Below are 135817 nucleotides of genomic sequence, written 5' to 3'. Positions count from 1 at the left end.
TGGGTGGGGCGAGGGCAAGAGGAGTTATTGTTTAGGTTTTATTTCTTTGTTTTCTAGGGAGGCTGCTCGCGGAAGTCAAATGAGGGCTGGTGGGAGTTGGTGGTGGCTGGTGAGTCCCCACCGTGTGGGTCTCAGGGAGAGAACTCAGGTCACTGGGTTTATAGCACGCACCCTTCCCCACTGAGCCACCTTGAAGACCTGAGCGTTACTGCCGAGTTGACACAGTTTCAGTCTGGGAAGACGAAAAAGTTCAAGTCTTTTGCTTCCTGTTGCTAAGATAAACACCAGGACCAAAAGCAACTTGAGGAGAAAGAGATGATTTCTTGTTACACTTAAAACCATCGTGAAGGGAAGTCAAGGCAGGAACTCAAGTGGAGGCCATGGAGGAACGAACGCCGCTGGTTTGCTCTCTGTGGTTTGCTCAGCTTGTTTTCTCATACAACATAAGACCACCTGCCCAGGTATGGTTTGACCCAAGTGGGCTGAGCCCTTCCACATCCCTCGTTAGTCAATTAAAAACGCCCCCATAGACTCGTTTGAAAGCCAGTTTTACGGAGGCATTTTCTCAGTTGAGGTTTCCTCTTCCCAAATGTGCCCTGTTGAAAAAAAAAAAAAAAAAAACCCTAACCGGCACAAGGTGACAGAAACACAAGGAGGATGTGTAATATTTAATGCCACAGAGATGTCCACTGGAAACGACGATTTCAACCCCCACTAAAGAGATGGAAATAATAAAGTGGATACCAGAAATGCTTTCACGTTTCCCGGGATAAGAATGCATGCCGTTGAGTTTAATAGCATGTTTTAAAACTGAAAAAGAAAATCCTAGAAAATGTGCACATTATTAGAAGAAGCAACTCGGGAAACTGTATGCACATATGCTGTACCGCTCACTGTATCACACACAAGTAAACAGACCATGTGGCCCACTCGGGGGTAAAAAGGACAGGTTACGAAATGTCACTCTCCAATTAGAGGAAATTCAAAAGCATCACATTTGGGAACTAGACAGACAGACAGGCAGATTTAAAATTCTGAAGCAAGGGACAGGCCACTCCCAATTCAAGATGGCTGCTCCCTGTGGGTTAGGAAGGTGAGGCATGTCTTCCAAAAGAGGCACGAGGGCCTCTGAGACACTAGCCATGGGTATGCCAATATTCATACTCTACATGTGTATTGCATTCGCTTTTGATAAATGTATATAATTATGTGAAATCTTTAAAATGTCTTGTATAGAAGGTAAGTGGGGGACACTCCATGCTCACATCTCAATGGTGGGACTTTGATAGTCTCCTCCCTGTCTCTTTAAAAAAACACTCAGGGGGCTGGGGATTTAGCTCAGTGGTAGAGCGCTTACCTAGGAAGTGCAAGGCCCTGGGTTTGGTCCCCAGCTCCGAAAAAAAAGAACCAAAAAAAAAAAAAAAAAAAAAAAACACTCAGTAATACTTTTATAGGAAAGCAGAGTTTGGTTATGTTAAGAAGAGAGAAAAGAAATTAAGAGAGCCTTTCCCTCTGATTTGTTCAGGGAAAGGGGAAGTGAGAGGAGATGGTAGAGCATCCGGGCTTCCCCTGCTCTGCCAGGAACAAAAGAGTCTGAGGCAAAGAGCAAGTTGGAGGTGATGCAGCTTAACCATTATTTTAAGGGGGCGGCTGTTCTTTTAAAGCCAGCTCCCAGTCCCCCCAAGAAAATCCCTGTCAGTTTCAGGAGTGGGTAGAAGTTCTGTCACCACTGGCTTTTCAACCAACAAGACGTAGCCACAGGACTCAGCCAGCTCTTGTGAGACTGCAGACCGTAAGCCTTGGCACAAATCCCCCTTCAACAGCTTGCACGCCCAGAGGAAGGCGATGGAAGGGGAATGGTTTGGGCTGGGAGAGGGTTTCAGAATATGCTCCAATAGTCTCCATGCTCCGGACACTGCAATTGCCCTAGGACTCTTCTAACACTGCCTTCTTGTGTCCCCAGTTTATCTCCCAGTAGCGGGGGAACTCTCCACCAAGATGACACATTCAGTCACTCACTCTGTCCAGGGGGTCTGTGTATCTCACAAACCCGAGTGCGGTACCTGCAGTCATGCTGGGGGCTTGAGACTGGGGTAAAAGGGACAAAGACCCCCACCTTGAAGGAGCTCGAGGTGGTGTGGACCCCAGAGTAAGTCATCCAGCCGCCAGGCCTTGTGCACCAGGCAGGCCGATCAAAAGGAAATCTAGAGGTCAAATAAGTTGAGACCGGGAATTGAGACTCCAGGCAAAGAGGGTTGTGTGAGTTTGGCATGAGGAGAGTTATAAGCAGTTTCTGTTTTGTTTTTCTAGAATTATGGCGATAAAGTTGAGCCTAGCTATGGTCATATCTCAGACATTCTTTTCTACCATATTATTTAAGCAGTGAGAAACCATGAAGGCATTCTAAAGAAGGTAGGTACAAGTGGGTTCCTTCTATTAAGATCCCTCTGGCCTTTGAGTGAGTTACTATTCAATGAATCCATAGGTCAAAAGGCATTTCCAGGTAAGCACAGACTAGGGAAAGGGTATTATGTTCACTTTCCACCACTGTGACAAAATACGAAGAAAACAACTTAGGGAGTAGAAAGGTTTGTTTCGGATCCTGGATTCAGTCCCTGGTTGTTTGGCCTTGATGGTTCCCATCTATGGTGACAAAACGCATCATGGCGGAAGAGGCCTGTTCACCCCCTGGTGACCAGGATGCAAGAAGGAAGGCAGGAAGTAAATGAGATCACAATATCCCCCTCAAAGGAACACCTCCTCCCCCAATGATCTAACTTCCTCCCAGCAGGTCCTACCTCTTGAAAATTTACTATCTCTCAACAGCCTTTCATACGTGGGCTTTGAGGGACATTCTAGATCCAAGCCACTAAAGGCGTGTGCAGACCAAACTGTAAACCCAAGGCTGTGTGCACAGACATCATGGCTCACGTGCTGCAGGAAGGCCTGAGTGTGCTCCGAGCCTCTGGTTGTTCACCTGCGGAATGGGAATGAGTCCATGTGAGTTTCAGAAGTCGTGTGATGTGAGAGATGACTGACTTAATGTAGTCCCCCGTGTGAATTGTCACCCGTGTGAGCTACATGTATGTACTATTCAACAGAACCCCATGTATGTGGAACACGAGGAAAAGACATGTAAGAGTTCACATCAAATTAAAGATAAAATTACCACTCCAAAAGAGAAAGCAGGGCTGGAGAGATGTCTCAGTGGTTAAGAGCACTGACTGCTCTTCCACAGGTCCTGAGTTCAATTCCCAGCAACCACATGGTGGCTCACAACCATCTGTAATGAGATCTGATGCCTTCTTCTGCTGTGTCTGAAGACTGCAACAGTGTACTCATATACATAAAATAAATAAAATAATTCTGAAAAAAGAAGAGAGAGAGAGAGAGAGAGAGAGAGAGAGAGAGAGCGAGCAAATGTTGCAGTTGGGACCAAGAGCTTTATCTGTCAAGTTTCCAAATTTACACAGATTCTTTTGTGACTTATGTATTAAAAATTAATCGCAAGACCTAAGCGTGGTGGCCCACACCTTAAATCCCAGCACTCGGGAGGCAGAGGCAGGCAGATCTTTGAGTTGGAAGTCAGCCTGTTCTGTAGGGTAAGTTCCAGGACAGCCAGGGCTACACAGAGAAACCAAAACAAGAAGAAAACAAAACAAAACTAAACTAAAATTAACTTGAAAATAAGCTGACTGGAGCGGTGATGGCAGGTCAGCGTTGGGTCAGCGCTAGCTCCTGGCTGCCCACTCACACTGTACCAGTGTCTGTACGTCCCATTTCCTAATTCTTGTTTCCTACTTCATGCTAATTCCAAACCAAGTCTAGGCCAGACTTATTTCTGGCCCATTGTAGTCTTTCAGTAAGTATTTGTTAAAAAACAACAACAAAAACAAAAAAAAAAATCCTTTTCTGTCAGGCTCAGAAATAGGCTCAGAAGGTCTCTGGTGGTAAACCCCTGTGGAAGATAGATCGAGTTCCTCTTCCCAGTCCCATGCTCCCAGACATAAGACTCAGACTCAAAATATATTTACAAATATCCCGGCCACATACCTAAGCTCTACTCTGACAAGATCATTATTTAGTTAACCTAATTATTTTAACCTACATTCTGCTAAGTGTTTCTCTGTGTTCAGGTACCATGGGAGAAGAAGATGCAGAAGAGCAGCCCAGGTGGAACACAGGAAGTCATATCTCGGGGTTATGGAAGGTTGATATCTGCCCACCTCAAGTGCTGTTTGAGGCTTATGTTTGTGTTTAAGTTTTGTGTTTCTATTATCTGGGAACTAAACGATCAAAGCAGGGTAGAAATCCCCAATTGATATTCATTTTAACAACAGACCCCCCCTCTCCCAAGGCTGTGGCACCCCTGAAGACCACCAGACAGTCTAAACTGGGTCTTCAACCAGTAGTAGTAGCACAACAGCCTTCTAAGTTCTTCCTGGTCCAGAGTTTACTAGCTGGGAAAGCCAAGGAATGCCCACCTCCAGCCTCTATTGCCTGACCCCCAAAAGCCCAGTGTACTGAGAAGCCATCAGCAATGGTAGCCTTGGCCAGGGCAGGGTGAACGCAGGGACCTCACCGTCCTCTGTGTGCTCCTTCTCTACTTGACTGCCTTTTCAAACAGAGTACTTTTGAAACTAAACAAACAGTATCCCTTTAATTAAATACTTGACAAAATCAAACCTGAACATTCGCAAAGCAAATTCTCGTTTCTGAACTGTACCGGAGGGCACCCGATTACTGCAGGATTCTGAGGGGTGGAATCGGAAGAAGACTGAGCCCCTCCTTTCCAGCAAGGAACAATGAGGGGCCCTACTCTTGGGGGGCAGGCAGGATACAGTTTATGTCTACATCCTGTCTACATTACCCTAAAACACTTCCTGGGGCTTGGGGCCAGATTTCTTGAATTTAACTTAAATCGGAAGCTACACCAAGGCTTTGCTTAAGATGTAGCTATGTGTAAAAGGAAAAACATGGTAACAGCAGGGTGAACATACACTTTGATCACAGCTCCCGATCCTGCAGGGAGGCTCTGACACCTGGGGACAGGATGAGGCTCAAGATCCAGCCAGATGCAGATCCAAGGCAGTCATGACAGAGCCCAGGAAGAAACTGAGGTCAGAGTGGGGACTGGGCAATCCCAACCAAGCTGACCTAAGGAGGCAAAGACTGGATCCATCCCAGGATTCCATACTGATCTGGAAGCTTTCTCTTCTGCCTTTGACCCCCATTTTGTGTCCATCAATACTTGGGGGTGCTGGGAAGCTCTTCTTCAAAGGGGCTCTTCACCTGACAGCTGGAAGCTGGCTTAAGCGCCAGAGCAGACTAGAATGTTCCTGTTTATAGGATCAATCACTGCACAAAGAGCTCGTGGCCTCCCAGAAGGAAAGGAATGGGGGAGGATGGAAAGGAGGAAGAAGGCTTTTCACTCAGAGACTTAGTTCACAAATGAAGAGACTCACAGGGGTAGCCAGTGTGATGAGTGACTTCAGAGTCACCCAGCCTCCCTTGCTTTCCTGTTTCCTGGAGCTCAGCCTGACATCTTTGGGGCATCACAGCCCACCGGGGGGAAATGCAACAGTCATCAGTCAGGAGAGCAGAGACACCTGTCTCCGGACATCGGTGCCGTCAGCGCAGAGCCACCCACGCAGTGACACACACAGGCTTTAGGACACGGGAACCCAGACAGACACCCTGGGCTTAGCTAAGAAGCAGGAGAAACGGTGGATCACGGGTGGACAGGGAGGCCCTAAACCTTCGGAGGAATGCAGGGAAGAGCCTGCCCCACCCCCCACCTAGCTACACCACTAGAGGACTGAGGAGGAAGGGCCAGGTGAGCTCCAGGTCAGGTCAGAATGACTTGGAGGTGAGCAGCTGGTTCTGAGTCACACAGCCTACGTGAGCTATCTGACTACTACGCTGTGGCTGCGGGAGAGGTTAGCACTCCCTGGGTGCGACCTTGCAAGAGTACAAGCTTCAAAGCCCTGAGAAATGTAGCGGGAATGCCCACACCTCAGACCAGAGGGTCATCCTGTGCTTGTCCCTCTGTGTAGTCCGGATGCTGCCACCAACAGTGAAAGGCAGAGGACCATTTCAGTGAGCACGACTTGTGAGCTAGATTCCAGACATAGGGCCGCAAGAGGAGATTTAGAGCCACCACCGACCCCAGGTTAAGAATGAGCAAGCTGAGGTCCAGAGTGGGTCACACACCTTGAGAACCCGAGGTGAAGGGCAGGGATGGGATAAAAATGCAGGCTCAGCACCATCTAGAGGCAACGCAGCCAGTGTCCAATGACGCCTTAACGCAGTGGCTCTCAACCTGTGGGGTCTCGAACGAACTTTTCAGAGGGGTTGCCTAAGACCATCGGAAAGCACAGATATTCACATCATAATCATAAATGTATCAAAATGACAGTTACGATCCGGCAACACCACAACGTGAGGAACTGTATTTAAGGGTCATGGCGTTAGGAAGGGTGAGAAGTACTGCCTTAATGTGTCATCAAAGAAGGGTCCGAGCTGTGCCCTGCAAGGGACATGGACATGGGTTCAGAGACCCAGTAAAGACCACAAGGGAGGCTGGAGGCAGGGCTCAGAAAGCAGACCAATGCACCAATCATCTTCCAACTTACACTGAAAATTAGCATTTCACCTCTTGGGGGTCAGGGACCAAGGGGAGTTCTCTGCTATGGGGAGTGTGTGACAAACTGGAAACACTGAGTTTGTATGCACTCCTTTACATACACGCACACATGTGTGAGAGTTGGCTGCTAAGGCAGGAGGACATTTGCATCTCTCCACACTATAAATGAGGGTGGACCAGTTGATGTTACGCAGGTAGCTACTGCGTGTATGGCTCCAGATAACATGTGGCACCTTCTAGGCTCCAGGCGTGAAGTATTGACAGTTGAGACGAGCACACTCTAGCTGTCTTCAGACACACCAGAAGAGGGCATCCGATCCCGTTACCAGATGGTTGTGAGCCACCATGTGGTTGCTGGGAATTGAACTCGGAACCTCTGGAAAAAACAGCCAGTGCTCTTAACCTCTGAGTCATCCCTCTAGCCCCTCAAGTGTCTTGGAGAGAAGAGAGGAGACCAGAAGAATGCTGGTTGGAGCAAATGCTGCCTTCAGCACTGCCTTGTCCTTGGATGTCACCTGATCACCTTATGCAGCTGTAACAAGTAGGGTAGTAATTCGACCCTTTCTTCCAGCCCCCCACCTGGTACCCCACTGTGAGGAAGAACTTTTCATTCTTTTCCATTTGTTTACCTCTGTCTTTTGTCTTTTTTGTTTGTTTGTTTGTTTTTCTTTTTTGTCCATCCAGCGTCCGTCGTCCCCCCCACCCCCCAGCTGAGGACCGAACCCAGGGCCTTGCGCTTGCTAGGCAAGCGCTCTACCACTGAGCTAAATTCCCAACCCCTAGTTCTGTCTTTACTTTCAGCAACACAAACCAGCAGCTCTTTCTTTTCTCTCTTGTGGTCATCAATCATTATTGATGGTGATGTTGAAACCGTCCCAGATGTTGCTACCGGAAGTGCCTTCCCTCTGACTCCTGTGTCCTTTTGACATGCCCTTGTCATACCTTGAACGTGTCTTTACTTCTGACATTTAAAGACAAGGTTCCGGATTCATCTAGTACTTTCCCCATGCTGGGAGCCCTGTGTGTGGTGAGTAGAGTCTGGGGTGAACGCATCTTTCCTCCTGACATTTAATGACAAGACTCCAGACTCACACTGGTACTTTCCCCATACTAGGAGCCCCATGTGTGCTGTGTGAGTCTACTGTGTGTGATTCAAGCCCTTCCCAGCCCGGTTACAGAGCTAGGGAGCTGACATACAGATCTATACACCTGTCTGCTTATCATCCACTCCTCATCCATCCATTCGTTTACCCATCTGAACACATAGTAAAACCCATGAGCTCATCCAAACCTCCGCCATGGTTTAAATCTTGAATGTCTCCCAAAGACCTATGAGTTGAAGGCTTGCATTCTGTAGGTGAGCCTAGTGGGAGCTCATTAGGTCATTAGGGGTGTGCTGTGAAAGTTGACACTGGCCCCTGTCCCCACCCTGTGCCTTGCTTCCTGCTGGGAGATGAGAACTCTTCCTACATCCCAAGCCTTCGAGCTATTTTGCCACAAATCATGGCACCCTGAAATCTCCAAAGCTATGAGGCCAAATCAGTGTTTCCCTTTGTAAGTTTTCCCTCTTAGGTATTTGCTCTTGTGGGAAGCTATCGGGACCCTCAATTCCATTTCCAAGCCACCCACCTTGTCTGGGTCCCCTCGTGCCCAACATTATGTAGTCATAGCACCCTACCATCCCGGAAAGATGGCAGACTGTGCGTAAGACAGCGATCTCTGAAGATGATGGCGAGGCTGGAAGCCTCTTGCAAGGACAGCAGAGTCGGTATGGAAGTGTTGCACACGCTTCCTGAGTTTGAGACGAGACTCCTGAAAGCACGCCTGAGGGGCTGTCAGCACAGGGAAGCACAGAGCACTGGTTCCCAGCCACTTGATAGGTTACTGCACTGCCGGCTCCTGTACTCGATGCTATGCCTGCTTTTAAAAGGGCTCGTTGTTTTAACAAGTTGTACATGTGAGTTCGAGAGAGACAGTGTGGGGGCTCGGGGGTAGGTGCACACGTGTGCAGGTGCCTGTGGAGGTCAGAGGCACTGGGTCCCCCGATATGGAGTTACAGGTAGTTGTGTGCTATCCGGTGTGGGTGCTTCGAACTGCACTCTGGTCCTTCGAAAGGATAGGAGGCGCTCCTGACTGCAGACCGTCTCTCCAGGCTCCATACTCTCTTTTTTAAAAGCTCTGTTTCAGAGACATGGAGGGTGATGGATAAGGGCAGCAGTGCAAAAACTCTGAGGCAGGGGCATGTCTTCTGTGATGGAGGCCTGCCAAAAAGTCACTGTAGCCAGAACAAAGCAAGCAGAGGAAGGAATGGGGAAGGAAGTTGGATGTGAGATAAGGCTAGCCCTGCAGGCTGCGGCCCTGGGAACCACTAGTCTCTTACTATGTGAGACAAGGAGCTTCAGGTTCTGTAGGTAGAGGACTTCGCCTGATTCACATGGGACTTGGTTCTGGTTATGAGGTCAGGAGTAGGATGTCTTTGGCAAGAACAAGGGCAGGAATCCATCCGATATCAACATTTGATTCAGGTGAGAAAAGGCACTGGTGGCTTAAAGCGGTTAGTGGCTGTGAAATGTCACTAGAGTGACATTAATCTGGATTAATTTTCAGTTTGTTGGCTTATTTGCTTGTTTGGTTTTTCCAGACAGGGTTTCTCTGTGTAGCTCTGGCTGTTCTGGAACTCACCGTATGGACTGGGCTAGCCTCAAACTCAGAGATCTGCCTACCTCTGCCTCCAGAGTTCTGGGATGAAAGGTGTGTGCCACCAGCACCCATCTACAATCTTGAAGACCTAAGGAAAAAATTGTTAGCACACAGATCAGGTGCTCCCCACGGGCAGATCAGACTTCAACCAATACGGTATCAAAGGCAGGCACTGGTGAAGACAACTTCCAAATGCACAGGGAAAGTGTCCTGGAGGCACACCCGGTCAGCGGGGAACAGGGATGCAGAATAGCAGAGAGAGAGAATTCCAGAACTGAAAACTACAGCAATGAGATTGAGTAACTCGGGCTGGGGAGACTGAGGAGTCAGCACACAGCTTGCCTTGCAAGCACAAGAGCCTGAGTTTCATCCCAAGAAGCCTAGCCTGATGTCTAGCCTACGTGAGGTCTAACACAGTGAGAGAGCTTATTAGAAAAGCAAAAACAAAAACAAAAAAGATGGCTCTTGAGGAATGACACCCCAAAGCTATTCTCTGGCCTCCACATGCAAACCCAAACGTGCATCTGCATCTTCACACACACACACACACACACACACACACACACACACACACACACACACACACACACAGTCACCAGGCAAAGGCTGCCCCACAGTTGAGGACAAGGACAAGGAGCAGCTGTAAGGGCATGGCGTTGCCATCCATGAAGACAGGAAGACTGAGAGTGGGATGATCTTGGAAAATTTGGAAGTTTCCTGTCTAGACTCTAATCCTTTAATCTGAGCCCGAAATCCTGAATCTCTTTGAAGTAGCTTGGTAAGAGGCCACGTGGCTGCTTCCAGGCCTGCCCCCTACAGAATGGAGCCCATGCCTCTCCTCTTGCTTAGAGACTAAGAAGCCTTCTGTTGGGCCTCCTTCTGCAGCCCCATCTCCACTCTGGCCACCAGGTAGGCACTGCAAACTGTCAAGCAGGATGTGCTTCCCCTACCCTTTTGCTTTGCATGATGGGACTTTCCCTTGAGTATCCTCAGACTCCCCTTAACTCCCATCAGGGTTGAAGGGTGGATTCTGACTGTTGAGTTAGGGGCGGGTCTTAGTAGTTACTTTGTGACAAAACCCCATGATCAAGGTAGCTCATGAAGAGGGCATTTAATTGGGCTTGTGGTTTCAGAAGGTTAGAGTCCGTGATGGCAGAACAAAGGCATGATGGGTAGAACAGCCTCTATTTCCAAACCTCTATTTCCAAAAAATATTTACACTACAATTTATAACATTAGCAAAATTACAGTTATGAAGTGGCAACAAAAAAAATTTTATGGTTGGGGATGGCCACAACACCAGGGTCTAGTCTATAACTATAGACTAATAATATATATAATATTATAATATAATAATATATATAATATATATATTATATAATATAATATCATATATAGGTCTAACTATATATTAAAGGGTCAGAGCATTAGGAAGGTTGAGAACCACTACTCTATGTAACCTTGGTTGTGCCTGAACTTGCTATATGTAGACCGGGTCGGCCTTAAACTCAGAGAGATCCATCTGCGTCTACCTCCCCAGTGCTGGGTTTAAAGGTGGGTACCACCACACCTGGTTTGAGAGTTTACATGTTGATCCAAAAGCAGGAGGCAGGAAGAAAGTTAAGAGGATTGTCTCAAATCTTTAGAAGTTTCAAAGATTATCCACCCCATTCCCAGATGTACCTCCTCTAACGAAGCCACACCTCCTAATCCTTCCCAAATATTTCCACCAACTGTGGACCAAGTATTCAAACAAAATCATATAGGGGCCCATTCCTAGTCAAACCATTACATTCTGCTCCCTGATACCCATAGGCACCTGGCCATATCACAATGTAAAATGCATTCAGTCCAACTCCAAGCCCCCATAGTCTACCATAGTCTCAACACTACTTAAAAGCAAATTACAGCCTTGTGGTGGGGGCACCAGCCTTTAATCCCAGAACTCAGGAGGCAGAGGCATGTGAATCTTTGAGTTCAAAGACAGCCTTTTTGAGGTCAGAGCTAGTTCCTGGACAGCCAGGGCTAATACAGAGAAAAATAACAAAAAAGCAAATTACATACTTTCAACATACAGTGGTATGGAATATATATTACCATTCTGAAACAGGAGGAACGGGATTTACCGGACCTTAGCAAAATCGAAACCCAGCAGAGCTAAATCTGAATCCTTTAGCTCCACATCTGGGGTCAGAGTGCTTAGATGTGGGGGGAGGGGAAACCCTTTCTGGTTTTTCCTGTCTGCAATGTACTTTTCTCTCTTGGGCTGGCACCACTCCCTCTGTGCAGCTAGCCACATGGAGTGTAAACAGAACACAGGTAGGAAAAAGAATGCTCTGTGTTGGGCCATCTCGAACCCTAGAGTCAACTATTACAACCCGACCTAACTTAAGATGTTTCCAAACACTCACTGCCTATAAAAATGTGGGTTTTACAATTTTACATGGCCTTCCGTATCCTCTACTGTTTAGCTCCTGTCAGCCCACCTGCCGTTCTCCAGTTCATTAACCCAGAGTGTAGATCCTGCTGGTCATTGCTGTCACCAAATACCTGGACAAAGCAACTTAAAGGAGGGTTTTATCTTGGCTCACAGTCTCAGAGCCAAGGAAGAGACCGTCCATCCTGGTGGGGAAGGGAAATGGTAGGAACATCTCAGCTGTCAGAGCTTCAGGCAGAGAGCTTGGGGTCAGACCTAGAGGTGTGAATTGGCTTCAAAGGCCTCTAAAAGGCCTAGTTTTACCAGCAAACCCATCTAAAGATCCTGTAACCTAGAGAACAGGACCATACGCTGGGGAATTCACAGGTTCAACCTGTGGAGACATTTCAGATTCGACTCATAGCAGAAACTGCTTTATAAGAAAACTCCATTTCGGGTTGGGGATTTAGCTCAGTGGTAGAGCGCTTGCCTAGCAAGCGCAAGGCCCTGGGTTCGATCCCCAGCTCCGGAAAAAAAAGAAAAAAGAAAAAAAAAACTCCATTTCAATCTCCCCTACCCCTTACCATGCCACAAGCCATGTTCTACAGAGGTCCATGTTGGGGACCAGAGCCCCGGGCCTCAAGCACTGAAACGTATGTGGTGTTTGGGATAATTTGTTACACAGCATTATGTCTGCTCATGACTAATTGCTTCTTGTTCTTCCTGTCTTGGCTCAGACTACTCTCTTCTTCCTGGCAGCCTTCCCTGACTTCCTAAGACATTTGATGTTTTAGCATTCCTATATCCTCTATGCCTTCTCTAGCAACACCACCTGGAGCTGCCTTAGGAGAGCTACTCTACTTCTGACTTGGTGTGTGTGCACAAGATGAGGCTGTGTACCCAGGGCCACAAGTACCTCTCCTCCTCTTCCCTCCTCCTTCCCACTTCCTTTTCCTCCCCCTCATCTCCCATTTGTCCCCTCCCCTCCCCTTCTCTTCCTCTCTCCTGACATGGACAGTTCACATTAATTTGAAATGATTTTTACCACTTCCAGTTGGAAGAATTCAAACACCCCCATGGCTTAGCAATGGGGGCCTCCTACCTGGGACCCCCAGCCCTCTGACTGTCTCTTACTCTGCACCTGACATTGGTACCCTGCCTAAGGTTCTGGCCCCCACACCTTTACTGACCTCCTCCCAGGTTTCGGTTTCTTGAAATCAGAGCTATACCATGTTCATCTCCATATGTGGCACGTGTCTCGTGAAGAAGTGCCAGGGAATAGCTGTCTGTGTAAGGAATGAGTGAGTGCCTTCTGGCTGGTCAGAGGACTTCAGCAGAGCAAGAAAGAATAAACACATTTTCAGAGTCCTATTTTCTGGTATCTAAGTTCCTTTAAATCCTTACCGAGTTTGACAATGGGTTATTGTGTTTTAATCCTTCTTCATGGAGGCCAGTCTGAGCCAACCACACCTACAGAACAGGAACTAGTGTCTCACTACAGAAAACAAACCCAACCCAGATATTCCCTTCCTAAAATAATGAGCAGTGATATTTCTGGCAGGAATGGGTAGAAGAGAGTGAGCATGTGGGGTCAAGGAAGCTTTTCCTTCAAGGACACTCGTTTTATGGGTTGGCCTAGTCAGCAAGCATTTAATGAGCACCTACTACATGCCAGGCATTTCCCTTTCTCAGACAACTCGGAGAGGAACGCATTTGCTACCTGCTGTTGTGTCATGGATCAAGGCAAGTTTGGGGGCTTAAAGAATTGCTGTCCCATGAGAATCAACTGGGTTGCCTCTGGTCAGGGCATCTCAGAGGCCCGGTCAAGCTATCCCGCAGGGCTGCCATGTCCCGAGATGCAGCAGGAGCTGACCAGTCCCTGACCAATCACATGCACAGAGATAGAGGTTGTTGACTCAGTTGCAATCCATCACATGGTGTCACTGGAGGGCAGCCTCACAACCAGGCAGCTCCCTTCTCCACGCAACTGACCCAAGAGGTAGTGAGTTACTGTCTGAGACAGAAGTTGCTGTCTTTTGTGACATAATCTCAGAACCGACATCAATATGTGATATTTTGCTCATTTGGCAAAAGCTAGGAAATCCAGCCCGTGCCCCAGGGGGAGGGGACGACCCAGGATCCCAGCACCTGAGGTCACAACCAGGGCAGCCTGAAGCTATCTTGCCACCGGTATAAGGACTTAGTACCCTTAGCTTCAGGCCTGGACCAAGCCATTTAAACAATGTCTCCAGGTCACCCAGCTAGAGACTTCTCTGACTCTAAAGGTGGTTCGTCCAGGCTGGTCAGTGTGACGGAGGAAGGAGAATGACAGTATATGTTCCTTGATGGCAATATAACTGATTAGCCACACTTCAGTGGCTTAAATGCTTGTTATAATACAGTTTCTAGGGGTCAGGATTTAGGAGCAAGTTAGCTGGGGAATTCTGGCTCGGGCTCCCCTTAGAGCTAGAGCTAAAGTGCGGGCCAGGCTGCAGCTCTGGGGTTTGACCTGGATTCAGTAAGCATCCCAGTGGGCTCCCTCACTTGGCTAGGAGGAGGAGCCCTCAGGTCTGCTGTGTGGACCCCTCTAAGAGAATGACAACTGACCGTCCTTAGGGCATGGCGCTGGGACTTCCCCAGAAGAGGCCTGTGATGCCTCTTGGAACCTAGATTCGCACCTACACTATCCTGTTGAGTTACACAGGCTAGACCTATTCACTATTCAAGAGGCCGGAGCTATTGGCAGATGAAGACCACTGGAGGGTGACCACCACAGGGTACCACAATATCAGCAGTTCCTAAATCCAACTGTTACCAGTTGCTGCCATGTTCAAAGAGGTCTAGAGCATTCCCACATCTTGGGGCACTTGTCTGATTTCTTCTGTTCCATCCCCCGAAGTCTCCTGGGTGGATTAACAGGAGATTGACAGTCCACTTTGCTTCTAGACCTCAAAAATCCCACAGAATCTCTTTGGTGACATGGCCAGTCCACTCCCATCCTCTCTGACCTCTGAGAAGACCACGTGACCATTCTGCTGTAGAAATGTGCCTCTATATGCATGGAGTCTCGGGGGGGGGTGGGACAGAATGGTGGCCTCCTTCAGGATGCTTCCACCCAAATTGGGGGTGCTGTTACTAGCTAGTTAATCCAATCCTGAGTCGTGTCAAGTTTTCCCAAGGAAAATCGTAGGACATTAGGTAATGGTGACTGGTGTATTCTCTGCGCAGTATTTGAGCACTCAAGTGATTTGGGCGGGACATGAGTGTTACCATTGAGTTCCAAGTGTTCAGCAACCCAAAACAACAGTTGTTCCAGTCAGATGGATGCTTATTTCCATCTAATAAAAACAGAGCCACTGAGTGATAAGACCTGGGTCCTTGGGGTTGGGGATTTAGCTCAGTTGTAGAGCGCTTGCCTAGCAAGCGCAAGGCTCTGGGTTCGGTCCCCAGCTCCGAAAAAAAAGAAAAGGAAAAAAAAAAAAAAAGACCTGGGTCCTTTGTGTCTTGTTGCTTTGTTCCATGCGGTTTCCATTTCATGGTCCAAGATAATGGCACCCACGTTCTAGGCAGGCAGCTGGATAAAGCGGCACAGAAGGCATAGAACATACATCCAGACTTCCTAAAGCCACCTTTTCCCTTCAGTTCAATAACTCAACTGCCCCGACATGCCTAGCTGCAAGGGAAGCTGTGGGATGCAAGTGTCTATGTGCCCATCTAAAAGTCGGGAGCCCTTTCTCTCTGTGTAAAAAATACCTACACCAGTCAGTCCTGTCTTTATTTACTGTGCTGGCCATTTGCCTTTGATCATGCCCAAGGACACAAGGTGCTTTGGGTGGTCTGCGCTGAAGTTAAGGATAGTCCCCAAGATGCCCAAAGAGCAGGTCTCTGGATCACCTTCTGGAAAGGGAATACATGAGATCAACTACCCACACCACACAACCTCTGTCTTGGGTTCATCTGTACCCAGTGGTTCCAGAAGGCATCGGGCTGCTTTTTCTTTCTGCTGCCCCCAGGCTCCAGAACAGGGTGAAACTTTCTCATTTCCCATAAGAGCATGGGGTGAGGGTGCTTGGTGGTTGAATGAATGAATGAATGAATGAGTGGCAGGGGCATGCAAATTGTCAAAGGGAAGAGAAACTAGCCGTGCTCCATCACTGCAGCCCCTAGATCTTCTGCCCATTCCAACCCTTCAGGAGACTAAAGAGCTGTTTCCATCTGTTTGTATGTCAGGACACTGCCCCCACGTCCTGCCTTTTGATCTTGGGCACTACTTTCCCCCCTAAGTTGTTGTCTTAAATCACCACTTTGAAGAAGGCAGCAGCAGCAGAACCCAGGGAAGTTCAGAAGTCTGATTTCCCCTACTTGGGCGTTCTATCTAATTGGCTTGTTCTTTGCTCCATTGCTCCCACTCAGCTCCCAGGCCTAGGAATGGTGCTACCCATGGACCACCCTACATCATCACTTAGGAACTAAGAAAACATCACATACAGGTCCTTAGGCTAACGCGGTGGAGTCAATTCTTCAACTGAGGTTTCCTCTTCCCAGGTATGTCAAGTTGACAACTAAGATCAGCCAATCACAAAAAGGCTAGAGTTCAGCCGCTTCCTCTTCTAGCCCAGCAAGTTGAGGGAGCTGTGTTTTCTGTACTTCAGTGTTTCTGAGAACAGAGGCTCCAGGGCAATTGGCGGTGCCATTTCTAACCATGCATACTCAGAGCCTCTGGCTAACCCTGCACGGATCTGACTTCAGGTGGGAAGATGCTCTTCGAATGGTTGACACCAACCCCAAATGCAAGATGATAAAAGCAGATAGTTAAGCCCAACCCTAACAGGTGAAGCTCTCACTAGATGTCAGGCTGTTCACTAAAGCAGAGGCCTAACTGTCTCCTTTGATACCTATGAAAAGCTGAAAAGCCGGGGATTTGCAGTAATGCAGATAAGAGAAAGGGGTGGTGGCAGACCCCAGGAGCCAGATGGCTTTTCCTAAGAAGCAAGGGATAGATGGGAGGTGGGTGGACTTTCTCAATCCAGGACTGCGATACCCATCCCCCAGCTTTAACCTTCACCCAGAGCTAGCACCAAGCAAGGACCCCCCAATATGCAGCTTTCTCTCTGAGCTTCACAACGCAATGGCTTTGCTTTAGAAGCACAAAACCCACAGCTAGAGACACAGGGATTTGCCCTGAGGCCCCACTTAGGCTAGGAAAAAAAAAGATCAGAGGCCAAAAGGAACCAAAGCGTGAGTCTTGGAGACCTGGGCTTGGGTAGCATCCCACCTCTCGGGCCTCCCCATCCGGCCGGCCCTCGGGCCCCTTTAACCGGGCAGCGGAAGGGGCGGCCAGGGGAGGCGGCGGCGCCCAATGGGCTGCGCGGAGCGTCACTTCCCGGCGGCGGGAGGCGAGTGGCGAGTGGCGAGTGTCGGGCCGGCTGGCGGGGGCGGGGCGGCCGAGGAGGCGTTGGCAGCGGGCTCGGACCCACGCGGCGCTGCGGCCCGCCTGGCCTGCAACGCTCCCACCGGCTCGGCGGCACGATGCCCTTTGACTTCAGGAGGTGAGTGAGGCCCCGGGCCCGAGGCCCTCTGCAGCCGGCGACGACCCCCGTTACGTGCAAACGCGACCCCGGTGCACGGTGCACGCCTCGGCAGGCCCTAGAGGCCCGCGGCCTTCCTCGGGGCTCGAGCCCTACCCCCACCCCTCGTGCAGCCCAGGCAAGCCCAAGCACTCTCATTGCACAGCGCGGGGTCCCCAGCTTGCCCCTGACATCTTGCATTCCCCTCCCCCAACCCAGGAACCAAATCTCGCAAACTACCAAATAAAAGGAGCTCAGGCATCCTGGGGCTTTCTCCCCAGTCTTCCCTAGTAGACCCTGTCCCGGATGACAGGTGGGGACCGCACGCCTGGCTTTGCCCGGTGGGATCTCAGGGCTGCAGCCCCATTCAGTCTGGCAGCAGCTGGAGAAGCTTAGTCCTTCAGAGCCTGAGAATCCTCTTCCTACCAGATGAGGAGGCCTGTCCCCCAAGTCGTGGGGACAGTGCGGGTAGAGAACGTTAGGATCTTGAGGTTCTGCAGAGGGGCCAGGCTGTCTGCAGGCACTACAGTGGGCGTCTTTGTAGGGTTCTTTGCTCCTGGAACACCATTGTACAGGGCCAGGCCTTCTGGAAGCCTGCCTGAGAAGGGCCTCCCCATCAGACATTCCCCTGAGATAAGAAGCTCTGAGATGCCCTGGGCTAGTGGGATGCTTTGGAGGAATAGGATTAGAATCCCGGCTGTGCTTTTCCACACAGCTGCTTAGTGTGTCCTCAATGTTAGAAATACAGGCTTGGGGTGCAGCCCCTCACTGCTCAGCTGGCTGAGCCCAGCAGGTGTCCGGGCGCGCTCAAAATATCGGTTTCGCCTCTTGCAAATTGGTACTAAAAATAAGGTCCCCACCTGAAAGACGGGGATCCTACAGCACCCCTGGCCCAGTCTCCACAGCCTGGAACTGGGAAGTAGGGCATCTATGAATGAGGGGCTCTGCCAGTGCTCTCCACAACCAGAAAACAGGTCTTCCTCCATTTGCCACAGTTTCCCTCCTCCTCCCCCTCTCACTGGTGTGTAGAACAGAGTGACAGTCAATCTAAAAGGGCCCAAGGTTCAGATCACGTTGTAGCATATGGGCGGCCTGGGGTCCAGGCCTAGAGAGGACATTGGTCTCAGACCTCTTAACCAGCCAAAGTGGTTTTTAGCTCATTCTGGACACTGGTACCATCCGGCAAACCAAGTTCCTGCCCACTTGAGGCAGTTCCATACCTGGACTCAGACAAGAGCATACGGACACAGGGCAGCTTTGAACCCATGGAGCTCCGTGCTGGCGTTCAGGAGCAAACCACATTACCACAGTGTGTCCACACAGAGAGAAAGGCAGTGGGCACATCCAGGTCCCCCAAACCTCCCATGGCTGTCTGTAAAGGTTCCTGACCCTCCTCTGTCCCCAAATGGTCCTGCAAGTCCTAGGGATTTTAAGTTTGTTAACAAAAATCACTGCTGTGGTTACTTAATCTTGTCAGCCCTGTCCCCTGTCTGCAGGCTGGGCAGATCTGGGTTCCAGTTGGAAGTTTGGGGACTGGGAGTAGGTGAGATGGGAAAAAAAATGGAAAACAGCTAGAGGCAGCTTTAGTCTTGGCAAGGCCTTCTTGCCACCAGCTGGTTTAAGGAGCACACAGCTCAGCTCTGGGTTGCTACTGCCCTGGGGCCTTCTGGATGTGTCTCAGGTCCTGAGTGACCCAGTGCCACGGGATCCTCACCAATGTCAGTTTAGAAAGTCCTTGCTCGAAGTCCCTCGTGCAGGGTGAACCGTGTGCCCAGCACATGTGTTCTCTTTCAGACTTTGTCATAACAGCTCCAGGACTCACTGAAGGAGGGCCCCACCATTCTACAGACCTTTCCCACATACAGAGCCACTCATCGGCTTGCATAGCGTTGTACCCGGTGTTTAGCCACCTGCCACTGTACTATCATTAGGGGATGGGTGGCAGAGAAGTGTGCATGTGTGCATTGGGGGGGTCACATGACTGGGTTTTGGGACTATCCACTGGACAAGCAAACGTGACATCCATCCCTTGGTTGCCGAAGAGAGTGAGCGAGTGAATCTTCCTTTTAAACCGTGGGGAGGGAGACTCCTCTGGCCGAAGCCCTTTGCGTGTATATAGGGTGTGTTTTCCTGACCATGACATGGGTGTGACCGGCATCCTCACCTGAGACCAGGTGGCATGCGGGACACAGCAAGCACAACCATGATCGTGCCCGTTCACTGAAGCTGCTCTGTCATTCGCGAATTATTATTCACAAATTATTGTGCGTCTTCACTTCCCTTTCATCAGTATCTGACCTCCCAAGGGCCAGGGCTTATATCCAGTTTTTATATAAGTGTCTGCAGCACGTAGACTGGTGCTTGGCCAGAGGTTCCCCTTGAGCACAACACACCTCTCCAGTTTGTCCAGTGCGGTGGCATATGGCAATTGCTGGTGGAGAATTCTGCATCCCTGGTGTCCCGTCTTTGGTGCTCGAAGGGGAGCCCAGGGCCTTGTGCATGCTAAGCAAGCGCACCACCACTGAGCTGTATCCCAGGGCCCTCTTATCCTTGAATTGGGCCTTTCTGAGTTTTAGGGGTTAAGGAAGGAGGCTGAGTCTTAGATGATTATTGTGTTTGCTTTGTTCCCGTTGAACGGTTGTCCTGATACTGATCATTAAACTTACAGAACTGGCTTTGTAACCTAGGTCCGGGGGGTGTTGTCCCCAGTTCCGGCTGGCTGGTGGCACATGCTACCTGTCACTCCAGAGGCTTTGACAGCCCTCCCTCCCCTGGAGCCTGAGCCCCTCCTTCAGTAAAGAGACAATGGCCAGCTCTGCCACGTGGCAGTCCATCCCCCATGTTGAAACCCCATGATCTGAGAGTGGTGCACCCTTCCCCTGGCTAGCTGTGCGCTCACTTCAAGAAGGGATGGGAACAGTGTGCTACTTCACTCAGAGGGCCACCTGTGGGTCGAGAGAGCTGTCCTGCTTTGCAGGGCCCAGGGATCCAATTCAGATGATGATTCGTGGGACCTAGTACAAAAATGCAAGTTCAGTTCTGTCGGGAAAGGGTAGAGTTTCAGTATGGAGACCTCTTTGAACAGGTGATTCTGTGTGACAGCACCGATCATTTGCCTGTGGTGTTAGCCCCATTGCCCCATTGTGACTTGGTTTGGCCTCCTTCACTGCTTACTCTAGCTTTCTAAAGATCTCCTCCCCTCAGGATACTTGAGCGGACCTTGCAAAGGCCTCTCTCTCTCTCTCTCTCTCTCTCTCTCTCTCTCTCTCTCTCTGTGTGTGTGTGTGTGTGTGTGTGTGTGTGTGTGTGTGTATGTATGTTTCCCTCTTTCATGTTTGCAGTGCTAGGAATGGAAGCCAGGACCTTGCACATGATAGGCAAGTGTTCTACCCCTGAGCCACCTCACCTCCCAGCGTGGCCCTCTTGAAGTTGGCTTGAGATTTTCCGCACCCTGCTTTCAGTCTCTAAATGAGTAACATTGATCTGAAAATTGTGTCTGGTTTCCTTAGTGCCTTCCCCAGTGGGCGCTGCAGAAAACTAAAGTCCCTTACTCCCTGTGGTAGGCTGAGCTGACCAACCACGGAGGCTCTGATGGTTCACTGTCAACTGAGAGAACAGCATGAATGCCTCCATGTCTACCTCCGCATTCCAGGAAGAGCCAGACCGATAGGTCCGCATACTTCATGGCATGTTTATAAAAATATTACGGGAAATTTAGACTGGAGGTGGAATGACCTGCAAAACCCCAGGGGTTTGAGTTTATTGAGCTTGTATTAGTGCTGGGCACTGTTGAGCGGCACGGCTGGAGTCTCACAGGGGTGATTTGTTCAACCCTTTCACACACACACACACACACACACACACACACACACACAGAGAGAGAGAGAGAGAGAGAGAGAGAGAGAGAGAGAGAGAGAGAGAGAGAGAGAGAGACAGGCCCCAAAGACATTAGTCATCCCACCTCAGTGAGCAGGTCTGAGGGCGACTGCAGGAGCTGGCACAACACTGCTGTTCACTTGTAGAGCAGCTCCTCTGCCCTGCAGGCAGGAAGTGCTCTCTCTCCTGGTCCCTAAATTCAGAGAGAAGCAAAACCTCCTGTGAGGATGCATCTCCTTCCTCCTTGCTAATCCTGACCCAGCGTGCTCCTCATGAATCTTCAAACTGTCCACAGCCACTCCATCCCTTCCTGTTTTCCCCCTTTCTTCTCTTCCTCTCTCTAATAATTGATTCCAGAATCTTCTAAAAATTCTTGCCAAAGTCCCCATCCCAAATGTAAATGTAACTTTTATTCACCAGATGTAATTGTCGTCTTGGAAGCTTACTGATAGAATAAACTCACCCTTTCTAGTTTTTTTTTTTTCTGAACTCTGGCTGGCTATTTCAGCTCAGCTGTTTAGGCCCAAACTGACTGATTCAGACTGGCCTCTCTCGGCTTCTGGCTGAATTGTTCTGTTTGGCCTTAAACCAGCTCTGGTGATCTGTTCTAATCTTCTGGGTCCTTCTCATTCTCTGGCTAGTAACTGTGTTCACGTGCTTGCCTGGAGCAGTCCCTCCTCTCAGGCTGTTTGGATTTCCTGACTCTGGTGAGGAAGGCATTTTGCCTGAGGTTTGCCTTGCACCTCTGAATCAGTGAGCCAGCACCTGGTTGCTCATGGGCATTGCTTGAAATTAGAACAGAGCTAGCGTGGGTCTGTGCTAAAGCCTTCCAGTGACTGATGCCAACCCTGAGGTGAGAAGGATTGCTCTAAGTTGGAAGAGTCACAGGGAAGTGGGCTAGAGCCCTCAGTGAACAGGGGATTGGAGGAGACCCGACAGGCAACCCTAGGGAGTAGAGTTCTGGCCCTACCTGTTTGACCTTAAGTAGTCTGTTTTTCTACTTCTACAGTAGCCAATAAAGAGAGTCAGTCTCGGAGTGTCTGTTTGTCTTTGTCTGTGTGTGTGTGTGTGTGTGTGTGTGTGTGTGTGTGTATCTGTGTCTATGTCTGCTGAGCATTATATACAGGGCTAGGCTGGTATTCTCCCACTGAGCTATACTGTCACCCTTATTATTCTGAGATAGGACTTGCTAAGTCATCCATACTGTCCTGGGATTTGAGATCCTCCTGCCTCAGCTCCCCAAGTAGTAGATTTGCAGGTGTGTGCCGCCTGTCCTTTCTGTTAATATCTTTGCTCTTGAAACTGAAATCTGAAGACCGGTCGCATCACAGCAAGCCTGGAGGCATACAGGGTCTCTCTCTGCCCATCCCGACTCTGCATCTGTGCTTTGACAACCCTTGGTGATGAGAGCCAGGCCGACTTCTCCAAAGCCCTCCTCCCCCGTGCCACTGATTGGACCTCATAGCTCTTCCAGCCTGTGTTCTCCCCTAATGCTTGACTGCCGTGCTGAAGCAACTGTGAGGTGCTCCACGGAAGGAACCAGGGTCCTGGTTCAGCCCAGTCGGTGCCGGATGTGCTGTCTAAGGAGCCGTGCTGTTGAGGGTCTGACACCATTTCTCAGAATACAATTTGGGCAGCCCAGCCCTAATTGATCTTTGAAGGAAGGGGTAATTAGCCTAATCATCTGTTGTCAGCTTGAGCTTGTAGGTCTATTAACCTAATTACATCGGTTATATATGTGGGAAGAGTACAGGATAGGCAGCCCTCCGGCACTCCCGAGTGCTTGTTCTGAAAGTTCATGGTCCACGGGGAAAGCAGGGGAAAAGCAGGAAGAAGCTCTACCAAAGTCACCTCGCGCACAGAGGCTGCTGTACTTATCTTGTTTCAGAGCCATGGAGATCGACCCCCTCCAGAAATTTTAGATCTCAAAGTAGGTCTTTCAAGGAGGCCCTTGGGACCGAGCACATCCAGGTGGCACAGGCTCCCTGTCCAGGAACACCAGCCGTCCTCCAGGAGCCTGCCTGAAACCTAGCTGGACAGGAAGCAAGGACTATCTGAAGGTTTGTCCAAACAGTGGGAGCCCTGCCCGAGATGAGAAGCCTGGCAGTAGCCAAACTTGTAACGAACTCACAGGCCTTATGTGTATGCATGCAGTTTTGTGCTTACGGTTGGAGCACCACCTAACCCAGAGGTCCTTAATATACGGCTCTCAGAGAACAGAAGGGTGGTTAGTGGGGGTCTGAGAAGTTCCGCATCAGCCCTGGGAAATGAAAACCCAGACAGTTCTAGCTGCTCCTCACCCCTGGCTGCTACATCGGGTGCCCGCCTGCCCGCCCACCCGCCTGCCACTCTGGAATCCCAGCAGCTCCTGCAGCCTCCCTTCTTGCTGCCATTCGAACAAGAGTCTTGGAAGTGATGCTGGTGTTTCTCACACGCTGAGCCAGTCACGCACATCACCGACATCCACACTAGTCCTGTGAGACAGACGCACGCAATAGTGCTTCGCTGTCTCTGCCTTACCTGCCTCTGTAATTACCACGCAGTAAAATCGACTCTTTTCTGGTGACTTCCGATGAAATAGAAGACCTGTTTATGAAGTCATAACCACCATATGGATGAAGAACAGATCCGGAACCCTAGTGAACTCTCATGCTGTTACTTTGTAGTCCGGTGGTGTTATTTTGAGTTAGGAAATGCAGATAGAATACCCAAGATCTGCCCTCCTGAGAGACTCGACAGCATTGTTAGCTGTGGGCACATGTCTGCAGCAGGTCTCCAGAAGGTAATCACAGTGTAACTGAAACTGTCAATTGAATAGCTCCATCCGTCCCCTCCCTGGTCCGTGGCAACCATCACTCACTTCTCTGAGCTTGCCCATTTTTGAGAGTTTATGGAGGGGAGTCACTCTGTATTTGCTCTGTGGCTGACTCCCAGCATTTAACATTAAATCCCTCTACATGGCATCCTTTTTTCAGTGCTGCATAGTACTCCTCTGTGTACTCACACCACCTTCTTATCTGCTCATCTCTTAGGGGACCATGAAGTTGTTCCCACAGCTTGGCTGTTGTGCTCAATCCTCAGTGAGATGTGCAGACTCTCACAGAACAGATATGTGCAGAATCATAAGATTCTGACTTAAACTTACGGGGGGGTGATAGATGCCAAGTTATGAGGTTGCTGGTTCTGGTGGTCTGTTTTTAGTTCCCATGGTGGTTATGCCATTGTTAGTCCCAGCAACCTGACTCCTTGCCCTCCCCAGCCTTTAGCACCTTTTATCTTTGGATGACATCATGCAAGGAGATGTGAGGTGAAACTCCAGGATTCATGTGGTATTTCCTTTCACAACCTCCGGGTACTTGTTTGTAACCGTGAACTTTTCCATTCACGCCACTCTGTTCCCTAAAAAATGACTCTGAGATTTTTTTTTATATGAATAAATGCCTAAGCTAATAGCCTTGAGCCTTTTCCTGACTAGCTCATAACCTAAATCCCTTTATTCTATTCTAAATTCTGCCAGGTCACTGTGACCATTGTCTTCTGTCTTGTCCTCTGAATCTTCTCTTGGCATGACTGTCCCTCTCCCAGAACCCCCTCCTCCTACTGGATGTCCCGCCCTCTAATCCTGCCTCAGCTCATTGGCCAATCAGCTTTATATTGACAGTTGAATCTTCCATACAGTGCTTAAGAGATTATCCCCACACCTGTTTGCCTCCAGCCCACTACTCAGACCTTTGAGTTGGGGTTGCACATGCTTTGGCTGTGGGGTCGAAGGATTCCCTGTATGTTTAGATATTGTCTCCCCGTCAGATCTTGAGGTTGGAGAACATTTTCTCCCATTACCTAGGATCTCCTTTCTTTCCAGTAACTGTTTCCTCTGCTGATTCCAGTTTTAGAATAGAAGTTGGGGCCCAGGGCTGGGAAGTAACTGGCCAGGCTCACAGCTACTGAGTTGTGTGCAAGACTAGAATACCAGGGTTGGGGATTTAACTCAGTGGCAAGTCCCTGGGTTTGGTCCCCAGCTCCAAAAAAAAAAAAGAAAAAAAGAAAAAAAGAAAAAAAGACTAGAATACCAGAGCCCAGCGCCTCACTGCAAGGATGTACTGCATTTCCAGATACCTTGAGTGCCCTGGTTCTCATGAGTCCTGGGGAGGCCTTGTCTGCTTCACTTCACACCAGAAGCTGTTAGTGCGTAGGAATTAGCTAAGTCGTCCCCAGAGAGCTTTTGGAGTACTGGTGTTGCTTGGCCCGCTCTGATGTTGTGCTGGGCCCCAGAGTCCATTCACGGTATACGGTGTCTGCAGATCTCCCAGGAATGTGACACAGAGTTTGGACCAGGATATTCTTCTCCATTGCAAATGCCCTAGAGGATGACTGGCTGCTCTGAGCTGCTCCAAGATCAGCCCTTCCCATGGGGCGGGTCTCTCGTGATGGCTCTCTCTTCTCATCGTTCAGTAGCTGGGGTACCCTCAACAACTGCAGGCTTTAGTGTTTCTCTTATAGATTAGGGTGCTCCTTCATTGCAGGGATTTGGTGAGGACTGGCTTAGCATCTGTTTATTCTCCTGGGGACAGTAGACCACAGTGGCGCAAGCGGGCACATGGCGCGTGACCATGGGAAGCAAGGTCCTGTCTCGGCAAGGCTAGTGATACACACTTGAGACTCCTGGGACAGGTTGGATCTGGAATCCCCTTTGCAGCAACCGTAGCTGACGTCAGTATGCTCGCCTGAGAGGAAGTATCACACTGAGATAATCCAAGAGCTGGCTGTGGCTAGCCAGAAAGTTGTGCCCGAGTGCAAAGGTGGCTTCAGTGTGTCTGTGTAGCCCTCACCGTGTAAGATCCCCAGATTCCTTCATCTTTCATGAGATGACAAAAAGCTTAAAATGATGTGCAGATGATCAGCTATAGACTACGGTTTTGTTTTTGTTAACCATCGTTGTAGGCCAAACAAGTCTCTGGCTAGTTATGCACAGTCCTGTATCCCACTTTCTGACCACTGTGACCAGCATGTGCTCACTGGATGAACAAGGACTTTGAGCAGAGCCCCTGGGACTCTTGGCCTGTGGCCACAGGGATACGTCAGGGTTCTGTTCCCGTGTGCTGGTCTAGATGAGGGCTGAGGCTGGCTCTTGAGCTCCCCTCTGAGCAGCACAGGAGGTTGAAGCCAAGGCTAGCCAGCCCTCTCCTGAGGGGTATACCCTTCCTCCACTTTGAGTACCATCAGTGTAGAGGCAGGGAGAAATTTTGTCCCTGCCGGCTTGAGAAAGGACTGTGGTTAAGATACCACAGGTGACGCAGCTGAGGTGCCCGTCTGTGATGTGAGAGCTGGCTTTTTCAGCAGCTCCGTACTCTGGAAGGTGTGTTATCGCTTTATTTTCTTGGGGTGACCCCACAGAAACCCCGATGGTGGTTGTTATCTTCTTGGTTGTGTTTATGGTTTGTTGCTATGGAAGCTGGGCGACGGGGGAGTGGTAGGCCAATGGTGAAGCTTGACTATTTCTTATCACTGTGGGCATCTTTGGGTAGGAAGTTACCATTGAGCATGTGCAATGGAGTCGCAGAGAAGACAGGACTTCCTGTGTGGGTTTGCAGAGTGCCTTCTAGAGGCTGAAGCAGCCAGGTGTGGGGAGTTCACTGGTCACTAGGGCCTACTGTGTGCCAAGTGTTCTGGGATCTGAGCCGAGGACAAGCCCCGGTGTCTGACCCTTCGGACTTGATTTTAGTCCTGACATTTTATTTCTCGTTTTAAAAAACTAAGTGAACTTTCAATTTTTTAAATATTTTTTTAAAGATTTATTTTATTTATCCCAAAATAAATTCCACGTATGTAAGTACACTGTTGCTGTCTTCAGACACACCTGAAGGGGACATCGGATCCCATTATGGATGGTTGTGAGCCACCATGTGGTTGCTGGGATTTGAACTCAGGACCTCTGGAAGAGCAGTCAGTGCCCTTAACCACTGAGCCATCTCTCCAGCCCGTGAACTTTCAATTTTGAACTAAGTCAGGTTTGCAAGAAGTCACAGATAAGGCAGAGCTGACCACTGTCGCTGTGGTGCACACTGCCCATTGCCACATGGGTCATTCCAGCTCGGGAAGTGACAATGGCAAGGGGCCAGTGTCCCTTCAGTGTTCAGTCTCCCATGCAGGCGTCCACGTGCCTTCATGCTGCAACTCCTGTCCCCGCTGGCTGAGGCCATTGCACAAGCCTTGGCTTTCATGACCTTGGCTGCCTCGAGAGCTCTCCAGGGGCCGTGCAACATATTTCCCTCCCAAGGCCTGCTGACCTTTCTCACCAGTAGACTGGGTTGTGCAGCAGGCTTTTCTGGGTCACCCTGTCAGGACACCAGAGCCGCACGACGTGCATTCTGACCTTTCACCCCTGCCCTTCTACCTTGTGGCTAATAGACATTCCGTGGGGAAGTGGAGCTCCAGTGCCAGGTTGCCCCCTCTGAGTCACATGGCAGCGGCCCCACAGCAGGGGGCAGCTGGATTACTTCCTAGCTGTGCAGATATGATGGCACAGGTGAGGGGGTTGTGAGGCACAGGCTCAGTTAGGACCTAACTTCCTCTCATCACAAGTCTGCAGGCTGCGCAGTTCTACCAGGGCTTAGAGTGGGGAGGAGCCAGTAACAAGGGTATTGGAACCAAGACTGGAGAAACCAGGAACGGCGACTCTGGGCCTGCGGTCTGAGCATTTGCAAGGCTGAGTCAGGAGGATTGCTCTAGGTGTGAGGTCAGCGCGGGCTATAGAGTAAGGCCCTGGCTCAAAACAAAGCAATCTGTAGCTGGGTCTTCGATTTAGCACTGGAAAGTGGTGTAAGGAGCATTTGAGACCTCAGCTCTTACAGAAAAACACCACCTTGAGGCATCACCGTGTGGGGACCCAGCCTCCTTCACGTGACTCTCTGGGAGCAAATTACCTCTGTCTTATCTTAAGCCGTAGCCACCACAAAGAACAGCCATGACCTGGTGCAGCAAAGCCCCATACATGGGACGCCCTAAGTTTCTTCGTCTGAACTTCCCCAGGTGTGCTCTCTGCACTGTCTGCTTTGTGCTTTCAGACTCAGTCTTCCCACCCAGCCCTGCCCCGCCTGGGGAACCACTACCCTCTATGGATATTAGGTTCCCCCAGCTACAGTTTGCTTCACTTCACCTAGCACGTCCTCCGTCCGGGTCTATTCTGGCCCTGGGCGGGATCTCTCTCTCTCTTTTTTCATGGCTGAATAATACTCCACCAGTGGTGGCTGCTCCATGTTGCCGCATTTGTGACTGGTGCTGCAGTCGGGCTAGCTCTCTGGGATTTCATTTCCTTTGGGTTTGCACAGAGAAGAGTTTGCTGGACCTGTGCTTGGTCTATTTTTGATCCCCTGTTTAACATAATGGCTGCGCCAGCCTGCACCCCCGACCCAGCTGTATACAATCATTCTCCAAACTCTCCCCAGCCTACACTTGCTGCACTTTCGGTTCAATGGCCGCCATGCAAATGGCCGTTCGGGGGCATTGAGGACTATTTTGGTTTGTATCGCCTCGACAGTTCATCGGCGCCAAACACCTTTTCCTTGTTTTCTTGGCCGTCTCACTCTGTTTTGAAAATGTGTGTATCTCAGATGCCCACCCACCTGCCTGCTTATCTGCCCTTTAAACCTTGGGTATTAACTCTAATCAGATACACAGTTCACGGGGCTGGAGAGGTGGCTCAGTGGTTAAGAGCACTGACTGCTCTTCCAGAGGTCCTGAGTTCAAATCCCAGCAACCACATGGTGGCTCGCAACCATCTGCAACACAATCTGATTCCCTCTCCTGGTGTGTTTGAGGAGAGTGACAGGGTACTCACTTTATAAAATAAATAAAATCTTTAAAAAAAAAAAGATACACAGTTTGCAAATGTTCCTCCCTGGTTATCAGCTACCTTTTCATTTTTCTCTCCTTTGCTGTGTAGATACTCTGAGTTCACTGTAGTCTTCTCCCTGTGTTTATTCTCTGTGACCTATTATCTTGTTTATTTGTCATTCTTGTAGCCTGATCTGATGGTACATAAGCCATGTCAATAAGCTATATTCTGCCAGGCGCTGGTGGTGCACAGTTTCAAGCCCAGCACCCAGGAGGCAGAGGCAGGAGAATTTTTTATGAATTTAAGGCCAGCTTGGTCTACAGAGAGAGTTCCAGGACAGCCAAGACTACATAGAAAAAAACCTGACTTAAGCCTCTCTTATCTCCGCACCCCACCCCCCAAAAAGTCATATTCCAAGCTAGTGATTTCTTCCAGGAGTTTTGCGGTTTCTGGCTTTACATTTAGGTCTTATGGTTTGTTTTTCTTTAATTCACATGATTTTCACATATAGAAGAAGACAGGCACACTATCTTACCCTTTTACACGTGTGCAGATTTCCCACCACCCTTTACTGAAGGGATTACCGACATCCCTTGTGTCCTTTCGATGCCCTTGTCAAGGTGAGTTGACCAGGTGTGATTGGTCTTCTTCCCATGAGGCCTGCGCGTTGGTTTTTATGTTGGAATCATTCTGATCTCATTACTATGGCTTTGTAGTATAGTTTTCTATCGTGGAGTAGATGTCTCCATCCCTGTTGTAGCGTCTGGAGTATGTTGTGACTTCATACAAGTCTTAGACGCTCTTCTGATTTCTGTGCAGTCTCAGGGTTCGTGTTACGACATCATGCCGTCTACCGTTAGAGGTGCCTTTGCTGCCCAATGTGAATGCCTTTTTTTTAAAAGATTTATTCATTTATTATATATAAGTACACTGTAGTTGTCTTCAGATACACTAGAAGAGGGCATCGGATCTCTCTACAGATGGTTGTGAGCCACCATGTGGTTGCTGGGAATTGAACTCATGACCTCTGGAAGAGCAGCCGGGTGCTCTTAACCACTGAGCCATCTCTCCAGCCCCGTGAATGCCTTTTATTTCCTACCCGGTGAGTCCACTGGTCCTGAGTGGCGGCAGTGTAGTTGGGTCTCATGGGAAAGCTGTGCTTCTGCATGAATCCTGTCAGCTGTGGAGTTTTCATAGATGACTCTCATGTGGGAGACCTTTCCCTCCCTCTGGGGTGACTGCTGTCCGAAGCTTGCTCTGCATCAGGATTGTGAGGGTCCCCTCTGCTGCTGTAATGTTTCCCCATCAGCTGCCATGGCAGAGCAGCCTGGCAGACCAGGGGTGAAGTGCCCGCCTCTTGGCCTCTCATGTGCATGCCGAGGATGTTTATGCTGCCTGCGTCCACCGTGTACACCAGCCCGTTACTTTCCTGTGGTTCCTCTGGTTAGGTATTAGGGTGACATCCACCTCATAAAAAGGTTTGTTAGGAATGAGTGCGCCCAGCCTTCTTCCTTTTTGGACGAGCTGAAATCCTGGCATCGGTTGGCTCTTTTTACAGAGACTTTAGCTTTGAAGCTGTCTGTGGGCCTTTTCTTCATTGGGAGGTTTATTTATTTAATCCAATTTCAGTATCCTTTATTCCTGGATTCTTACTGTAGACAGGGTGGCAGGCTTGTCGGAGGGCCTCCTGAGGGCTAGGAGGTAGTGTTGGGCTCCAAGGGCAGCATCTCCCCACCTCTGCCGCCAGGTTCAAGTACCACCTCCTCCTCCAGAAAGCCTTCCTCCCCGATCCTCCAGGGTGCTCAGCGTTCCTCCCCAACCCTGTGCCTCCCCAACCACATCGGCCTTCCCATCTCCCCAGCTCTGTGCATGTATCTCATAGGCCCTGCCACTTTCTCACTAGTGGGCTTCCAAGGCCGAGGCAGTGGCAGGCTTGTGCTGTCCTTAGTAGGACCTGGCCTAGAACCTTGCACACAATCAGGTGGTGGCCTCCAGGTGATGGGCTCAGCAGAGGCACGGGGACATTACAGTGGCAGCCATCTGCTTCAGGTCCCAGTGTATCTGCACCTCTCTCAGCCTCAGTGACGCTCCCAGGACTGCCGTGAGTATGGGGCGAGCTCTGTAATGACTTAGCATGGGGCCTGACTCCCTTGGGTGGTCATAACCTGTCCATTTCACGGGAAGCACCGGCACACCGGGCTGCTGGAGAGGACGGGCCAAGGGCAGACCCTCAGAGATGCGGCCTTTGCTGTCTGTCAGCTTCTTCTGGATGGGACTCAAGAAGCTTGGTGTCTTCATGCCACACAAGCTTGTTTCTTCCCCGTTAAGTCCCAGCAGAGTGGACGCTCTGCCTTCGTGGATACCCGGAGACCAGGTCCACTCATTCAGAGTATATGGGAAGTAGCCAGAGGGTAGGTCAGGGTGCCACTGTCCCCTGAGGGTAGGGAAGTGAGACCTGGCCATGTGCCCTGGAAGAGAAAAGATGCTGTCATCTCTGTCACCGTGACCGTCAGGGTCGTCCACCTCTTCCTTCCTGCCATCTTCATTATTTTGGGCACATTCTTCAACAGATGTGTTACTTATAATGTTTCTTCTCTTCTCTTCTCTTCTCTTCTCTTCTCTTCTCTTCTCTTCTCTCTCTCTCACCCTGGCTTGTCTTTGGAGTGATAATGTTTCTTTTTTTTTTTTTTTTTTTTTTGGTTCTTTTTTTTTGGAGCTGGGGACCGAACCCAGGGCCTTGCGCTTCCTAGGTAAGCGCTCTACCACTGAGCTAAATCCCCAGCCCCGATAATGTTTCTTTAAGTCAGTGTTTGAAATTAACACTTTGACGGAGGACAGGTGACTTTACACGTCATCAGAGCAGAGATGCAGAGTCACCTGCGCAGACACCGTCCCAGCTGCAGCAGGGTTTGGCGCCTGCCGAATCCGCTCGGTTTAAGAGGATCCACTGACCCTCCTCAGTCACTGGGTTTATTCCAAGACGCCCCAGTGCACACCCGAGCTGGCAGAGTACCATAACCCGCATGCCCTGCTTTCCTACTCATACGCATCTCTGATAGTTTAATTCATAAATTAGAGCCAGGAACTAAGAATAGAATAATGGTAATTGGGCACCGCACCGGAAGGACGTTACTGAGCACAGGCTCTTGTGAATCTTCCACACAGTCTGTCTGATAACTCAAGGAACAACTGATGCACTTGGCTCATAGGGCAGGAGTCTAGGCTCCTCCCGTGCTCTCAACTCCCTGCCTCTGGGGTCTGTCTACCCCACGTTAGAACATCACCAGGCTGTCCATCGAAAGCCCACTCACTGCTGGCCTGGCCAGAGGCACTGGGATTCCCACTCTGGGTAAGAGGTGAGTGTGGTGTGCCCGCCTTCCCTCTCTCCTTCCCTCCCTTCATTGGGGCTTCTGAGAAGCTAGGACTGCTTCCCCCATCAGCTGTTCCAGCAGGCAGGAGGATGGATGAGTGGGTGTTTTCCACGCAAGGCCTGAAAAAGGAAGGAGCAGGTGGTGCTAAGAGAGAGCCAACAGTGACAGTGACGCGGTTTGCTAGGCCTCTTCCTCAGATGCGCTCTCCCTGGCAGCCTCCGTGGGCTCCTTTGGGCTGTCTGGCGCCCCTTCCCTCCTCTCCCCCACCTTGCCCGGCGCTGGAGACCGCTGCACTGTTACTTGGACAGTGGTTCGCTTTTCGGTGCAGCTGACCCCCGCCTGCCTAGTGGAGAGCAAACCCGAGCACACAGCCGTGCCCACCTGCTTACGGGGACCTGGGCTCTGCACCTCCAGCCCTGTAGGTGTAGAAGGGAAGGGGGAAGGAGGAGAAGCTGGCAACCTCCATGACTGAACCCCGCGGCCCCCCACTGTGAGGGCCACCTCCCTCCCTCATCAGGGATCAATTGGGTACTTTATGGTCTCTCTACTTAGACCAGGTTCCTCAATTTCTCCTAAGGTGTAAACATGGGGCCCCCCTGAGGAATAGAGGAGCCAGTTACTCAGGCCCTCACTGTACCTTCAGTCCACAGGCTCCCTTTGAAATGTCCCAGGAGTCCTCAGAGTCTGAATAAGGGAAGTCAGGAAGGAGACGACCCCTCACTGTCCACACACACAGCCCTGCTTGAGGTTGGGGCTTCCTTGTAACAGGAGGAAACAGAGGCTCAGAGACGTCAGAAGCTTGGCCCAGAGCCACACAGCTGGTAAAGCCGTAGAGCCAAGCCGTAAGGCAATGCTCTGTGAACCCCAGCTTTGGGCTAGACCACCTGACCTAGAAGTCCCTGTTGCCGGGTTGGGAACTCAGTAGTTGCATTAGTAATCCCGCAGCTGCCCGGAGGCTGTGCTGCCCCCAGAGGGTCTGCTCCAATTGACCTGGGAATCTACACCTTTCCCAACTCACTGTGGAAGTTCTTGGTGCCTGGAGTTAGGAGCCCTGAGCTGGGACCACCAACCTTTCAGTCCTCAGACTCAAAAGCAGCCAGTGGGACTTGAGAGTTTCCAAAGGCCTTCAGAGGCAATATGGAGTCTCCACAGAGAAGGACATTGAGGCCCCAGGGGAGGGTGAGTGGCAGTTTGGAGTCACACAGCTGGAAAGAGTGGTCACAGAAGCACAGCTTTTCCTCCAGCGGATGACGTAGGAGGATGACATAGCTATGTTGCTGAGTGCACAGTGCCACTGTTTCCTGAGCCGTGTATCAGAACATGGCTTTATGCCGGCCACCTCTGCCCAGCCGTGATCTAGGGAAGTGTCGAGACAGACTGAAGGGGAACACAGTGGTCAGCGGCTGATGTGTGTACCTCAAGTCAGGCTGGGGGCCATGTGCTGGCTGCTAGGGGTTTACTCTTGGGTGCTAACAACAGCCCAATCTCAGAGGTAAGGACATTGAGGTGACAAAGCCAGCAAGCGGTAGAGCTGAGAGTCTCCCCCAGAGCCCATGGAAGTAGAAGCACCCACTTGCAGATGCTTGCTGACTCCTAAGCCCTCAGACCCCCCAGTGACAGACAGGCTGTAGGTTGTGACTCCTATGTTTCAGGAAGATGGACGGGAACAGCACGGTGACAGCAGTGTCATCATCCAGTGCACACATGGAGTTGCTGGTAACAGGGTCACCCGTCGCTGTGCTTGGGTCTCACTCTAAGCCAGTGTAGGCTGAAGGTGCCTCTTGGCCGTTTCCTTGACTGAGAACGCTGGGTGGAGACTTGCCACGCACAGCTCCTGCACTGGTGGGAATCAGCCAGTACGGGAGCCTGAGACGGGGTGCGCCGAGCCAGCTCTTGGTTTTGGAGTGAGGGAGCTAAGTTCTTGTCCAGATTCATCAGCGAACTGGTGGCAGCTCTGTCCTTCCACACCTGCAAAACTAGGTCAAACTGGAGGCCAAGTGGTTTGTCACATATGAGTTAACCCTGAGTCAGAGAAGGTGTAAGAAAGTTTGCCACCTGTGCCAGGTCCCTCACCGTTGGGGCCACAGTGCACGTCAGTCACCTCTGCCTGCTCCCTCACGCCCTGAGCGTGATGAGTCAGCCATCCAGGAGTCTCTGCTGAGATAGCTGGGCAGAAAGCTTGGAGAGATAGGGGTGGGGAGAACCCAGGGCTTCGCGTGGGCCTGGGTCCCATCTCTGCACCCCACTTGCAGCGTCTCCTTGGGCCCCTCACTATACTCTGAACAGGTTTCCTGGGCTGCAGGAAGGGCTGTTTGCAGAGTGCAGAAGCTGACTGAGCTTTGCCCTCCTGTGGCTTCTAAGTCAAAGTCAGGATTGTTATATCTTCTTGTGAAACTTCCAGATAGACTTGATCTTCTCGCAGGATGCAAACCAGGGACCCCAGGCTTGTATCAATAAAGGAAATTGGCTTAAATGCATGCATATGGAAATATCTCCCATAATAGCTTTGATGTCTCACGCTTGTGGGAAAGTGAGCCTTGCTGGCCACTAACTACAAGGTAGTCAGTAGCCAAGGCCGGATCTTCCAGCTCTCACATGCTCTGAGTCTTCCCCCAAACACACACACACACACACACACACACACACACACACACACACACACGGGCACACATGGGCAAACACGGGCACACACGCGCGCGCGCACACACACACGTCTGAGCTCAAGTGCACACACACTTCCTTGCATCCTGATGGGCTGGTTTATGGAGGTGACAGAACCTAGGTGAAACAGACAGACAGGTGAGGCTGGCAAAGCTCTAGCACTCTGAAAGTAAGGAGGTGTAGTGGCTGGGGACAGCCCAGGACTGAGACAGCAGAGCCTGTGGTCAGTTCAGAGATCTTAGGTGCTGCAAAGGTCTTTCTGGAATGTCAGAACTGTCACTGAATCAAACTGAATCTACGAGGATTGTCGGGAGCCTGGATGTCTGAGACAGACTCTGGGTAAAAGTGTTTTGCTCTATGACTCAAGGCGAGTTATCTAAGTTCCTGTGTCCCCCTTTTCTCCGTTGTCAAACAAGCATTGTAGGTCATTAATGGGTGATGCTTAGCGCTGAGTGTCAACAGCTAACTGTGAGTCCACCAGAAACAGAAGGTTTCCACTCTGCTTCAGCGCTAAGAACGCAATCCAGGCCCTCAGGCATGCTGGCACTCTTCCAAAACCCCTGCTGGGGACCGAAAGGGTACTCCCAAGGTTCCTGGTGGGAGTATCTGAGACTGCCTGGAGCCTTGTGTGACCATGTTCGTTTCTTGGTAGCTGAACCAGCTGAAGAAGAGTGGCCGAAACCTCTGATTATTGTCACCATTTGATGGCTGGGGATGTGAGGATGGGGTGTGGGATTGTGTTTTGTGCCTCTACTTTGAGTGCCATGCTTAGAAGTGCAGCAGTGGGAAAGGCACAAGGGAATGAGGGAGGCGGCTTCTGATTTTCTAGAACATAGGCATGGTCTGCTCTGGTGTCCTTAGGCAGAGATTAGCCTGCAGGACCTGCATTCATTCTGTCAGCTGTTATTAAATCAAAGCAGTGACATAGCGTCTAGCACAGCCACCACCTTAGAAGGGACAACAGGGACTAGGCTGGGCTGGAGGTGTATGTCTCTGTGGAAGGAGTCAGTGGCTATCTGTGGGGAAAATAATACACACTAGTCACTTAAGTCCTCAGAGTGCCCAGTGTCAGGGACCACTCTGTCTTGACCATCATTGGGTCCTGGGGTCTAGGGACTTGCCAGAGGGCACTGAAGACACTGAAGACTGTGACAGAGCTATGGAGTGAGTGTACAAGCCCTGTCCTGTCCCTGCTGAGGATGGACCTTCCTTCTGGGGACACTGGAGTTTCCATGAGATAAGACTTGGGAGTCACCCAGCCTTGCATCCAGCCGTGACCGACAGTCAGCATAGGGGGTCTCGGTCATTATGGTTTTGCCCAGTTATTTCTGTATCTGGACCTTCATGCAGGCTTCTGTATGATACTGTGGTCTTGTGGGTAAAGGGTTCAGCTATCCTGTTGAAATTTCCCCACTACCCTGTGGCAATGGCTTAGCAAAGAGGGGTTCCATCTGAGGGTGGGGACCTCACGGGGAGCCACCAAATGTCCTACAAGTACTTATGTGCATCTATGTGTGTACACAGGCATAGGAGTATGTACATATGTGAAGTTATGTGCTTGTGCCCATCTGTGCCTCAGTGGTCTCACCGCTGAGGCTTCCCGGTGTGGATCATGAGACCTGGGCTTCATGTCTCCTTTCACCTGGAGTGCCCCGTTGCTGTTATTCAGATAATTGCACGGAAACCATGTGATGTGCAGAGTCCCACAGGGCCAGCTGCCGTGATAACATGATTGGCCTCAGGGTCTCCTCTTGCTTCAGGGAGAAGCTTGCAAAGAAGTCCTGGCCTCAGCCCCCTGGCTGGCTTTTGATGTCTCCCTGTACTGCCTGGGTTCCAGGGACCAGAAGCCAGCCAGAGGCATCAGCCTAGAGGTGTCTCACAGAGTGAGTCAGGTCAGCCTGGACTAGAGTCTCTTATCTCAAGAGCCAGAACCAGCTGAACATGGTGGGGAAGGTCTGTAAGCAGCAGCATTTGCGAAGGTCAGGAGTTCAAGGTCATCCTAGGTTATATAGCAGGTTCCAGGCCAGCCTGGACTACCTGAGACACTGTCTCAGCAACAACAGCAACAGTCCCTATCCCCATCTAATAGCGCCGCCATGGGCTCCAGGCCCAACATGGAGGTATAGCATGGTGCAGCAGCAAGCTTAAACTCTGGATCCCCCCAGGGCCCGAGGCCCTGCGGTCTGCCTGGCTGGGGCCTAGTCCTTTACTTCTCTGTCTTCCTTAAACTTCCTGGCTTGGAAATGGAGAGAGGCCTGGGTCCTCCCTCTCAGGGGCACTGAAAAATCCAGGCCAGGCTCATGTGTGCCTGGTGTGTTGGAAGCACTCAGCCATTGATTGTTGATGTCTGAACAGCTATCGAAGAAACAATAGCCAAAGCCCAGGAGCATAACTTCATAATGGTTTCCCCGCCTCCTTTAAATGATTACCATAGGTGGGATGTTGCTGGAGTCAGACTTGCTCAAGCCCCCTCCCCGCCAGAGAAAAGCTAACTTCCGAGGGGTCACTTCACCGCTGGACACCTGGCCACTAGGGCTCCTGAAATGAACCCTTTTGTAAATACCTGGGGTATTTCCCCTATTGGACAAGGCCACTATGAGGCTGACTGTCCTTGTGGGGCGGACACAGTGTGAGTGTTACAGGTCACTGCATCAGCCCCACACCCCTAAAGCGCTGTTTCCCAGATTCTAGAGTGTGAGTGGGAACAGAAGACAGTAAGGGTAGGAGAAGAGGACATGCCCCTGCCTCTGCACATTCATGCTCTCCATCCCATTCCCCAGGCTTCTGCACAGGTGCCTCGGCTGGGCCAAAAATTCAGTGCAAATCAAATTTTCTAAGCCAACCTCAATCCCAGCCACATATCGCTGGTCAGTTTTTCACTCACACGTTGACAGCTGCATGGTGTGCCACTGACCAGGCAGAGGATGGGTGTCCACCTGACCTCCATGGACGTGGTGCTCACCCTCGTGAAGCTTGCTTTCCACGGGAGTCCGTGACCAAAAGTTTTCTAGCAAGAATGCCCAGCGGACCCTAAGGGTGTTTAGCTTTAACTTTGTTCAGGATTCTAGAAGGTTCTCCCATGATCTTCATTCTGAGACCTGAATGATAAACAGAGCTGGTTTGGTGCTGGAGCAGGAAGGTCCAGGCTGCTTTGGAGGACTGCGTGGTGGGTGAGTAGATCCCTGAGGTCTGGGAAGGAGCCTGCCCTCCATGCTTCAGATAGCCAGGCCCCGCTGTCTGCAGACCGGGGATTCTCGGCGCGGGTGCCTGCACAGCCTCAGCTAGAACACCAACCCATCAGGCTGGCAGCAGCTGGCGCTGGCAGCGGCCAGCCTGTCTGCCAAGCTCTCTCTTTGATTCACATTTTCCACATTGAGAGATGTTTTGAAAACCTTGACCTTCAATTCATCACATGTCTCTTATTAAACTGTAAGTCACGTCCAGCCAGTTAATGAAAAGACAATGGGCGGGTGACTCAGTGCATGGCATCTTGGCAGGAGCTCGCCCAAGCGCTCGAGCCACAGAAGACCTGACCTAGTGATACCCGCGTCTCTGGGCAGACAGTGTGAGTGTGGCAAGGGCTGCAGTAAGGCTGGAGAAGTGGGGACGTGCCAAGCATGCAGCAGGGCCCAGGCAGGTAGATCGGCACCCGACTCACAAGAAGCAGAGCCCAGCTGGGAGGGTGGGGAGGAGTCACACATGCGCTCTTACATTTGACCGGAAGAGAAGCAAGCAGTTGATGCGTAGGGGGGTCAACGAGGTGGGGGTTTTTTGGAAGCGAGGTGCGTAGATTGGTGTGATTGGGAGTCAGGGAGAAGAGACGGCATCGTGACATTGCAGTGTCTGTCCCCAGTGAGCACTGGGAGGTGGGAGGGCAGTGAGGGACGGAATAGGCAGCTGAGGTGGATCTTCACATGCCGGTCACTCAGTGGAAGCCATAGAAGGTTCCAGAACAGGTGTCATTCTGAGGAAGGTAGGAGCAGCTTCGTGGAGGAACCCATCGGTGTGGAAGGAAGTAGCTGAAGGCCTGCTGGCATTGGTGGACACAGATCTAAGATGGCGGAAGATGTGCGCTCTCTAGCCTCGTTCATGGCGGCGAAGCAGAGAACTAAGTGAATTCTAGCTTGCCTCCTTGTCCTCACACCTCACTACTTCCTCTCACCAGGAGGGGAAGCAGTCGGCCTCCCTCGGGGGTGTGGCAAGAGGGAAGTGCTACACTTAGGAAACGTTAGAGGAGCACTGGGTGTGCAGACAGCTCTAGGTGAGTGTCACCAAGGGCCAGAGAGCCCACGCGGGGGACACCTCAACTGGGAAACTTAAAAGTAGTGTTGCCCCCCGCCCCCGCCCCCGAGGGGCTGTAGACTTTAGGGCCACCTTGGCATATGCCCATACCCATTCACACTCTACGTGTTGCCTCTTGCGTTGGTGAGCAAGGGAGCCTACAGGGGCTTCAGTTTGCTTGTTGTGAAAGGGGATGGAGGCCAGTGCCTGCTTCACGGTGCTGTATCAGAGATGATGCGGCTCGCTTGATGCCGGAGAAGGTCTTGGTGATGGGCTTGGCTGGGGTCGATCACATTCACATCCTGGAAGATCCAGGTTGTTGCCACCTCCACAGTAGAAGCATCATTTCCTGTCTAGTGCTTTCAGGAAGATGCCTCTCTTTCTGTCACTTCCTTGTAGAGACTCTGGACCGGAGACTCCTCCCCTCCCCTTGTCCCTGTAAGTCTTGAACTGTTGGCCAGACTTGTGGTAGTAGGGAATGGTCACAGCCTGGGTTCCACCCCTTCCTGGCTGTGGGAAGTGGTGTAGGTCCGTCATCACTGGGACTTCGTTCTCATCTGCAACAATGGGCTAACAGTGGGGTCCCTTAGCCCAGTCATTGCGTGAGGGCAGAACAGTGTAGCACGCATGAACTACCTCATGCTCATCTCCAGGACCGGAAGCCTCTTGTAGTGTCCTCCTAGGCAGAAGAGGATCCTGGAGGGAGGGGGTCACACAAGAGTCACAGGTACAGGACTGAGTATCCCAGGCTCTGAGCACCGAGTGGGCTGCAAATATCCCAGTCAAGTAGTCCAGGGTTGTAGTAGGTGACAGGGCCAACCCAGCCCAGAAGCAGAAATGGCTGTCCACCCCGGCTGGCCAATGTGTGCACTGGTCAACGTTTGTTATCTTAGCCTTTTTCACACCTTGTGAACACGGTAGCAGCAATCTCTACTGTCCAAGGGTAGAAGCTGTTGGAGGCATTAGACAGGGGCTATTTGTCAGTGGCCTGGAGGCATACCCAGGGAGCCTCTCTGGTCCTCTTGTCCATACTCTCCCTTATAGCTTCCTGGGCTGCAAGGGCTGGGAGTCAGTGTGTCGCCTCCATAGAAGGCTATGCACCACACCAGAGAATCAGAGCATGGCTAGCATCTAGGCATACCCCAAGTTCTCTGTACCCTGCATCCCCTCCATACCCCTGCTAGGGTCACAGCGGGGCCGATCCCTGTAAATACCAGTCCACTTACATGTGCATTTTTCCTCTATGATCTTCCTGTTTTGATGAGACACAGCCTTTGGCCGCACAGGTTCCCTAGGGGACTGCGGTCCTGAGGCCCAGCCCTAGCCAGTCATTCAGGAATTCTGCTTCCTGGCGCCCCACACCCTGCACATTCCACCGAGCCTAGCGCCTCCTGCTCTGAGTGAATGGGGTCTGCCTTCCCCATTCCCACGGTTCCCATGGCCACTTCCTTATCGCCCTCTCCAGCTGACTGAAAAAGGCCACATTCCAGGGCAAAATTAGGCTCACCCTCCTTTTTATTTTCCTCCAGCGGGCTGGAGGAGGGCTTGGTAGAGATAGACTGGAGCTGGAGCCCACTTGTACGAGGAACAGACTTGCTGCTTGGCGTATCCCCTGAATCTAACACTTGGTTTCTTGGATCATTTGAGGAATGCACTGGGCTCCTGCTGTATACCAGGCACGGCCCCAGGCACTGGGCTTACAAACAGTGGAGCTCTACAATGTGTCGTGGGTAGGGCCCACAGCTGCTGGGGTTGGGGATGGGGCTGATTTCATTTGCTCCACACTATAGCTTCAGCTGATGCCTAGATGTTGCTGGTTGCTTCTGAGGGGTCACTTGGTGATGTTTTCAGGGCGTCTACTTGTTTGTGCAGTGCTGGGGATGGAACCCAGAGCCTTCGCATGTGTGCTGTATGACTGAGCATGTATGCATCTCCAGAGTGCAGAATGGGGGTTACTTTAAGAGTCTCCCTTCCTTCTTGCCCAGGCAGCGTAGGGCCACACCTGACACCGACGCTATGCTCTTCAAATACCGCAGACTTCAGAACCATGGGCCAGGTAGACCTCTCGCCAGAAGTTACCCAATTCTGTTAGCCACAGAAGGTGAACCAAGAGGAGCACACACCTGACAGCACCCAACAAACCCAGGCCGGGAACATTCCAGAAGCTAACAAGTGTCCTTCCACAGTAAAACCAGGAGAATGTCATCTGGGGAAGGGACAGACTGCAGCAGTCTGAGGGGTTCTCTTCAGAGGCCTCCTCAGCTCAGAATATCCCATGATTCCTGGCTTCACTGCTGAGAAGAATTTCATAACGAACCAACATAAGCAGAGTCAGAGTTTATGAAGTGATATTTTAATGTAAGTTTTTGACCCAAGTGCTAAGGGGGAAATGAGGTGTTTGGGAAGAAAGTAAGACACCGGAGAACCTGGGCGTTGGCTTTTCTGAGGTCTTTACAATGGACAGGTGTAGGATTTTGTCTTTACAATGGACAGGTATAGGATTTGGGTGGATTTAAAAGATCTTCAGAGGGTTTGTTATCTGCTAAGAACTTGAATGAGATCTCTGGGTAGTTCCAAGGGCACCTGACAGGGTCTCACTTGAGATGGTAGGTCACAGATAGGTGGGAGATTCCCCACTATAAGCAATGTTAATAGTCCTGCTTAAGCGAATCACAGATGTCTGGTTCATTACCATTTTAACAAATATTGCTATGTAGGTAAGCTATAAAGTATCTATTGTATTTATAACCATCTATTACTTATGGTAGACCTATTCATCCATCCGTCCATCATCCAGATCATCTGCCTGTCTGTCTATCTGTCTATCTGTCTATCCATCCATCTATCCAGCCATCCATCCATCCATCCATCCATCCATCCACCTATCTGTCTATCAACTGTCATCTATCCTAGCTTCTCAGCTGCTTAGAGGCTTCATCGAGGCCCCAGAGTCAAGAGCCCTTTTTTTATCCCCCACATCTATAATTTTCCTTGTCTCTCTTGCCCCCCTCAGAAAGTTGAGTACCAGTCACAGACCTGGGGGAGGCGCTAACAACTGAACGCAGTGTGGTCCCTGAGCCCAGCCAAAAGACAATCGTGGGAACATTAGCAAAACCCTGAGGAAGTCGGCATCCTCATCGATGGGCTCACGCCAAGGTTAGCTTCTCAGTTTTGAGAATTTCAGCTACACAAGATGTTAGCATCTCACCCAGGAAGCTGTAGTCATGTTTATCCTCTGGAGATAGAAATGGTGTAAAGTGTAAAGTTTATGCTGAATTTTTTTTTCCTTCCTGGAAAGGGACGGAAAGGGAAGAGTAAGAGCGGAAAATGCGAGGGGCCTAGTAGTTTAGGCTTATCATCCCAGCTATTTTGGAGACTGAGGCGAGATGATTGCAAGTTCAAAGCCTGTCTGAGGCACTTAGGGAAACCCTGTCTCAGGGTTAAAAAAAAAAAAAAAAAGACAGAACGAGAGCTGGCAGTCTGTCTCCACAGTAGAGCTTGCTTGCCTTGGGTCCTCTGAACCTACAGGCTACATACATTCACAGATTCAGATAACACTGGAAGAGTCTGAGCATGGAGTCTGTCTTTACTGTGTCTAGACTTCTCTGTCCAGTTCTTGTTCCTGAACAAGCCGCTTGGCACACTCGCCAGCAGTGTGCTCTTGGGTAAGTCACTGAGAAGTAGTGCTCTCTGCCTACCCTATACATTCTGTACAACACATTTGATCATCCCTGGGGTTTCCAAGAAAGTCCTGAAGCTAGTCCTCCAGGATGCCTGGGACAACCGTACATGTTTGGAGAGAGACTTGGGAAGGTAGACACTTTCCAAGTATAAAATTGTTGCCGTGAAGAATTCCCGCCAGCAAGTTAGCTGGCCTTGCTATCTACGCTAGAGTCAGAGGCTGGGCTCTGGCAGTAACTGACAACCCCGCTTGACCACCACTCTCAATGGTCCCATCAAGTTCAATGTGGCCATATTGGGAAAAGGAACCAATAAGGAGATCCAGTGGCCCCTTGTTGTGGGCTCCTAATGGGAGATTTAAACCAAAGGTCAGACTCCCCATCAAAGTGTGCCCTGCTCTTCTTCCCCTGGGCTACAGTCTCTCCCGCTAGGTGGACAAGTCAGGACTCTGTGGAATGTCTTTCTGGCGGGCACTAAGCTCCATGCAGCCTTGTCCTTCTCCAGCATGAGATTCCTAGGGAGATTCAATTCCTTGAGATACAGGGACTCAATATTCTGATAGCCAAAGAGAGGGACACATGCGTCTCTTTAGAATATTTTCACCCTTACCAGGAATAACTTTTTCTGATGGGGGGTCTGGGTCACCCCTCCTGAGAGGGGGAGTATGCCCCTTGCTGGTGTCACAACTCCCGGCTAGGAAAGGGGACCTGTCCTATGATCCTTTCCAGCGCTACCCACACAGCAGCCGCTCTTGGCACCTCACAGTGTCTGCTGTGTCTGTCACACGTCCACCACCCTATGCACACAGCATAGTTTACTTGAGTAGTCTCATTTTTAAAGCTCAGATGGATGGATTTCCAAAGGCAAACACTGATCTCATCCCCACAAATGGAAAACAGTCACCCCCAGTGAATCCCGGGCATCCTTAAGTGAGCAACGAGGTTTGAGAGGGGATTATTGGGGTTGGGGGTTGGAGGTAACTCTGTGGAAGAACGCTGGCCTGGTGTGTGTGACTCTACCCCAAGTAATGTAATGTTAGATTGTTTTCAGATTATTTTTGTTACTTCACAAGGAATACAGGTTTATATGTTAAAGCTGCACGTTCAGGGGCTAGGAAAATGGCCTTGTGGGTAAGAGTACTTGCTACATGGGTGTGAGGGACTGAGTTCAGAGGCTCGGCACCCACATGAAAATCTGGGTGTGGCTGAGTCTGTGGCTTCAGAACTGGGTGGGAGGGCTCAGAAACTTCAGGATCTCTGGGGCTCGCTGGCCAGGAGCTTGACTCCAGGTTCACTGAGAGACCCTGTCTCTGGGAAATAAGATGAAGAGTAGCAGACCAAGACACCCAGTGTCTTCCTCTGACCTCTGCACGCACCTGTACACACCTGTACACACCGCACTCACACGCACATGACACACACTTGCAATACAAAAGTCGAGTGCTTGGCTAGTGTGCATGGGACGCTGGTCGCCTCCGCCAAAGAGAGAGGATCATATGTTCAGGGTCTACTGACAACAGGTGAGATTTTTTTTTTTTTTAAGCTTTTTGAGACACCTGAGAGAGAGGTGGGAAGAATTTGCTGTCTGTTCTGGGTGTCTGCATGACCTTAGGCACGAGCTGGCCAGCAGTGTCCACCATTGACACAACAGGCTTCCATATCAGGTGGGGAACGGCGGTGCTCACACGGCATGACCTGCCTCTTCCAGGAATTCAATGCTGCAGGTTCTTGGAGGTCCAGTCTTGAAGCCACTTCCTCTAGGCGGCCTTCCTTCTTCTCCACAATTTCGGAGTGTTCCTTAAAAGGCTGAAAGTTAGATGTGTGCTCCCCTAAGAAGTGTGGGGATTATTTCCCAGTGTGGTATCGTTTTTGCTTAATTCTGAGATTTTGGCATATTGAGCTGATGGCATCTGAGTGACAGGGGTGTGTCACCACGTCTGTAGTCCTGGCACTTGGGAGGCAGAGACAAGACAGTCAGAAGCATAAAGCTAGCCAGAACCACATAGTGAGACTATTTCAAAAACAAATAAAAACAAAACCAAAAAAAACCCCAAAACAAAATAAACAATAAACCAAACCTTTCAACCTCAAGGTAGCAGAGGTCCCCCCACCCCATTTTAAGAAGCCTTTTTTTCCTTGTTTTTTCCCCTCTCTCCTGATTATAATTCACTAACTTGACCTCTGACCCCACCAATCCTTAGAAGTTGTGTTTTGGAAAGCCTCCTTTCAGAGGGTTAAAGTTAGCACCACATTAACAAGGCCCATTAAAAACAACCCTACCTACTGTGTGCTGTGCACAGTGCTGTACTCTGCCTCACTCAATCCCAGCCACATCTGTGTGTCGGGCTACTAGGTCTCAGAGAGGGACACCATCATTTCCCCCAGCTCACAAAGCAACTGGTGGGATTCCAGAACCTGGGTGGTGCTGACCCCTGCTGAGTCCTTGGATGTCTGGGGACTTCTTCCACAACACCTGCTGTGGTTCTTTATCCAGGCCATTCTTATAGGCAGTGTGGTCAGCGTGTGTGATGGGAAGGGTCTAGCAACAAGCTCTCGGAGAAAGAAACTGCCTGGTCTCTAACCTAACCCTGAACCAGCAAAGGAGTCCCAGGCTGGCTGATGATGCTGAAGGAGAATCGTTGCCGTGTTCTGTCCCAGTTCCTGAGTGTCAGAGCTTTGACTCGCTTTTACCTTCGAGATCTGTGGCCGTGACACACGTGGTTAACTCAGGAGTCCGTTCTTATTGTTATCACAGTGTCTGATATTCTTTGTGGTGTGCCAAGTTTAGAAAAAATTATAGACTATATTAGAAACATAAGACCATGCAGAGAGCCGGGTGTCTCGGCACACGCCTTTAATCAGGAGGTAGAGGCGGGTGGATCTCTGAGGCCAGCTGGGTCTACAGAGGGAGTTCCAGGACAGCCAGAGCTACACAAAGAAATCTTGTCTTGAAAACCAAAATTATAAGTAAATAAGCAAAATATATAAAATAAAAATAAATAATGATAAAATTCAAAAAATAGTAAAAACACCCAGAAAATAGCATATACTCATCTTTTCTCTTAAAAAGCAGACCCACGGGGTTGGGGATTTAGCTCAGTGGTAGAGCGCTTGCCTAGGAAGCGCAAGGCCCTGGGTTCGGTCCCCAGCTCCGAAAAAAAGAACCAAAAAAAAAAAAAAAAAAAAAAAAGCAGACCCACCCCAACATTTCCCTGCCCGTTTCCACCTGAGGCCAGCAGAGCCAGTTTGAATATGTTTGGGATCCTACCCATGACTAAGAGGGGGCTTTGGCTCCCTATCGTTAACAGATCATTAGCTTGAGTGAACGCATCTGCTCACGCCACACACGTGGACGGGCTTGCTTATTTGTTCTGTGGCATCCAGTTAACTTTTGTCAATGTGCTAAGACTTTCTGGGATCTAGTGCCTCACTCAGTTCAGTGCTATCGAGGAGCAAAGCTGAGAAGGTGAGCCTGGCCAGGAAACAGCAAGACGTGTGCAGAAGGCAGAGAGACCCAGAGGCAGGGAGGCAGGCACCCAGGAGTTACCTTCACCCTTAGGAGGAGCCCCGGATTGCCCGGGTTCCCTGGCTTCTGTCTGGTCTTGGACCCACTGGGAGCACAATCTGCACTCAGAGGGCCTCATTTCCACCCTCCTTGGATCCTGGTTCTTGATTGAGACAGCCCTGCAAAGGACCAGGGGTCAGGACACCCTCCTTTAGAAATGTTTTATGTCCACAGATTCTAGGGGAAGTGGAGAACTCAGTTGTGGGCAGGCACTATGCTAAGCACTGTTGTGTACTAACAGAAACTTTCCCTCTTCTCCCCACCCACCTATCTCTGCCAGCCGGAGGAACTCAGGCACTGGACAGTGACTCAAGATCACAGCTAGCAGGTGCTAAGTTTTGGCTCCCTTAAAAATACACAGAAATATTACAAGGAAATGTTTTTGTTTTAATCCCAGGCGTGGGAGATGGGGCCACTTTAGATTGTCCACAGCAGCTGACTGTGTTTTGCCTCGTGCTCTAGCAGGGGCGTGGTTTTGCCAGTGGCAGACGGTTTCTGCAATTGTGTGACATTTGGAATTCTGGGGACTTTTCAGAGTGCAAATCAGTGTTTGTGCCCCCGAGAGGCAGGCTGGATTGTTGGTTATTGATTGACTGCTGCTGATTGTGGTTTGTTATGTAGACATACACAGAGAAGAAAGAAGAAGAAATTAGGTATCCTGGGGGTGAGATCAAACTTGCCCCAACAAACTTCATGCCCCTAAGTCAGCAGGAAGTAGCTGTCTAACGATAGCCTTGCCCCCTTCCCTGTCTACCCCCCTTTCTCTCCTATTTAGTGATAGGGGGGTTGAAAGGGTAGAAGAAAGAAGAACCCACAGAGCAGCAAAAGTCAGCCACACTGCCCCATGCTTGCTCTGGGCGTTCCCGTGGTTCATCCTCTTCCCCATGGATCAGGGCCTTACACTTTCATCTAAGAGATGAAGAACCTGGGGGCTCAGAGGAAAGTGTTGCTAAGCCACTCAGCTAAGGCAAAGGTGGTTGTACACTGGGCCTAAAGGTCGATAGGATTCGGAAACCAGGCACCCAGCCACACCCAGACAATGGAATATTATTTGGCACTGAAAAGCAATGAGTTGTAAAGGTGGGAGAAGCATGGAGGGCCCTGCAGTACATGTCACTGGGTGTAAGAAGCTGGTCTACGAAAGCTCCACAGGAACAACATTCCAGAAGGGTTAGGGCACTGTCGCTCCCCATCTGTCCCCAATTCTCCAGAGAGGAGCCATCTCTGAGTCAAAAGGGCAAGTAAGAAAATTTAATTTTTTTTTTTTTTTGGTACGGATTCATTTTATCCATGACTTCTCAGAGACAACATCTTTTCTAAACAGAGAGGAGTGGCTGAGCCTTAATGAAGCCATTGGCTCCTGCCACCTACACACACAAGCTGCACCCAATTGTGGGCCTGGAGCTGGCCGAGCTGCCTGGCACGGAGAGTGCCTGGACCCACTGAGTGCTCATGGCCCACCTCTGGCTCAGCCTACTCCTCCCATGGATGAGTCATGCCTGAGACTTCAACATGCTGGCTGCCCGAGCCCCAGTTTAACTTGGCTCTTGAGCAAAATGTACTTTTCCAAAAGACATTGATTCAACTCCACTTGTATTTTGCAATGCCTGGCAGGAGGGAGGCCAGCCTCTCCCCTGCCCCCAATACCAGCACATGCTGTCCTGGGGAGTGGGGCCCGTAGAGCACAGTATCATCTTCCCTCCTCCACCCCTCTTTTAGCCCTCCCCTCGGCATACCGCTGTTCCTTATGCTAGCCATCACCTGAAGTACCTGATGCCTGCCCTTCTCCAGGCCCCAACACAGTACATAACGCTGAACTAGGTTTCAGATGACACCATAAAACAGGCCTGGAGGGAGAACTGGCCAAGACAAGCCTCAACCCGCCCCACCTTAGCCTATTCCACCGGAGAAGCCCATCCTCTGTAGAGCCATGGAGCGGGTGCTGTGGGTATAGGAAGAGCAGGCTGGTGGCATCCCAAGAACCAACATGCACATGATGGACTTGTTCTCTTCAAAACAGGTTATCTGGAGTAGGGATAGGGTTTGAAACCAGGGCCTCATACACTGGACCAAAGGTCTATAACCATTGTACATCATCAGCCCCCGAAAAGACCATGTTGTACAGCTGGATAGGTTCATAACAAAATTGAGTGGTGGGTAGTGAGTCCTCATGTGTGCCTGCTGCTGTGCATCTGCATCCCCAGCCAGAGGTCACCCAAAGGCCATGGTTTGCATCCGGGGTCTCTCTTGCATCTCTTGTCCCTAGAAGAGCCACAGATGGCACTCTAGTTTCTGTGACTTTGGCATTTGGGGCAGCTTTCTGGACCTCTCTCCCCCGACCCAGCTTTAAAATGGGTCTGAGTAGGTATGATCATGCACAGCTATAATCCCAGCACTAGGGAAGCTCGGACAGGAGGATTGAGAGTTCAAGGCCACCCTGGGTATAGAATGAATTTGGGGGCCGTATAGTGAATTCTGCTTCAAAAACAAAAATAATCAACAAACGTAGCATTGCTTGTATTGACTCAGCCTCAGTGAAGATCTGGAAGGTGTGCTTCATGTTCCCATGCTTCTGTCCTTGCAGACATTACTAATCCATCTCAGCATGCACATATAGGTCAGGGCTTAGCCTGGGCCTCTAGATCTGTAGACCTGATCCCTTTCATGGAAACTTCCCTGGGTCATAGGGCAATCCCTGGACTCCAAGTCCCCATTGAACCCTGTGGCTTTCTCTCAAGCCTCTGCCCTCTTGCTGTCTGCAGTGTTCTCAGTTCTGGTGTATCTCAATGTCAAGATTCAAGGCTTGAGTTCACAAGCTGATTGGTTGTCCTCAAGCCAAATCTGATGCATAGGTATTTGCTTGGCGTGTCCTTTTATTATTTTAAAACAGTAGTTGGCAGCCTTTTCAATTAAGTAATGCCGCATTAAACCTCTCGATCTCTGGGTTTCCCTGTTCTGACAATCCTAGGGCCCTTTGTTTGACCATGAATCAGTTCTTTCTGTGGCCTCTCCAGCCACTTCGGGGTCCTCCTGGCCCATTTTCTCCATTTCTAGGGCCTCCTGAACCTTATTCTGCATTCTCTGCTTTGGAGACATGTGAGGTATGATTGACTCGAAGTTTCTGGAAGGAACCTTCCTCTCCACTGTAAATGCTTCTCAGGGGAATTGGTACTAGGCTTCTGTTTTCCCATGTGGTTTTCCTTGGAGCCAGTATGCTGAAGCTATGGAGGGTAAGTACAGGCTGTGGTCACTGACGTCCTGCTTACATGTGTGCCATCTGTGACTGTCACTATCAGCGGGGCAGGAAACTGCCGGGCTCCAACACTCACAGCTCTGTGCAGTCCAAGGCATCTGTGGCTTAGCCCACCTGAGGTCTGCTGGGGCTAGCATTGGAGATCCCACAATGTGTGAAACAGCTCTCCATCCTCAGACAAGATATCACCACCCGAGTAGGCTGTGCTGTACATTCCTGAACACAGCACACATGGGCTTAATGTCCACATAGGGAACATGATGACAGGGCTGCTGATACCTCAGAAGGGACAGGCAGGCCAGCTGGCTTCAGCTGCAAGGGTGATGTGTGTGTGACCTTGGACTTCAGTCTACCCCTCCCATTCCATCGGAATCTGCCTCCCTGCGTTCTGGGAACCTTCCAGGCGTGTGCTGGCCACTGGGCCTTTGCCCTGCTGTCCTTGCTGCCTGGAATGTTCTCCTAGGATATCCACTTGACTGGTGCCATGTTTAATCCAGGTCTCTACTGTCTGGTTCCCAGTCAGACTTACCAGGCACCTCTCTCCTCCCTGTCTCCCTGTTCTTCAGATGCTTACCAGTGCTGACACGTGCTCATTTGCTGATTGTTGTCTTTCCCACCAGAGCTTAGGTGAAGCGAAGGCAGGAAGGTTGGGATGTGACATTGCTGTATTCCCAGCACCCAGGCCTGTGCCAGGTCCATAGCAGCTACTCAGTAATGTGGAGGATGGTAGATAGTGGGGGGAGCAGACGGGGTACAGAGGGCACAGCCCTGTAGAAAGGCTTGGAGCTGACACTCAGCCTGACACAGTGGGCCTTCCGGAGACGACAGTATTGGTGGCACCATGGGACAGAGGGAAGGGCAGACAATAATACGCGGCTGGCCAACCAGGCCTCCTGAGACAGAGCCCAGCTATCTTCATTTTCTCATTAATAACCCGTAGCCAGGCCTGTGCAGTTCTTCTCCGGCCTCACTGCAGAGGGCTGGGAGAAGCCTCCTCACTGTAATGTGATGGACACCGCTGAGTTCACAGTTGCCTGCCAGGCCCCACAACCCACCATCTCAGCTGTGAAGACTGACCAGATGGAGGTCCCGCCTTGTCCCCAGCTCACTGCGTGACCATGAGCCTTGACTAGAACTGCCCTGTGCCTATGGCTCCTCCCACACTTTCCCCCAAACTTATTTATTCTTGTTTTTCTAGAATCAGGATCTCCACCTGAACCTCTGCTTCTCTAGAGGTTTTCTAAGCCTTACTCTTATTTTAAAAGTGGAGCTAAATCTATTTTCTGTGCCTTGAATTATTCCCATGTAGTTTTGAAGATCAGGTGAGACAATATGAGTTAGAACTCAGGCTCATTAAGTACCATTCGCTTCCAGGTTAAACCTCCATCTGGTCCTCTTGTCCCAGTCCTAGCCAGAACTCAGCCTTCGGTTACTTCCCAAGATCACAGAATGCTGTCCAAAGGTGTTCTCAGCTCAACAGAACTGAGGCCAATGACAGGCCATGTAGACTCCACTCAAGGGCACCTTCGGAAGCTATCCCACAGGCTGCCCTCCCCAGTGCCCTCCTGAGTGTGAGAAACACCAACCCCACCGCCCATCATCCAGCCCCCTGTTTATTGCTTTTAAACCTGTTGGGAGTCCACCGCTGGCGGAAAGCCACAAACATGAGAATCTAGTCCAGGAATAGCTCTTGCCACTCTGCATTTAAATGCTGCCTGTATTTTTACCCCATGATGGGTCACTTTTGAAAACCCCCGCTCATGTTCTGTCCCTCTAAGAATACATTTCCATTTATAGCATCTGTCGGGGGGGGGGGGTGTGGGGCTAGGCAGAGCATCCTGTTTCACTGAATTGGAAACACTTTGGGGGGTTCCTGTTCGCTAGCAGGAAACCTGAATCCAGGCCAAGCCCCAGGTGTCTTTCTACTTCCAGGGTCTGAGCTAATGTAACTGTTATAGGCTGGGAGACAGGTGGGGGTTCAGGCTCCTTGCCAGCGCTGTGCTGCCAGGGTCCCCAGGCAGCACAGCATTGCAGTCCTGCGGCTCTGGGACACCCTTTCTCCTTCACTCACCCACCAAACGCTCACTGCCTTCTGTTAGCACGGGTTCTATAAGTGTACAGGAGGGCCATGCTGAGCATGGGCAGTGAAGGCCCCTGGTGGGTGAAAGCAGTTTGGGCGTAGTCCAGGAAAATCATCAGGTGCCCCCATTTGGTTCCTCACCAGGCCCCAATTCCAATTCGGATTCTGTGAGCCTAGCCAAGTGATTTGGCTTCTCCGAACCTCCTCTCCTGCATTTGTTAATGGCGTTCCCTGGGTGGTGGGCAGGATTCAGCAGGATAGAAACAATCAGGTGGCAAAGTAGTACCTCGCCCAGAAGGTGGGACAGTGTGTGTGTGTGTGTGTGTGTGTGTGTGTGTGTGTGTGTGTGTGTATCTCCTAGGCCCCTTTCACACCCCACTGTTGACTTGGGGTGATTCAGGTGGGTATAGGCTGAAGGTCTTATGAAAGACACTCGACATCAGAAATGGGTGGTGCATGTTATAAGTTCTCAAGTGCCTAGCCCCTCCTGAAAGGCACTTAGTGACCCCCAGCCCACCCTTGGTGGGTCATTCTGCAGTCAAGCCCAGCACCCGAGAATCTGATGTTTTCCTGGAGGGTTCTGAGGGAGTGTGCATGGACCCCACTTGTACGCACACCACCCTTCCACCCACCTTGCACTTGTCTCTTGGGGCCTCTGTAGGGTGCCTGAAGCTCTGGCTCTCACAGTGTAGCAATGATGTATGTACATGTTACTGCAAGCGAGAGGGAAGAAAAGGCGGAGTGGTGGCCTTCCCAGAAGGTGACATCTGAATGCAGGTGCAGGTGAGGAAGTGAGCCATGCTGCCAAGTCAACACTCTCCAGATACAGGAGGGTTTGTTTGCAGAAGGTCGTTTTTGGTTCAGAAATATTGAATGGAAAATTGTAGCCGTGGTTCGTATGTTTTAAACATGATCTAAGGAACATAATGAATCTGTCACCCTAAAATCTGAGTGTCCCTTTGTCTGGAGCATTCACCTGTGTGCCTGACCACCCATTAGTCACTTAGTGGTCACCCTGGTCATCTGGCCCACTGTCGTATCACAGGGCTTGTTTCAGTTAACCTTTATATTTTTAATAATGGCCCCAAAACACATGAGTAGTGACAGTATAACGTAATTATTCTGTTCATTGTTGCTTCTCTTCCTGTAGCTGCTTTATACATTAAATTTCTCATAGATACGCTTAGGAAAGGGATATCTGGTTCCAGGGATTCACAGCGTGTTTCATGCTGGCAGGGAGACTGCAGAGGAGGGAACATGTGCCCAAGTTCTTCCACTGGTGCGTAGTAAACGCTTAGGACTTCCTCTGTATCGTTTACTTGGTATCTGTAAGGAGTGATCTTGGCTGAAGTAACAGAAAACCCAAATGGAAGTGGCTGGATTCGTCTTGTTTTTCTAATGTAATCTGAGGTCTGGTGGTGTAAGCGGCTACAGGTTCTGCTCCAATAGCCCAAGGATGTCGGCGACTTTGTCTCTGCTGTTAGCTAAGTGGTCCCCAAAAAGCTGCCTCAGCCCCGGGTGTCACATCTTCATCTAAGATGGGAGGGTAGGAACGAGGATAGTGTGGTTAGAGCAAGGAACACCTGACCCTTTGATGCTACAAGCTGAAGTTCACAGTCCTACAATACTTCATAGCAGATGCCATCGGCTGGACTGCTGGAGACATGGCCCAGTGGGTGAGGTGCCTTTCACGCAAGCATGTGTGCCCGAGTTTGAATCCCCAGCATCCATTGAAAAACTGGGTGTAGAAGCATGTATCTGCAGTGCCAGCACTGTGGTCGGGGTAAAGCTGAGAGGATCCCTGGGGTGCCCTGGCCAGCCTTGGTAGCTGAGTAGATGAGCACCAAGGTTGAGCTGTGTCTCAAAAAATTAAGGTGGTGAGGGATCAGGAAGATACTGGCCACCGTCTTTCCCCATCATGTCTTGATTTATGATGGAGATTCTGTCACTTGTTCTGTAGAATTCCCTGTGATACGGATGTGTTTTCTGAGTCCTCTAACTGGTGAGCTCAGGAGCCTCGCGTGGGTCCGAGGTTGTTTCTCTAGACGAGAAGTTTTCTGGTGGTGCTGCGCGTTTCTGTTGGCGTCCCTGAGACTTGTGGTGATGTCACAGCAGCCTGGCTCATTTGTCTAATGTTTCCATGCTCCATGGGTATCCCCTGGATGGGAGAACCCATGCAGGGTGAGTCTTCTGATCCCCCTCGGTCTGCATTTACTTTTGGAAATCCTTCTGGATGACAGAACTTTGCCCCATCAACTGTTCCATGACCTAGAAATAGATATTGTAAAAGATTCAAAATAAGGGGCTGAAAGATGACTCAGCAGTTAACAGCACTGACTGCTCTCCCAGAGGTCCTGAGTTCAATTCCCAGCAGCCGCATGGTGGCTCACAACCATCTGTAATGAGATCTGGTGCCCTCTTCTGGTGTGTCTGAAGACAGCTACAGTGTACTCATATAAGTAAAAATTAATATAAAAATTTTTTAAATTATTCAAAATAAGTGTTTCCCCTAGCCGGTGGCCTAGCATGCTTGTTTAGCAAGGCTGTGGTTTGGAAGGCCTGGATTATATTACGTTATGTGATACATTATAATCATGAGCATTGTTAAATGTATTGGCCTGTACATGACACACAGTTAAGTGTCACCTATTCATTGCTTTGTGCGTACCATTGTGTCATCACAGCCCAGACGATGAGCATGTCCGTCACTCCCCAGAGCTTCCCTTCTTAGTCCCACCTGCAGCGACCCTCTGGGACTCTAGATCGAATTGCAGTTTCCAGAATCTGATACGAGTGAAATTACCCTGTTGGCGTTCCTCAGCCCGCGTGCACCTATGCTCGCACTATCCCACATTGTGAATGGCCCATACTTCATGTGCATAGACATCTAGGTCGTTTTCTTCGTGGCCAATAGAAGTAAAGCTCCCTGAGTGTTCAAGTGTAACATCCCTGTGTGTGTAGCTTCTCAGTGCTCCTTGGCGCACGCCTCGCATGGCGTGGCTGGGTCATCCAGTGAGTGAATGTGTGCTGTGGTTTAATATAGTTTACTGCACATGGCTTATGATGCTCAGCTCTTCAGCGTGCAGGTGTCAGAAGGACTCTACTTAGCAATCAGTGAGTGCTTTGCTGCAGACTGGATCAATTCTTCTGTGACTTCGTGAGGCCTTGAGGCTCAGGCTGGTTTTATGGGAATTAGTTAAGGTCTTAAGGGACTGTGCTCACTGACACAGAGATGGCATGATCAATCATAAAGGAACTGGGCACCTTTCTGTCTATCTCATACACCTGCTTCTTCCGTGCATACTTGAAAACTTTTCCTTGCCATGTCTCTGTGATTCAGTCAAGAACAAGGCCTGCCAGCAGTGGACCAGATGTGACCACACTGTTATGAATGGAATTCTACACCCCAGTGAACCTCTTCTCATAAATTACCCAGTACTCCATTACAGCAACAAAAATTAGACCAAAACAATAGACATTTAACTTTTTAAGAATGTGCTGAATGGCCACACGATTTTATGTTCTTGATGGCAAGGCGTGAGAGTTCCGGCTGCTTGATTGGTCCATAGTTCCATCTCTCGCAATAGGCATAGTGACAACTCACCATGGCTCCAGTTTGGGTTCTCCCAAGTGACTTTGATGCTAGCATCCCTTCTGGTGGTTTTGGACATCAGCAAATGTTTGACAGAATACCAGATCAAATCCTTTGCCTGGTCACAGTGTGCAACTTTCAGTTACCGAGTAGCCTGAACTTAAAGTCTTTCATCAGGCGTGTGATTGACGTGTGCGTGTTTTGTTTTCCATTCTGTGTCTTGTATGTGTTCTTTTTAGACACATCTCTTTCTTTCATTGAGTATACTTTATGGCGGCTCATCTGAAAAAAGTTCCACCAATCTCCAATCACAAAGATCTGCTTACATCTACATGGGGCTGTGCATGTAAAAACCCAGGGAGAGTTGTTTATAATGACTGAAAGAGGGAAACAACCCAGATGTTCATGGACACAGACAGAATGTCCTGGAATCAGGACCTATTCAGATCAGAAGGGATGCAGGGCTGACAGTACCAACATGGCCGACTGCAGTACGTATGCAGGGGCAGCATGGGTCAGATGGTGTGAGTCTGTCCCCGGCAGGGCTTGCCGTACATCTCCTAGCAGAAAACAAGCAGATCTTTGTGATCGACTGGAGGTTTTCTTGTTTTGTTTTTAAGACAAGACTCCATTTTTTTTTCTTTGTCAGAGTCGGAGCTTTGCCTGTTCTAGGACCGTTACGTGTCAGTGTGAGTCTTAGAACCATCCTGTCAGTGTCTGTAAACATGCTTGTGGTGGTTTGGGTTGGAAGTGGTCTGGATACAGAGATCAGTTAGGGAGGAAGTGACCTTTGCTAACACTGACCCATTGCCTTAGTGTACATTCCCACCTTCTTAGTCTTTAATTCCCCTGCACGCACGCACGCACGCACGCACGCACGCACGCACACACACATACATACATACACACACGCACAAGCATGCACGAATGTACACAAGCACATACACATACACTTGCCTTATACTTCTGTCAGGTTTGTCCTGAGTATTTAACATTTCATGTTTCTCTCAGGAATTGTGGGCATGGTCTCTCAGGAATTGTGGGCGTGGTCGTCTATGCGCACTTCAGTCTCGCCTTCAGTATAAATTTCCATCTCCACTGTCCTTGGCCTTTTCCTTTTGTGCTTTAGGAGGATCCTAATGGAGGTGCCTGTTCCTCTTGACAGCTGTGCCACCCTCCACTTTGTGGCTGCTCTCAAGCTGGTGCTCTGCCCTTCTCTTTGCCCGGGGTTTGGCCTAGCTTCAAACATTCGCTATTGCAGCCGATACTACGGTAAGCAGGCTTCTGCCCGTACCATTTCACGTTTCAACCTCAGAGGTACTCGGCAGCATTAACGGGTGAGGCCTTGCAAGACCCAGGGAAGAGTCCACAACAAAGCCAACCTGGCCTAGCATAGCGGGAGGCCTGTAGGGAGGTGTGTGGCTGCCACAGCAACACCTCTTCCCCTTCAGCCACACTTGGCGTTTGTGGGAAGGGAGGAGGAGAAAGGCCGGGAGGAACTCTGTGGTCACGAAGACTGTTCTGGGACTGGAGAGGTCACGTATGGGAGCATGGGGCAGAAGTGGAGGATGCTAAATAAAGCTGGAGGCCATGCAGAGGCTAGAGGGCTCTGTGTGAGTACCAGGTGTCATGGCAGCAGCTCAGAGGCTGGGCTAGATGGAGAAAACCGTATCCACCATATCCGAATCAGGGACTTAAGCGTCACACAGCAACATGTGCTGGCCATCACACCCTACCCTCCTCCAGGCAGATGTGTGGCATCCTGGGTAGAAGGCAGATATCCTGAGGCAAACTGAGTTCAATGTAGCCCTACATCAGGGGTGAGCTGGGAGGAGACACATGACCTACCACATAGGGTTAGGAAAGTGATGAAATAGTGAGTCAAAGTCTAGGCCTGGAGCACAAGTGAGCCCTCACCACAGGGGAGAGGGTGGGGGAGAGAAGGGTGAGGGAGGGGAGAGGGGGCAGCACAGCTGTGATGATTTTTATCACTGCTTCTCGCTCACCCTGGTTGTCTCCAGCCAGGCTCTGTCCCATCCACAGGAGATGATGGTAGGAGTGCATAACCACGTAGAATGTCCTTTCAGGGTTCCTATAGTCACAGCTGTTCCAAGGCTCACTCTCACCATGCCCCTCCGGGCCTAAGTATGCACATTTACCTGTGTGTGCATCTCGGTCATGCACCCCTGCCCCACTGATGCTCTTCAAGATGAAAGAACGGCTAAGAGCAAGTGAGTGTGCGTGTTCTGCCTCACTCCCTGGCCCCACACCAAGGTCTCTGCCAGGCTAGTGGGCAGGGCCGACCAGGCCAGAGGTCCAGCTAAGTGTCTTAACAGCTATTTTGGGGGACAGATGACCCACTACCCAATGACTTGCTCGTAAATGGCATGTAATTTCATTAAGCTTTGGAAACAGTGACATCCTCCCTTGGAGCCACCCACATCCAGGGAAGCACAGAGCTATGGAGACTCAACTGCAAGAACGGGGAGAAGCAAGGCCCAGGGCGCACAGTTAAAATAGCTCAGCCGAGGCATTGCGCCGTGGAAGGAAGTCACAGATGAAGTCATATGGTCCTCCCAGCACTTACTTCCTCACTGGAGTGGAGAAGGCATGCGTGTTTATTTTGAGTCAGGCTGCAGCCCCTCCCTCTATAGGCTGGAGGTGGAGTGCAGATTGAATTTCTGTGAGTAAATCCTGCTGATTCCCAGCACTGATGTTGACGTATGTTCCCACGGCTCCGTTTCCTCCTTAGCACCAAGGGTGGGTTTGCACAGTGCACTGTGAAAAGAATGGCGGCACACATATTTAACTGTGCCTTCATAGCGAGGCGGAAGGCAGACCCAGGCGCTTTGACCCTCCTCCTGTGGGTTCCTTCTGTCCAGTTTTCCCACATAAACTTTGCCTTTTCAGATTCGGAGTGGAAAAAGACCAGAAAGACTACTTAATTCTAGGATCATGGTGTCTGTGGGGCCATCAGGGCCATGGCTATGAGTTCACTAGCTGGAGCAGAACCCCTGAGGCCTCTTGATGGGGGACACAGGATGGGTGGGGAAATGAACCCCTTCCTTGATGTTCTATTCCACGAAGAACAGCTTTCTCGGCTGCAGGCCTGTGGACAGTGGTTATAGTCCTTCTCCCTCCTGGAGCTGTCCGTGCAGCTGGAAGGCCAGTAGCATCCCTGGCCTCTGTGTACAAGGTGCCAATAACACCTCGGCCCCAGTAGTGGTGACCAAACTGTCTCCGTGCCCCACACCTCCCGGGAGACGCAGCAGCACCACGATTCCTCACAGATTCCCTGACATGCAGCTCTCAAGGACACAGAAACTGCCAGGCTGTGGTGACCGAGTCTTTATTGTCAATTTGATGGGGTTTGGCATCGCCATGGAAACACACACATCTGAGTGTGTCTTTGAAGATGTTTACGGAAAGGTTTAACTGAACAGGGATGACTCAACCCTGAACGCGGCCAGACAGCACCATCCCGAAGGCCCTGAGATACCAGACTGAATAACGGGGAGCTAAGCGCCAGCGTTTTTCTCTCTCTGCTCCATGCTTTACCGACACGCCTTCCTCACACCATAGGCTGTGCCCTGGAACCAAGAGCCAGAATAAACTTTCTGTCATTTTTCTCAAGCAACAGGAAGAGTAGCGAATACCCGTGGACCCACGCTACACGCTGTTTGACTGGCTCTTTGCTGGGCCCTGCAGTCTCCCTGCCTCAGCTTCCTCAGTAGCTGGGATTACAGTGAGCACTGCCATACCAGGCTCCATATCAAATGTTTACACTGGGTGAGCTGCTCCTGGGGCCTCTGGTCTCTCTTCTAAGTTGAGCAGGTAACATAGGGTAGCCGTGGGGATGTTCCTAGGGCTGACAATGGTGACAGATGTTTGGAGCTCTCCCATCGGGTGGCCAAGGTCCTGTCTGCCCACTCCAGGTCTTGCTCTCATCCTGTTGGCATCTGCACCGAGGCTGGGCTTTCTTCAGTCCGGGTTGATCTCTTGCTTTATTTTCAACTGATTTTTGCCTTATTTAAAAAAAAATCCCTCAAATCCCCATCAAATGATAACAGGTGTGTTCCCTATGCCGCCACTGCCGCCGCCACTGCCCACCGTGTTTCAAGGCTTTAGTTGATTTAATTTCGGCTTTGTTTTATTTTGTTGTTGTTTGGCTGATTGAGTTTTTGTTTTGTTGGCTTGCTTTGGTGTGTGTGTGTGTGTGTGTGTGTGTGTGTGTGTGTGTGTGTGTGTGTGTGTGTGTGTGTGTTCACTCTTGTGGGTGTCTATGAAGGCCAGTAGTTAGGTGCCTCCTCAGTTTAGCTCCCCCTTTTCATGTGCTGGTGTGCATGGGTATGTATGCATGATCATGCTGGGGGTATACATATGTGTGCACACATGTATGCATGTAGAAGTTGATGTTAGGTACCTTCTTCCAGCAGCCCTCTGTATGTCTGTTTCTTTGAAGCAGAATCTACAGACAGGAAGGAGAGACGGGCCATCATGCCCCCCAGTATTTGTGTGGGTCCTGGGGATTTGGTCCTTTGGGTTGTGTGGGAAGCATTTTAGCTGCTGAGCCATCTCCTCAGTCCAAGCTTACTTCGTGAGGCCTCCCACTGAACCTAGAACACTGGCCAACCAGCACCAGGACCCACCTGCCTCTGTCCTCCAGTGCTGGTTACAGGTATACCGAGCTCAGCTTTTCTGTGTGTGCTGGGCTTGCTGGCACTTTACCCCCGAGCCATCTCCCCAGGTCCCACCCTTCTCTTTGTTGGGACAGAGTTTCACTCTGTAGCCCAAATTGACCTCCTGCCATAACCTCCAATGTATCCTGAGTGTGGAGTCTACAAGTGTTCACCTTCCTCTGGGCTCCCAGGGCAGCCTCGGGCCTCATTTTTTTGATGAAAAGGGTCTCCTATAGCCTATGTGGGCCACAGACTTGCTGTGTAGCTGAGGATGACCTTGAACTTTGGATCCTCCAGCTTAGGGTCCTACATCACACACTTAGTTTATATGGTGTTGGGTGTGGGAGGGCAAGCCAAGGGCTTCGCCCACAGTAGGCAAGCACTCCACAAATGGAACAACACCCCTGCCCCTAGGCCTTTTTTGTTTGGTTTGGTTCATTGTTGTTTTGAGACTGGGCCTCACTGGAGCTCTGGCTGTCCTGGAACTCAATCTGTAGACCAGGCTGGCCTCAAACTCAGAGACCTCACCTGTCTCTGCTGGGAGTAAAGATGTGGGCCACCATGCCTCATTCTTGTGTTCATCTATTAATTAGCTGAAAGGCTAAGAAACTCCCAGGCTGAGGGATGGGCAGGGAATGAACCTACTCTTCACCTTTCTCTGTGGTGGCTGAGCGGTGACAGATCCGGAAGCTTTCTTCTTCAGTAGAATCAGTGAGAATGTGAAAGGCAGGGATACAGGAGATCCCTCCAAGGTACTTCCTTTCTGATCTCCATATACGAAATGAGACCAGACCTAACTCAGGCTGGTCCCGGGAGTAGAGTGAGAATGCAGGTGAACCCCAGCACTGGGCAACAGCAAACATCCTGTTTCTCTCCCGTGTTCTTTACCCTTTCCTCCACATTCTCTGAGGCAGAATGGCTAAGACTGATCGCATCACCACTTCGAGGGCCTGACTAATCTGAGCCAGAGGATGCACATCTCACTTCCTCATCTGTCACATGCCTGGGCTTCTCACTAGCCTCCTGGTGGGCCGGTTTCCCAGTGACAGTCATTCCTGACTCACTCGTTTTGTGGTTACCTCTGAAACCAGGTTCCTTTTCTGTTCCCCCTTTACCCCATCACCACTCTCCAACTTGGGTCTGTCGTGTGGGAATAGAGCTTTGTCACTTGTCACAGGTGTCCTCTGCTGAGCCACCCAAAGTTTTGCTAGGCTGGCAGCTTTTTGAGGGCGGAGACCATATCTGCCTTGGTGGGTTCCTTTTCCAGACCTTCTAGAACACTGCTGCATTCCGTGCATGTTTAATACGTATTTGCTGAACGAATGATGGGTTTCTGAAGTTCCCCTGGCCTATCAGGCAGCATCCTTAGAAAAGTAAATGATCGAAGCCTTGAGACCTTGGTCTCATTTGACAGTAAGAGACCATGAGTGCGGTCCCCAGAGTGTGGGTTGACAGGAAGATGATGGCTTGGGGATTCCACACCAGGTTCTGCTACCCAGGAACTCAGTGACATAGGGATTCCCTCCACCTGAGCCTCAGATGTCCCCAGGAGGGTGGGACACCGTAGTCAGAGAGGTGGGTACCCACCACAAGGCTAAATGTGTACGTGAAAGGGCCCCATCTGGGCTGCTTGGCCTCATGACTTCTAGAACTTTGCCTCCTGTGCTTTGGTCTGGGTCTCACCTCCCTGTTACAGCTTTAATTGGACATCTCCCTGCCCCTGGTCCCCCAACAAGCTTGCCCCACAGCACCCGGCAAGCACAGCACCTCTAATTCAGGTGCCCACAAGGACCAAGCTTCTTCCCAAAACATTTTGAGTGGCAGCCTCACTTTATTTTTTTCCATGTGAATTTTAAAAGTAATCTCTATTCATTGTGAAATAGTTTTATACTTATCCCCAAGTTGCAAAAAATAGCAGAATTCCCATATGCCCTTTACCCGAGTGTCCCCAAAGGTCAGCATCTTACATCATGTCCTGGACTGGATCTATAATGTCCCCAGAGGCCCTGTGCTTAAAGGCGTGGTCCCCAGGACAGCAATGTTAAAGCAGATTGGATATGAGGACTCCAGCGTCATCCATGGACTCGCCTGCTAGTGGCTTTATAGCTCAAAGGACTCAGTGACATGGGAAATAGGAAGTTTTAAGAGCTGGGGCTGAGCAAGAAGAAGCAGGTCACCGGGGGTTGTCCTGGGAGGGAATCTTGTCCCTGGTCCCTTGCTGTCTGTCTGTCTGTCTGTCTGTTGACCACCTTCCTGCCTCCTGCTTCTACCACTGAGATTAGATACTCTACTGCACTCTAGGACCCAAGCAGCAGAAGCCAGACTGAGACCTCAAGCCCTGGAGCCCTGAGCCAAAACAAACCTTTCTTCTGTGAAGCTGATCTTCTCTGGTATTTTGTCACAGCCATGAAAAGCTGGCAGACATAACCTTAATGCCTCTATCCAAACACGAATAAGAAGGAACGTTATATGGTAATACCAGCAAGACCCCAGGGCTTGCTCAAAAGTTCTTAACTCCAGAAAAGGAAGTCTGTTGTCATCCCACACCAAGTTCAGTCAGTTTGTCCCATGAGTCCCTCTTTTGGGATAGTGCCCAGGTTACCTTTACAGCCTCCCACCTGTGACACACACTCGGGCATCTGTCATGTCTGCAGCGGCTCCTCATGATCAGATTGAGGTGTCTGTGGTGGACAGGATCCCTCACCCTGAGTTGATGCCATTCGGGGGATGTCATGTCTTTCTGATGGTGGCATCTTCGATCAGCACGATGTCTGCCAAGTTTCTTCCATCAGAGCCACATCCCCCCACTTTATAATTAGTATTTTATGGGGAGGTGCTTCAGAGTAACAGCAGCATTCCGTTCCTCGCCTCCTGCCTTATCCATCCATTCCTTCCTCCCGGATGCCTGACTTCCTGCTTTACCAGGACTCACCGTCTCACTCATTTTGAGTCTCACGTTGTCTGTCCTCTGGCCAGCAAGAGCCCTTTTATACCGTCTTATCTCTGAACACCTACCCCCATTGTGAGAGTAAGTTCAGACTATCACATTAGCTTTTCCTGGGAGACACAACATCTATTCGCCCCAAACAGGCTGCTGACAACAGACCAAACTTAGAACTCAGCCTGCTGAACCAATGAGTTTACTGGAGTTACTTAGAGTTGTGTGAAGGAATGGGTGAGGCGTTACCTAAGCTTACCTGTGGCTTCCCCTCCCCCAGCACCTCCTAATCACTTGTGTATCCTGAGGGGAGCCTTAGGTGACTGGTGTGTGCCCCTTGAACTCTTTCCTTCAGAACCCAAAGCCCTCCCTCCCCTCCATGGTAGCCTCCCATCTATTGAGGCTCTTCTCCGGTCACCACAACTGATTTGATTTCGGGATGGCAAAGGCCGTGTTCTACCCAGAGGACAGTGGTCCCCAGTGCTGACCTAAGCAGCTGCTCCCGGCTTATCCTGCCTTTCTCCATTCAGCTCAAGAGCCAGCCATTTCTGAGTGCTTCGCAGATCAGGTTTTGGCTGTTAGCTGTTGGCCATGTCCTTGTGCCTTGTGAGCTCTGTCTGTAAAAAGATCTGGGGAATGTGTATGTGTGCATGACGTGCACGAGTCCCTTTCCACGTGCTTGCACAGACTGAGATGCTGAGTTAACACTCCTGCCTCCATTCCAGCCAGCCGTCTGCACTTGCATTTTCTTTCCCTAGTGCTGAGACCCCGGGCCATGCTGTCCTCCATGCTGCACATACATGATCCCTGATGTCCTTGATGCTGTACATATGTGATCCCTGCTGTCCTCGATGCTGCACATACATGATCCCTGCTGTCCTCGATGCTGCACATACATGATCCCTACTGTCCTTGATGCTGCACATACATGATCCCTGATGTTCTTGATGCTGTACATATGTGATCCCTACTGTCCTCGATGCTATACATACATGATCCCTGCTGTCCTTGATGCTGTACATACATGATCCCTGCTGTCCTCGATGCTGCACATACATGATCCCTGCTGTCCTTGATGCTGCACATACATGATCCCTGCTGTCCTTGATGCTGTACATATGTGATCCCTACTGTCCTCGATGCTGCACATACATGATCCCTGCTGTCCACGATGCTGTACATACATGATCAACCTCCCTCCATCTCCTTCACTCCCCTTCTTGCCCCAGAGTAGACGCCCATGTTCTACCCTCCACCACTTCTTGCTCCTGTTGAGCAGACTCTGGCTAATCACGAACTCCCGGTTTTGAGATAGTACGTCCACTCTGACGGTGACATGGCAAGAGACTGGCTGGATTGTAGTCCCCACAGGGTACTCCAGCCATTTCTGTCTTCACCTTTCAGGCACCCCCTTGCTTTTCATCCAGGGAAACTGAGGCCCAGCAGTGGACAGGGGTTTCCAAGACCATCTCTCTGCCTGTGGCTTAGCTGTCTGGTTGCCTCAGGAGTCCCACATGGCTTCCACCTGCCCAGGTGCCTTTTTAAAGATAGGCTGCCCCTGCCTTCAGCCCACAGAGTCACACACTGGGCTCCCAGCCTCGCTGTTTATAAATGCCTCTTTGTCTTGCATTTGTTACACAACATTTAAGAATTGGGACATTCCATGCGCATTTCCAAATTCAAGGTCTTTTTAACAAAAAATAAAATCAGAACATCTGGTCACCCTAAGCCCATACCTCCACCTGTCACCCCGGGGGGGGGGGTGCTCCCTTACACACACTCCCTTAACATGTGAGCTAGGAGTGAAACTCTGGTTTGCTCACGTACTGCTCAAGAAGAGGAGAGGTCTAGGCTAGGCAATGATCCGGAATGATCAGGAACTGACAGATGTCAGGAGCCCCTGGCCATGGCCTGACACTCAGGAACTTCTGAGACCTCTTTTCCATTCCCTCTCCCCTGCTCCCCAAATTGCACACAGCATCCCAGGAACTCGACTTGTGTTCTGATCTTGTTCTTTGCAGTCTTCGTGCTCTAGGCTGCGCTTTCCTTCCTGTTTCACTTACCAGAGAAAGCCTCACTGGGGCCCAAAGGCCATTCTTCCTGCCTCGTTGTCTTAGCTCACCCATCTGAACACTGGATTTCCCTGCCCACTTTTGTCCCTTACGGGGAGCTGTGTGTTTACAGGCCAGGCAGATTAAGAGGACTCAGTGTGTAGTGGGGACCTGATCAGTCAAGTGACAGTTAGTAAATGGACCCTGCGAACACTGAGCACTTCCAGAATGCCAGGCTGGCTCTAAGAGCTTAACATGCAGCCGGCCATTGACCCTCCTGTGGCTCCACAGAAGGTAGTAAGGTCCAGAGAAGTGACATGACCTTGGGCAAGGTCATACACGGTGCAAGCTAATGTCTGACCCTCTCATAGACCTCTCCAGATTAGAGGTGTGTCTGAGAAGTGAGGCCGTTTTGTTGCGCAGACCTCCCGGCTGCTCAGTCACACCCCAACCCTGTCAGCTGTGCACAGAGCAAACAGCAAGGGAAAGTGTCAGCCCTTAGCCTGGCATTCCTCCAGGCTCCTTGTAATTAGCAGAGTAGGGTACCAGCATTGATTCAGGAGACAGAGGTGTAGCAGGTGTGTTTGGTTTCCCAATCGCCAGAGGCAAGCTCCGCCTTCCAGCTTGAGGGTGTGCAGACTGAGGGCCCTGTTGACAGCTCTGCTTTGGGGAGGCTGGCTGCTGCTCACTGCCAAGGGAAAGACAGGAAGCCAAGGGTGTGGAAGCCTCCCATGAGGAGACCCTGTACCAAATCCCTCAGAGGCAGGTTTTCTTACCTCTCAGTAGTAGGCTTGCAGGGTTTAGTGGCAGCAGCCCTGCATTTATAGATGAGGAAACCGAGGCCTGGAGAAGTAAAGATGCACGGCAAGGAAGAGCCAAGATTACCAGAAATCCCGATTCCAGAGTCCTGACCCCTACTTGACCAAGACAGGGCAAGAATTACGTTTGATTCCAAAGCCCCACAATCTCCCATCATACCCCAGGACTTCCCTGGCCCTGGTGGTGTGTTTAGGAAAGAAAAACTAGGGTGGACAACCAGAGGCAGAACCAGGCTTATGCCTAGCTGACCCTACCTTATCCTATAGGCAGGAACTGGCAGGGAAGGTGGGGACAGTGGACCAGGACGGGAAGGTGGAGAGGTAGGAGAAGGGGTGAAGAGATGGCTCAGAGCCAAAAAGCATACCAGTATACCCAGTACACCAGTGTCAAAGAGACGCAGAGCCTCCCACTGGCCCCCTGGACCCAGAGGTTCCTTTGGTTCAGTGCCCACGGCCTGTCACCCTGAGCTAGGGACAAGATCTCACAAGGTCCTTTGTCTTCAGGAGGAAGTTACATTCTGACAGAGGCAAGACCCACCAAGAAATGTGCACAAGCATAAATACAGGAGTGTGTAAAATGATGGCTAATGAGCTTGGGTCACCATGGAGACATGGTGGGACGTAGCAGAGGGACGTGTGGGTGTGCCGGCTAGATTGATGTCAACTTGACACAAACTGTAGTCATCTGGGAGAAGGGAACTGAGCCTTAACTGAGAAAATGCCTCCATAAGGTCGGGCTATGGACCAGGCTGATTAAGAGCATCTTCTTAATTAGTGACTGACAGGACAGGGCCCAGCCCACTGTGGATGGTACCAGGCCTGTGTTGGGGATTCTGCGTTCTATAAGAAAGCAGGCTGAGCAAGCCGTGGGAACCAGCCCAGTAAGCATCAATTCTCCATGGCCTTTGCATCAGTTCCTGCCTCCAGGTTCCTACCCTGCTTGAGTTCCTGTCCTGACTTCCATTGGTGATAAGCAGCAATGTGGAAGTGTAAGCCAAACAAACCCTTTCCTCCCCAACTTGCTTTTTGGCTGTGGTGTTTCATCATAGCAATAGAAACCCAACTAAGACAGTGGGGCCCTCATAAGGCCTCTCGGGGTTAGGAAGGAGCCTTTGGTAAGAGCTAGCCCAGGTGGCAGCCCTGTCTCTGCCTCAAGACCTGTACCCTGCAGTTGTCTAATCCCCCCGTTTCTTCTCCACAGGTTTGACATCTACAGGAAGGTGCCCAAGGACCTCACGCAGCCAACATATACTGGTGCCATTAGTGAGTAACTGCCCATTTTACCGTTAACCCAGCCCTCTGCCTAGCCCTCAAATAGCCATGCTTCCATGCTCTGCAGAACTCTGGAGCAAGGAGGAAAGAAGGAAGTGCAGGGGGGGGGGGACATGCCTAGCATCCCACGGGCCCTTCGCCTCTCTCCTCGAAGCATCTCTATCTGTCCTTGCTGTGTAACTCTGCAAGACAGGACAGCCAGCCATGACCAGTAGGATGCAGCAAATACCAGTGCAGGTTCGGGATCCCTGATCTCAAAGTCCAAAGCAATGTCTCCTAGAACCAGAACTCTCTGAGTCCTAGCAGGCGCTGTAAGTGGAAAGTCCACCCCTGGCTCTGTATGATAGGTGGCTTTGAAGATGTGATAGTGCCTCCAAGCTGTGGGGAAAAGTGCTCCAGACACACACACACACACACACACACACACACACGCACGCGCACACACATGCACACACACACACACATACACATATACACACGCACACACGTGTACACACACACACACACACACACACACACACACACACACAATTTAAAAGTAGCTGGAGAGTGGTGACTTAAATCTCTTTAATCCAGCATTTGGGAGGCAAAGGCAGGCAGATCTCTGAGTTCCAGGACAGCCAGGGCTACACAGAGAAAGCCTGTCTGAAAAATAAAAACTGATACCAAAAAACAACCCCAAGAACAACAAACAAACAAAAAGACGTCCATGAGAACGGATCAGAGGTATGGGAAGGATGCTTTGACCTTCCTGCCTCTGAAACGATTTGAATTATTAATAATTTCAGCCGTTGAAAGAAATCGCAAACTCACCCTGACTTAGTTCAGTTAGAGGAGCCAGGGCATCTCAGAAAAGTAGCCATTTACAGCGTCAGGCAGGAAGGTATAAGTGAGCCTAGTGTCATGTCAGCAGGACAAGAGGACCCAAGGACCCAAGCGGAGAATAAGATGAGCAATGACTCTGGTGATCTGGAACCCAAAGAGTTAGGGGAAAGGCCTTTGAGTAAATGAGCTGGGGAGAGGAGACACACTCACTCAAGAACTCTGGTGACCCTGTGGATACCCTTCCCTCTCCCTACTCCAGTGTTGGGAGGCTGTAGCAACTCACTCCCACAGAAAAGAGAATAGGAATGTAAGATGGTGGCTTTCCTGTGGGGAGGCCTACACGTGGCAGCTCCACTGTGCGAGCTCTGCCGTGCAAGGGAAGTCAGCGTCACCGCAATTGCTCGAGTGGGTGTATGGACGCCTGATGTGACATAAGCCTTGCCGCTGAGGGATCTTCCCCACTAAGCTACAACCCTGGCGGATGTGACAGAGCAGCACAGCCCCAGCCTGGGAGTGAGGGGGGTGTCTTCTGCCAGATACCTGAGCGGTATGCTGCCAGAGGAGCAAGGCTGGGGGAAGAGGAAAGGGTGGATTACAGAAGGGCTCAGGAGTAACGCAAGGTAGGCTCCAGGATCTGTTCCTGCAGAGAAACAGCCTTCCTGGGAAGCTGGTGAAACCTATGGTAGAGTTAGGAGCATGGCAACAGTGCAGAGTCCTCTACACTGACAAAGGGCCATAGTTATGTCAGACGTGAACAGGGCGTCCAGGAGAAGCTGTGTGGGCACAGTCCTAGCTTAGCATCCATTTCTGTTCCACAACAGAACCACCGCCCCCCCCCCCCAAAAAAAAAAACAATACTCAGAACAAACCAAAGTCACCAGCAAGTAAGTGGAAAGGCTTTGGCCTCAGTTGCTTATTGAAAGGAGGTAACTCACCCAAAATGTCACCGCTTACAGGAGGGGCAGTCAGGACTAGGTCTTGGATGCCCCCGGATGCTTGGTATGAGACAGAGAGCCTCACAGCTGCCCCAGCCTTGCTGTGTGAATGTAGGCCAGGTGAGCAGCCTTGAGTCCTCTCTCAGGTACATTGGTGGCCTTTGGGGACCCCCACAACTCTAGCTACCCCCAGCCCTCTCTCCAGCTGGGTTTCCTAAAGCAGCAGGTGACTTCTCCAGTCGTGGGGGACAAAAAGCTCTTCCTGGGTGTTCGTAGGCCTTCCTGTCAGGAAGAGCTGGCTTCATCCTCCTGCTGAGAGCACTTGTGTGTCCTTGGGCAAGACTCCTGCCCCTGAAAAAGACTTGCTTAGACTATGAGAAACTCGGCTCCTGCCCCCTCCATGCCACCACATATCAGCTCAGCTCCTTGCAGATTACTCTAGTCTCCTGTTACCCAGCTTGTTGAGTAATCAGGTTTGCACCCTCTTAAAAACCCAGGATGAACCTGCACACTGTCTGCCCAGGGACCACTGTGTGCATGCCCCCTCTCCCTGGTCTCTGTTGCTGGAACACACCTTTCTCACCTCCACCAACAGCTCTACCTTCTCTCCAGCTGGCCCATGGCACCTAGGGCGGCCAGCCCGATTCTAGGCTATTGTCACTTAGATGTTCTTGTCCTGTCTTCACATGTTCTGTTACGAGGAAGCTCTCCAGGGTTTAGGAGGCCTGAGTCAAAGAGGGTGTACGTTTTTAACTATTTAGAAAGTTCTGCCTGGCAGCCCTCAGGAACGTGGTTTGATGATCTTTTCCTTACACTCGGGGAAGGTCTGAGGCATGGGAAGCCAGCCCTTAGCTACCATTTAGTACACAAATATTTATTAAGCTGGACCTTGGGCCAGGCCCTGTGCCAAGTGCTGGGACGGTGCTGATGAATGGGCTTCGGTCTTCGTCCTTGGGGCTCATGCAGCCCAGCCAGGCAGGCCGACTCAGGCATGCGCCATTGCGTTACGCTGTGGGATGGCTGCTATTAATAGCTGTGAAGGAGACAGCAAAATTCTGGGGCTCGAACGTCAGCCTGTGGATTTTGTTTCCTGCCCTACATGGCTCTTTCAACCTCGGAGGGACTCCTTAACTTTCCCTCGGGGTGTAAGGGTCCCGAGCTTGGCCCCTCCAATTTGGCAGTACCTGGCTTCCTACTAGCAAGCCTCTCCTGGGGTTACATTCCGGCTGCCCAGGGCCTGAGTCAGTTTCAGAAGTCTGGAGTCAGAGAGCCTCCAAGCCTTGCCCAAACATGGATTGAAAGCCTTCATCCAGCCTCTGAGATCTGAAGGCCTTCGTTGGAATACTTCCTCCCTGCTTTCGTGGTTTCCCACTCATTCAATTATTCAATAAATATATATTTTTATCTGTGCCTTCTCTGAGCCAGCACTGTTAGGCCCTGAGACCACAGTGATGCCAAAACCTCCCCTCTGGTTCCCCGGTCTGAGACAGGAATCAGGTGCACTTACATAAGTGGGGGACAGGGCCGATGGACCCCACTGAGTTACCTTGTCTACCTGCTGGGTGACCGAAGCTTTGTACCAAGCCTTTGCAGAAGCACACAGATCTCAGAGAAAGGCCTCCCCAGTCTCCTTCCCCCACCACAGTGTGGGTAGTTAGGACTCTGGGGTGTATCTGCAGGTGTGGAGCAGGAAGAGTAGCTAGAAGACGTCATTTATCCTAAAGTCAGCAACGACCTCCAGAAAACCTCCTGTGCTGTGTACTCCCGGCCTCAGCCACTGGGGCCGGTGTGGACAAAATGGTGCTGAAATGTAGGCCCTGGTGGCTCTGGACAGAAAGGCACAAGGTCCAGCTGTAGAATGCTTTGCCTGCTGGTCGACCGTTCCCCAAGAGGCAGTAACCACCCCCGTAGGCAGGAGAGCGGGAGCCAGGAGCTGGGTTGGTAGCTGAGCCACTCAGGGGGGTTCACCTCATAACTGGAGAGGATGTTTGCGCTTAATCTCTGTGCTGTGAACAGGACAACGCAAGGCCTCCGTCTACACAAACTCTACACATTGCCAAGTGCTTGAAGAGTGGCTGAAAGGGGGTGTATGTCCTGCTGTTACTAATTTAGAACAAAAGGAGGCTTAAAGCATGTATATCTGCATATACATATATGAATGAATATCTATACTGTTTGCTGTTTTGGCTTGGAGGGAGAGTCTTGGCTAGCCTGGAACCTGCTGTGTAGTCAAGGCTAGGCTTAAAATTTGGCCAGCCCTTCCCACCTCTGCCCTTGAATTCTGGGCTTCCTCCCCCAAAGGCAGGAAATTAGATAGGTGGCAGATGGACAGACAGACGTGGACGGAGATGCTTTTCTACTGTTACCTCCAGGTCTGTGTCCCAGCGAAGCTGCTGTTAGTTCAAAAAAGCAGAAATAGAAACGGAAGTCCATCTCAGTCTATGGCATACCTGGCGCCATGCTGGCTGTCCTGTGATGGCCACACGGTGACCAGGAGAGATGGCCCACTGCCACGGGCCAGCATCAGGACAGGGGCTGTGCATGCCACCAACCTGGGAAGAGAATCCAAGCTGCCATATGGCTTCTGGTGAGTGCGTCTGCTCTCACCCTGTTGCAAAGCGGACAACTCCCAAGGTGGACACCGGCTATAGCCAGAAGGTCAGACCTGTGGCAAACCGTGCCTCCGTCTCTGGTTCACTGATGTGAGAGAGAAGTCTGGTGGTCGCATGGTATCTCCCAGATGTTCAGTAAGCACCTCGTCCATGAGCACGCAGTCCTCTTCCAGGGCGACCTCTGCATCAAAGAGGTCTTGAGGAGCTGAGCAGAGCCCATTGCCTGTGTGAGGAGACCAACCTGGCCACAGGGTCAGGCCAGTGGGACTTTGAGTAAGAAGGGAATCACACTGAGGTGGTAAATAAGAGGGGCTTTGATGATCTCCACAAGGGTGCCCTTACCCTGTGTGTGCTGGGGCCTCTAAGCGGCTTTCCTCCAGGGTACAGGAGGGGCAGTGGGGACTGGCCCCCTGTGTGGAGCATCCTGCATCCCTGACGCTGTCTGTGTCTCCCACAGTCTCCATCTGCTGCTGCCTTTTCATCCTCTTCCTCTTCTTGTCAGAGCTCACTGGATTCATCACGACAGAAGTGTAAGTCATTTTTCTCTGGGGTAACTGGCTTTCCGGGGTCTAGATGAGAAGAGGGGGCAATTTAGAAAGGGATGGAAACCTTGCAACCGGCTTGCTCCTATATCCAAGCATGTGACATCACAAAAGGGCTTTGAGCTTGGAGTATAACTGAGCCTCACGTGTGAAAGCCCTTCACGGACAGAGCAGGATCACACACTCGTCACCCCTGGCCCCGAGTTTGGCTGGTGAGTTTCCCATGAGTCCTTTGATGTCGTAGCTGGAAGGTGCTCAGAAGGCCTAGGTAGCTTCCTCATAGAGGACAAGGTGGCCCACCTGGAAGCCCCTCTCGTTCCTCAGGCCCACGTTTAGGAATGAGCATGGGTTTCCCAGCAGCTGATGTCAGTCATCCATCCCTGATTCCAGAATTCGCTCTTATCCACAGCCTGGTAGCCCTCCTGCCTTGGGCCCTGACCTCATGCTTCAGAGCCTTTTTGTAGCTGTGTTTACAGTTAGCCGGGCTGGGCCCTGACATCCCCTTCTCCTGCCCAGCCTTGGAATTTTCTGTTTTCTACTCATGCTTCCTTCTCAGCCACGAGACAATAGGAAGCTAAAAATAGGCTGCAGCTGAATCGTACTGCCTTTGTCATCAAACAGCCCCTGTTTCATGGGGGAAACTGAGGCAGTGAGAGATAGAGCGATGAGCCCACAGTGACCAAGTGAGGCAGCCCCCCAGTGCTGAGAAGCTGGGGCCACCACCTCTTATGTCATGTCTGGATGTAGCTGCCCGTCTGCCGCTGGTGTGGGAGCATCTGTTCCCCTGTCACTCTGACATTGATTTTAACCCTGGAGCCCTTCCTGGACCTATAGAGAGAGCACCAGATAAGACATAAAAGACCCAGAGTCAGGACACTGTTTTGTTGTGTGACCCTAGGCAAGTTACTGAGCCTCCCTGCGTCAAAGGAGTGAGAGTAGACCAGACTCAAACTTCATTTCCAGCTCTGGAAAAGTTTTGTCTGCTTTCCATGGTAACAGACCATGTAGGGGTGATCAGAAGCCCCCCAAGTCCCCAGCAGGTGACTGTGACCATGGGGAGCATCTTCTTAGTGTGTCCCAAGGATTACTCATGAACTAGAGGTGGGATGGGAGCGTGCCGGGAGAAGAGACACACCCTGAAGCACAGCGCACCAGACAGGCATCTGCCAGCCTCTGCAGGCTGTGCTCTCCTCTGGGATGGAGGCCACTCTGCAGACCGACGTGTTCCGGGTGGGTGGCAGCAGCGTGCACCTGTGACAGCAGCAAGGTGCAGGTGTGCAGGCAGGTGGCTTTCAGACACAGCTGCAGGTGCTAAGGCCCCAAGGGAGGCAGAGATGGCTTGGGGGTCTGAAGAACCAAAAGGCTGCCATGCCTATAGTGAAGTGAGCAAGCAGGGGCTCAGAGGCCAGGCTAGGTCGAGCCACAGCTCTGTAATTGCTTAGCCAACAGCATTTGGGCTTTGGCTGTGCGCTCCTAAAGCTGCTCTCTCTACAGTGCATCTGTGTCTGCCGGCTGTGGACACGAGCAAACGAGCTACGCTGCAGTTATTCCCCTGGCGTCCTTGGGAATTTGTTTCTGGGACCCTCACCACAGAGGTCCTGATATTTCAGTACAATTGCAGATTTGCATAAATACACATATAATTTGCATAAAGACTGCCTATAATCCTTTTCTGCACATTTTTGTTTTTTTCTGTAAAGATTTATTTTGTGCGTATGAATGCTTCTCTACATGTGTTTCTGTGCACTATGGGCATACATGGTACCCTCGGAGGCTAGAAGAAGGTATGGTAATCCCTTGGAATTGGAGTTACAGAGGCTTGTAAGCCTCCATGTGATGCCAGGAAGTGAACCTGGGTTCTCTGCTAGAGCTGAACCATCTTCCCACTCCAGCCTCTTGCTTTTGTGGTTTTGTTTTCCAAGACACAGTCTTACAAGGTCTTACTATGTAGCCCAGGCTGTCTTCCTGAGCAAAGTTGAGTGTCGTCATGCATGGTCCTCCTGTCTACTTTAAACTGTCTTCATGTTATTTGAACATCTAATACAAGTCATTGCAAAACCACAGGGGAGTAGTGGGAGGTGATCTGAGGAAACAGTGGTGCTCGGTGGAGCGAGATAATGAGGGCCGGGAAAGGGAGGACACACGACAGACCTGGTGCTTTCTGAAGACTGAACAGGTTGGCCTGGCTAGAGAGTACTTAGCCTGTGGACTTTGTCACCTGTGAACCCTGCCTCTTGGTGCCTCTGTGTTTCCCCTGTCACACTTGTGGAAGCCTTAGTCAGCTCTGCCCAGTGAAGATGTGCCTTCTGCACTGAGGCATGATCGCATACAAATGACTTTTGATGTCGGAGCTTGGCCTTTAAAGGCTGTGTAGCTGGCTGGGCCGCCGAAGCAAGCCCAGGCGGTGGACTTTGCCCACTGTTTACCCAGGGCAGGGCTGTCAGTGTCAGAGTACAGTGTGTTCCCCATGGCACTCCTCCCTTCTCAGGGACTTCCTCTTCCTACCTCCTGGATGCTGTGGTCCTGGGAGGAAGGAAGAGGGCTAAGGAGACTCAAACCTGGCCCGCTGGCTGCTTGTTGCTGTTGGTGAGAGTCCGAAGTCCCTCCCTTCTTGTGCTTCCTTACAGTGGTCCTGACTTGTCAGGGGTCCAGGCAGGCCTAAGACTTAACGTTGCAGACTGGAAATGGTTGCTTTGTCCCACTAGGCTTCTTTCTTTATGGAGGCATCCCTGCCCAGGAAGCATAGAGGTTGGACAAAAACTGAAGGGGAGTGCATTCTCTTTCAGGGAAGCCACTGATCCTGTCTGGTGGCTTTGTGACCACAGAGGGTCAACTGGTTCCTCTCACCATGGGGATGAACATGAATCAAGGAAATGAGATTATGGTGTAGCCCTGGCCTGTGACTGCTGGTGATGTGAGGTGCTCATCCTGGCCCTGCAGAGTTAGAGGGAGGTGGGTTTGTGTGTGACCTCCTGAGCTTTGGCTGGGCTGGTGACAATGGGGAAAAAAGGCGTCCCATGGATATTCAGAGGTACCCACCTCCCAGATGTGACTGTCGGTTGCCCTGGCTCTTGACTTCCGAGCCCCTGTAGGCTTTGATAGCTACTCACCTGGTGGGGGTTTATGATATGAAATCAAGAGTTGCCCAGACACTCCACTTGTTTTTAACATACTATTCCTTATGGTGCTTTCTGGGTATTGTAACTCTACATACGCTAGTCTCATACGCCCAGGTTAGCATCTTCCAATGATTGCCTCAAAACTTGTCATGAACCCCCTTGAAGTCTCTGGGGGAAACTGGAGCACCAAGAAGCTAAACACCCATAAGGTCCATAAAAGGGAGCAGGGGAAGCAGAGTCGAAGCCCAGGACCTGTGGACACCTCCAGTCTAGGCACCCTACCCTGTCATCTGCCCATCTCTGTAGGGCATGTTTTAAAGCCTCACGTACATGAAAGCCACAGCTTTTTGGTTAAAATTATTGATGGTTAGGAATAGACGCTTCAGTGAGCAAAGCGTATTCTTATGCAAACCTAAGGACCTGAGTTGGGTCACTGGAACCTACTCTACTCCACAGACTTGTCCCCTGACCTCCATGTGTATACTCCCACACATCATCCACATGCACAATAATGGCGATACATTAAAATTACACTTCAAATCTATTGACTGGGGGACTCAAGATTCCCCCATAGAATTAGGTCGGAAGCTGGAAGAGGCCACTTCAGGAAGTAGGAGCTTGGAGGCTACCTTGAGCTGGCTCCCAGAACTCATTCCTATACTGAGCCAAAATTGGGGAGACTAGGAATTTATCCAAGAGAAGAGTGGGGGGGCTCCATCCTGCCCAGCACCCCTGAACTGAGTCTCAGTTGTCACTGGCGGGACTAAGCTGTCACACCATAGAGCATCTTCACCCTTCGCAATGGGAGGCGTGAAGGCTTCTAGGCATAGAGGAACAGATTGGTTATTCAGATCCCCTCTGAAAGGTGGATCTGGGGAAGGGTGAGCGTGAGCCACAGCCCCTGGTGAGGAGTTGGGTGATTGCCAGGAGGAGGGGGGCAGCTGGGCAGCCGGCAATGGAGCCATCCGGTAGGCAGGAGCTGCGTTTTCCCTACAGAAGTCAGGATTTAAAAGCCAAGGTTCCTGAGGCTTACTGGTCAACCTACCCGCCTCCCTTCCCACTCCCACCCACCAGTCGCTGGAAGTTTCCATTTGACCAGATTGTTAAGCATGGAGGCCAGCAACCTTGGGCAGGAATCTGAACTATTCAAGTGCTCTTCGAAAAGCAAATAAAATTGTTTTCCATAGATGTCATCAGACTCACGCCTCAGCCTAGAATCTCAAGGCCTTCGGCCACATTCCACCTACAGCCCCCCCACCAGGACCTCCCAAGCCTTTCATCTCTCTCCCTACAAGGCCAGTTCTCAGCCACCACCTCCTACCATGCGCCGGCTGGTGCCCCCCACCTGGAGTGTCCCCCCCCCCTGACTCCTCCATCAGCACGCACTCTTCCACTTCCTGGGACTTCTGAGAACCTGGCCCCCACACTCTCCTGCACCCCCACCCCCACGTTTTTGTGTTCGTTTCACAAACGATGTCCAGGAGGCCTCATTCCGGTTGGGGGTTATGACACTGTTCCTCCCTCGGGTGTGGCAGAGGAGCTGATAGAGGGAGGTTTTCAGAACTGAAAGCCTAGGAACCTCTATATCCCAGAGGCCCTGAGGCCCCAGGGTGGCACTTCTGAAGATGATCAGAAAAGGCAGTGACACTGCATCACAAGTGTCCCTAGGGGACGCCCTGCCTCCCAGGGATCTCTGTCCTCTCCAGCCAGTGCTGGCACAGTAGGAAAGGGGAGACACAGAGATCCTGCCCAACCCTGGCTGGCTTCGTTACAGGAGATGCCACATGCTACAAGCCCGGCACTGTCCAGCTTTTAGTGGGGCAGAACACACTGGGCAGGGCTGTGCCTCTTACAGTGTACTTGACCCTCACCACAGTGGTTTGCCCGAGATTAGTGTTTCTATTCTACCTCATTAAATGTTGGTGTTGATGATGGAGATGGTGGCTCGGGACTGAGCATTCAGTCTGCAGTGAGACTGTTCTCGTCGGCCACCTTAGCAGCCTCTTTAGTGATATATACAGAGTCATCGGGGTTGCTGGGACCATAGAGGGCGTGGCGTTCTCATGTCACCTGCACAGAGGGCGTGGCGTTCTCATGTCACCTGCACATCTCCTCCACCAACTTCAGATGCCCCAGGTGACTTACAGCGCATGCCGTGCACATAGTCGTGGCATCATACTGTGTCAGGAACAAGCTAAGACGTCTGTGTGTCCAATACAGACACAGTGTCTGCTTCTGAGGAGTTTTGTTTGTTTGTTTTGTTTTGTTTTGTTTGAACTTCAACTGGTTGAACCCAAGGATAGAAATCCTATAGAAATGGAGTATCAACTGTCCTGGGAAAGCCCCTTTTATTTCTGGGGAAAGTGAGGCTGTTGAGGACAAAGCCCATTGTCCAAGCTCAGCCTATCAGGAGGCACTGCAAACATTGGCATCTTGGGCTCCCCTTAGCATTGTGTTTTCTCTGCCAAGCAGAGCCCATGGTCAGCCCTGGAGAGAGAATGACACATGTGCTTACACACGCGCACACACACACACACTCACACACACACACGTCATACATGCACACACATATCATACACACACACACCATACACATATACACTACACCTAATGTGCATCACACTACACACACACCACACATACACCACACACATTCATCGCACAAACCATACATACACACCACAGATACCACACACAAACAAACACACACCACATAACATACCACGCACACACTTATGCATGCACACATGCATGCACACACAGCCTAGCCTGGACAGCCTGTAGCTTTAGCCTCTCAGTATCCCCAAGAGGTGTTAAGAATTCTTGCTCATTTCCTTTCTCCCTCCTTTTCCCCTCACTGGATGCTTCGCAGTGAGGCATGTGTGACATATAGCAGATGCACAAGTGCAGAATGCAGTAGTCAGTGAGTCTCACTCTCACAGCCGTCACCTCAGCTGAGCCGTGATACATGAGCCATGACTTCTGCCATCTAGAAGGTTCTTTTGCACCCCCACCTCCTGCCATTCTTTAGACTTCTATTGTCCTGGATTAATTTGCTTCTTGTAAACTCCACCCAGAACTTCTCCAGTTACCCCAGTGAGGAAGCTGGGGCCCAGAGAGGTGAAGCACCCTGTCCCAGGTACCTCAGCTTCTCAGTGACAAAGGCAGGAGGGGAGTCCACAGGTCTTCTTGCCTCCTGAGCTGGCTATGGGGTGTCAGGCCAGTAAGAGTCCCTAAGCTGTAGTAAACCCACAAAAATGTTTTTCTTCGAGGTGAGCTGATTTTTGGCAGGCCGTTGGCCTTTTAAAATCAGCTCAGCCCCAGCCAGTGGACCCAGTCAGCCTTGGCAGCCCTGCATGGGCGGCTGAGCCCGCACCTGGGGTGGCAGGAAACTTGCTGGCCTGGAACATTTGCCTTGGACACAGGAGGCAGCCGTGCTGACCTCATCAGTAGGCGGTGCAGACAATTGAACCATATACATCTTACAGCCAGGGGGAACAGCCAGTTCTGCCCTTACATAACCACTGGCCCAGGTTGCCACGGGCCATGCATTTATCCTCCCCTCAGGCACCTCAGCCCCTTCCTGCTGTGTGGCCTTTCAGCCCTGGCAGCTGACCACTCCAGTTCTTCTGGCTAAGAGACAGGGAGCGGTGCCTGGGAGAAGCCTCCCCAGGGGCGGTGAGCTCACCTGAGCCACACCTGGGATTTGCCTCACTCCGCTGAGGTCATCTCCCAGGATTGCCAGGGATGACCTCATCCCATAATCCCCTAAGTTTACCAGGTGGGAAAGGTGAGCGCTCATGGAAGAGTCTAGCTGGGAAGGGAAGCCCTCTCCTTTGGCCACTGCTCAGTTCATCACACAGCAGTTTCCTTGGAATTAAGGCTGTGGTAGAATTGAAATAGGTGCTGAGAGTCAGGAGGGCGAAACTGGCTGGGCAGAAATGGATCCTTCTGACTGGATCTCCCATGAACTGTTCGCCTCTAATCCGCTAGTACAATACCATCCAGTACCCTGAGCAACTACCTGTCCTTCCCCACACCTCATGCCCTGTCCTAAACCTAGATAATGAGGAGAAGAGGAAGCTGGGTAGCCCCGGAAAACTTGGAGCTTGAGGTTCTAGCTCAGTTGATTTCTGCTGTGCACTCTCAGGATAGAACACCCCTCCTCTGAACCTCGGCTCCCTGAGCTTAGAATGGGAACGAGGGCTTTGCACAGGAGCAGATAGGATGACACAGGTGCATTTATTTACTCAGCTTCCTTGACTGGAGGGCACCCTCTCCCCTTTTGCCCAGCTTACTGGGCTGAGTTGGGCAGCCCGAAGAGCAATGCATTTCTTTGGCTTTCATGTCCCCAGGTATGTATTTGTGGTCCCCACAAAGAAACAAGCTGCGACTATGCTCCCGAGCCCGTTCTTGTTAGTTAGGCACTGACCGTATCACATCAGATGGGCCTCAGTCAAAGCAAAATTCACTTGCTCAGCCCGATCTGTTCTTTCCCAACAAGAGCCATTCACTCCCTTGGAGTCCTGGTACAACCTGTGTGCAGGACCCGAGGGATCTAACTGATCCGGGTGATATTGTTTGTTTTATAGCTTTTTAAAAGAGAATTTTTATCATTTTAAAGTGCATGCGTGTGCGAGTGTGTGTGTGTGTGTGTGTGTGTGTGTGTGTGTGTGCGCGCGCGCGCGCGCGCGCGCGCGCACTTGTGAATGCAAGCACTCACAGAGGCCAGAAGAGGGCATTGGTTCTCCTAGAGCTGGGGTTGCAGACACTGTGAGCTACCTAATTTGGGTCCTGAGAACAAAACTTGGGTCTCTCCAAGAGCAGTCAGTGCTCTTAACCACCGGGCCATCTCTTCAACCCCAGAGTGTCTCATTTTCAATTGACAAAATGGGGCACAAGGTGATACTTTGATAAACTGTCAGATTGCCAGCTCATCTGGTTAATATGTCCATTACCTTAAATGAAACATGTATGATCCCTGTGAGAGACATTTAAAGTCTCTGTGAGCTCATTCGAAGCACACAGTGTGTTGTTACTGCAGTCACCATGCCTGTGCAGTAGGACAGCAGGACTTCTGTCATCTGTAACTTCCTCTCTATTGGCCAGCATCCCTGGTCCCCATCCATGAGTGTTCAGTATAGCCCAGCCCACCTTCTCCAACACTGCTCAGCTGAGCAGCCTTCGAGACCAGGCCTGGAGATGGGGTTCCTCCTCCCTGTAGGGAATTATCCTGGCAGCTAGCCCCTAAACTCAGCCCCTCTCCCTGCTTGCTGCTTCCACTCCATTCTTAATGTCCCCTGATTCGGCGAAGAAGGGAAGAACCAGAACCAACCGCTTATGTGCCTCCCTTGGCCCATCCGTGTGTGTGCAATCGGTGTGCCATGCCTCCCAGCAGCCATGGCTTCTGGACCACTCTAGACACTGTGGCTCCTCAAGTTCTCAGTCCTGCTGAGGCACACACTTGCCCATGTGGCTCTGCTCAGCGTCATGTACACCGCCTGAGCCGTATCCCAGCACCAGAACCTGACTGAAAAGGGTCACACCTCTTTGGCTCTCACACTGCATCTGCCTGCCTCGACCCTCTTGCAGACTATCAGCCTAGACGCTCCCTTCTTCAGGCCTTGGCACATGCTATGGGGGCCTCCCTCTCCCTGCTGAGATCATGCTTTCTTACCATCTGCCTGTGACCTTGATCAAAACAGAGACTAGATCCGGCTTGATGCCGTTTCTCAAACCTGACAGGCCATAGATGCCTCCAAACTGTTGAGTGGATGTGGGTTGCTACTGTCCCTGCCCGTGAGGTGGTGTGGCTGTCTGGGGCCACCGGCCCTGTAACTCTAGTGATAGAATAATGATCTTGTTGCTTGCCCCTGCAGCCTAAGGTCGTGCTGCCCTACATGCCATGGAACATGACACACGCGGTCACATGAAGGATGGGAATGGCTAGGTTAGGCCGATGGACCGATAGAACCAGAGAGGTCCTGTGTGAGGGTGCAGGAGGTAGAGAAGGGAAAGTGCTGTGCACACATGTGGTAAGCTTCGGTTAAGTCTTTGGCTTTGTGACACTTGATTACAGCAGCCCTGGGAATCCAGTATAGCTGTCTGGTCCTGTGGGAGACCTGGACTTCACCCCTGTGACTTTATAAGGGAGAGCACTAAAAGAACAGGCAGTGGGTGCCATGTGCCTGTTGGTGCCATGTGCCTGTTGGTGTCGGGCCCTGAGCTGTACACGACTCTGTTTCCCATTTTTCTGTTCAGCAGTCACTCCCATTCAGCTGGTGGTTTACAGTGGTCTCCATAGGAAGTGCTGGAGTCAGGATTTGAACTTGAATCTGGACAGATGTTCTTACTGGACCCCTCCTTCTTCTTAGTAACTACTCTCCCTCCTAATGAAGCTGTATTGGAGAGGGGCTTTGAATCTGGAGCCGTACCTCCTGGAACCTGGACATGTGCTTGCTATTGTACCCACGGGGGTTTCTGTACCATTGAGTTCTGGCCACCAAGTGAGGTGGCCCCCGGCTGTCCATCCCCCATGGGCAGAATCAGTGTCTCCGTCTCAGTCTAGATTTCTGTACTTGTCTGTCCCTTAGGGTGAATGAGCTCTACGTCGATGACCCAGACAAGGACAGCGGAGGCAAAATTGACGTCAGTCTCAACATCAGTTTACCCAATTTGCACTGTGAACGTGAGTATTCCAGTAGACCTACCCCTGTGTCAGTGAGCCAGCCTGTAGGCTATCTGGGGCGAGCTAAATACATACATGCCACCAGCCGCAAACCACGTGGAGCCTACAGCAGCACCCACCTTGTTCCCCGATAAATATAATCAAGCGTGTCCTGGAGCTTTCTGGAATCCAAGATGCTCCACATACCTCTGCAGAGCAACCCCATTGCTGCAGGTGTGGTGGAGTTTCTCTGGTTTGTTAAGCCTAGGAGCCTTGAGCAAATGGCTTATGGAGAGGGAGAAGCTATAAGGGAGAGAGGGGTGGGGCTTGACCAGGCAAGAGGATGAGCCCAGATGTGTGTGCAGCTGAGGTCTGCTCTGAGGCTGACCTCCGTGCATGAGACTCTGGAGTGTGGCAACACCATAAAGCTGCCTCGTCTGGCAACAGTGGGGCCAGGACTATTATTATCCCCGTCGGTGGCTGATGGCCACAGACGGTTCCTATGGGAGTTCCATGACCTCTCAAACAGTTATGATGAGATGCCAGTCGTACAAGCCCCAGCCTGCACAGCCCAGAGCTGCAAAAGCCAGCGGGACACTCTGAAAGAGGGTTCCCTGGCATCTTCCCTTTTAACTTTAGATTCTCTTCATTTGCTGTTTTAACCAAAATAGAATTATTTCTATAAAACAAAACGCAACAAAACTCTGATTTGGAGGCAGGCCCTGCCTCCTTTGCTCAAGCGAACCCTGTTTCTTCTTTAGCATAGTAGATTAATAACCATTACCAGAGCTTCCAGTGAGATCGTACCTAGCCGTACCGGTTATTGTCTCCATAGAGAAGGTTGAGACATCCCTCAGCCCCAGTAGGTCTGCAGCCTGATGTAGCCCATTGAGCCTCCTCCCTTCCGATCACAGGACATGGCTTAGGAACACAGCCCACAGGGACAGAACACTGGGTGGGCCCACAGAGACAGGGAGACATTCAGCTCTATTCCTGCTTTTGGTGAGAGTGACATCACAGCTTTTAGCCCACACTGGGCACAGGGCCAGGGAACCTGTTGAAATAGGTCACTTTTATTTATTTTTATGTTTTCATTTTTTTCTCTCTTCTTAGGAAAATAACTCATCTGGCAGCCTCTCCTTCAGGGCTGCTTGCATCTCTGAAGCAAGGAAATTCTTAGTCCGGCCAGGGGACTAGACCAGCAGAGCAAGGGCTGGAGGGAGGTGGCTCTAGGCTCAGTCCCAGATCCAGACAGTGTGACTTCAGACAGGACAGGTGTCCTTGGCTGCCAGCTATGTGTCAGTCCTTGGGCTGTGGTCCCCATGGCTCCTGCCAGCTCTGTAGGGCTATGTCATGAACCCGCAGAGCTCAGCATAGCTTTTCTTTCGAAGACCCTCAGGGCAGTGTATAGCTCAGTGGTTTGCCCAGCATGCTAAGGACCCCGGTTCCGGCACCACTAACACAAAAAAAGACTTGAAAATGTTATACCTAAAAATGCATGTTCATTGTTGTCCCTCTGAAGAACCCAAAGAAACAGGAAATCACCCATAATTCCACTACCCAATGACAGGGTCTGTGGACATTCTGATACCATTCTGCCCCACTGGCCTCTCTCCTTGTGCATTTTATTATATATAAGTATACTGTAGCTGTCTTCAGACACACCAAACCCCATTACAGGTGGTTGTGAGCCACCATGTGGTTGCTGGGATTTGAACTCGGGGCCTCTGGAAGAGCAGTCAGAGCTCTTAACCACTGAGCCATCCCTCCAGCCCTCTCCTGTGCATTTCTGAACATGGCTGGGGCCATACTACAGATATCCTTTCATAACCTGCTTTCAAAAAATGTGTAATCTTAGTGCGGGGTGGAGGTGAGAGGACTCGCCTGGCCCCGGGTTCCATTCCCAGCACTGTAAATGTGTTAGGACAATGGGACTATTCTTTATGCGCTTCATACGGGAGTTACTTTTCCAGGGTGCACTTTCAAAGTACAGAAGTGTAGCTCAGGGCCAGAGTGTTTCTTTAGCATGAGGTAGATCTTCGGTACAGAGGGAAATAGAGAGACGTTTCTAAAAGCAGGAAAGGACCCCTTCATGTTTCTTCTTTGGTGCCCTAAGCGGCCTGTGCCTCTTTTCCCTCTTAGTGTGTGCATCTGTAAACACAGTCACTGTCTATACCTGCAGTTTCACACTTACAAACCTCACAGCCACAGGGCAAAAACATTCAGAGAAAAAAAATTATGTATGTATGTATGTATGTATGTATGTATGTATGTATGTATGTATTGCATCTGACCTGAACGTGTACAGACCTTTCTTCTCATACTTATTTTCCAAACAGTTGGTCTCCGGAAGTCACTGTGTTACCATTTTGTTAGTGTAAGAGATCACCAGCATGTGGAGAGAAAGGTGAAGGGTCCCAGCGTTGCAAGCGTCAGTGTGTGGCTGGCCAGCCCATCGCTGTAGGTTGTGGTGGGATCATGGAGTAGGCGGATCTGTTCCGATTAAGTCGAAGAAGCAAAGGAAAGGGGGCAGAAAGCAGTGACATCATTGTCCCCTCCAAAGGTCTAGCCTTGTAACAGTAAGAGCCTCCCACCAGACTCCACTCTGAAGCACCAAGTTTCTGTGACATGGGATGCAGGCTGGCCTCAGCGGAACTGTTGAGTCAGTCAGGATTGCTTACGTTTCTTTAGCTTTCTTATTACAGGCCAGTGGCATGGTTCGTGACGGCCGTGTCACGTGCCCTTCCACACCGGCTGGCACATACTTCCCTACACCCACTGAGGAACCCGCTGTTCACACTTTCCCTTTATGCCTGGTCGTCTTGAAATAGCGTATTTTAAAAGAGCCGTTCTTTCTCTGAAGCAAGCTTCCTCTGGTGTGCCTTCCTGGAAGCTTGCTACATCCCCATGGTAGACAAGAGCCTCTCTCCCTGCACATACTGAGACCATCACATAGAACAATGAGCAGCCTGCTCATTGTTACAGTGCTGAAACTGAGCCACAGAAGGGCTACAGAGCCACGCTGGAGGCAGGACAGGCAGTGGGCAGTGGGAGGGAGCACGGTCTTGTGTGAGCTAAAGAACCCCATACAGGGCCTGCGCTCCTGGGGCTGTAGCTTGACTCTTCCCATGATGCCCCCTGGTGCTCAGGCAGGTGCATGGGACCTAATAGTTAGAGACACTGAGAAAAGGAAGGCGTGAATGAAAGATAAATAAAGAATGAATGAATGCCTGAACCTTTTCACCCAGTGGCCCCAGAGTGTGAGGCACCACGGGTACGAGCGCTGGTGAAGTGCTTGCCACACCCACCAACTCTCCGATCCACACGCTCTTCCACTGAAAGCTCAATGGTTATCACCTCATATGTCAGAAAGAAAGAAACTGAGGCATTGAGGTTAATGAGTACCGGAGCCCCGGTCACATCGGTGAAAGGCACAGTCAGGATCCAGGTGACCAGCGTTGCAGACCCCTCTTAGCACACAGCCTTCATTTGGCCTTGCATGTAGCTGAGTCACCCTGGATTTGCATCCTTGGCTGGTCTAGCCCCTCCTTCTTCCTAGCTTTCTTCATGCTCTCTAGTCTTAGGCAGTGGTGGGGGTGCTGTGACTCTGGGGGGTGAGTGGGACCGTTTTGGGTGCTGTGACTGGGAAGGAGTGGGCTTGTGACTATCTTGAGCACTGTGACTCTGGGGGGAGGGTGGACTGTTTGAGGACGCTGTGTCTCTAAGAGGGTTTTGAACACTGTGACTCTGAGGGGATGGGATTGTTAGGGGGGCACTGTGAGTCTGGTGAGGGTGGGACTGTTTTGGGTGCTGTGGCTTTGCCGGGGGAACTGTGGGGTACCGTGACTCTTAGCCAAGCAGCCCCTTTCTCCCTTACTGGCTGACTTCCCATGTAGCTTGGCATCGTGTTCCGGGAGGGCCAATAGGGCTTCTGCAGAAGTAGACTGGTCTCCGCGCGACATGGGTGTGGGTGACTGCTCCCTTTGGCCTCCACAGTGGTCGGCCTTGATATCCAAGATGAGATGGGCAGACATGAGGTGGGTCATATTGACAACTCCATGAAGATCCCACTGAACAACGGAGTCGGCTGTCGCTTCGAGGGCCAGTTCAGCATCAACAAGGTACGCAGGAAAGCACTGCCTGGGCCCTTTCCCTAACCCCTACCCACTCGACCCCAACAGAGTCAGCACATGACTGCCTGAGAATTCTGAGACTGGGGAGGCTCTGACTTCCCTGAGATTTCAGGGCCCCTGAAAGAGCTGCTCCTCACTGGAGTGAAAAACACCAAGGGAGGTAAGCCAAGGCGTGCCTGGTTCAAGTCCTCCTCCTCACCAGAGAGCAGTGGATCTGTAATAAGTCGGCCATAGTCTCTGGTAACACCGTGAACAGACAAGTGAGCTCCCAAAGCAGGCGGATAGTCAGCCAGAACACATCCATCACTGCCTTACATCTGCCGATCAGCTCAGTGGAGGTTGTCCCCTTGGTGGGCTACACGAGGGGTGGGCCAGAGGAGGCCAAGAGCTGAAGGGAAAAGCGTACACAGCTAGCAGACCTTCCTGTGGGAGTGAGCACTGGACGGCAGTGTGGGAAGTCAAAGGTTTAGGCTACGGCCATTCCTAGTGGGGGTCCCCAGAAGCACTGCCTGGGAAGTTTCAGGGAGGCAGGCTCTACCTCCAGCATCCTGAAGTCCTCCCAAGACTGCAGCCACCAAACTCTTAAGGATGTCAAGTCTCCTAAGGAGGATGTAGAGCCATATTGAAAACGGGGTCGGGGCTGGGGATTTAGCTCAGTGGTAGAGCACTTACCTAGGAAGCACAAGGCCCTGGGTTCGGTCCCCAGCTCCGAAAAAAAGAACCAAAAAAAAAAAGAAAGAAAGAAAACCCGGGGTCCATTAAACCCCTGAAAGGGTACAGAATCATCTGCAGACACCCCAAAGAATGTGGAGTAAGTCTCATCTTTGTTTTTAACTAGGCTCTAACTCTTAATTTAACATTTCCTACTTCAGTTAATATAATAATAATAAAACAAAACAAAACAAAGCAGTGTTAGCAATACTTGTGACTTTGCCTCTGGAAGCTGCAGGCATTCACACTATATTATAATTGTAAAGAATTTCCAGGTACTGTGCGCACATCCCCACCTAGAGAATGACAGCCACCAGCACACGGGTAAATACTTGGGGGAAAACGCACCACTTTGATAATAGAGTCAGACAGTGAAGCGGATGCTTCGGTTGGGCTGCAGGGGAAGGCGTCTACTGGTGGTATTGGAAGATTGCCAGGCACGTGTCTACACATACTCACTTCCCAGTCGTGCAAATGTGGTTGCTTGCCTTTGAATGTGCACGCTCCTAACAAGTCAGGTGTCACACTACCTATCTCTTGGCAGTCGTGTCCTCCATTCCCTTGGGTGGGCTGTGCTGTGGATCCCAGCTAGTCTGAGTGAACCAGAATTTTCCTTTTCAAATCAGACCAACTTGTGTTCAAAAAGCCTGAGTCTGATGTCCTGGCTAAGAATTGTAAGTGCTTGAGGTGACTCCAAACTCTGGTTCCCTCGTCTATAAAAGGGTGGCGGTGGTGGTGTCAATACCAACCATATGACCAAATCAGCATATAAAGTGCTTCATGAAGTGGTGACTAGACAGGCCCTGCCTTCCTTGTAGCCCATCGGAGGCTCTTGCCCCGCCCTTGTCAGCATATGTTCGCTGTCACTTTGGTATAATGGTGTTTGTACACTGCACATGGACATCAGACATGCAAGAAACCAGGAGGGTGGCCAGGGCATCCATGGAAGGATCATGCAGTCCCGTGCCGTGGCCTCTGTTCAGTGGACACTCACTGGCTCCTAAGCAGAGCATAGGAGTCAAGCAGCATTGAGAGTTCAGGGCTGGGTCTGAACCCAGGCACTCTGGCCACTGGGCTCTGAGCCCTGCATGTGGCTACCGCTTTTTAACATCTATATTACACAAGCTATGACTAGAGTGACCATGTTCTCCAGGCACAGGCTGGACCACTGTCCACCCAACCCCTTGTGGAATATGGAGACTCTTCTGACAGCACCCTCTCTCTTTGTTGGGGTCTTGTGTGTCTGAAGAGCTGTCATTAAGATAGCAGTGTGGCAGCCTGGTAGGTCTGAGGGCAAGGAGAGCAGACCCTCCCCAGTCTCCCATCAGACTTGTCCCTTGGCCCCTTTATCCAACTATCAGGACGTTGACCAATAGCCAGATGCCAGAGTTCACTGCAGGCACCCTAGCAGCCTCCAGCAGCCCACACTGAGCCTGCCCGGTAGCCACACTAATCATGGCTGCCCCTGGGGGAAGGCAGAAGGAAGCGGGTAGGGGCTGACTCCAGCTATATATTTTTAAAATCCACCAGAGACACTGACGTAGGTGCCTAAGTCACAGGTTCTAAAAGCGTCGCCTTCTGTTTCTCCAGCTCAGCGTGTGCTGGTGTGACTCAGACCCCTGTGATGGATTTGGTGTAGAGTGGAGTGGATTACTGAGTCACAGCCTCAAAGGGCTGGCAGTGGGTGGCAGTACCCAGGAGCCAGCCTTCTCCACTCTCTTAACCCTGGGGACATAGACCCCAAACCCAAGGTGTTCTGTACTTGTGGCCAGGCCTGGTCCACTGCCCAGAAGACCTGACAGGACACCTTCAGTCTCAGGAATTACGACTGTATCATGTAAAGGGCTTTTTTTTTTTCCCACCTCGTCCTCTGGTGTTGGAATGGATCCCAAGGCCTTGTGTATGTGAGGCAAGGTGCTCTTCCTGACGCAACTGTCTAGCTATATCCCTACTGAGCTACACCCTGGCCCTGTGCAGATTTTGTAATGGAAATAAACCCAGGTACCACTTACGCTGTGAAAGGAAGCGTGAAATTGTTTTCAAAAGCAGTGGCTTTTCCTCACACCCTGTTGTCTACTCATCCAAGGCCCCTTCTCTGTGAGCACTGAAGCATGGTCATCCCGTGTGCCTGCGAACCTCCTGCCACTCCAAAAACTTCTGAGGTCATCGTCCCCATTCTCTGATGGGGAAACTGAGGCACAGAATGGTAACTGGGCTTGAGCCCAAGCGCCAGATGTGGAGAATCACTTTTATTGGCTCCCTGAGGCAGACCATGCTGATGCTCTCTGCTCAAGAGAGTCCTGGGCTGCGTGCTGAAGCCAGGCTGATGCTGGTGAAGACCCTGGTTCAGCGCCTAAAACAGGCCACTGACTCCCTGAGGGATGATCACACACCAGGCTGTAGCGGTGCCCCCACCCCCCAGCAGTTGGAATAAGACCCTGCGTTTTCAGTGCCTCAGTTGGGATTTTAGCTAAGTGGCCTCACCTGCCTGTTTTGTTTTGTTTTGTTTTTTTCTCTCCACCTTGACCAGCTTCTATTCAGGGCTTTCCTCCCTTTCGCCTTGCTTCTGCTGCCTGCCTTGCTTCTTTGAAGCCTTTCCCTGTCTTCCTAAGAAGTTCAGACTTCAGAGCCTCTGCACAGGGGCTCCATCCCTCCCCCTGGAAGAGCTCCCCGAACATATCTTGTGCCCAAAATAGAGCTGAGGGTCCTCCTCAGCCTGCGCATCGACCTAAGCGAGGTGGGGAAGCTTCATGGACAAGCATTCCAGGAAGAAGTGCCAGGGACAAAGGCCGCACAGTGGGGCTGTGCAGGACACTGGTCCCAGTGCCAGTGGGAGGCCAGTGAGGCTGAGGGGTGAGCAGAGCCGAGGGGGGTGGTGATGAGGCCTAGGGAAGAGGACTGAGTGTGACCAGTGGCCAGAATACATCACAAGAGCACGTGAGCTCCACTGGGTCACTCGGTTTTTCCATTGCTGTAGTGTAGTACAGAGCCAATAATGAATAAAGAAAAAAAGTTATTTAGACCTAGAGGCTGAAAGTCCAGGATCAGGTGCCCCTCTGATGAGGTGTGGATGATATCACAGTGCTGGACATGGGACAGGGAGGATCCTAAAGGAAGAGTGACATGGTGGGACCAGAAGCAGAGAGAGGCCAGGTCAGGCTTCTTCTTTTAAAAACCAACCAAGGTCCCACAAGAATCACATCAGCCCCTTCTGAGATCAGTGTCCCTCAGTGACCTAGGGATTACCATCCCCACCTAGGCGCCACCTTGCTCAGGCCACAACCCCAACAGTTGTGTAATAAACCCCTTCAAAGAACAAACTGGTGCGCGGTAGCCTTGGAGGGTCTAGGGCTGAGGTGTGGCCTGCTCAAAGATAAGATTTAACATACTCTCCTTCATGGCCCCAGGGAAGGGTCTGCAGGCAGCGGCCAGAACAGACACCGGGAACCAGGGCAGAAGCTACTCTGAGATCCTCCGGTGCGATCCTGGGTGGGAATAACGATGGCCTGCTAGGCCACTGTCATCAGTCTCTGTCTACACGGATGAGGCTGCCTTGAGCAGGTGTGAGCTTGGTTTAGAGTTCGAGGAAGTCACTTTGGTCTCCTGGCTCAGAGCACGCCCCTCACCCACTGCTGAGCCAGCCACCTCGAATCCGCAAAGATGGGCAGAGACTGCTGTCGTTTTAGACCGGGCTCTGTGTCAGGTGCCCACACGGGCACTTCACAGGCGCTCTTGCCCTGGGTTGTCCCAGATACCTCTTTCAGTAGCTTCTGTGAGTGTCCTGTTCTTCAAAGTATACAGTTGGAGACGCTACAAGCCAGGGTCCTGGTGCCAGCGTATGTCTGACTCCGGTTCCTCAGGCCATGCATAGATCATACAGCCCTTGCAGTCAGCCCCTGTGAACAGGCACCCAGATATATGAAATCCACCTTTCTCCCTCCAGGTCCCCGGCAACTTCCATGTGTCCACGCACAGTGCCACAGCCCAGCCACAGAACCCGGACATGACACACATCATCCACAAGCTTTCCTTTGGGGATACACTACAGGTGAGCAAGGGACAGGGCTCTCCTTCGGGGACACACTACGGGTGAATAGGGGACAGGGCTCTCCTTCGGGGACACACTACAGGTGAGCAGGGGCAGGGCTCTCCTTCGGGGACACACTACAGGTGAGCAGGGGACAGGGCTCTCCTTCAGGGACACACCACAGGTGAGCAGGGGACAGGGCTCTCCTTCAGGGACACACTACAGGTGAGCAGGGAACAGGGTGATATGGCCATGAGCTGGTCCCTAAGGGTCACCCACATGATGTCCTCTTTGTCATGTCTTCTGAGGATGCACCTGCGGTAGCTATGGTATCAGTGGTGTCACCAACCACACAATAGACTCAGATGCTCAGGCTGGGACCTGGGCTGGGAGGGAGGTGGACTCCAAGGTTTGGCTCAGTCCCCTCATTGCTGTCTCAGTGTGTTTTCTGTTGCTTTTACTGAGCAGCACAGACTAGGTGGTGTTTAATGAACAGACGTTTATCTAAACCAGAGCTCTGGAGGCTCCAAAGTAAGAGCATAGTACCAGCATAGTACTGTGGAGAGGGCCTCTCTCTTGCATCTAAACGTGGCCAAGCCCATAATGGGTGCAGACACAAGGCCCAGGCAAGGGAGTGTCAGATACGTTACCCTCTCTCAGGAGGCCCTCCTACACCGTACGAAACCCTTCACTTTTATATTAACAGACGCTTAAGCTGACTCTCAGGAAAATTAATAAGCATGTACCTGTGACCCCAGAGTGACACATGTAGAAATGAAATGCCAGAGGCCTGAGTCACCTGTGAGGTGACTCTCAGTTGGCTGACTGCCCAAGGAGGTGGGGAGCAGGGAACTGGGTTTGTGTGGGGAAGATCCGAGCTAGGTTGAAGAGGGGGATGCTGGTGGAGTACGGCCCCCGCCCACCAGGTGCATATCAGTTATGAGGAAGAGGGACCCATGAAGCAAGGCTGTAGGCACAGCATGGGGAGGGGCTATAGCCTGGGCAGGGAGGGCGAGGACCTAGGCTAAGGCAACAGAGAGGGCCGACCAGGGCTATATGCAGGGTCAGAACCAAAGGACAACAGCTCTGCTCCACGTCAGTACACAGATTTTCTTAGCTCAGAGCCAACCCTGTCCATCTGCTCACTTGAAAAACATTTATCAGACACCTGCTATGTGCCGAGTCTTGCACATGTTGGTCAGGCTGAGGTGGGACCTGCGGTCTGACTCTTCCAGCCTGAGGGTCAGGTCACTCACCTACTGCTCCTGAAGCGTCTTCTCCACAGGAGCCTCCCCCATCTACTGCTCTGATCTCCCGCCCTCCCTCTTCCCTAGCTCCCATAGGCCCTAGGTCTTCCCCAGTCTCCAGGCTCAGCCCTTTGCAGGGTCCACTTATTAGGCCCACTTTGGGCCTTTCTCCAAATCCATGTTGGTTATCTCTCCTCCCAGAAGCCCTTGTTAACTGGGCCCAATGGCTGGATTGCCCTTCATGACCAGATAATCCCTGGTCAGTCCCCACAAGCAAGGCCAGGCTTAAAGGTGACAGCCTCCAAGGGACAGTTCCTCACTGTGCTTCTCTGCAGGTCCAGAATGTTCATGGAGCCTTCAATGCTCTCGGGGGAGCAGACAGACTCACCTCCAACCGTGAGTATCTTAGCACGGAGTAACCCCCCTCCCTTGCAGAGGTCCCCACCCAGCAGGTGGCATTGGACTAGGGAAGCCAGAGGGGCAGAAGTCAGGTGCTAACTGTAAGCCAAGGTCATAGCCTCACACCATTCCCTTCCCACAGCTACCCTGCGAGGTACACAGACTCATTGCTGTCTTTTGGAAGGGAAAAGGGTAGCCTGTCCCTAGGGAAGGTAGATTTTAGCCCTGGACTATTGCAAGCTCTGACAACTCCTGTCACTGTACTAATCGCTGTTTGGCCATTGTCCTGAGTGGAGGCAGTCACCTGGATCCTATAAAGCATTAACAGAACCAGAGTCCACTCTGTGAGAACCAGCTCCATAAGTGGCCAGTGGGAGAAACCGGCTGGCTCCTCCCCTCCTGCTCAAACCCTTCCTGTCAGCCACTGACAGGTTCCTTAGAGAGTGCTGAATCTCTACTCAGGGCCAAAGAGCACATACTCGTACCTCCATTCTTGCACATGCCCACAGCATGTGTGTGCATGCACACACACAGTATGCTGAGGAAACTAATGTTCACTGGATCACTTTGAAGAAGCATTCGTGTTAGCCCTAGATGTGGTAGGGACCTGCATCTTGGAATGTGGGCAGCTGCTGGTCATGATGGCTCAGGACCGACTGTTTGGCAGTCAGTCAGACACTGAATGCATATTGATTAAGCACGGTACCAAGTTCTAGACACAGGGGTGTGAGTGAATGAAGCCAGCAACCCCTTCAGGCCTCCTTTCTGCTCTAACTTGGAAAGGTGTTCACAATACCTGGTCCTGAGGCAGACCCCCTGTGATTCTGTGAGGTCATCCGTCTGGCATGTTTCTACTGAGGTAGAGATGTGAACTGGTTCTCGGTACACAGTAGACATGAGGATGGCTCTCCCTCTCTTTTTGTCATTGTTCATTTGTGACTACCAATGTTTTTTATAAATAACAACAAATTTTAGAGTTGTGATTTTTGCTAAGACCTTCCTTTCCTCAGGTTTTATCCTCGGATAGTGGGAATTTGAGACACGTACTTCGAGGTGATCTTTGGTCTCCTAGCTTTGGTATAGATGTGAGCCCATCTCCAGGGAAGAGAACCAGGATCAGCCTTTAATCCCATGTGACTGTAGAGCTCAGAACTCTGAGAGCCATTGTGGGCATGAACAGGAGGTGTTAGGTCCCCCTGGGCTTAGCTTAAAGGCTACAGGGCTCTCCCCAGTTTTCCTCCATTCCAGGAGTGCCACCCTTTCCTGAGGAGACAGCAGGGTCAGAACTAGTCAGGGCTGGAATATTCTCTCCATGCTCACCACTCTGACACAGGAATCTAAATCTGATCTGCAGAGACCGGGATTAGAACCCACAAGACTAAATCCCCATGTTCTTTTAGCTCCGTGGTTCCTAGTCCAAGGTTCTAGAAGGAATAAGAGGGACGGACGATGGACCTCAGTCCTTGTGTGGGAGGCTGAGGCCACTCTTGTTCCAATTGGCTCATGCTTATCAGTAGCTGATTGATCCATTCACCCTTTTTCCAGTTCCTTCATTCAGCAGGATGCCACCGTCTGCCCTGTCCCAGGCTCCATGCTGGATCTGGGGACAGGGGGTAAGACTCAGCATCTTCCCGCCATCCAGGCTGGGTGGAGATGGGTGGGGGTAGCACTGGGTAAAAGGGTTGTGTTAAAATATTACAGGGCTGAAGGATCAGCAGTTTATTGAGAAAGAGGAAAGACATGGACCAGATTTTGTTGTTTGCTTTTACAGCACTGGGACTGAGGCCAAGGCCATGTTTATGCCAGGCAGGTGCCTGGCCACTGAGCTAGGACCCCAGCCCTCAGGGATCGATCAGTTCTTACCTAGTTCTTTCTGGGGCATTCTTTTCATTTTTCTTCCTAAAGCCCAGAGCCAAGATTATTTTAAAAGTAAAAAGCTTGCAGACAACACCCACAATGAAATGATGGGGCCTTTCTCGAATCCCTCCTGTCTTCCTGGAAAATTTCATGGGGCAGAGGTGGTGGTGTGTGGGTGGGGTGGGGGAGATAGCATTTTACCAGTCTCTCTAGTCTAGGTAAGGAAGAAACAGAAGCTGCTTCACTTCCTGGAGATCTTTCTAGATAATTCTTTGTGTCCACATATTAAAGAGGATGCTCTCCCTGGCCCCTAATTTACGGGAGCAGGCTGATCCTTGACTTGGATCTCAGAGAAAATGCCTTCTCGGCACCCCTCATTAATGGCTGCCCCATCTGTAAGTGTGTGGCTCAGAGTCTTATATATTATGGAATGCAGATCTAACGATTCTGGCAAGTGGCATTCCAAAGAGAAAGAGGGGAGAGGACCCTGCAGTGCCAAGAGGACTTGAACTTGGGGTTACAGGCAGAACCACCTGCTAGGTGGTGACTCCCCCCCCCCCCCGTTTCATCTTTCCTTGTGCTCCCTGCAGCCCTGGCCTCCCACGATTACATCTTGAAGATCGTGCCCACGGTGTATGAGGACAAGAGTGGCAAGCAGCGCTACTCCTACCAGTACACCGTGGCCAACAAGGTGAGTGGGCCCTGAACGGGCTGAGCATTGCAATTGCGCCCTCTGCTGGCCGAGGGCATAGGCGATGCCCCACACTTCTGCTGAAAGGAATTTCACAGGAGTGGGGCAGGGAGTAGGCAGTCCTACCAGGCTCATTCTCTACTCTAGGTAACGATGAAATACCAGTTCTTGCCGTGGTAGTGGCCTCGAGGTCCAGGTGAGAAACTCTAACAAGGAGATAAGGTCCGTTTGAAATAGGCAGAGGACCGTCCCTAAACATCCCAGCTCTGTTATCTTCTGGTCCCAGTTTCTTCAGGCTCCTATTGATCAGCACCCGGTAGATACTTCGAATCAGGCAGGGAATCCAATCGGGATTGACTGAGGATGTTCCAGGACCCCAACACTTCAAGAGACACACAGGTCTTACGGGAAGCCAAGGGACATCCAAGCCAGTGAAATGAGAAGGCACAGCAGTCGGTGACTTGGGCCTCTCCCGAAACCATGGCTTGTGCCAGTAGAACACAAATGCTTGGAGTATGTTCCCCTGTTTACCACGAGACTCCTGCTTCTGCTGTCGCAGGGCCACCCAGACCCCCTCAGTATTTGATGGGTGTTTAGCTCAGTTTGCTATCATCATAGTTGAGGTGGGCATTGTTGTATCGAGTACTTAGGAGCTAGACACGTCCAGCTCCCTGCCTCCATCACCACTGTCAGTCACCATGGCTGCCCTGGTATGGGAGCAGCTGTCCTGCCCATTTTACGCATTGGTCACCGAGGGACAGGCACTCGCAGAGCTGTACAGTTGCAGTCTAGGGATTGGAACCAGGTTCCTCTGGGGTTCCAGAGCCCCCCGATCGCTCACCCACTCAGTCTGAATAGACGTTGCCTAGGCCTGCCCACTTGGGGAGCCTCTTGGTGATGGGTCCCTGTGCTCTGATTCCCTTTGATCCATAACTCTCTCCGGGAAGTCTTACTGCTTACATTTACTATTTTGGACGGTGTCTGTCCTACTTTCCCGAAACATAATAAAATCCTAAGAGTAGGTAAATAAGGAATAGAAGTTGACTTATCTCATGGGTGGGGAAAGAGGAAGTCAAAGAGATTGACCCCAGCCTTTGGTAAGCCTCGATGTGCTATCCAGTGGAGGGCAGGGCAGGTCCTACAAGCTTAGGACCACCTTTCTCTTCTTACAGGAGAGTCAATGCTACTGTTGCCACTTACCCTCATGGCCTCGTCTAACTCACCTCCCATTACCACCTCCAGTTACCACCAATGAGTACTTACGGGTTCAGTCCCTTGATGTACAAAAAGGAACTGTGTAAATTTAGATGGAGAATAGCCGTGGTACACCTGCCTTACATGCAGGGCTCTGGGCTCGGGCTCAGCCCCAGCACTGCAGCAAATGCATGTGGCTTTTTGGGCAGCATATTTAAACCACTGTATTCATTATAACCCCGCACCCCCAGTGCTGCCACACATAAGCAGGAAGTAGGGGGGCCCTGGACCACACAGCCCCATCCCAGCTCAGTCATACGTCCTTGTTTGTAATATGTCCATGGTAGTTACTTCACAAGATTGCTGTCAAATGAAGCAATGTTTTCAGAAAGCGCTTGGCCCACTAAGAAGGCTGGTGCCTACTGCTGCTAGATGTGTCTGCTGCAGGCTTCTTCCATCGAGGCTTGGCAGGGGGCCGGTGGCTGAACCGGCTCACTCAGCATTCTCTGTGGCTTTGGTCCCAGCCTGTCCTATGGATGGCAGTTGGTGTCCAGTAGGCTAGGACCCAGTGGTATGCATGGGGTCGGTCCGGCTGCTCAAGACCAGTGCCGGGGACAGAGGGTTGGGCCTGGGGACCCTTGCATCCATTTCTATTTGTTGTAAACAAGGGAGGTGAGCTCAAAGCTTCTCAGGACCCTGAAGTACTCCAAAGGTCCTGAGGGTCATCAGCTCAGATCCCTGGGGTGGAGATGGCAAAAGCCAAGCCCTCCAGGAGAGGATAAAACTGGCCCAAAGATAACCATCACTTTAGCTCCATGGTGGTCATTTAGCCATTGCCGTGTGCATTCTTAGGAGCCATGGCAGGTAGAGCACCACCTTTCCAGTTCTCTGTGCTGGCCCTGCTTCGTGGGCAAGCTCACACACACTTGCTCACATGCCAGGCAGGTGTGGCTTAGAATGGCCCTTTCTCGGTGAGCCTTGAGATCCCTCTGACAGAACTGGCTCATGTATGGCCCACTGAGCACCCAAGCCCCACCTCCCTACATGAACACTGTTGGAAGCTAGTGATGTGATGATGTCTTCATCCGCCAGCCTGTGACTCCCCTAGGGAAGGAGCTTCGTCCCCCCAGGAATCTCAGAACATCAGCGGTGGCCAACAGAATGAATGAGTAGATTTCCCGTGGCTGGGACTTCAAGGAGGAAAGGCTCAGACCAAGTACAAAGCCCATTTCCCTCTTCCATGTCACCCTCAGACTTGTGCTCCGTTTTAGCTCCACGTCTAAGTTACGTGGTCTGTTTCCCATAGCTGCAGGGACCCAGCGTACCCCCACTGTGCTGCCTGTCCAGGGCCTCCTGAGAGGAGGCTGCCTGGACACCCTCTGCAGTCCATGCTCACCCACCTGAGGCCGGTTCTGCTTGTAACACCCCCATCACCGTCCTCCTCTCTCCTGCAGGAGTACGTTGCCTACAGCCACACGGGCCGAATTATCCCCGCCATCTGGTTCCGCTATGACCTCAGCCCCATCACAGTCAAGTACACAGAGAGAAGGCAACCGCTGTACAGGTTCATCACCACAGTAAGTACCCAGAGCCAGAACCAGCCATGCACCTGCTAGCTGATGTGCTGTGGGAGGTGCCACTTAGCTTGTCTGATGCCCGAGGGAAATCTCCACAGGCTCAAGGACGATGATAATCAATCAGTCTCTCTCTCTCTCTCTCTCTCTCTCTCCCTCCCTCCCTCCCTCCCTCCCTCTCTCTCTCTCTCTCTCTCTCTCTCTCTCTCTTTCTCTCTCTCTCTCTTTGTGGAAAACATTTTCAGCATTCGGTTTTTTGAGACAAGGTCTCACTATGCATTCCTGGGTGTCTTAGAACTCATTCTGTAGACCAGGCTAGCCTCAGACTCAACAGAAACCCTGAGTGCCTGGACTAAAGGCGTGCGCTGCCACGGCCTGCCCTTTCAGTCTCTTCTCTATATCCTGGGTCCTGCATGGTCTTTCTTCTTGCTGAGTTCTCTTCCTCTGCTTTTCCTTCTCTCCATCTTGTCTTCTCCTCTGAGCAACAGTAGGATATCAGTTTTCTTCCACACTGGCTTGAACAGGTTCCTGGCCTCCAACTCATCACCCTTGGGTACGGAGCAGGTGGGTCACGGTGCCTGCTCCACCCAGGAGGGTCCAGAGATCTGGGGTAAGCTAGAGTCAGCAGACGTGACAGTCAGGATGGCTTTCTGCCTGTCAGATTTGGACACTGGGCCTAAAGGTATGTGTAATACTGGAAGGCCTTGTGCAGGGGGAGGCAGGGTCTTAACCGTGTAGCCCAGGTATATCAGCCGCCTGTGTAGCTAGGAGTGCCACTTTGCCCAACTCCATACTTTTAATAATGGTTTGAGATCAGAGGTCTGAATCCTGGCTGGTACATTTCCTGCTGTGGCAGAGTCTGCATTAGTCAGGACTCTTCTAGAACAGGCAGGATCTATGCAGCTGCTTTAATTGGTGAGTCAGCACAATTAAAGACAGATACATGGCTGTATCTAGTCACATATCTCTCCCCATCTTTCAGTCTGTCTGTCTTTCTCTGTCCTGGCTTCCTTCTCAGACAGAACTTAGCAGTGGAAAGCTTTCTATTTCTCTGTAGTCCCAGGACAAACTCCAGAAAGGACAATGTTGTCCTTGTACCAGCTGAGCTCACATGATGTCCTTTTGTCCTTTTGGCCTAGAGAATGGGGTTCTCTGCTTGGCCTGGACTAGGTCTCTTGTCTTCTCTGGAACCAAAGATTGTGAGGGGTGGCCTGCCTCAAGAGAAGGATCAAGGCCATATCTGATAGGGGAACAAGTAGGCACTATGTGATCAGGGAGTTGTCTGCCTCTCACCACAAAGTTGGAGGGGAGGTAAAACTAGGGATCCACATGTAGGAAGAAAGTTATAAAAGTTTTCACCTTCAAATCGAGAGATGTATGAACAAATGCTTTTGCCCAAGATCCCCCAGGCGATCTCGTGCTAAGTGCATGTGGGCGCTGACTTTTCCTATTCTGGTCCCACCGAATACCCAGAATAAGCCAGCTGCTGGGATGTAAGCAGATGTCCCCATGCTTCCAGGCAGGTGTGGCCTGTCCTCAGAGGCCCTGGCGGCTGCACTGTCAACTGTAGCATCCGCACACCACATTGCTAGGCTGAGAAAGTCCCTCCATGGGCTCCAACCACTCCCCCTGCCCCAGTCCCCATTTGTTCGTGGGAAGCAGCTGAGCCCGTAAGCATCAAAACCCCTCGGCAAGTGGCTTAGAAATGAGGCAGCTTTTCACTCCTTCACAGTTTGCTAGAATTTGCCGTGCCAGGCCTCGGTGAGCCTGGCCCTCCAGGAGCTTCCCAGTGCTGTGGAACATTCGTATTAAGAACACAGCGCCGAGCCATGAGGTCCCTGTTCTCAGGTTCCACCGTGGCAGACAGGAGGCTCTCGCACCTCTTCAGCAAAGCCCTGACATGAAGGGAGAAGGCTGCCCCGGAAAGGGCCTCGTATATGCAGACACACCAATCCAGCATGCCTTTCGAGGGCCAACCAGCTCTCTCCCTAGGAGAAACCTTGTCAGGTCAAGGTGAACCATTGACCTTCCAAGAACTGGAGGTTCCACAAGCCACAGGGAAGATCTTCCTCACCCAACACCACCATGATTCCTCCCCTTGATTTTTTTTTCCCTTCAGCTCTCAGTCTGTCAACTGTCACCATCGGGTCCACTTCTGGAATAAGGCCCCATAAATCCACAGGCTTGCTAACCACACTGCTCCATGGAACCTCCTGACATTAGCTTGGTTTGTTTCCGGAAGGCCCCAGGCTGCCATCTTGGTTGCCGTGGCAACTGTAGGGTCAGCTCATGACCCAGCTGGCTCCTGGCAGATGGCGTCACTGTGGAGCTTCAAAGCCTCTTGTCAAGAGAGAGCAGATGTGAGGATGGTGCTGGCTCTCAGACACACTGCACAAAGACCTCTGGAGCCTGTGGAGGGTGGGTGGTGCTGTGGCAGAGTGGAGACACCTGCCGCAGCTTCTCCTCAACTCTTAATACTGAACACTTGCGTGCAAAGCTCTAGACTCCAAGTGGGTGCCCTCTGCAAATAGCTCTTCAGACGGGGGCTGCTGAAGGGCTTAGGCCAACATGTCATGTGACAGCTTCAGAAGAAGCGCAGCAGCTGTGGGCGGCATGAGGAAAGAAGCCTTTTCACATACCTGGTACCTGGCTAAGTCTGGGCTCTCTTCAGGGTCCGGTCGGCAGAGGACATGCCCTAATATACCCAGTACCAGACTGCCCGAGGCTTCTCTCTCTCTGGACCTCACAACACCTCAGTCAAACCTACACCTGTTCTGTCAGAACATTCTTCCCCCAGAAGAATATGCATTGCATTTGGCAGTGTGCACGTGCCTGCATCTTCCCCCACCCCTCCGGATCTGTCCCCTGCTGTCAGCTGGAACCCTTCTTTTGCCTTTAAGTGGGCTGTGGTGACAGATTGGATGACTTGAGGTGTCAGATCTCTGTCTTTGCACGGCTTATTCTATCCCGAGACAGGGAATACCCAGATGCCTTAAGGTGCCAAACCGAGCTGGTGTGACTGTAAGAACTCTCGCCCACCAGAAAGTACCAGAGGCTGATGGTGTGCCCCCACCGAATGTTATCATGCAGCCTTTTCAACTGAAGAGACACTTAGGGGCCTCCAGAGGAGGGAATCTCGCTGGAGTGAGCCCCACCCACCCATGTTCTTCCTGCTGTCCCCATCCCCCGTGCTCTCCCTCCCAAGAGAAGAATGCCCCATGCTTTAGATTACACCTCACAGCTGTCAGGGCCAGTCATAGCCTCTAGGTGTCACGACTCGTTTATCAGTGTCCCCAGCAAGAGGCATAGGGCCTGTTCACAGATGTGAACAGGACAGCCGCTTAAAGAGGTGATGGTAACCACCTTTACCTTTATTAAGCACCTACTATGTATCAGGCAATTTTGTAATTATCCCCTTAACCTCCCCACGGACCTCTGAGTAGATTCTTGTTTGTGTTCTAGATATGAGTTCAACTAAGGCCAGTTTTTGTCTCCCAGAACTGTTTGGCTTCGTTTGCTTTGTTCGTTTGGTCAGTAGGTCTAAGGCATTAGCTTGGTTGAAAAAGTGTTTTGTCATGCAAGTGAGAAGACCTGAGCTCTATCTAGAATCCATGAAAAAATACGGGTATGGTGGTGTCTGCCTCACAGCTGGGAGGCAGGGACAGCTGGCTCCTTGGGCCTCACTGGCCAGCCAGCTTAACTTGCTTGGCATGTTCTAGGCCAGAGAGAGAGCCTGTCTCAAGGTAAATGGTACCTAGGGGGTCTGGCACGAGCACACACACACACACACACACACACACACACACACACACACTCAGAGAGAGAGAGAGAGAGAGAGAGAGAGAGAGAGAGAGAGAGAGAGAGAGAGTTTTATACGCCTCTAAGGTTATGTAGGTTAAGAAAAGGCCGATTTGCCACTTGGACAGGGAACAGTCCAACAGCCTCCTCTGGATGCCCTGGACTCTCTCCTCTGCCTGTTTTCCTTCCCTGAACCAAGAGCTACAGGCGTACACACCTTGCTCCCCTCCCCCGCCATCACTGCAATGTGCAGGACAGAACAAAACCCAAAGCAGAAGCTCCGTGACTCAGGGCTGGAATGTGCAGGCACCTTGGGTCAGGTCCATCCGGGGCAGCTGAGTGCAAAGGGGGTCTCACAGATAGCTGTGTGCAGGGCAGGTGGAAGGAACGGGGCAGAACGAGGTAGAAGGTCTGACACTCAGGTCTCTAAAGTGGGTTCTGTGGGGTGAAGGGAATAGAAAAGAGGGCAGTGGGCACCATTTTGGGGGTGGGTGTTCAATGATGCATAGCTTCTAACCTCCCAACCTCTGTAGGCAGGGGTTTCAGATCTCCTGACTGCAGGATATTTGCTGTGTAAGACCCTCACAGGAGAACCAAGAAAACAAATACCATAGGCTTAGATGTTCGCCATTCATGAGGAGATACACCAAGGGGTGGGACAGAGTGGTCTACTAGGAAAAACAGACCTGCGGCCTCTCAAACCCAGGTTTGGTGATGCCTGCTTTCTTGGTGGCTATATGACCTTGGGGGAGCCATCTTCTCTTCTATGGCACAGTCACAAGCACTGAATGAGGAAGAAAGCAGAAGAAAACGGTGTCCCAGAGTAGGATGTAGGTGCTCAACCAAGATGAAGCTTGTGGTAGGGTGGGAAGGGGTATTCTTCAGGTAAGCACCCTGTCCCTCAGACCTCTCCTTGAATTAGGGACCCAGGATAAGAGGTCTGGAAGAAATGACATGCTGAGTGGCAACCCCCCCATCCCTCCCTTCCTCCCAGCCCCAAACTCTCCCGAGCCCAATCATCAGCTTCCCTTCCCGATGGCCCCCACTCTGCCTCTTCGACTTGGGTGTTCTCATCTTCGGCTCCAGCCTGTCTGCCTCCGGCAGCATATGATGAGACTCCGTTTATTACTTATTTCCTCTGACGGTGCCTTTTCCACAAGCTTTGAAACCACACGGCCTGCATGAGGAGAGATGAGCAGTTCCTGGCATTTGCGGTCACAGAGGCCTCACAGCCATCCCTCTTGTAGGTGAGAGAAACTGAGGCCCAAAGAAATAAACTGGCCTTCCTGGCCAAAGGCACAGAGCTGGCTTCCACCCAGTATTTGCCCTGGCGCCTGCTTCCCGTCTGTCCCTTCCCAGAGTGGAGGTGATACAAGCTTTTTCACAGCAAAGCCACTGAGCAGTAAATACGGATTCAGAGGGGGATGTTAGTCCTGATAGAACAAGAACTCAGCTCTCTAGCCCAGCCCTTCTATAGCATAAGGAATTGAGGGCCACAGTTACAACGTAACGAGATGCATCTTTTAAAGCTGGGCTAGGGTATAAACTCCAGGACAGAACACTCGAGGCCCAAGCACAACAAACAAAACAAAAACCGTGAACCAGGCCAGGTGAAATGATAGATAACTCAGCAGTAAAGGCCCCTCCCTCCCTTGAGGCCGATGACCTGAGCCCACTCACCCACGGGGCGGATAGACAGACAGACCTGACTCTGACACACTGTCTTTACAAAGTGAAACATTCAGGTAAGCTGACTCCATTCTGGTCACCACAGAAGGCTGGGAAGCTGTAAGGTCTCTGAAGGAAGGTGCGGGATCAGAAGAGAGGTGTGTTGGCGGTCAGTGCTCATCAAATTGCTTCTTTCAGACACAGTGGGGCATGGGCAGTGAAGTCTGTTCTTATTTCCGGGGTTGAGGCTGCTGACGTGGGTAGGGAGGCAGGTGAGAGGCATAGTGTCCCTCTCTGGCTCAGCAGCTCCCCTCCCTGAGCCACCATGGGGAGGTCCCCTCACCCATCATCCCTCTGCCCTGAGGCCTAGTGGAGCAAGGCCAAGGTCATAAGCACTGAAGGGTGGGCTCGTAAGGCTTGGTTCCCAGCACACTGGACCTAAGACATGGTCCTCCAAGCCAGCTGGTGATGGCAGTGCCTCAGAGGCCAGCCTGGGCTACAGAGGAGTGCCAGGATAGCTACACAGAGAAACCCTGTGTTTCTGAGAGAGAGAGAGAGAGAGAGAGAGAGAGAGAGAGAGAGAGAGAGAGAGAGAACACTAAGGTACAGACACCAGAAGGCAGACAAGCCTGGTTTTATAGAAGGCCAACCTGTCTGCAGCAGCAAAGTACCTCGATGCCCCTGGTGTACTGCCCAGCCCAGACACTTAAGGAGCGATGGGAATGGTGAAGTTTCTGCCTGTCTACCCTTCCTGAGTCTCCACCTCCACCCCCACACCCACCTTTGCGACCAACTTCAGGCACCTGCTGAGAGCAGACCAAGGAGCCATCATCCCTTAGCTCGCTCTCAAGCACATTCGCTACTCCTTGTTCATTCTTGCGCTCACTCACCCACTGTCTGCTCACTTAGCAAATGCTTCTCCAGATGCTCTGTGCCAACGCCCCTTCTGTCTTCTCTGCTGTGGCCTTGAAGACAAGAAGCAAGCAATAGGGTTGACACCGTCCAGACACCAGGGGCTCCCTGACTAGGGAAGTGAGGGGTAAGGAGCCGGGCCCAGAGGGAGGCTCTTCATTGTGAATACTCCCTCACACGCCCCCGAGCACTGCCGTCCTGGACAGCGGTTACCTGCTCCGGTCCAGGCTGACTACAGAGCCCCATGGTCAACATGGGCCTTGGGCAGCTTGGAAGTCTTCAGAGAACCTTGCTCTGCTGTTCCTACATGATTGATTTGTCTTCCTCTTAGAGTGCCAGGAAGAGAGTGGGAATGGAGTCAGAAGGCCTCTAAGGAGTGATTGGTAGGATTCTACCTGGTTTTTCTCTGGTGAAAGTGGGTCTCAGGTGCACCGTGTTCAGCCGCAGGGTTGGAGCCTGAGAGACGAGATTAGGTATCATTTGCAGAACACCTACTGAATCCCAGGCTCCCTGGAGGTCTTCTCTGCAGAATGACCGCCAATGAGGCGAGAGTGCTCTTCCTGTTTATAGACAGGGGCAACTGAGGCCCTGAGGGACATTCGCATGGCAGCCACTGCCCTGCTGTGCAAGCCCAGAAGCCCCCAGCAGACTCCCCAGTCCTCACCTCCTACCTGCCCAGGTCACTTGTACGAGGAGGTCCCGACCTCACCTCTGCGCCATAGAGAGGCTGCCAGCTACAGACTGGTAGTTTAGTGTCTCCGGCACCTTCTACTCCAATCTTAGTATTTATTCCTTTATGTGGCTCTTAGGTCCCTCCGGGCAGGTCAGGGTGATGCTGTGTCCAGTGTCCCGTCCTCTGTCCAGGCCATTCATTCTTTATATCTCTCCTGCACCACCTCTAGCTTCCTCTCACAACCGCTCTATTCATTCTTTTCCCCAAGACATCATGAGTGGTCTGGAAGGACCATGACACTTTCACGTGTCTGGGGGCTTCATTTCCCATGTAAGAGCCCTGCCCTTCTCAGGACAAAAGACAACCGTGATTGACAGTTTCCCCAGTGAGTCCCCGGGTGGCATCTCCCTGGTGCTGGTAGCGGCCGCGTCCCTTTGTATGTCAACTCCAGGATACTCCCTTCGTCAAGTCTCCTGTGCCCGTGCCTGTAATCCAGTTCATTCCAGTTGGGACTGAGGATGGGGATGAGTTACCACAGTGTGAACATACTGAAAGGGAATTTTCAGAAACAAATGGCTCGTAGATCTTAAATAATATTACTATATAAGCACAGTATTTCTATTTTATTACCATTTATCTTTTATTATGCCTAATGTGTAAGCTAAAAAATTCCTAAGTACTAATTTTTTAAGAGTGTACATTAAGTATTAAGTTTGAAACTGTCTAGTTCTGTACACCTCTGGCGGTCTTCTAATGCATCCCCTGAGCCTGAGGGACCACTGGAGTAAAAGCAAGGGTGGGTCCCTAGAATTTTCTCTATGGAAGCCCTGGAATTGTATCAGAATTGTTTTCTTCTTCACAGTTCACAGAATCCAGTCCCTTCAGACATGCCGTAGGCGTGAGTTGACTGACATCAGTAGATAAACCTGGAGGCTCCCTGCAGCATCCCCACCCCCACCCCCGGAGCCTTCGGGCTGACAGTGACTACATGGGGATTGGGCTTCCGCTTAGCTTGCATGCTCCCTCAGTTTCCCCAAAGGTCGCATCTTCTTGCGGGCCTCAGTCAGATGTCATCTCCCTCTACCCCGGAGCAACCCAATGAAAGACGGCCTCAGACGGGTGCCAGGTGTATGTGAGTCATAGGAATCTCAGCTTCGAGTTATGTGCAGATGAAGGCAGATGGAGGGGTTATTTTTTATTTTCTGCTCCGTGGCACTTAAGTCACATTTTCCTACCCTCCAATCCAAGCTCTAAAAGCATTTTGTGGTATAAAATCTGCCATCATCTGACCCACTCTACCGAAATAAAGCAGCTCCCTGCCGTCATCCTCCCTGAAAAGTGTCCTGCGTCATGCGCCCGCCCGGGGCTGGTGGGGAAAGGCCTGGCCTGTTTAAAAACACTTCATCATAATCCCCACAGCGCCCTCCATCCCCTTAGCTCCCTGGGGGCTGCTCGGGTTTCTCGGGCTGTTATTACTGGAATGCCAGCTGCTCTACTTCCAGGCCATCCACACAGACCTGCTCTGTCTTAGGCCTTGCACGCCTCCGCTTAGCTCATCTCCTGAAAACACCATTTAAAAGATAAATGCCAATGTGCCCCCACCCCCCCGCCCCCGTCACCTTCTCTGTGCCCCCTGGCTTCCCACCCCTTGGCATCATCGATCCATTAAGACACCACTGCCACCCAGAGTCCTGTGGCGGTTTTATGTCAATGATGTCTGTCCACAGATGCACACCCAGGGCTGTGTGTAAGCGTGCGAATGGTAGTCAACACAAGACAGTATGTGCACCTTTAATCCCTGCACATGAGAGGCAGAGACAGGTGGATCCCTGTGAGTATGAAGCCAGTTTGATCTGCATACTAGATAGGCAGGGCTACCCAGAGAAACCATGTCTTCAAAACAAAACAAAGATGTAACAGAGATGTATGTATATGCGAAGCCCACAGCAGTTTCGGTTGCAAATGGAATCCTGACAGTTCAGTTAGTACAGCTGCTCCTCCGTGTGTGTCGGCTACATTCCATGTCCTCATCTCAAGTTGAAAATAGCAAAATAAAAAATAGGGGGCCGGGCATGTGACACCCGCCTTTAATCCCAACACTTGGAAAGCAGGGGCAGGGCATCTCTGTGAGTTCAAGGCCAGCCTGGTTCACGTTGTGAGCTCCAGGACCGCCAGAGCTATGCAGAGATACCCCATTTAAATAAATAAATATATACATATATATATATTTGTGTGTGTAAACAATATATAATTTATTATTTTATATATTAATACATTGCATATTAAATATAAGCATTTATATTTAATGTTATATGTAAATCTAAATATTATGCAATATATTGTTAATATATCTTATATAATTACATATTATAAATATTTAATGTACATAAATTATAATTTAAAAATATGGGCTGCAGAGATGGCTGGGTAGGTAAAGCGATTGCCTTGTAAATGAGGGATCCTGAGTTTGAATCCCTAGAGCCCATGTAAAGCTGGGCTCAGTGACATACATCTGTAATCCCAGTGCTCCTATGGTAGCAGAGACAGGAGAACCCCTGGAAGTTTTTAGGCCCAGATCCTGTCTTAAACAAGAGGACTAACCCCCAAGGTTGTCCTCTGACCTCCAGATGAGCTGGGTGGCACGCGTGCATCCATGAATGCACACACACATTATACATACACAAAAATGCCTTTTATAAATATAGATTTAATACAGGTGACCTTCCCAACACCATGGCTTTGCCCACGTAGCCTAATCATGCATATATAATATAAGAATACTCTGTAGGCTGTGCCCTGGTCCAGCCAGGCCAACAATGGCAGTCTCCCTTCAGAAAATTTAATCCACGAGGCTGGATGTCTCAGCTGGTCTTCAGAATATGCTGGAATCCTAAAGAAGGAGTTGGGGGTTTTTTTGTTTTTTTTTTCTTTGTTTTGTTTTGTTTTTCTTTTTTTTTCCGGAGCTGGGGACCGAACCCAGGGCCTTGTGCTTGTTAGGCAAGCGCTCTACCACTGAGCTAAATCCCCAACCCCAAGAAGGAGTTGTTAATGCCTGTGAAGGAATGGACTTCCCAGCAGGAACAAGAGCAAGTGGGCAAAAAGAGGGCTTCTTCCTTCCATGTTCTATGTATAGGCAGCCAGCAGAGGGTGCAGCCCAGATTAAAGGTGGGTCTTCCCACCTCAGAAGATCCAGATTAAAAACGGGACGTCCCTCTTCAAATGATTTAATGAAGAAGAAAAAAAATCCCTCACAGATGTAGTCAAGTTGACAACCGACAACAGCCATCACACCAACAGTCGATAAGAGGCACCGAACAGGAGGTCTGTTTTTCAGTGAAATATAAGGGTGTGGCCTTCAGTTTACTGAATGTTGTCCTGAGGTCGAGAAATGGTGGTTCTGGACACACCTTTGCACCACAGCAAAGCTGGACAATACTAAGTCAGATCTGAGGGGGCATGGGAAGGCTGCAGGTGTCAGGCACGGAAGCAAACCCTTGAAGAGGTGAGAATGAAAACTCAGGTCAGATTGGCTTCATCAGCCTGGATCGGACTCCAGGGAGTCTAATGTCAGCGCTTCCTTATCGGCGTGTTTAAAACACAGTACAGTATAGGAAAAGGTGTCAGGCAACAACTAGTCCAATTCCAGGTGCCCAGTAAAGCTTTAGGTTTGACTGCATAGAAACTCCTTTGGAAAATACATGTGACCCTGAGGGTGGCTTATATCGCTAAAAAGGCCTAGAATCTAGGGCGGTCTCTGACAGATTGCAGAGGTCAGCAGGCTATAAAGTACATGTGGCATCTCCCCAAAGGTTGGCTTTACCTGGGAGCTAAAGATAAAGGTCTAGGGAGGGAGAGCCTGGGATAATCATTCTGGGAGATTTGGATGAGGTCTGCCTCTATAGCAAAAGGTGGGTGAGGTCTGCTGCCACAGGTATCAAATAGGTTACCAGGTCATTAATGATAGCTATTCCCAGGCCTCTGGGCAGGGAAACAGGTATTTTATCTCATCCACTGAAGGAGAGGCCTCTGTGTGTTTAACATTCAGGGTTCTCTAGTGCTCTGTGGGCACAAGAATTTTCGTGATCCAAACACAAATCAAAGGCTTTATGCTATTCATTTAGCTGGGGCATTTCTTACTGAAAAAGCAGTCAAGTTAAGAGCAAAGACTCAGCTGGGTGTGGTGGTGCATGCCTGTAACCCCAGAACTCGGGTGACAGAGACAGAGAATCCCAAGTTCATAGTCACCCTTGACTATATGAGTTTGAAGTTAGCCTGGGCTGCATAAGTTCTTGTCTTAATGAGTAAGTAGGCAAATTTACAAAATGAGTAAACAAAAAAACACAGGCTCTGAGCCCCAGTTCAGCTATCTGTTGAACATGATTCCAGACCTCTGAGCTTCTGCTCCAAAGCCTTGTGATAGACATGGTGGGTGGGGGGGCTGGAGAGATAGCTCAGTGGTTAAGAGCACTGACTGCTCTTCCAGAGGTCCTGAGTTCAATTCCCAGCAACCACATGGTGGATCACAACCATCTGTAATGGGATCTGATGCCCTCTTCTGGTGTGTCTGAAGACAGCTGTACTCACATACATAAAATAAGTGATTCTTTTTAAAAAATAAATCTTTAAACACACACACACACCAACATCCCATGGCTCATCTGGAGATTCTTTGAGATCATAGGCCACTGTAAACAGTGTCTGTGCTGTGGCTGGGAAGTGTTCTGACAGTTAGACATCTGCCAACACCTCTTACTCCTCCTCCTCCTCCTCCTCCTCTTCCTCCTCTTCTTCCTCCTCCCACTCCCCAAACCATCCTTAGCAATGATAATTTTTACTCCCAGGCTAACACTGAGCAATGCTTGGTGTCAACAAGAGGGCAAACCCACACAATTGTGGCGTCTGCCAATGCGTGGGATAGCTTGCTATGATGAAGAGCTGTCTGGATGCCACCAGAAGCCTCTTTGGTACCCTCTGAGGCTGTGACCTAGCTGTTTGCAATTGGTTCACTCACTACCTGTCTACAGAAGGAACGCCACTCCAAAGACTGTGTCCAGTACTAAGCATTCAGGCCTTACTGCCTATTCAGTCACAGCAGACTCTGGATCTGTCAGATCCATCCTCCAGTCCCATATGACCTTGGGGGGTCAGAGGCACCCCATTTCAGACCCTCCATCGTTTGTCTGGATAATAGGATCATAAGTAGCTGGGAAACGTGTGGTAGAGGTTAATACTACAGGCACCGAGGTCAAGACTGACTTAGACCCATAGTTCAAATCACAATGACTTACTTGGTGAACTTTGGGAAGTGCCCTCAGTTTGCTCACCTGTGAAATGGGTCTAATAATCCCCTTCCTCCTTCAGAAAGTTCATCTGGGAACTAAAGGAGCTGACATAGGTAATAATGGCTTTTACTGTTACCCAGTTCATCATCCAACAAGTGTTTCTCTTTGATCCCTGAATACCATCAGCGACAAGGTGGCAAACGAAGTGAGCATAGTGGGCAGCACATCTTCACGAATGAGCTTCTGTAGTGCCTGGGAAATGTTATTGATCCCCCCCTCCAAAAACAGACAGGAGCCGATCTGATGCAGCTCACAGCGGGGTCTTTATTCTACTTGAGCTAGCTCAGGCCCCTCCAACACACCACCGTCATGAAGGACAGGTTTGGGGGGGGGGAGCCCTGAATGTCTATGGGCAAGGCTTTATAGTAAGCAGCAAGCAGGGAATACATGTGCAAGCATCTAATAGGAGAGCTACTGTGGCTTTTAACATAGTTGGCTGGTGCTGTGAGTCACATCATAATCTTAATTTCTGCTCCCGGCTGCATTGGTGGTTGTTAGGCAGGGGATGGGCTTGTAACCTGGGGTGCAGGACCTGCAGACGCTGGTCCTGTTGAGGAGTAACCTGCAAACGTTGATCTTGTTGGGGATTAGCCTAGAGACTGGAGCTAGGCTCAGGTTTTGTTGTGTGTGGGGTTGGGGGGGGTGCAACTTGGAAACTGATGCTAGGTACCAGCCTGTTAGTTTACCTGAGTTCAAAATTAGGTCAGGTTCTCTAAAATGGAGTCTGAACTTTGGCCTCACACTTCCTGGGATGCAGCCTGGCACTGACCTCTGACACTCTGTCCCCCTCACCCTCTTGCAGATCTGTGCCATCATCGGCGGGACCTTCACTGTGGCCGGCATTCTGGACTCCTGCATCTTCACAGCCTCAGAAGCGTGGAAAAAGATCCAGCTGGGCAAAATTCACTGACATCCTGCCCAGCCCAGTGACTGAGGACCAGGAACCCCGCTAGCCCTGCCTCCAGCGTCCTGTCTCCTTCTGTCTTCTCTGGCCCAGCGTGTATGGGAGGAGGGGGTGATGGTAATGGGTGGCACCAGGTTCCGCAGCTACCTCTCTCCCCATGTTTTAGATAAATTAACACTGCCTGGAGTCATGGTGTCCCTTTCCCTGCAGAGCCCCAAGACCAGGGTCAGGCATGGGGAGGTACTCCAAGGATGCTGGTGACCTCTTGTGGGAAGGCTGTAGACTTTCCTCGGTTAGGGGATAGCCTAGAGTCTAAACAGACAAGCTTTCAGACAGGCTTCGACAATCTTTAAGCCCCACCATTTGGACACGCTAACAGCTTAATTTGTCTCCCCCCACCAAACTCCCCCTGGCAGCCAACCTGCTCTCTCAGCCTTGGGACCAGACTGCCCAAAGGTACTGCTGTTTGGCGCTTTCTACATGGAATGGTACTTGGTCAGGGAAGCCCGTGGACATGGCGCTATAGCTGGAACTTGCTTCTGCCTCATTGCTTCATGCCCAGCGTAGAGCCCAGGTCTTATCTCTACCCCAACCCTGCCTTCCATAGAGCAGATGCCCAGTTGCTTGGCAGAATGGTGGAGACTCAGATTGGCCCACCGGTCCTGAGGCGGCTCACAGGTGTCCCTTCCTCTCTTGTCTTTGCTCTTCTGAATCCCCCACCAATGTGCCTCAGCTGCTGTGCTGTGCGGCATTAGCATTTCTTGGTGAAGGGACTGGTTCCCACTGCAAAGCTCCCCCCCGACACACACACACACACACACACACACACACACACACACACACACACACACACGGTTACATTCTGCAGTGCCAAGGGATAGGACCATGTGACTGGAAGGTCATCCTCAGAAGACCGCATAAGGCACAGTTTGTACATTTCTGTTTAAACCAGAAGCATCCTTTCCTGTGAACTACGGATGATTGTGTCTTGACATCCACCTTTGGTCCCAAGGCCTTAGCTGGGGGAATGAAGCAGGCCAGCTTCTTCTCTGTGCACCTCCACCCTGCAGGCTCTCAAAGGGTGCCCAGAGCTGGGACCCACTTGCTATTGAGATCCCCCCCCCTTAGCTGAGCACATGCTTAGCCCCAGGGGGCTCCAGTGTCTCTCCCACTTCCTCCTGAGGTAGATCCCTTTTCCGTTCTCCACTCATCCTTCCCTTTCTTTCCCAAAGGGAGGGGCATTGGTCCAGGCATGAATTCCACGCGGGGAATTTTAGCTATGCTCTCCTGTCCAGAGAGAGCGAGCCGTGGGCCTGGGCTTCGTTTATATTGAGATGTTTGCATACTTTTGTAATGAAGGGAGTCTCCAGTAGGGACTTTTGGGGTTTTGGGGTGTTTTTTTTTTTTTTTTGGTTTGGTTTGGTTTGGTTTGGTTTTTTGTTTTTCTTAAATAATCTCATATGGGTAGCTGGATTCTCTGCCATTTGTAATTTTTGCCTCTGATTCCAATTAGCAAAACTTCCCTTTTTATATGAGTTGACTTTTATTGTGTATGTAAAACTGCCCCTGAGTTATTTCTGGTATCTGGCCACTTGGCTAGATTTATCTTCTTTTAAACATTCTGTTCCACGGTTTAAGAAACCAGTCCCTTCGGTGTGTGAATCTGTCACCTGTGGAGGGTGGGCAGGGTGGGATGGGGTGGAAACTATGTGGCATGCATATGAGTTGAGACCTCACTTTTGTGAGGACACAGGGGATGTCAGTTTCCCATGGAAGAGACGCCTCTGGCCTGTTGTTCTTGTAAAGGTATTCTCAAGGGGACATATGTTTTGAGTCTTTCCCACTCACTGGATTCAATTAGATATTAAAAGGCTGCTTTTCAGAAATACTGCTGTGACTCTGCCTTGGTGGTGGCTGGGTAGCCCAGAGTCTAGGGTGGGAGTGAGAGTGAAATTTAATTCTACAGAAAGAACAGAGGTTGACAATGCTGAAGAGAGCCAGGTGGTAGCACACACCTTTGATCTCAGCTCGTGGGAGGCATAGCCAGGAGGATCTCTGTAGACAGGAGGCAGAGGCAAGAGGATCTATGTGAGTTCAAAGCCAACCTGGTCTACAAGGAAGAACTCTGTCTGGGGAGGTGGGAGGGAGGAGGAGGAAGAGGAAGAGGAGGAGGAGGTGGTGGAGGTCGTCTGCAGAAAACCAAGAGAATCTTGCAGAATATGGTCACAAACCATTGATCTCAAAGAGTCTAGTTGGCTTTATCCCAGTCAGACGATATCTGTAGAGGGTTGTTGGAGCTTCTAGAGAGAGGGTTTCTTCTGATCAAGTTTAACTGTGGGTACCTTAGGAGATCAACCCAAGAGGAGGGGATCCTGATGTCACTGAAGGCCCACAGATGAAACATACCCAGACTGGCAGACCATTCACCCATAAAACACTAGTTTTTTGGGGTTTTGTTTTCTATTTTGGTTTTTGTTTTGCTTTGTTTGCTAAAGTATATGCTAAAACAAAAGAATCATTCCATGTTTGTTCTGAAACATTAGCATTTCCAGAAATTTTGAGAGATCCACCTGCAGATGCCACATGTCTGGAAAACAGATCACCAAGGAACTGTCTCCATGGATACTCCTTGGTGCAAGATTGATGGATTGACATGTGTATTTGAAATCGACATAGAGCAGTTGGGGATTTGGCTCAGTGGTAGAGCGCTTGCCTAGCAAGCGCAAGGCCCTGGGTTCAGTCCCCAGCTCCGGAAAAAAAAAAAAGAAAGAAAGAAAGAAATTGACGTAGAACATTGAAGAGATAATTCCTCACTTTTATGATTTCTCCCTTTTTGATGATCTCCACCAAAATGTAGATGAGGGTTTGCAGAGCAGGCCCTTGAAAGACTGAGTCATAGGCAGGACCTAGGCTGCGGTGATGCTTTTAAGAGGCAGTGCTGGAGGAGTGTCCCAGGGAGAGGTTCGGGTGCTTAGAGAGATGGGAGAAAGCCTGGGAAGAAGAGAGAGGTAACAGTGGGGCTCAAAGGGAGATACAGCAGTGGGTTTCAGTCCTTCAAGCCGTGGTTTTTGTTTTTGTTTTTTTTCTTTTCTTTTCTTTTCTTTTTTTCGGAGCTGGGGACCCAACCCAGGGCCTTGTGCTTGCTAGACAAGCGCTCTACCACTGAGCTAAATCCCCAACCCTGGTAAGTGGTTTTTATCTACTAGAAACAATAGTAGGTCATCAGAGGTCTGAATCCTTTTTTTAAGAGAGAAATTTGGGGGGTAGCGGGAATGACTCATCAGGTAAAGGAACTCGCTACCTCTAGCTGGTCTTTGCTACTTCGTGGGTTTTGTCTCCCCAGTTTCACCCGCCATCACAGATAGGAAAGGATAGAAGAGAGAGACAAAGAGAGATCTCTGAATCTAATTTTTGTTTCTTCTTGTTCCTTCTTGGCTTAAGATTACCAACAAACTACAACTAACCCCCCCAGCCTCCCACCCCCGGACAACCAACAACCACCTACAATGCCTCTCGGGGCCCTGGCATTTATACACGCTCTGAAAAGTTACCAGAATCCCAAGGGTCACACAGTTGCAGAAACTATCTGCAGCTGGCAAAACCGTGCCTCTGCTAGAGCACAAGACAAATCATAGTCAGCTGCCGGGGACAGTCTGAAGCAGCCCTACACCCCACACCTGGGATTAAAGGGAAAGCACATATGTTTGTGTTCTTAAAGAAACCAAAATCCCAAAATTGTTGCTACAACTACCGGTCCTGACGACCCAAGTGATGGAAGAATTAGCTCCCTCATTTCATTTTTAAAAAAGATTTATTTATTATATAAGTACACTATCACTGTTTTCAGACACACCAGAAGAGGGCATCAGATCCCATTACAGATGGTTGTGAGCCACCATGTGGTTGCTGGGAATTGAACTCAGGACCTCTGGAAGAACAGTCAGTGCTCTTAACCACTGAGCCATCTCTCCAGCCCAGAAACGGAATTTTTTAAAAACATCTAAGGGCCAGTGAGATGGCTCAGTTGGTGTACCTGATGACTTGAGTTGAATCCTAGAGCCCATGAAACAGTGGAAGGAGAGAGCGCTCATCATAGAGTTTGTCCTCTGACTTCAGTCTGTGTGCCATCACCACCCTCCCATATCATAATAATAATTACATATATATATATATATAAACTTTATTTTAAAACTGGTTTCGGGCTAGAGGTGTAGCTCGGTGTCAGAGGCCCTAGGTTTAACCTCTCAGCACCAAAACAACAACCAAAGAAACCTGGTGTGTGCCTCTAGAAGGTTCATTATCTGAAGATAGAAACTGTAGTGTGCAGATGGGAATGGACACACACATTCGTAAAGGAGAACATTCTCTGAAGACCCTTTTTCCTCCCCACAGTTGCTCCCTGCCAGTTCTTTGCTGGTGAGGTCATACATTTCATTCTAACCCATCACTGGGAGGACTGGGAATTCTCTGCATGCCAGGAAGAAACAGGCATAATTACACCCTGGCCACACAACTAGCAGGTGGTAAAGTTGAAATTCCAACCCAGATCTGCCTGACTACAGGTTCCGAAGAAACAGGGGGGTGGGGAGTGGGGGCTGCCTCAGCACCAACATCATCAGAGCTGTGTCAACACAGAACGCCAGAAACGGACGCCGGAGGATCAGAGCAGGAGGGCCTTTTGTCCCTTTTCTTTTTGTCTTTTCCCCTTTAAAATAATGGTTCTCGATCTTAGTAACGAGACCCTTTAATACAGTTCTCATGTTGTGGTGACCCCCAACGACAAAATTGTTTTTTGTTGCTACTTCATAGCTGTAATCCTGCTGCTGTTATAAATTGTAAATCCTTTTGAAAGTAGAGTTGCTAGGGGTTCGCGGCCCACAGATTGAGAACCATAGGTTTAAACCACCCCCTTGAGGGAATGAGAACATAATGGAATCAGAATGCTCCCACATCTCCTATCAAGCTCCGTGCGGGCTTTGTGGAGAGGCTAAATAAATCACTACTTGATTAAACATTTGAGGAAACCAGCAGGGAACGCCTTGAATGTGCAGTAGAAGAGTCTGAACAAAAGAGCGAGTGAATGAATGAGGTCACTCCCATGAAGGTCTGCTGTGAGGACAACTGTGACCCGTCTGGGCGCAGTCATGCTGGCACCTGCCCCCGCGTTTCCATAGAAACATAGAAAGTGACTGATACTAGGCACAATGGCACTCACCTTTAATCACAGTAGAGGTCACCGATAGCCACCTTTCCCAGACCCTTCCGATCTGGTCACACTGACAGTGGGTGGCACTCCTGCTACCACAGTCTCTACAACTTTAACCACAGCAGCATGCCTTGTCCAGATGGAGGCTTCCTCCAAATACCTCCAACACTGATCCCAGAGGCTTCTAGAATAAAGTACTAAACAGGACCCTGCAATCGTCAGAGCTCCAGTAATACTGGTTTTGGACAGTTTCTCTTCCATATTACCAACTCTAATAAACTAGGAATATGCACAGGACCAGTGTGAAGGTGGCTTTTCGACTTTGGGCAAGACCTCTTTTCTATCTTAGGGTCTCCATTTGTTAGGTGAACATTATAACCTCATATCCAGAATCTGGCACAAAGTAGGTGTTCAGCCTATGCACTGTGAGTGGAAGGCTAGAGACGACGAACGTATTAATAACACTTTATACAGAATAATCACTTTTGGGTTTTAAGATGAAAAGAGCAGAAACTGGAAGCTCTTTCACTCCCTCTTCGCTGCTACAGTGCCAGGGAGGGGCCTTTACAGGGCCGCCAATACTTCTCTCCTAGAGGATGCGCAGCGAGTCTCAATCTGACCAGCCTGCAGGTGGCGTCCGCGCTACCAGCAATCTTCCAACACAAGAGGAGACGCGCTCCGGTGCAAGGGTAAAGAGAGGCAGGTAAAGGACCCAGAGGTGGACCGGGGACGGCTGCGGACTGAAGACTGTGAGCTCTCTCCCAAAGCTGTCAATCGGTTAAAAAAAAAAAACAAAAATTAAAAATAAACGGTAGAGGAAGTACACTTCACACTATCGTCAGCGTGGCGCATCGCACATATTTCCATCAAACAAAGCTAATGGTTCGCATCATTGTGATTCCGTTTAGGAGTCTGCGCACTGAGCGCCAGTCCTCGGCATAAAAAGCCTAAATTTGAAGACTGCAGTAAATGCAAAGGACTATCCTGGAGTGAGCCCACATATCTGATTTTTCTTATGAAGACTGATTATAACTGCTACGTGCCACACGCGGTTCTCAACACTTTAGGAAAGTCGTTTAAATCTTATGACAACCTACTAAGATCATACTCATTCTACAGATCAGAAAATTAGGACTACAAAGCTGGCAGTTCCCAGGTCCAGCACGAAAGACACACTTGGTACCAGGGATGACTTTATGATCCAAGCAAGAGCTAAACAAACGGGGCTTAGGGGTTGGGGGGGGGCAACAAGCATTGGTTCACCCTAAAAATCCTGGAAGGTGAGAGAACTCTTTTTTAAGAGTTCAAATTTAAGGGACAAGCAAGTGTGAGTCGGTGGTAGAATATGTATTTAATATGTTACTACTGGATTCAATCCCCAGCATCAATAAATTACATTCTATTTTAATTTAAAATAATTCAGATATAACCCTGACCTTCGACCTTCGACCATGTGTTTTTATAAAATTGTAGCAGGACCCAAAATGTTACATATAGAACTTCTTAGTAATTCTGAAGAAGCCAGACAGATGGCTTTTGAAAGGTGTGTCATGGTGTTTAAAGAATATGGACAGTGTACAATCAGCCTGTCACATGGGTAGGGTTCTCCCAAACTGAACCAGACACAGGTGAAAAATATTTAAATTTTTTTTAAAAAGTTCATCCTTACTGAATATGTACACATTTTTTTCATGTCCTAAGCAATACAGTATCAAAACACATAAAGCCTTTATATTGTACTGGTTGTTATATCTAGATATGATTTAAGTATGTATGCACAGGATAGACATATGCATCCAAATTTACATACATATGCCAAGCAAACATTATGATGGATTAGACTTGAATATCCATGGATGGAGGGTTGGTAACCAGGATGCTGAGGACAGCTTGCAGCGCACACCAGTTAAGTTTCAAACCCTGACTCAGGTGCCTAATTACATATTAAAGAGCACCCGGCCTCCTCCAGGTTCTCCCAGCATCCCTTGGGATACTTTTTTTTTTTTCCTTTTCTTTTTTTCGGAGCTGGGGACCGAACCCAGGGCCTTGCGCTTGCTAGGCTAGCGCTCTACCACTGAGCTAAATCCCCAACCCCGGGATACTTTACATGGTATGGCTGGCACTCCCTGCCCTCTACCCTGAACTCGAGTTGGGTTGATTCCCCCCAGAGGCTCTTCCCTATGTAACCCAGACATTTTGGTTACCCACCCCTCCTTTTTGTACCTTTGGCCTCCTGACTGGGGTGCTAGGTTCCCTGCTCTCCCTTCCCCTTTCCTTTCCCATCTTCCCACACGGTTCAGGGTCTAAGAACGCAGCAGGCTGGGTCATGAAGGTCTCAAAGCGGGGTTGGGGATTTAGCTCAGTAGTAGAGTGCTTGCCTAGCAAGCTCAAGGCCCTGGGTTCGGTCCCCAGCTCCGAAAAAAAGGAAAAAAAAAAAAAAAAAAAAAGTCTCAAAGCAGCTTGTGCCGGGCAAGGTAAAAGGGTAAAGAAGAGTTGTCTTCTGGGAATAATGCCCAAAGTGTCATGGCAAACAAGATCTGTATCTTAGTCATTTACTAAGCGTCCTCTCTTTCCTTTGAAATTTTAAATCTTAAAGAGGGGCAATTTACAGTGCTTCCCTTTCTTAAAATTGGTGTTTTATCAAGGGAACAGGAGGAGGGGGAGGCCGAATAGATCTGGAGGGAGTCCATCCTCAGTGGTCCCCGAGTTGGCTAATGCCTGTCTAAGTACCCAACAGAATATGTCCTGGTTAGTTGGTTTGTTTATGACGGTCCAGGCAAGCTCTTAACTTTTGATCCCCTGGTTCACCTCCCCAGTACTGGAGTGATAGGAATGTTAGGAATGAGACATCAAGCCAGGCTAGAAAGGGTCCCAAAGCCCTGGATTCGATCCCCGACACAAAACCAGAAACTGAAGCCAGAGAAGCATCGATGAGCTTCTGTTTCAGGTCTTACAAAGCGGTTTCATTAGGGGTGCCGCCAGCCTCAGGTCCTGCCTACTCCACTCCCCGAGAGACCATGCTGAGACTCAACTCCAGCCGCAGGGGGCGCTGTTCCGCTTTCCTGCGGCAGGAAGCGGAGACCCGCATTCCTTCTATGCTTGGGTTAAAGGAAATGTCATTTCCGGGCCTGCGCACACACCACCGGAACCGGAACCGATGAGTGAATAGTAGTGGTTCCTCTAGGACCCAGAACCGGCCCTGGACTACCTTCTTTCCCGCTTTTTGCAGGCGATCACCAGGCAGTTTCATCCCTTGTTGACCTCGGACCGCAGCTTAAGCCTCAAACTTTATTTCAATGCTCCCTCCCACGTGCTCCGAAAGACTATGTCTTTGCCGCTGTCCAAGGAACTGCGGCAGAAGTAGTGCGTCTGCTCCATGCCCATTCGCAAGGACAACAAGGTCCAGGTACACCCAAGCGTCCTCGAGTTCTAGTTCCCCAGGAGCATAAAGTTCACTCACCCCCTTAACATGAAATCCTGTCATATGCCCCAAGACTTCAATCAAGACAGCAGAGTACTGCAGACGTATTAGAACGGAGCCACTACTGTGCCTGTCCTGCCTAGGAGCGTTCAGTTTTCGATAATGGCCATAGAACAATATGCCAGGACTGAAAACATCTCTCTCAATTTAGCCCACTGGCCTTTAGTTTGCCAGCTATAGCTCATGATGCCTCATTGAGCCAGTCTTTAAAGGGAGAAAGTGCTGTAGTGTCTCTTGAGTTTAGCAGAATTGGTGGGCAGGGATCTGTAAGAATTTACCATGCAATGATACTAGATAGATGTGGCAAGGGAAATGAGTTGGTAGCTGCAGATCAGAAGTACAAAAATAATCAGAGACCACGTGTTCCCTGGGACTGGAGCATAGGGTGTGACTGAGTGGGGGCGTGGCAGGATGAGGACTGGGAATGGGGAATAACACAGAATAGGCAGAGACTAGATTGTTTGCCCGAAGAGTGTTATTGTTCACTCAGCAGGCATTCGTCCGACAATAGCAATGAGCAGGACTGAGGCAGCCCTCCTCCGGGAAGCTCACAACTGCACAGGGCTTCTTGGGCAGGGTGGTTGTGGGAAGCTCCTTTTACCCTTTTGCATGCAGGGATGCTAACAGCATCCCTGGCCTCTGCTCAGCCAGTGCCAGGATTATTGAGTCCCCTTTGCCCTTCTTCCGCAGCTGAGAGTTATTGTTTTAGGGAATGATGTGAGATAAAGTGAGGAGCTTTGTGTATTGGACATCTGATGGTTGAGGGGTCAGTTAGTAAGGAAATATAACTGGAGTGAAGTGAAAAGAGCAAGGCCAGTGACAGGCAGGCCGGGCTGAGCAGTTCTGAGTGTGCACTGCTCCTACAGAGGATCAGAGTTTAGCTCCCAGCACTCATGTCCGGCAGCTCACAACCGCCTGTAACTCCAGCTGCAGAGGGATTCCATGCCCTGGCCCCATGGACACTGCAGTCATGTGACACACAAAGACTTATACACATCATTATACATACGCCTTTAATCACAGCACTGAGGAGCCTGAGGCAGATACATCTCCTAAGTTTGAGGCCAACCTGGTCTACAGATCGAGTTCTAGGACAGCCAGAGCTATAGAGAGAGACCCTGTCTTGGAAAACCAACGTGAACCTGAAAATGTTTGCCTTCTTTAAAGGAGAAAGTCAAGAGCCTTCAGGCCACAGCAACCTTGGAAATCGCTCTCCTTGGCAAGCAAGCTGGAAAATTCATATTCTCTCCTTTCTCCACATATCCTTCCCGCTACTGCTCTGCTCCCCCATTTCATAGTCCGGCTTCTCAAAAGAGTCGTCTGCATCTGCCAGGCGTGGTGATCTACTCTTTTATTCCCAGCATTCAGGGGATAGAGGTATGGGGATCTCTCAGGCCAGCCTGGTCCACAAAGCAAGTTCCAGGACAGCAAGGAGACCTTGTTTCAAAAGACAGACGGGGCTAGAGAGATTGCTCAGTGGTTAGAGAGCACTGACTGTTCTTCTGGAGGTCCTGAGTTCAATTCCCAGCAAACACATGGTGGCTCACAACCATCTGTGATGAGATGATGCCCTATTCTGGTGTGTCTGAAGACAGCTACAGTGTACTCATATACATTAAATAAATAATATTTTTTTTAAAAAAAAAGATAGACACAGAGAGAGAGACACACAAAGGAAAAGGGACAGAGAGGCCTATACTTCGCCTATAACTGTTTACCGCCTCTCACATGTGCCAGAGAGCTGCCATCTTGTTTGTTGGCCGGTCTCAGCCCTGGCTCCTAACAGGGCTCTGTCAATACTTGTTGGGTAGGGAAAAAAAATAAAATGTATTAACTAGATGAATATAAAAAGTATGATATAAAGGAGTTTAAATATATTCATATCCATATGTCATATATATATATGAATTGTGTTTTAGGTATGAAGAAACTGAAACTCAAGTTAAATAATACAGAGCATGTAGCTGAGGATGTCGCTGGGTTTCTGATCTTCCCGAGTGCTGGAATTACGGGCATGCGCTACCATGGTAGACCTCCGCAGTGCTGGGACCTGTGAGTCGTAAACACAGTTCCCACCGCCGACTTCACTCCCAGCCACAGGGGTAGTTTTGGGGTTGTGGTGCTGGGGTCTAACATAAGACATCAGGCAACCTCAGGACAAGCGTACAGCACAAAAAAAAACTAGCTCTGACTGCCAAGACTGTGTCGTTCAGAAGTTTATGTGTTCAGCCCACGTGTTCCTAACAGCTTCCTCCGTATGCTGTGCTGTCCTAGGTGGTTTGAGGAGACTGTAAAGTCAGCAGGTCAGCAAGGTAGCCCTAGTGTGCCAAAACCAGTATGACATCTACATCAAATGGGTACAGCATAAGAAGGCTGAGGTACAATTGTCTACATGGATATTGTCTTAGTGTTTCTATTCCGCATAAAACATCAGGACCAAGGAGCAAGTTGGGGAGGAAAGGGTTTATTCAGCTTACACTTCCACACTGCTGTTCATCACCAAAGGAAGTCAGGACTGGAACTCAAGCAGGTCAGGAAGCAGGAGCTGATGCAGAGGCCATGGAGGGATGTTACTTACTGGCTTGCTTCCCCTGGCTTGTTCAGCTTGCTCTCTAATAGAACCCAGGACCACCAGCCCAGGGACGCACCACCCACAATGGGCAGGGCCCTCCCCGCTTGATCACTAATTGAGAAAATGCCTTCAGCTGGGTCTCATGGAGGCATCTCCTCAAGGGAGGCTCCTTATGATAACTCCAGCTTGTGTCAAGTCGACACACAAAACCAGCAAGGACAGATAATAACCCAGCAAAATGGGGATCCCTGGCTGGGTGAGGGCAGGCAGGCTTAGCGGCATCAGTAGGGATTAGAGCAGTAGTTTATATCCTGTGGGTCAAGATCCCACAGGGGTTCCATATCAGATATTTACATTACGATTCATCACAGTAGCAAATTTACAGTTACAGAGTAGCAATGGAATAATTTTATAGCTGGGGTCACCACTACATGAGAAACTGTATTATAGTTATAATATAACATAACTATATTATATTATAGCGTCACGGCGCTCAGAAGGCTGAGAACTACTGTTGTAGAGGTGCTTCTATCTTGACATTCTTGACGATGCTGTACCCTCAAGTGGAGGGCAAGAGGGCCCACGCATTCAAAGTAGCCCTCGTTCACTAGGAAGAATCCCGAGAGGAAAGGGCAGAGCTCTCTTCCCGGGCCTCCCCACCCAGCTAAGAAGCGCTGTTCACCCTCATTCACATGCTGGAGAGGCTTTCTCTGAGCTTCAGATCTGTAAACTGCGTGGTTAGAATCCCGTCTTCTTAGTCCCTGCATTGGTACCCAGCAGCTGGTGAGAATCCAGATTTTTTTTTTTCTGAACTGCTTCTCACCAGCCAGGGATGTAAGCAAAGTTTCTGTCCCTTGTCATCACATCACTGAACTGTGGGGGCCTCAAGAGATCCAGGGTCTTGAGAGTGGCTGGCAGGAGGAACCCAAGGGAGGGTCCACTGCTCAGAATTGTGGAGATTATAAAATTCCTTCCACTTACGACTCTGTTTTGTCTCCTAACAGGCAGTTATCACTTCACTGGAATCAGACAAAGACCAGAAGATAACTGTTGAACTCAAAGCCAAGTCTCCGAAAGTTGGGAAAGAGAAAGGCCGATATAAGGAACTCACTGGGAATACAAGAGTGAACATAGTTGTGCCACAGGGGCTGACCAGAGAGGCCTCATGCGGCCTCTTTGAAACTTTGCAAAGTGTGTCTGAGGTGTTTCGTTGTCCACCTGTTTTGCCCCTGACTCTGTAAATCTCCTTTCGCAGTTTTGATGATTTACAAATAAAAATTGGAACCATCTCCTAATTCCACGTGGCACTTGCATTATTTCATAAATAAAAGCCATCTCATTGGCCCCTCCGTGGGTCTCTCAAATACTTATATGTGGAGCAGCACAGCAGTAGCGATAGGCCTCGCTCACTCTTGTGCCTGTGGAGGAGGTGGGGCAGGGCTCTGGTTTCTGAGGCAGGGGGTTGCCGATTGGTATCAGGACACTAGCTGACACCCTCAGAACCCACTGGGTTCCTACTGCTGTCCGTCTGCACTCCATGCCCGACAGATGGTCCTCGGGCTTCCTGACTGCTGTTCCCAGATCCCTTCATGAACTAAGTCACTTACAGTGCCTTGACCAGACTCCCTTCCCCAAGGTCTAGACTTCGTAAATATGTTTTCTCGCTGAAGTGTTCCCCTGCTGGAGCTAACGAAGAACTAGCAACCTGTGCTGAGATTCAACTTTCATTTCGTTTGTCCTTGGATTTTTAGTTTTTACCCAATTCCAACCTTTACAATGTGAGATTCCAAAGAATGCCTGCATGAGGCCGAGCCTTTGACTCCTCCTGGCGAATGGATTTTAGACTTCATTAAATTACAAGATTGAGCTTTCTGATAGATGTGAAATACCGTCACCCCCAGGAAGTCATCCTTTGATCAAAATGCATTAGACAGACTTTATTCCTCTGCATGCCGAAATAGAACACAGGACCTTGAGTTTGTCAGACACATGCTGCACCACCAAACTCCACTTCCTGTTCTCCCTGTACACAAAGCAAGGATTGATAGGCGTGTGAGCACACTGTCACTGCCTTCAGACACACCAGAAGAGGGCATCCCATTACAGATGGTTGTGAGCCACCATGTGGTTGCTGGGATTTGAACTCAGGACCTGGAAGAGGAGTCAGTGCTCTTAACCACTGAGCCATCTCTCCAGCCCGGCACACACCTTTAATGTCAGCACCAGGGAGGCAGAGGCAGGCAACCTGGTCTACAGAGAAACAATATCTCAAAAAAAAAAAAAAAAGATTAAAAAGATTAAAAGTAAGAACTTTTTCTTGTTTTATTTTTTCATCATTTACTGTAATTTTTATATAAGGTCTATGTGACCCTAGCTGGCTGGCCTTGAAGTCATAATCCCTGCCTCCAGAATGTCAGACATTAGGTGAGGAGTGCCTGTCTTGAAGGCTGTGACTATTGAAGTATCAGTTCACCCACCCAGCCTGGCTGTTGGGGGGACATGTTTGTTACCCTTAATTTCCATCCTCTCACTTGTTCGTATTCCTGAGGGCCAAGTGTATGCCTCACGTGAACTTTAGTCATTCTTAAATCCCCACAAACTTGACTTGTGCCTGTAGAATATACACCCAGCTTACAGAGTGGTTGACTGCCACATCAGAGCGATAACCTGCTGAGCGAGGTCAAGTGATAGAACGAGACACTGAACTAGGAAGTTCTGTGTCTTTTTGTACTTTGGGTATCATGAGATTTATTTCCATTTATGTTAGTATAGGTGTTTTTGCCTGCATGTATATCTGTGTACCATGTCTGTGCAGTGCCCGAGGAGGCCAGAAGAGGGCATCACAAAGTCCAAAAGGGTTGGAAGCCACTGTGTGGGTGCTGAGAATGAAACCAGAGTCCTCTGGAAGAGCAGTCAGTGCTCTTCACCGCTGAGCCACATTGATGGTATTTTCTATCAAGATTTGTCTTCACTCTCAGGGAACTTAAGTTTACAACTGTGCAAGGGTTCTCTGGAGGAACATAACCTATAGAATGAATGTACACAAAAAGGGCATTTATTAAATTCCTTACACAGTATGGCCTGGGTAATCCAAAAGTGGCCATCTTGACACTGGAGAGCCAAGAACCCAGTAGCTACTCAGTTGTAGCTGGCTTTAGCAACTTTGTGGGTTCTTCTTTCTTCCACCCTTCTCTACCCCCTTTTCTTCAGCCCTTTCAACCCTCTAACACTAGATAAGAGAGAAAAAAGGACAGAGAGGAAATGAAGGAGATCCCTGAATAAAGTTAGGGATCAGAAAGAAGCCGATGTTATTGTTAGACTACTTCCTGCTGATTAGGGATGTCGAGTTCCTTGGGACAAGTTTGATCTTCACCATCAAAATATCAAATTTCCTCTTTCTGCATGACTACTTAACAAACCACCGACCAACGACCAGCCAAACGACAATCCATTTATATCTCCTCTGAAACGTTCCCAGAATTTCAAATGTCACACGTTGCAGAAACTATCTGCAGCCGGCAAAATCACGCCTCTGCTAGAGCAGGAGTCAAATCACAGTCAGCTGCTGGAGTCATTCTGAAGCAGCCCCGTATTCCACAAAATGAAATCACGTTCTTATAATGATTTAAATCACGTTCTTCTGTGATAAAAAAAAAAAAACAAAAAAACACCTAAATTCAAAAATTGTCCCTACATCTTCCCATCTTCCCCCTCTGTTTAAGGCTCAGTGTGTGTGTGTGTGTGTGTGTGTGTGTGTGTGTGTGTGTGTGTGTGTGTGTGTTGGGGGAGGGATTATAAATGGAGACATTTTTAATGAAATAAGTGCCTTTTGGATCAGTGGCCAAGGTTTTCGGGAGACTTCTGCTCAGTTCTTAGTTCTATCAGTTTTGATATCCAGAGCGTTGCATTTCCTATGGAAATATCAACCAATCAGTAACCCTAACTTCCATGTGATGCTAACACATTCTTATCATGTAGAGGCCAATTTAGTTCCCCAGTCTTCTATTACCCAGGGCTCCTCAGCTGCTGTTATTCCTTCCTCATTAACATTTAGAAATTTTAAAGTTGGGCTGGAGAGATGGCTCAGTGGTTAAGAGCACTGACTGCTCTTCCAGAGGTCCTGAGTTCAATTCCCAGCAACCACATGGTGGCTCACAACCATCTGTAATGAGACCTGATGCCCTCTCCTGGTGTGTCTGAAGACAGCTACAGTGTACTCATATGTAATAAATAAATACATAAATAAATAAACCTTTAGAAAATGTAAAGTTAACAGAGCACTATTTAGCATATCCCCCGGGATCTTTCTTCTTCCTTTTTGTTTTATAAGCGTTTCTTTTAATGTGCAATTAGATCTTTCTACAACTGCTTGTCCTGTGGGGTTGTGTGTTATGCTGGTCATCTGCTTTATATTGTAAAATGCAGAGAATTGCTGCATCTTACTGGCTACATCCATGGGAGCATTATCAGTCTTAATTTGCACAGGTACCCCGTAATAGTCATTACTTCTGGTAAATGTGTAGTAACAGAATCAGCCTTTTTTAGAACTCAGAGCAGTTGCCCATTGAAGCCCTAAAAAATGTATCCATGGTATGGTGTACAAACTTTAGTTTTCCAAATCCTGCAAAATGAAATACATCTATCTGCCAGATTTCACCTCTTTGGTTACTTTCCCTAGGGTTACCAGCAGGCCCTGGAGTTTGGTTACACAAAAAACAAGTAGGATATTTCCTTGCAATTCCCTTGGCTTATTGCCAAGTGATGAGAAATTTTTTTTTCTTTAAACCTTTACTGTTAACATGGTGTTCAATATGGAATTTTGAGGCTTCTAACACATTGGTCAATTTCTTCATTACCTTGTACTAATGGCCCTGGCAAGCCTGTCCGATACTGAATGTTGGTGATATAGGATGGATAGTTTCTAATTCTGATTTTCCATCACAGTTGCATAGATAACGAGGTCAATTCTGAATTATCAGGAATATGTTCAGCAGTTTCTACATGCAAAACCACTCTTCCTGCATCTTGAGAGTCAGTAATTATATTAAGAGGTTCAGGAAAATCTAATCATACCATAAGGATTGCCTACAACTCTGAAATATATGGGCTTTGAATTACTTTGGTCATTTTTGTCTGACTTACAGTCTGCCATTCCCCATTTATTGGCCTCCGAATAGAAAGTGGTGTTTTGGGAATTTTATAATACGTGGGAAAACCCAATTTTTTTTTTTGTTCTTTTTTTCAGAGCTGGGGACCGAACCCAGGGCCTTGCGCTTCCTAGGCAAGCGCTCTACCACTGAGCTAAATCCCCAACCCCCCCCTTTTTTTTTAATATATAAACTAAAGGGGTTGGGGATTTAGCTCAGTGGTAGAGCACTTGCCTAGCAAGTGCAAGGCCCTGGGTTCAGTCCCCAGCTCTGAAAAAAAAAAAAAAAACTAAAGATGCTTGCTTTTAGGAAGTTTGTTGTCATTTTCTTCCAAACAGTTTTGACGAGCTCTTTGCCAAATTTCACTGAATACCCGATAGTTGCAGGATCTCAGCGTTAGCATAAGGTACTACAATCTTTCTCAGGCCTGTTCCTGACAATCAACGTGTCTTATTCTACCTTTTATGATTAAAATAGCGACTTTTTTGATGTAAGTCTTTAATCTTTTATTTCGTTTGTGTTTAAGAAAACCCGTCCTATAATGCTATCTTCCCTTTGCATAATGAGCCCAGTAGAAGGATGAGTTGAAGGCAAAATGACCAAAGTACCATCAAGTTTAGGATCAGTTTGGTCCACATATGCATTTTGCAGTCTCTGTTCCACCAGAGGTAACTCTCTCTCTCTCTCTCTCTCTCTCTCTCTCTCTCTCTCTCTCTCTCTCTCTCTCTGCTTCAATTGTTAACTGTCTTAGACTGTGAGTACAAAACTAAACTTTTTGTATCATTTGAGGCAAATTACTTAACTCTCGAGTGTTATACCCATTCAGGAAGCATTTGTGAACCCCAAAAGACCACCAAGGAGCTGATCCCAATGCAATTAGGGTCTGTGTCAGTGATGCAGCAGAACGGGAGGGTGAAGCCCAGTTTCAAGCAAGCATTTATAGGGGCAAGCAAACAAGCAAGGGGGTGTCCAGCTTAGCACACATCTGATTGGGGGGAAAGGGCTATTATGGAATTTGTTGCCCTTTAAAGTGATTGGCTGGAGCTGGGAGCCAAACCATAAACTTCTACTTTTCTCCTGATTGGGTGGCTGTTAGGGAGTGACCAGGAAACTAGTGCTACATGCAGGTGTCTTGGCTAACTTGAGTTCAACCTTAGGACAGGTTATATAAGATGGAGCATGAATCCAAGATGGAGTAGGTCTGGTCTCCCATGAGTAGTTAATCCAGTGATAGGCCATGCCAATTAATATCTCGCTTTTAATATTCAAAGTTTCTTCTCTACATTGCAACTGCGGACCAGCCTCTGGACTTGGGGAATAATTCTCTTCTGAGTAGTCCAGTCATTTAGAATTTGTTTCTCGTAGGGTGAATGCATCCTTATATGAAATCATGGCTTCTTTAAAACACCTTAAATCATTTCATTAGGACACAACTTTATCTCGTCATAACCTATTCCACACCATTAGCAGGCTTATGTTGTGCAACTACCATGAAACTGATGGTCATCTTGTAATCCAAGGCCACCCCTCTTCTAATTCTGGTGGGTATGGTTGGTTTGAGATTAACCCTTTTTTTCCAAAATGGGCTGTTTCATTAGATTGCCCTCCTGCTTTCCTCTGAGCCAATTGCCCTCTGCCACAGTGGCTTTTCCCTCTTTCCTCCTACAGGAAACTCTTGTTCTCTTGCTCAGTCACTGGGATTGAGCTGCCCTTTTGTTCTCCCTTTTCCAGCGCTCCTCACCTCCTCAGAACTTCCACTTCCAACCCCGATTTTTCCAGTTGCATAGCCAACTCTGCAACCCTTTCAGAAACGGAGAGAGCAGAGTGATCTTTTTGTTGTTGTTGTTGTTGTTATTTTCCCATTTCAGCCAATTTTTTTGTTTCTCAGGTCCCTCCATTTCCACCAGCATTTCCAATTGCTCAGCCATTCTCCCAACCTTTTCTGAAACAGATTATAGGGAGAAGAAAAAGAAAATAGAGAAAAAAAAACCCCAAAACCCAGAAAATCCCCTCTGGGAGCACAACAGGGGATATCCTAGCAGTAGCAGTCATAGTAATGTTTTTGCTGGCATTTTGAAAAAAAGAAAATCCATTCCTCATTCCCTGAGGTTTCCTTTGTGGCATTTGAAATCAGATTTCCTATTCTGCCTAGTCCCATGTTGGGCGTCACTTTGGCTGCTTTGTGGGTTCTTGACTCTTCCAGCCTCTCCAACCTTTTTCTTCAACCCTTTCAACTCCCTAACACTAGATAAGAGAGAGAAAAAAAGATAGAAGGGAAATGAAGGAGATCCCTAAATAAAGTCAGGGGTCAGAAAGGGATTAACATTACTGTTAGACTACTTTCTGCTGTTTAAGGGTGTCGAGTTCCCCTAATTAGGGGGCAAGTTTGGTCTTTGCCATCAAGGTATCTAATTTCTTCTTGTTTCTTCTTTGTGCATTACTACTTAACAAAACCATGACCACCACCAACCAACCAACAACTGTACCCTGCCTCTCAGAGGCCTAGCATTTATATCTCCTCTGAAAGGTCCCAAGAACTCCAAACTTCACACACTTGCAGAACCTATCTACAGTTGGCAAAATCACACCTCTGCTAGAGCAGGAATCAAACCATCACCAACTGCCGTAAACAGTCTTGAAGCAACCCCACATCCCACACCTGAGATCAAAACAAAAGCGCGTTCTTATAATATTTTTGTGTTTAAAAAAATCTAAAATTCTAAAATTGTCACTACACTTAATCCACAAGCTTTCCCCCTTGGATCTCATGTCTGGACTGCCACCCAAAGTTTCTACCCACTTTTATGCTGGGTCTTCTCTCCTCAAATAACCTGATCAAGAAAATCCCCTGCACATGTGTCCAACTGTCTTTCAGTTAGTTCCAGCTTCAGGCACGTTGCCAACCAACACGAAAAACACCACCCAGCCTGGGAGCTTAAGAGCAGTGTTTACAGATGTGCTTACTGTGGGCATTATATGAGGCTCTCACTGCACAATCATACAAGCACACACAATCCAGCCTGCCCAGTATTTCTCAGAGGGCTAACATTATGGCTGATAGCTTAGTGATTATTGCTGTAAAGAGACGCCAAGACCACAACAATTAGGAGAAAGCATTTTACTGGTGGTTGCTTATAGTCCACGGGATTGGGAAGCGTGGCAGACAAACATGGTAGTAGAGAGGCAGCTCAGAGGTCTCATGCAGATCCATAGGCTGTAGAGAGAGGAGAGGAGAGGAGAGGAGAGGAGAGGAGAGGAGAGGAGAGGAGAGGAGAGGAGAGGAGAGAGGCAACCCAGATTGAGCTTCTGAAAACCCAGACTCCACCCTCAGTGACTCACTTCTTCCATTAAGGTCACTCCTCCTAATCCTCCTCCCCCCCCCCCCTCGAGCTGGGGACCGAACCCAGGGCCTTGCGCTTCCTAGGCAAGCGCTCTACCACTGAGCTAAATCCCCAACCCCCTCCTAATCCTTTCAAATAGTGCCACTCCCTGGTGACTAGGTATTCAAATCTATGAACCAATGGGGGCCATTCCTACACAAACCACCACAGGCTTCCAGGGAGCCACTTAGTCTAACTCCTTAGTGTGATTTGTGGTCTTTACCTGTATGCTAAAGCATGTGCCAAGAAGCACGGGAGTGAGGTGGGAGTGCCAGACAATTGCTGCCAAAACATGCAGGGGCAAGCTTGATGCAGACATACAGGATTCCTGAGCTTCACCATTAAAAAAAAAAGTGAAAAGAAAGCAGAAGGGAGGGTGGAGAGTTAGCTCAGCAGTTAAGGGAGTTAAGAGCTCTCAAGGTTACTGCAGAGGACCCCACCCCCCACATCAGTTATGGTGACCTCTGGCTTCTGCAGAGCTCCACATAATCTCACAAGTATAAACATCCATACACATGCATTTAAAATAAATCTTTTTTTAAAGATTTTATTTATTTTTTATGTATATGAGTACACTGTCGCTATCTTCAGACACACCAGAAGAGGGCATCAGATCCCATTACAGATGGTTGTGAGCCACCATGTGGTTGCTGAGATTTGAAGTCAGGACCGCTGGACTCTGGAAGAGCAGCCAGTGCTCTTAACCACTGAGCCATCTCTCCAGCCCTTAAAATAAATCTTTAATGATTATTTTTTAAAGAAGAAAATGAAGCTGGGCGGTGGTGGCACACACCATTAATCCCAGCACTCAGGAGGCAGAGGCAGGCAGATCTCTGTGAGTTCAAGGGCAGCCTGGTCTACAGAGTGAGTTCTAGAACAGCCAAGGCTACACAGAGAAACCCTGTCTTGAAAAATTAATTAATTAATCAATTGTTTAACAAATCAAGACTCAAAACCTGTGATCTCTAAGTGACTGGGAGATAAATTTCTCCCAGTGTGGTCTGCTGTGGGGGCTGATGTAGAAAGGGCCACCTGCACTTTGGTTTTGTGGCTTATCTGTTGTGTTGTCTTTTGAACATGTCATGGGAGCCTCTTTCCCCTCCCCCATTTTAATAGATTTTGTCACTTGAAATAAGAAATTTTATGGTTAAAATAATCATCACCTGGGGAAGGGACTGGAGAGATGGCTCAGTGGTTAAGAGCATTTGTTGGTCTTGCAGAGGTTTGTTTCCCAGCAACCCCTATGGCAGCTCACAACCATTTATAATTCCTATACCAGAGTATCCAATACCCTCTTCTGATTTCCAAGGGCATCAGGCATACATCTGTTGCATAGACATACATGTAGACAATATATATTTACATACAATAAATCTTTTTGTGGTTTTGCTTTGTTTTTTTAGAGAAAGTTTCTCTGTGTAGCCCTGGCTGTCCTGGAACTTGCTTTATAGATCAGGCTGGTCTTAAACTCAGGGATTCTCCTGCCTCTGCCTCCCAAGTGCTAGGATTAAAGACATGTACTAGCACACCTGGCTACATATAATAAATCTTTAAAAAACAAGCAAACAAACAAAAAAATCCAGTCACATAGCCCCTTATGTTGTGTGAACACTTCCTTGGAACAAGGCTCATCAGACAGGAAGTAAAGGAAACACAGAAGGCTCAGGAATCCTCTGAAAGTTACAAGACTCACAAGACCTCCTTACCCAAGTTGTATGAATGGTAACAATTGCTGAGGAGAGGAAACTGGCCTGTTGAGCTGCTTGCAAGTTGTGCAGAGAATTCGAGAGATGTCAGTGTCCCCATGCTCCTGTAATTAACTCTAATATTCACTGGTTCTGTAAGGTAGACTTGTGTAGAATTACTTGGTTTGTCATCCACGCCTTATCATGGATGAATGGACATTTGTTCCTGTATACCCAGGAAAAGTCACATAATAACTATATTCTCATACTTTGTACCTCTTACCAGTAAATTCAAATTATGCTATTTTCTAGGAATTAGTTTTTTACCAACATATTCCAATATAAAAGTGCTTTGTGAGTTGTAATACCACATAGGCATCCAAATTCCATGAATTTTGTTTGTTTTTGGAGACAGGGTTTCTCTGTATAGTCCTGGCTGACCTAAAAATCTCTGTAGACCAGGCTAGTCTTGAATTCACAGAGATCCACCTGCCTCTCCCTCCCGAGTGCTGGTTTTAAAGGTGTGTACCACTATCCCCTGACATAAATTACATGAATATTTTAAAGAAACAAACTATTCCAGATTCCTAGTGGTGAGCTGAGTGACTATCTAGGCATGACCAACAGATGGACCTCTCCTTCAAACTGAGTTCTGATCCCAGTTTGGCCTGTTTCTAACTGCATGTTCCTGTAGAACTAGAGTTTTAAAAAGGTTACTCATTGTCAGAGTCCGGATGTGCAGGGTCGGACGTGCCTGAGGGAGAGCCAGAGATAGGACTTGCCAAACCAGCTATCAGCCCCAAGGACATTGACCATCTGTTGCCACCCCCTCCCCTTCCTTCACCCCCCTGAGTGAGATGAGCCACCTTACCTGCCTGCCAAGCTGCTAGAGAGCACGTACTCCTTGCTGATGTAATTTCGCGCCGAAAGTACTGTGCACCATTTGAAATGACCAATCATGTGTAACCTCGAGAATGCCCCTAACCTCCCCTATATAAACCCCTGAGTCTGGAGGCTCGGGGTCGATTCCTCTGTCTCCTGTGTGAGATACGTGTCGACCCGGGATCCCGCTAATAGGGATCTCGTTAATAAAAGCTACCTCTTGCTGTTACATCAAGATGGCTACTCGTGATTCCTGGGGGCACCCCACCCCGCGATTGGAGCGAGAGACGCGGCTCCCCGTTTTGGGGTTTGCTCTTTCATTTGGGGGCTCATCCGGGATCGGAGCGTGACCCCCGGAACCCTGAATGCCACTTGGAGGTATGTTAGTGTGAGTGCTGGAAAGCGGCCGCTGAATGTGTGTGTGTGTGTGTGTGTGTGTGTGTGTGTGTGTGTGTGTGTGTGTGTGTGTGAATCAAGTCCTATAGTCTGTGTTTTTCGGTACCAGTTTAGTGTCTTGGTGCACTGTCTGGGCAGAAGAAGGATTCCTGCCCTGTGCACGAGAGTCTTAGTGCACTGTCTGGGCAGAAGAAGGATTCCTGCCCTGTGCACGAGAGTCTTAGTGCACTGTCTGGGCAGAAGAAGGATACCTGCCCTGTGCACGTGGAAGAAGGTTCCCCACCCCGTGGAAAGCTAGCTTGAGAGTGCACTGTCTGGGCAGAAGAAGGATTCCTGCCCTGTGCACGGGTGGAAGAAGGTTCCCCACCCCGAATAGGCGCCTGTGAGTAGATGAAGGATTCCTACTCCGAATAGTCTTTTTCTTTCTTTTTTTTTTTCCTTTTTAGAAAGTGCACCGGGGGACGCCCCAATCGCGCAGGCTCTGGGACGCGTGAGAGACGTTCCGCGAGCCAGCCTTTGTCGGGTCCTGGCTCTGGGACGCGTGAGAGACGTTCCGTGAGCCAGCCTTTGTCGGGAGGACCCGGCAACTAGCAGTCAAAAAGATCTGACTGTGACTTGACTTTGGAGGTCGCGTTCGGCTGCCTATTTAAGTATAGGCACGAACAAGTGTGCTTAGATGTGTTAGTGTCTGTTGTCTGTATTCTGTTTCTGTGTTTGGTATCCCAGAAGCAGCTAAGGTTAAGCTGCAGTTTGGGGCAGGTACTGAAGGTACCAGGCATCTGTGGAAATTGGTTATAGGATGCTTTGTCTTGGTCTTGTTTGTCTGGATTGTTTTCTGTGGTATTGTCCAGTGTCTTTTTGACTTTTGTTTCGTGTTTGAATTTGGACCTGACGACCGTGTTTAAAATCTTGGACCGACGACTGTGTTTGAAATCATGAAACTGTTTGCTTTGTTCGTCGAAGAGTTTTACTTGGTCCCCTTAATGCTTAGTGAGTAAGAAACTTAATCTTATGGACCCTGCTCTAGTGGCGGTGTGTTGGTTGATAGCCAAAGTTAATTTTTAAAACAGTGTTTTATCTGTGCTTGTGCTCGCAGCCAGCTGAGATAAGCTAGAGAAAGATTTAAATTTTGCTTGGGAGTAAGGAATCTTAAAGGCAGAGTTTCAGCTGGTTTGACACTTAGTGCGTAGTTGCCTAAAAGATCAGAAATGCTGTCAACAGGCTATAAAAAAAAGGGGGGGGACAGGCTGCGTTAGAACAGCGAGGTGGGAGAGGACTATAAGGAGGAGAGGACTATAAGGAAAGCAAGAACAAGAAAGGAATTTCTGACATTTGCTCACAGTAGGAGAGCGCTCATTTAGAGTTCTTTAAGGGAGCCTGCCTTATCAGGCGGTGGCCAAGGTCAGGATTAATGTTTTCTTTTCCATGGGCCTTTAAACCCAGTGAGACAGTTTGGTAAAGGGCTAATACTGAGGTCCTGATAGCCCCAGGTGAACTGGTTACGATTCTTTTGTCAGCCACCTGGCATCTAGCACCCAGGTTCTAACCATTTCTCCATCCTTTTGTTATTAGTTGTTACTAAAAGCCTAGTGTCATTTGGAGGCTGGTTCTCTTGAGAGGCAAAGCTACCGAGCTGACACTGAAGAGAGATACTCCTTGAGGGAAAATCTAAGCTTGTGCTTATTTGTACAATGGGCTTTTTGTTCCAAGAAAGGCCTCCTGGTTTAGCTGTGTGACTAAATGCTGTTTTCCCTCTTCAGTAGACCTCTATTCTCAAGATTCTCTTGTTTTCTCACCATCCCATTTGAGATGCTTGTTAGTAACTGTTACAGGTCTTCTTTACCACTGAGGAAAGACGGAATCCTACTGGAGGCCAGAAAGAAGGTTCCAGACCCGGATGGAAGGCCCTCACTTCTGCCTGCTCCCTTCAGACGCCTGAAGGTAGGGAGTGCCAGGTC

At 50.0% G+C, this 135817-nt stretch overlaps 3 protein-coding genes and 2 long non-coding RNA genes across 13 annotated transcripts in view; 3 read left to right on the top strand and 2 right to left on the bottom strand.

The window, feature by feature from the left end:
- Positions 1-754, top strand: part of LOC102552476 (uncharacterized) — a 30408-nt gene extending 29654 nt beyond the window's left edge. For 4 of the 6 annotated variants that reach the window (XM_087574925.1, XM_087574930.1, XM_087574926.1 and 1 more), the window contains one exon: positions 58-754. The gene's annotated coding sequence lies outside the window, so the exon portion shown is untranslated. The remainder of the gene's footprint in view (positions 1-57) is intronic. The other 2 variants (XR_015631509.1, XM_087574931.1) reach the window with 2 other exon arrangements.
- A 16432-nt stretch (positions 755-17186) lies between these two features.
- On the top strand, positions 17187-112998 carry Ergic1 (endoplasmic reticulum-golgi intermediate compartment 1). Of its 4 annotated transcripts, none has more exons than XM_087570234.1 (11): positions 17200-17311; positions 42366-42508; positions 67210-67271; positions 72110-72182; positions 81907-82001; positions 85977-86101; positions 90768-90872; positions 92434-92494; positions 94945-95045; positions 97694-97816; positions 111009-112996. In XM_087570234.1, exons 6-11 carry the CDS (start codon positions 86003-86005, stop codon positions 111114-111116), a joined length of 597 nt encoding a protein of 198 aa, XP_087426360.1. In that variant the 5' UTR covers positions 17200-17311; positions 42366-42508; positions 67210-67271; positions 72110-72182; positions 81907-82001; positions 85977-86002; the 3' UTR covers positions 111117-112996.
- Positions 62008-66107, bottom strand: LOC134480769 (uncharacterized). The gene is made up of 2 exons (XR_015631515.1): positions 65967-66107; positions 62008-65878 (listed from the first exon to the last, which is right to left on the bottom strand). It is a non-coding gene; the product is annotated as an uncharacterized LOC134480769 (long non-coding RNA).
- Positions 112999-116769: 3771 nt separating the features above from the next.
- LOC148002802 (uncharacterized) lies at positions 116770-119335 on the bottom strand. Its single transcript, XR_015631516.1, has 2 exons — positions 119271-119335; positions 116770-117083 (listed from the first exon to the last, which is right to left on the bottom strand). It is a non-coding gene; the product is annotated as an uncharacterized LOC148002802 (long non-coding RNA).
- A 107-nt stretch (positions 119336-119442) lies between these two features.
- On the top strand, positions 119443-123664 carry Rpl26l1 (ribosomal protein L26 like 1). The gene is given in 3 exon segments (NM_001402099.1): positions 119443-119722; positions 120965-121174; positions 123374-123664. Coding segments are annotated over 3 exon segments (477 nt in total). The 5' UTR covers positions 119443-119692; the 3' UTR covers positions 123611-123664.
- Positions 123665-135817: the final 12153 nt, after the last annotated feature.

Source organism: Rattus norvegicus, chromosome 10, assembly GCF_021556685.1.
Source record: "Rattus norvegicus strain SHRSP/BbbUtx chromosome 10, alternate assembly SHRSP_T2T, whole genome shotgun sequence".
Lineage (NCBI taxonomy): Eukaryota > Metazoa > Chordata > Mammalia > Rodentia > Muridae > Rattus > Rattus norvegicus.
The sequence above is the reverse complement of the archived record's forward strand: the minus strand, read 5'-3'. Positions and strand labels throughout refer to the sequence as shown.

Bases quoted from the DNA above. Each gene is read 5' to 3' on its own strand.
- Ergic1 (XM_087570233.1), top strand. From the start codon at position 23,899: ATGCAGATAGAATACCCAAGATCTGCCCTCCTGAGAGACTCGACAGCA. The intron at 67,272-72,109 runs GTGAGTAACTGC...TGTCTCCCACAG, and splicing joins AACATATACTGGTGCCATTA to TCTCCATCTGCTGCTGCCTT. The intron at 95,046-97,693 runs GTGAGTGGGCCC...TCTCTCCTGCAG, and splicing joins AGTACACCGTGGCCAACAAG to GAGTACGTTGCCTACAGCCA.